The following is a 122,742-nucleotide window of genomic DNA, read 5'->3' on the forward strand; positions in this document are numbered from 1 at the left end:
TGAATGCCTGTTAATCCATATGAATGACTCGAGCAGAGCACTTTTTTCCAGTAATCGACTGGGGGGGGGGGGGCTAAAGGAAACATTGAACTTATAAAATGAATTCTTGGTAATACATTCATTTTAACTACAGCGATCCGAGCTGGCACTGACGCATGCGTCCATCTATTAACATCCTTTTCTATCTTTTTAAAAATATCACAGCAGTTGTTCTTAACAAAAGAGGCTACAGACATCACTACCTAAGTACCTAAATAATTAACCTGTCCTACAATGTTTATATCTGGTGGGGTATTGAGAGTGTTCCAGTCTAATTTGAGTAACATAAGAGCAGATTTCCCGAGGTTAATCTTAAAACCTGATAGCTTACCAAAAGTATCTATTAAGTTCAATAGTGTGGGTAAGGTCGACTGGATAGCCGACATGTCGTCCGACAGACATCATCGGCATATAATGAAATATGGTGTTTTGTACACCCTATAGAAACAGGGATGAAGGTGTTGTTTTGCCGTGTTGACTGTGCTAAGGGTTCTATAAAAAGGTTAAAGGAGTGGGGAGAGTTGACATCTGTTAGGTTTATATTGCTGGATTGTCATTTATGCTTAGAAATATTTACTCATATATGCTTACAGTTATATAATCAATTGCATATTGATAGGATGTCTGATCCTTAGCAGCCTGCAAAGACTCTGTGTGCCTCCCAGAGCACTCTGGCATACACACACATCTTAAGGTCACAAGAGAGGTCGTACCTTCTCTTACTGCAGGCATGTCCAAAGTCCGGCCCGCGGCCCAATCACGGCCCACAGCTTCAGTCTAATTATGTGTAATTTATGGCTCACTTTCTAAGTCTGAATAAATAAATCCTGGCTTTAAAGGTGTAGTTCCTTTTTTCACCACATGGTGGCTGCACATTTTTTCTGCTACTTGCGCCTGTGCGGCGAGCCCGCCCTTCTCTGCTCATTTCTGCCATGGCGACTGTACAAAAAAAGAGAAAGGTTGATGGTGAGGGCCGCTGCTTTCAGGAGCGGTGGGAATTGCAGTATTTTTTTACTGAAATTCGAGGCAATTGTGTTTGCCTGATTTGTAAAGACACTGTTGCCTTGTTTAAGGATTTTAACATTAGGAGACACTACGAGACTAAACATGCTGCAACATATAACAAGCTAACAAGGAGTGAGCGCGCTGAAAAAGTGAAGCAACTCCAAGCTGCTCTGGCTTCGCAACAGCGGTTTTTCATGCGGGCCTGTGAGACACATGAAAATATCATGAAAGCCAGCTACGAAGTGGCTATGTTAATAGCGAAACATGGCAAACCTTTCACTGAAGGTACGTTTGTCAAAGACTGTGTCATGAAAATGGTGGAGAACATTTGCCCCGAGTGGAAGCAAGAATTTCTGAATGCTTGCTTGGCACGCAACACTGTGGCACGAAGAGGTGAGGATATATCGTCAGACATTCACAGACAGCTGCGGGACAGAGGAGTGGATTTTGATTATTTCTCATTAGCCTGTGATGAAAGCACCGATGCATCTGACACCGCGCAACTGCTGATTCTTTTATGAGGAGTCGACGACAAGATGAACGTGACAGAGGAGCTGCTGGATCTCAAAAGCCTTAAGGGTCAAACCAGAGGATTGGATTTATTCATTTCTGTTTGTGAAGCTGTTGATGATATGAAGCTACCATGGAGTGAAGTTTCTGGGATCATTACTGATGGTGCACCTGCCGTGGCTGGTGAGCGAAGCGGATTGTCCACACTGATCTGCAATAAAGTCAGCAAACAAGCAGGTAACGGTGTTAAACTTCACTGTATCATTCATCAGCAGGCTCTCTGTGCCAAACATCTCAAATTTGATGATGTTATGAAACCAGTAGCAAAGACAGTCAACTGTATTCGCTCTAAAGCTCTGTACCACCGACAGTTTCAGGAGTTTCTGCACGACATCCAGGCTGAATATGGTGACTTAATTTATTACAATGATGTGAGGTGGCTCGCATCAAGTCCTTTGGAACCAAACTGCAACTTTTCCAAAGACACTTGTCCCTAACAGAGCCACTTCCCAGCTTTGAAAGAGGTTATTGACAGTTTCCCAGAGGACATTAATGTTCAAATGAAGAGGTACGCAACAGCTATCGCGTCTCTTTCTGGAGAATTTAACAAACGCTTTCAGGACTTTGCAGCTATTGAAAAAGACATGCTGCTTTTCTCATCTCCCTTCTCCGTGGACCCTGATGATGCTCCAGCTTCAGCTGGAGCTCATTGAACTGCAGTGTGACGATGAGTGGAAAACGCCGGCAGTCTTCTCTTGTTGACTTTTATCGGCAGCTAGACAAAGACAGGTTTCCTGAAGTGCGATCTCTTGCCAAGAAAATGCTGAGCTTATTTGGTTCCACATATTTGTGTGAGCAAACTTTCTCTGTCATGAACTTAAACAAGAACCGATTGAGATCAAGGATGAGTGACTCCCACTTGCGTGATATTTTACGCATCTCAACCACTGCCCTCAAACCAGACCTAATTGCTTTACTAAAATCTAGATCTCAGTATCACCCCTCTCATTAGTCCAGGGATGCCCAAATTCTGTGCTGGAGAGCTGCTATGCATGTTTTAGTTCCTTCTGGTTTAGCACAGTTGAATCAAATGAAGAGCAGGCCTCCAGGAGTGACATCCCTGCATTACTCATGTGTTCCTGAACAGTAAAAAGCATAAAGCATGCTAATGCAATCCACAAAAGGAAACGTATTTTGTTAAACTCTTAAGATTTGGTTTTAACTGTTGATGTTATGCTCTTAATTCATAGTTGAGTGTGTTGTGTACATATTGTGTAAATTTACAAATGTGGTTATTTCTTGCGGCAAGTGAACTTCCAGTTGTGCAATCTTCCAGTAGATGTGAAAAACTTTGGCTTCCTGAATAGTCTTGCAAAAGTCAAGGGCGAAATTCACTTTAAAAAAACGTTATTGATAACAGAACACTTTGCATTACTTATAACTCCTGTTTAAATGTTCATTAGGCAAAGATATGGCAAACTCATGGAAATTTAGGGTATTCTATACAGTTTGTTCACTGTTGTCTGACTCTCCAGATATAAATGAAAGGCGGAATTGTGTCTTTAGAGTTGTAAATGCTTGAGTGTCTTTTATTTAGGTACATTTCTATTTTAAAAATAAAGGTAATTGTGACTATTAAAACTGTTCTTCATTATATTTTCATGTAACTTTGTTATGAAAAAGAAAGTCAAAAGGAACCATTGGCCCCCAGGCATCTTCACTTTATAAAATTTGGCCCTATTTGCAAAAAGTTTGGACACCCCGTCTTACTGATTTATGGTATTGGAGGCCACCTACTCTGTGTCTGGTTAAGTATAAGAGCCCTTTGTTTAGGTGGACGGATGGACTCCTGGCACCAGCTTTAGGGAGTCCAGCGTCATATCTTGACACACACACACACAAACACACACGCATCCCTACACGACATACGGACAAGGTACACTCTCTTCACATGTATGCCTATGTAAGACGTCATATGTTAATGAACTTATGCATAGTCATGAAACTGCAATACAGAGCAGTGCTACGAGGGAGCAGACGAGAGCAACTGGGGTCAAGCGAAGGAACAGCGCTCGTCAGCCCTCCCTCGTGCACGAGTAACACAAAGAACTTTGGTGACTTGCGTCCTGCTTTTGCTGTTGTAGTAGAATTGTCTCGTTCCAGCGGTGGGACAGAACCATCAACATCCCTGTCTTGTCCTGTGAAATATACTAAATGTAGATGAGGGACTTTCACCAATACAGACATTGGCTGAAGGCTCGGTGTATAAAATTTTTATCATCTTAATAACTTTTGGGCCAAAGTTAAATTTTCTAATACTTTCTACAAAAACCTCCACTCCACTTGGTCAAATGCATTCTGGACGTTCATAAAGAAAAGACCAATCAGAGATCGGGACCTACTAGATTCATCAGTAATATGGCCTTAGTCGGAAATAGGTCGATAGTTATTGCACTCCAGGGGATCCTTGCCTTACCAGACTTTGGCAAGACTGTTATTAAGGCTGTACTAAAGGTTGTTTAGTCCCACACATGGGAAATTTGTTTTGTTACAGCAGACAGTGGACAGTGCATAGTTAGATCGCAAAAATAAGTAAAACACTGGAATAGGATAAGAATAAGATACTGTACACAATACATTAGAATAAAATAAAATAAAATACTATATACAACTGAGTATAATACAACATTGTCAGAAAAAGAATATTGCACTTAGTGTTATTGCTATTGCACATGTGGAGTCTGACAGTAGCTGGAAGGAGACCTGCGTCCCACATGCCAGGTGGGTGCCGCAGCCACTGAAGGAGCTGCTCAGTGCTGTCAGAGTCTGCTGCATGGGCTGGGAGATGTTGTCCAACAGGGATGACAGCTTAGCCACCGTTCTCCTGTCACTCACCACCTCCACTGGGTCCAGAGGGCACCTGTGTCCCCCTGTGTCCCCCTGTGTCACCCTGTGTTCCACAGTGTCCTGTTCCTCGTCTGCGTCTCTCTACTTCTCATCCCTTTATCGTATGCTCCCAGGTCTGTTATTTTTAGTTCCCCCAGTTTAGGTGTCTTCAGTTATTTGTCATGCCCCACTGCTTGTTTGCCACTACACCTTTGTAAATAAACCTCACTAGCATTTCATCCACTGCCTGCATCTTGGGTCCTTCTTCCAACTCCACACGGCTCGCCTCGGCAGCCGTGACAGTACGAACCGGCCACAATGGACCCAGCAGCATTCAACCCGCCCGAGGAGCTCCGGGAGGATATTATTTATTCTGTGGACCGTCTAATTAATTTATGGCTGGGGCATGAGGAGAAGGGATTCCGCCAAGCCATAACTAATCGATTGGAGCGACTGGTTTCCGGTCTCCCCAGGCTGCTCAGCTCACTCCACCCACTTGTTCAGAATTTCTTTCTGAACGAGCTGCACCTTCACCCCCCTACCGCTCGTCTGCTCAGCCCACCGGAGGATAAGCAGTCTGAACTGCCGGATGTGGAGTTACCCGGCCTGTCGGAGCGTTCTCCGAGGAGGAAGCAACGTTCGCGTTGTAGGCGCCTCACCCCACAGCCGGGTGGTGGGACTTCAGAACTGCCAGCTGTGGTGAGTGAAAAAGACACTCTTTCTGTTTCTCCAGACTTTGGGACTGTTAATTCTGGGGCTGTGTTTATTCAGTTAGCCGCCCGGCCTCAAGCTCAGTTAGCCGCCCGGCCTCAAACTCAGTTAGCCGCCCGGCCTCAAGCTCAGTCTCCAATTCCACCACCGTCGTCATCCCAACCATTATTTCAGTCACCCTCAGTTCAGCCTCCTGTTCAGCAGCCACTAGCCCTGCATCCTGTGTCACTTGCTACTCCGGTACGACAAGCTCAGTCAAATCAATCTGAAAGGAACTGTGTTTCGTCCGTTTGTTCTAAGCAGAGAGACGAACCTAATAATAACGTAATCATTCCTAAAAAGCTGGCTAGTTCAGAGACTGTGATGCGCTCCAGGGCCTCCCCAGAGGCTGAGTTTCAGCCCTCAGCCCACTCTGGACCCCTGGAGGCTAGGAACCCAGCTGAGGACTGCACCCGTCTGTCACTGCCTGAGCAGAGTCAATGCTCTGCGCAGCTGCAGTCTGCTATGTGTTTGCCAGAGGCCACTGTGGCTGCTGGTCCTGTTCTGTCCCTGCCAGAGGCCCGTGCGCCTGCTGGTTTTGTCCTTTGTGTTCCAGGGGCCCCTGTACCCACTGGTCCTGAGACTGTTCTCGCTGGAGGGCCCGAGGAGCCCGTCCAGCCTTTTGCCTCGTCAGCTGGAGGGCCCGAGGAGCCCGTCCAGCCACCAGCTGCTCCACCAGCAGCCTCATCCACGCTTGCAGTGCCTCCGTCTCCAGCTTCCACGCCGCCGCCAGCTGCAGCCTCATCAGCGCCGCCTGGTCCAGCTTCAGCATCCTCATCAGCGTCGCCTGGTCCAGCTTCAGCAGCTTCATCCTCGCCTGGTCCGGCCTCAGCAGCTTCATCCTCGCCCGCCTCGCCTGGTCCGGCTTCAGCCTCTGCCTCAGCTTCTGCCTTGTCTGGTCCAGCCTCCGCCTCGCCTGGTGCCGCAGGGATCACGCTACCTTCAGGTCCCAAACTGCCGCCTCAACATCATCGAGCATTTGTCAGGCCGCTTGTTGGGCATCATCACCACCGTGGCCGCCCTCCGGACTTCTGTTGCCGCCCCCGCCTTCTGCATGGACGACCTCCTACACGCCGCCACTGCCTTCCGCATGGCCGGCCTCCAGACTTGCATTCCCGCCGCCGTTGCCGTCCGCACGGTCGGCCCCCAGAACTGCATTCGCGCCGCTGTTGCCGTCCGCACGGTCGGCCCCCAGAACTGTTTCCACGCCACTGCCTACTGCGTGGCCGGCCTCCGGACCTGCCCCACTGCCGCTGCCATTCGCATGGTCGGCCTCCGGAACTGAACTGTTTTGGCCTCCTGCACTGTCGGCTCCCTGAACTTGGCCATCTGGGCCTTTTTTGGACTCTGTCCCTCCGTCCTGGACCCTCTCCGCCCGCCCTGGTCGGGTCGTTTTCTGTTTTGTTTTGGTCCGTTTTTGTGTTTCTGCTGGGCTGTCTGGAGCCAGCCCTTGAGGGGGGGGGGGGGGGGGGGGGGGTACTGTCATGGTCCTGGGTCGGTGACCCAGTGCTTTTAGTTTGTTATCATTTTCTAGTTTATTATGATGATGATGATGATTATTGTTTGAGTTCTATGTGTTATATTCGGTCTGCCTTTGAGTCTGAGTCTGTATCTCTGTCTATGGTGTCACCCCGTCTGTTTGTGAAGCTGTCTGTTTAGTTCTGTGTCTTGTTTGGTTCCCCGTGTTTGAGTTTCCTGTTTTATTGTGAAGGTCTCTGTCTGATGTGAGTGTGTTCAGTTTACGTTTCCCCTGTCCCGTCAGCTCCGATTCCTCCCAGCTGTGTTGCCCTCCTGTCTCTCATCCCCTGATTACTGGAGTGTGTATTTAAGCCCTGTGTGTTCTCCTGCCTGTTGCCCGTTCATCTGTGTTACTTCGTGTCAGTCTGTGTTACCCGGTGTCCTGTTCCTCGTCTGCGTCTCTCTGCTTCTCATCCCTTTATCGTATGCTCGCAGGTCTGTTATTTTTAGTTCCCCCAGTTTAGGTGTCTTCAGTTATTTGTCATGCCCCACTGCTTGTTTGCCACTACACCTTTGTAAATAAACCTCACTAGCATTTCATCCACTGCCTGCATCTTGGGTCCTTCTTCCAACTCCACACGGCTCGCCTCTGCAGCCATGACATTTTCAGTCTCTTCCTGTCCACAGCAGAGATACTGCCACACCAGCAGACCACACCTTAAAAGATGGCTGAGGCCACCACAGAGTCATAGAAGCTCTTCAGGAGTGGGCCCTTCACTCCAAAAGACCTAAGCCTCCTCTCCAGGAACAGCCTGCTCTGCCCTTTGCCAGCAATATGGACTAAGCTATCACAACAGTTAAACACAGGGATTGATGGACACCAAAGCTGAATGAGATTGTATCTTTTCACCAACTCCATAAAACATATAGACTGGTTCGGCAAACTCCCACACACCCTGAAATATCCTTTACAGAACAAAGAGCTTGTCCATTGTTCCATGACCAGGATGAAAACTCCATTGTTTGTCTTTCTTCCCAGTACCCTGCCATCAAAATTCCCAGGAGACTGAGGAGACTGAGGAGTGTGATGCCGCTGTAATTAGAGTGCAGAGTGTGAAGATGGCGCCCGTGCGGTCGGCTGCCGTCACGACTGCTCCGACCACCTTTTCTTTGTTTTTGTTTTTTAAGTTAGTTTTCAGCGTTTCTAAATCGGCAAAATCATCACCACTGGGTACATTAGGTATGACAGAGACACTCTTGTTTCTATTGGTATACAATGTACTCACAATTTAAAGTTTTTAACTCCGGATCCGAGCTGGCCGAGTGAGATCTTGAGGGAGAACAAAGGACGTGACGCGAAGCGGCAGCCTCGAGGGAAACGAGCCGGCGTCAGGAACAGGCTGAGAGCTCGTGCACACCGCACACCTCTGCCTAGCATCCTGCTCGCCAACGTCCAGTCACTGGAGAACAAGCTTGACGACCTCAGGGCCAGGATAAAGTTCCAGAGAGACATTCGGGACTGCAATCTCCTCTGCTTCACCGAGACATGGCTGAACCCAGCGGTGCCGGACCACGCCATCCAGCCGGCCGAGTTCTTCTCGGTTCACCGCATGGACAGGACACGGGACTCGGGGAAGTCAAGGGGAGGCGGCGTGTGTTTAATGGTGAACAACAACTGGTGCAACAGTGCGAACGTTGTTCCTCTCACACGCTCCTGCACACCAAATCTGGAACTACTGTCCATCATGTGTCGTCCTTTTTATCTACCTCGGGAATTTACATCGGTCATTGTAAGTGCCGTTTATATTCCACCACAAGCGGACACGGTCACCGCCTTGTGCGAGCTGCATGAGGCACTCACACAGCACCAGACACAACACCGAGACGCTGCGCTTATTGTGACGGGGGACTTTAATAGCGCCAACCTCAAACGCGCAGCGCCGAACTTTTATCAACACATCACCTGCCCCACCAGAGGTGAAAGGACACTGGACCACTGCTACACTACGGTCAAGGACGGCTACAAGGCACAATCCCGCCCCCCGTTTGGCAAATCCGATCACGCTGCCATCTTCCTCATGCCAAAATACAAACAAAGGCTGAAACAGGAAGTTCCGGTTCAGAGGAAGGTCGCGCGCTGGACGGACCAATCGGTGGCCGCGTTACCGGACGCACTCAATGACGCAGACTGGGACATGTTCAGAAACAGCTCCAATGATGTCAACGTGTTTACGGAAGCGGTTGTGGGATTCATCGGGAAACTAGCGGATGATACCGTGGAGACAAAGACTATCACAACGTTTCCCAACCAGAAGCCGTGGGTGGATAAAACCATCCGCAACGCTCTGAGATCCCGCACCGCTGCCTACAACACGGGACTCATGACGGGGGACATGGACCCGTACAAAGCCGCGTCATATAACGTGCGGAGGGCGGTGAAAGAGGCGAAGCAGCGCTACGGGAGGAAACTAGAGTCACAACTCCAACAGAGTGACTCTAGGAGCCTGTGGCGGGGACTAAGGACAATAACGGACTATAAAGCACCAACAACCGGTATGACGAACGCGGCCGTGACTCTGGCAGACGAGCTGAACACTTTCTATGCTCGCTTCGAGGCTCCAGCTAAGGACTCCAATGATGCTAGTGCTAGCGGCGCTAACGGCTGCAGACAGGAAGATACTGCCAGCACCGGAAACGTGCTCGTCATCTCCGAGCATGAAGTAAGGAGAGCCTTCAAGAGAGTGAACACCAGGAAAGCAGCAGGACCAGACGGCATCCCAGGTCGTATCCTCAGAGACTGCGCATACCAGCTAGCTCCTGTGTTCACTGAGATATTCAACATCTCTTTATCTCAGTCGGTGATCCCCACATGCTTCAAAGAGTCCATCATTGTTCCTGTCCCGAAGAAACCCCACCCTGCTTCTCTCAATGACTATCGCCCTGTAGCCCTCACCTCAGTAGTGATGAAGTGCTTTGAACGCCTGGTCAGAGACTTCATCATTTCTTCACTACCAGACACACTGGACCCACTACAGTTCGCTTACCGTCCAAATCGTTCCACAGACGATGCCATCTCTCATCTCCTCCACACATCACTCACTCACTTGGACACTAGAAGGGGGAATTATGTTAAAATGCTCTTCATAGACTACAGCTCTGCATTTAACACCATAATTCCCTCCACACTCACCACCAAGCTGGAGCATCTGGGACTCAGCTCATCTATGTGTCAGTGGATCTCCAACTTCCTAACTGGCAGACCACAGGCAGTAAGGATGGGCGGACATGTCTCAGCCTCCACCACTCTCAGCACTGGAGCCCCCCAGGGGTGTGTTCTGAGCCCCCTGCTGTACTCTTTGTACACATATGACTGTGTGGCCACTACCAGCTCCACCACCATCATCAAGTTTGCTGACGACACCGTCGTGGTGGGCCTGATCTCTGATAACAACGAGACGGCCTACGTGAAGGAGATTAGGAATCTGGAGAACTGGTGCCAGAGGAACAACCTCCTTCTAAACGTCAGTAAGACAAAGGAGCTGATAATGGACTTCAGCACTAAGCAGGAAAGGAACTACCAGACCCCCGTCATCAACGAGTGCCCAGTGGAGAGAGTGGACAGCTTCAAATACCTCGGAGTTCACATCACGCAGGACCTGTCATGGTCCTGTCACATCAACACCGTGGTGAAAAAGGCCCGACAGCGTCTACCACCTCAGACGCTTGAGAGACTTCCAACTGCCCTCCAAGGTGCTCAGGAACTTTTACTCCTGCACCATAGAGAGCATCCTGGCGGGAAACATCTTAACCTGGTTCGGGAACAGCACCATGCAGGACAGACGAGCTCTACAGAGGGTTGTGCGGTCAGCTGAGCGCACCATCCGCTCCGAGCTCCCTGACCTGCACTCAATCTACAGCAGGCGGTGCTGGACCAAGGCCAGGAAGATGGTGAAGGACCTCAGCCATCCCAACAACAGACTGTTCTCTCTGCTGAGGTCAGGAAAGCGATTCCGCTCCCTGAAGACCAACACAGAGAGACTGAGGAGGAGCTTCTTCCCGCAGGCGATACGGTCTCTCAATCACACCACCACACAGTACTGACCCACACATACAGTTCTTACACACACACTGGACTTTCTGGACATTTATTTACACTTGTGGCCACTGCACAACTACACTGTGTGGTCATCTAATCGAATCACTTTATCACAAGTTACTTAAATAAATCACTTTAAGCATATTTGCACTGCACAAGACACTTACACATGTGGATTGCACAACCCTGGACATTATATTTCTTCATTAGCATTTAGTATTTGTACAGCTGCTGTTACTGTTCTATATTTCCTCATATATTCTTATATATGTTCTATATTGTGTATTTGTGTATTTTGTTGTACAGTTATTTTATTTTTAACTTAAATTTTTGAGAAAAATGAGAAAAAGAGAATAAACAAAGCAAAAATGAAAGTATTTGAAACATAGTTTTACGTTCTAAAATTATTTTATAGGCTAACAGTAAACTGTTTTCAAACACAGAGCATGAGCATATACAGAAGACAGAAGGAGCCTGGATCCTCTCCACGTTTCCTCTCTGCTGTTGGACTGACTGGTCCAAGTTCTAACATCAAGCATTTAGACTTTACTTAAGATTAGACCTTTATATATGATCCGGATTTTGGTCAGACTCAGTCCATAAAGTAAAGGATTACAGAGCGGTGGGCATATGAGCCAATATAATGATAAAAAAATACGCACCATATTTGGGACGTGTTTCATGTTAAGTCTGCTTTGTGCAATTTCAAAAAAGGCACTGCATGAATAGTTGAGCAGAGAAGCGAGGTGAGGCGTGCAGGTGCTGATGGCTTTCTGTCGGGTCTGTTTGGATCCAGAAAAACAGACTTTGAGGATCCTCATGTAGGTGTAGAGAATCAGAGTGACAGAGGATATTGTGGTGAGAGAAGTGGAAATAAGTCCACAGATGTTATTGACTGTGGTGTCAGAACAGGCCAGTTTAACAACAGAATAGTTGTCACAGTACACTTTGTTAATGATGTTCCCACACAGCTGCAGAGGAGCACTCAGAGAAATCAAAAGAGTGATTCCAAGAAATGAGGAAAACCACGTTAGAACAATGAGCATGGATACCTTGCATGGACTCATACGTGTGTGATATTGAAGAGGAAAACATATTGCAAGATATCTGTCATAAGACATGACGACTAAGTTAGCAAGCTCTGCAGTTCCATATGTGTGCACACAGAAGATCTGCAGGAAGCAGAGAGGAGCAGAAACAGTGTGAACATCAGAGAGGATCTGAACCAGGAGGGACGGAAACAGCCCTGTACTACCATACAGCTCATTCACAAACAGGCTGCACAGAAACATGTACATAGGTTCATGTAAGCTTCTGTTCACACAGATAACCACAATCAGCAGGACATTGACAGTAACAATAACAATATATAAAAATGCAACAACTGTGAAATATAAATATTTCAAAGCCCCGCTGTCGAGGTAGGCAGTGAGTGTGAAATATGAAACCTGTGAAGAGTTCATCATGATCCTCTTTTTGTTTTTACCATACATCACTTAAACTGTGCACAAACTGAGCTACATTTAAGGATGAGAATCACCCATCAGCGGCCTGATTGTAAGTCCCTCCCAACTGCACTGAATCACTTCTTGTTTTATCCTTTTCACTGCAGCAGTATGACGTCATCATCAGGGGAAAGACGGGATGACACTGACTTTTTTTAAAATTATATAGAATCTTAAAAAGCCATCATGACACGATGCCAATAAATACAAACCATAATTATTTAATTTCATATACACAATGTATATTCAAACAAGTTGTTTGCAAATAAATTAAAACGCTGGACGCAAAGAGTGTTTCGTAGCTGGACCTTTGTGCTAAACCACTTTGACCATTTTGAACACCATGTTCATTTATTATCATTAATTAATGGCAGGACTTCTTTAAGCAGTTTTGTAGGAATGGGGTATAAAAGACATGTTGATGGTTGGAGGAAGTAATTATTAAGGCCCACGGTGAAAAAATATAACAACAAATAAATCAGGTTTTTGAGTTTTCCAGCTAGGGTAGACAAGGCCAAGTGTCAGGCTTTCAGATGAATTAAAACTGTCTTGGCCTTTGGTTAATTAACAAGCTGGAGTGGACAGACTAAGCATATCACTCCTGGTCCAATTGGGGAAGAGAGAATAATAATGGATTGCATTAATATAGCGCTTTTTGAGACCCTCAAAGCGCTTTACAACTCCACTATTCATTCACTCTCACATTCATACACTGGTGGAGGCAGCTACAGTTGTAGCCAGAGCTGCCCTGGGGCAGACTGACAGAAGCGAGGCTGCCATATCGCACCATCGGCGCCTCTGGCTGGAGAGAAAAGGGTTCCATAATAGGACCAATTCTGTTTAAATTATCCATACTTCCGTTAGGCAGTATCATTAGAAGGCTTGCCTGAGCCCTCAGTAGAGACAGGTCGTGGCTGCACAGGCTCAAATGATCCCCCAGCTGACATATGTAGCTTTGGCTGCGGCTGCACAAAGCGACAGAGGTAGCACAGTTGAGTAGGATGAATTGGTTGTGTGGACAAGAGATATTTTATTTTGTATTCTTATGGTGACATTTTATAATCATAACTATCATTGATCAGACATTCATCATTGTTGAATCTGATGACAGTATAATCTTTGTTTTATATCTATGGTAATCTGAGTAAAGATTAATGTATGCATATTATCATCATTTTAATCAGTCTCAAATGGTATTCACAGCATTGTATTCACCGTCCATAACTGGAGGGTCCAGCAGGACCTTGTTCTAATTCATTTGCAGGCCTACATCAGAACATGCACATAGAGTGTTATGTAAACACGCACGTTCGCATACACACTTATTTACACAGGGAGGTCGTGTCAGGACGTTCTCTAGTTGGACTCACAGAACTGCACAACATGACATGTCACACACACTTGTTTTTCTCTAAAGTATCATCTGATGTTTGTATAAGGAGAACTTTGGACTATGGGGAGACTGTTATCATTTCCAGTAAGGTCTAACTGTGTGATGTCATCATGGGTTATATAAGGATGGGGAGCTGTCCACTCTTTGGAGAATCTGTTGCAAGTTTTCTTCCCACACTTCTGCGCAGAGTGTGTAATTAAAGATCACTATTTTGACGCCTCCCTGGACTCAGCCTGCTTTCTTCTCTTACCCAAATCGAACGAATCTTAACAATTCTTGGTGCCGAAACCGGTTGGGGAGGAGAGGAGCGTGCGACTGTGGCCTGGAAGGTGCCAAAACGAACGGAGATCAGCAGCTTATCTGAGTGACAAGCCAGGCGAAATAAAAGGTGAGAGTGCCACCTGTTGATGTTTATCCAAAGGCGCTAAAATTGGAAGTTAAAGCTAAATTTAATTAAATAATATTCACTCAGTATAGGCTTCTTATGTCTGTTCATAGTGATTTTGGGGTAATTAGTGTTAAAACTTTGGGGAATATTGGATTGATTAAATGTATTGCTGTTTATTTTGGGGGCGAATATTGAGTTAAGAGGTTATGTTTTAAGTAAATAAGCGTGTTTATTTTGATGTGGGTTGAGGCCAGCCAGACAAACAGTAGTTCAGGGTATTTGGTTTGTTTGACCAGCAGAAACGCGGTTTCGGGCGTCGAAATAACTGGGGGCGAAGACCCCGCAGTGACGCTTATAATACACTTGAGTAAATTTTCTTAGGACGGGGGCGTGGCCCCTAAGGGCGCAGTTGCTCAGCGTGTGACGGCGACCCCTGATCGTGGACGCACGGCCAGGTTAAAGTTCGGGTGGTACCCGGGGGACTTCGGGCACCCCTTAAAAACTAAAGTGAACAAGGGGTTCACTTTCCTGCCTGCTTTCTTCTCTTACCCAAATCGAACGAATCTTAACAGTTGCCAAGGTGATAGTAATCTCGAAAAACCAGTAAAAGGACTGTGTCAGAGTTAAATCACAGTATGAGGCATAGGGTGCCAATGGTGGGAGCGCCGTTTCCTCTGGGAAGAGGGTGCCGGCTGGCTGAGCAACAGAACCTCTGGCAGGATGGCTCCCTGCCCTAGGTCAGGTACGTGGCAGGGTGTGGATTGGGTGGATTCTTTTACATTTTGATGGAAGCCAGTTAAGTCTAATAATAGATTAAATGCCTTGTTGAGGGTGTCATTTTTAGTATCTATATGAATGTTAAAATTACCCTGAACAGTTGTTTTATGGGAGCAAGCTATTAACAAGCTAGAGTAGACAGGCTAAACATATCCAATTGAGGAGGGGAACAGAGGGTTGGAGTGCCATGCATTTCACGCTAGGACCAATTCTGTTTACATTATGCATTTTTCCCTAAGGCAGTATCATAAGAAGGAATAGCATAATAAAAATAATAATAATATTAATAATGATAATAATACATTTTATTTATAGGTGCCTTTAAGACCCTGAAGGTCACCTTACCATAGCACAAGAACAATAGCAGCAATACAATATAACAAACATGGCAACCAAAAAAAAAATAAGCACAATTCTGAATAAATGGGTTTTGAGATGTGATTTAAAAGAGGTGAGAGAGTGTAAAGGCTTTGAGTCCCGTGGTAGTCAGGCAAGCAGGTGGAACAGACAGAAGAGAAGCTGAAGAAGAGTGAAGTGCACGAGCAGGTGAGTATGTAGTTCAAGTTCAAGTTCAAATTTTATTCGCCACATGCAGTGGCAGGTTTCCCTGCAGTGGAATGAACCCGTCCCCCGACCTTACACACACAACACAGACATCACATGAGGATATAAGTCAGAGAACGGTTGCATTACAGAAAACCACTGAAATGTACACTACAATGGGAAAGTACAAGAGGAAAAAAAGAGCCCTCTGCTCATGCTGGGCTATAGAGGACAGCATGAGAACAGGAAACAAAAAAAGTCTTCTGCACAGAAAGCACATAAATGTCCACAGCACAACATTATAGAGCACGTGACCAGCAACAGGGTTGGGTAGGGGATAAGGAGTAATCCCAGGCAACACAGCAGCCATCCTGCCACTGCGCCGACTCTCCAGCGCAGGCCCAGACCCGCCTCGTGTTCCCAGGAGGCAACAAGCATCGAAGGCGTTGGAAGGGGAGGGGGGACGTGTGAGTGCTTATCAGTGTAAATGTATGTGTGTGCGTGTCCAGAGTTCAGCTGAGACAGTGTCCTCCGCCCTATCAGGCTAAGTAAACAGTCTACCAGCCAACCCAGGTGGCCTTGCATGGAATGGGAAGGAACAGAATCAACACAGTCGTTATCAGGGTGTTTTTGTTCAGCTCAGGCCTTGAGACCACAGCTGGCGCCGAAGGGGTATCTGCATTATGATGGTGATTTTTCTTTTGTGACAACTCAGGAGAATTTCAAGCTGTTTTTAACACTCCGACACCGACACTGGTCTCTCAATCTCCCGTTGGATAGCTGCTTTGAAGTTTTGAAATTTAAGCTTAAATTTCAGAACTTACATTTTAACTACTGATTTTATCTGTTTTGATTTTATATACTTTTTTGTTTGTTTGTTTGTTTGTTAATTAGTTAGTTTGTTTGCTTGTTTTAATCAATTTTAAATCATGCTTTTTATTTGTTTTTGTTTCTAATGTCTCTGTAAAGCACTTTGACTCACCTTGTTGAATTGTGCTATACAAATAAACTTGCCTTGCCTTGCGAGTTTCTCCATGATGTTATTTACCTTCAATTCCGTGGTCTTTTCACTCTTTTGCTCAGAGAGCAGATTCTGAGACCTCACAACCGCAGCCAACTGATCCGCGATGTAATCCAGCTTCCACCCAGAGGTGTTGTTCCGAGTGGATTCTTCCCTGATGTAATCCAATATACGCTCAGAGGTGTTATTCTGAGTATTCACTGCAGCCGTTAGCGCCTCCAAGCTCTTAACCATGCTGCATTCAGTGCGTCCTTTCTGAGAAGCCGCACCTCGTCCCATCGTTTCAATCCCAGCGGGCAGCCTTGTGGGGATTTGAACAGCCGGTTCCGCTTTCTTAATTCTCCGATAAGCCAGGGCCAAGCCAGCTCCGATCAGCATGAACCCTGTTATCATGGTTCCGAATAGATAGATATCTTCAGCGTCCTCGATCGACAGTCCCGCCATGCACACGACCCTCCAGTTCTGCCACCCGTCCATCGTGTATCCGGCAGGGAAAGTCCCTCCAGGGCACTCAGGCTCTCCCGAGCCCAGACTTCTCGTTGAGAAAAGGGTGTCAATAGCATTCAGAGACCAGTTGATCAAATCCATAATTCTCTTTTAGGTTTTAGAAACAGACTGTGAGAGAGTGTCCAGGGAAGTGAAATACACATGAGACAAGACAAAGACACAAGAGGCTAAGCAGGGAAGATAAGGGGAAGGAGAAGAGGAGAAAAGTGCGACTGCCTTCACCGAGAGCCAAACGAGAATGTATGTAGAAGATCAGATAAATATGGAGGAGCGAGGTTATGAAGCACTTTGAAAGTGAGAAGCGGGATGTTGAAATTGACACGGAGGTGAATCGGAAGCCAATGGAGCTGTTTAAGAACAGCTGTTATATATTCAGTGGATCTAATTCTGGAAATAATACGAGCATCTTTATTTTGAACTAACTGCAATTTATGGAGGGATTTATGAGGTAAACCATAGAGAAGAGAATTACAGTAATCTAAACGAGATGACAAGAGCATTGACGAGTATGGCGGTACTGCTTGCAGTGAGTGAGGGATGAAGACGATTAATATTACGGAGATGAAAGTAGGAAGACTGAGTGATATCATTTATATGTGCTGTGAAGGACAGAGTGCTGTCGAGGATGAATCCAAGACTCTTAACCTGAGGGGAGGGTGTGACATCAGAGTTATCAATGGATAACGAAAAATTTCTGGTTGGGACTGTGGTCAGTTTTGATCTGGTGCCTATTAAAATTAACTCTGTTTTATTGCCATTAAGTTTAAGAAAGTTGTGAGTAAACCAGACCTTGATTTCACTTAAACAGTCAGAAATGGATGTGGGTGGGAGAGTAGCTGTGGGTTTGGAGGATAGGTAGAGCTGGGTGTCATCTGCGTAGCAGTGAAACTGGATGTTATGCTTCCTAAAAATATTACCAAGGGGTAGGAGATAGATGATAAAAAGTAAAGGACCCAGGACAGAGCCTTGGGGTACACCAGAATTAACTGGAGTAGATACTGATCTGTGAGGGAGTAATTGAACAAACTGTGAGCGGCCAGAGAGATAAGAGGTAAACCAGGTGAGTGCTGTACCATTGATGCCAATAGATGCCAACCTGTGAAAAAGGATGCAGTGGAAGATAGTGTCAAAAGCTGCTGTAAGGTCAAGGAGAATGAGGATGGAGATGAGTCCAGAGTCAGCTGCAAGCAGAAGATCATTAGTGATTTTTACTAGAGATGTTTCTGTACTGTGACATGAACGGAAGCCGGACTGAAACTGCTCGTACGAGTAATTTCCAGTGGGATGACGATGAACCTGTGCAGCCACTATCTTTTCCAGAATTTTGGCTAAGAAAGGCAAATTTGAAATTGGCCTGAAATTATTTAGATTGGAGGGATTTGAACCATTCTTTTTCAGTATTGGGGTTATTATTGCAGTTTTAAGAGAAGAAGGAACAGAACCCGATATAAGAGAGGAGTGTACGATATTAGCAATCAGTGGGGTAAGAGACGGGAGTGAGAGTTTAACAAGATTAGTCACCAGTGGATCAACTTTATTTATCCATGAAGCCAGATGACACACACCAATTAGTTAAACTGTAGGAATGTCCTAAAGACATAAAGACCTGGATTGCCGCTAACTTTCTGTTTCTTAATTCAGATCAAACTGAATTTAGAAGCAGCCCTAAACATCTTAGAAATATGGTATCTAAAGAAATCTTACTCTGGATGGCATGACCTTGGTCTCCAGTAACACTGTGAATCTTGGAGTCATTTTTGACCAGGATATGTCCTTCAATGCACATATCAAATAAATATGTAGGACTGCTTTCTTTTGAATGAGCTCTCCCCACTCTAGAGGTGCTCATTGGTCGGCAAATGTGCTGCATTCCTCACCAAATATTGGTGTCATGTTTCTGCTCCTCTGGGCAGAGTCGACCTAGTTTTTTTCCTGGGAGCTGCATCTGGGGCTGATTAGGAGCTACAGTATTTAAGACCAGCACACACAACAACTCTTTGCCATATCATCAGCTACCCAGCGTTAGTTCAGCCAACTCATGTACTTCATTGAATCTCATGCTTGTACTTACCTTGTTTCTCTTGTGCTTAGTTGTGTCCATGGATTACTCACTTCACCATCTACATTTCTCCTTCCACTCGGTCACTGGATTTTTACTGCTGTATTCTCCACGCTCACTCCGGTATAGACTCCATTCTTCTCACCTGCTTGCCTCTCTGCACTTGCAATTGGACTTCTTCACGGATTGGAATACCTCAAACTCAACCAGACCTTCTCCAAATTTACTACATGTGCCGGCAGACAAGTAAGCTACTGGGAATCAGTGTCATTGGATAATCTTGCAGACCGTTTAAACCCCACGCTGATACCACTCTCCTCTGTTACGGTCTCTTTGACCATCGATCAATTCCAGTGTCTGTGTTTTTAACGTGCCCCATGGGTCCATCCTGTTTCTGACGGCCTGTGCCATGACAGATATAGGCTAAGTTCCCAGACAAACCGGCAAGTGACAGTACTGAACTCTCTGCTCCTGAGTTTGTCAAGCAGGACTCAGAATCATGACTTGTCTGCCACATTCTGGGATTTCCCTTAGGATTAGACTGGCTGTCAATCAGAGACTGATCCTTATGTTTGTCAGTCTAAAGACTTTGAATCTGCTCTTTGTGTGCTGTGTTTTGAACCTGCCTGTAAAAGTGTTGTGCCGGCTGCTCCAAGCACTATGTCTAGCTACCTACAGCAAATTTTTCTGTAGTCTGTGTTTTCTCTCGCTGAGCTAACCTCTTCAAAGACTGATGTTTGTATGGGTCAAACATGAGGCCAATACTAAGCCATCTCTTTTTCCTGTGCCAGCTTCCAGGGTGAGGTTAGCCAAGACCCAGTCCGCCTTAGCACCCGGACTAGTTCCACGGGTGGGGGTGGCTTGGGTTCAGTGGGTTTCTGCACCTGTGCCGGGTGCCTGCACCTGTGCCAGGTCCCAGGGCGAGGGTAGCTGAGACCCAGTCCCCTTCTGCACCTGTAACTGTTGGGTTTTGGGGAGGTTATTGTCCAACTAGTTTCTGTGCCTGCAAGCGCTGCAAAGCCCCAGCCAGAGCAATCAGAGCCTTTTGCGAGCCAGAGGTTTTCATGTCATCTGGCCCAGCCATGTCTCAGCGAGAGGTCTTAGTGTCATCTGGTTCTGTACTTGCCAAGCCTGCCACACCGAGTCCTGCACGTCTTGTGCCTGCCATGCCACATCCTGCACTGCCTGCACTTGCCAAGCCACATCCTGCACCATTTGCGCCTGCCAAACTGTCTTCACCCAGGCCGCGGCCAACCACCTGCCAAGTCATTCAAGGATCTTTGCCCATGCTGCCGCTGACCACCTGCCAAGCTGCCTGAGGATGCTTTGTCTCCATCGCCATCGTGGCATGGAGCCTGCCATTGTGTTTTGTTTTGGACTCCTGTGCCCCGGGTTTTGACAACTAGTGATACTTTTTTGTATCCTTTCTGGTCTGTATCAGTTTGTCTCTGCTGGCTTCCTGTTAAATCCAGAATTGAATTCAAAATCCTGCTCCTCACAGGATTTAAATAATCAGGCCCCATCTTATGTTAATGACCTTAAAGACACTTCCGGTGCTGCTCCGAGCTGGCAGCCAGTATCAGCAGCTCCGACCTGAACAAATCCTTCTTTTTCTCTTTAATATATGTTTCTTTGTTGTTTGTGTTTATTGTTTTTGTTTTTCTATTGTGGACTGCTGTCCCCCACAATGGAGCTCAGAATTCTATGGACAATGGTGTTCGTTATTACATTTTTTACAGCGTCTTTGTCCGGAGAGCGCGTGGAGGTCCGACCTCCCATTGTTTACAGCAGCTGTTAGCCCTCGGAGCCTCCGCTGCCCTGCCTACCGCCGAGCAAGCTAACATCCCCCGTGAGGTGAGGAGGAAAAGACGCGGTACTCGGGCCGGGATCGGGCGTCGCAGTAAAGTTAGGAGGTACCGGCCAGCGATTCCATCTGTTATTATGGGGAATGTGAGATCTCTCCCCAATAAAGTAGATGAACTGGCAGCCCTTACCCGACATCAGAGGAGCTACAGGGAGTGCAGCCTGATGTGCTTCACAGAGTCGTGGCTAACTGCGCTAACTCCGGACTCACACGTAAACATGGATGGTTTTCATCTGATCCAGGCCGACAGAACAACGGAGAGTGGTAAGAAGAGAGGAGGAGGTCTGGCTGTGTTTGTGAACGATAGATGGTGTAACTCTGGGCATTTATCTATCAAAGAGACGCTATGCTGTAAGGACATTGAGCTGCTAGCGGTTAGCATGAGACCGTACCGCGAGAGTTTTCATAGCTAATAGCTGTGTATGTCCCGCCCTCTGCTAACGCTGCAGCAGCCTGTGAGGTCCTGCACACTGTAACCAGCAGACTCCAAACACAGCACCCTCAGGCCCTTTTCCTGATCTCTGGGGACTTTAATCACATCTCCCTGTCCTCCACTCTCCCCACCTTCACCCAGTATGTTACCTGCCACACCAGAGACAATAAAACATTGCCAACACCAAGGAGGCATACAGCTCATCACCTCTTCCTCCCCTGGGGGGCTCTGATCACAATCTGGTTCATCTCCAGCCTGTGTATAAACCTCTAGTACACAGAGAACCAGTTGTGAAACGCACAGTAAGGAAATGGTTGGCAGAGACTGAAGAGGCCCTGAGGGACTGTTTCCGCTCTACTGTGTGGGACAACCTCTGCAGCCCCCTGGAGGATGACCTCAGCAGCATCACAGACTGCATTACGGATTACATGAACTTCTGTGTGGACAACACCGTACCCATCAAAAAGGTACGGTGTTTTTCTAACAACAAGCCATGGATAAATCCTGAAATTAAGGCTCTCCTCAAGGAGAATAAGAGTCTTTAGATCTGGAGACAAACAGGAGCTGAGAGTTGTTCAGAAGAAGCTGAAATGGAAGATAAGGCAAGGAAAGGAAAACTACAGGAGGAAGATGGAAGAGCAGCTGCAACAGGACAACAGAGGGGTTTGGAACAGCCTGAAGACAATCTCAGGACAAAAACCAACCCCCCAGGCTGCAGGAGACTTGGGGTGGGTGAATGACCTAAATAAATATTTTAAAAGGTTTGATCAAACACCCACCCCTCCCACAGCATCGTCCCCCCCTGCTGCAATCTCCTTCATCTTCAGGGACGTCCTGTCCTTCATCTCAGGACTTCACACCTCCCAGCTCCCAGCCATTACACCCACCCCCGGCTTCTGTGGACTCCAACATACACACCACTCCCCCAAAATCCACTCTTACTATCTCAGCACTTCAAGCAAGGAACGAGCTTCGCAGGATCAAGGTGAGGAAGGCTGCAGGTCCAGATGGCGTCAGCTCCAGGCTCCTGAGGTGCTGCGCAGATGAACTGTGTGGCATCCTAGGTTATCCCTTCAACCTGAGCCTGTCACTGGGGAAAGTACCACAGCTGTGGAAGACCTCCTGTGTGGTACCGGTACCAAAGACCTCCCATCCCAAGGACCTCAGCAGCACTGTACTGCCCTATATTGCATCTTAATTTGTTTTTATATAATTGCGTGAAATGAGTCTTGAGTTGAATGTTTTTTAATAGGCAAAAAATACTTAAATAAGAAAATGGCGAATTACATTTTTGTCTTCATTTTTTTTCTGCTGATCTGAAAATTGATCCGATCAGTGACGAAAAAAACGTGATCCAATCCAAACTATGAGACTTTTGATCCTTTGCACCACTAAACATCACTCACTGTAACAGTTCAAAATGAAACAGATTACCAGAGTTACTGTACCACATATTAAAACCCTTATTTGTAGCGCACCTGCAGAATTTTGCCTGTTTTTGTTTTGTTTCATTTTTTAACTATGAAGACATCAAAGGTTTTACTGTGTTCAGTTCATGAAATCTGTTCATACATCAAGATTTGCTGCAGTTAGTTTTACTATTAGCACGGATATAATAACAGGGTGTTACATGTCAGCACAGAGTAGTTTTTTGCAGGTGAGAGAGATTTTGGACAGGGTCAGTCCATACATTAAAGGGTTGAATACAGGTTGACATGTTAGAAAGTATAATGATAAAAATATCCTCAGCATGCTGGGTACACTGTTCATGTTAAACCTGCTCTGCAGAATTTCAAAAAAGCAGCCGAAAGAGAAGTTGAGCAGAGAAGCGAGGTGAGGCGTGCAGGTGCTGACGGCTTTCTGTCGGGTCTGTTTGGATCCAGAAAAACAGATTTTAAGGATCCTCATGTAGGTGTAGAGAATCAGAGATACAGGGCATAGGATAACGAGAGGAGTGGAAATGAGTCCATAGATGTTATTGACTGTGGTGTCAGAACAGGCCAGTTTAACAATGGAGTAGTTGTCACAGTACACTTTGTTAATGATGTTCCCACACAGCTGCAGAGGAGCACTCAGAGAAATCAAAACAGTGATTACAAGAAATGAGGAAAACCACGTTAGAACAATGAGCATGGATACCTTGCATGGACTCATACGTGTGTGATATTGAAGAGGAAAACATATTGCAAGATATCTGTCATAAGACATGACGGCTAAGTTAGCAAGCTCTGCAGTTCCATATGTGTGCACACAGAAGATCTGCAGGAAGCAGAGAGGAGCAGAAACAGTGTGAACATCAGAGAGGATCTGAAGCAGGAGGAATGGAAACAGCCCTGTACTACCATACAGCTCATTCACAAACAGGCTGCACAGAAACATGTACATAGGTTCATGTAAGCTTCTGTTCACACAGATAACCACAATCAGCAGGACATTGGCAGTAATGATTAAAAAATATAAAGACATAACGATCACAAAAAATAAATATTTCAAATGCCCGCTGTCAAAATAGGCACTGAACACCAAGAATGAACTCTGAGATGAGTTTACCGTCATCCTCCTCTCCATTCAAAAAACAAAGGTAATACTGTTTGCAGGATCCATATTATTTATCATCACATCATATAACCACAGGTTTTCAAAACAGTGAAACTCCAACAAAGCAACAGACATGAAACAGTTGGGGAAGAATTTCACTGATGATAATCCATCATGGTAAATGTCCAGCGCTTACCATTCAACAGAGTGCTTAGGCAACGTGGGTTATGACATTGTACTCAGACCCCTGAATCACTCCCCACTGAGCTAAAGTTCTGCTTCTGCTTCTTCACAAACTCTGTTCTGAAAACACGCCCACTGTGGCACACTGACCTCATGACTGAAAGAATGCCCCAAGGGTCAGAAAAAAAATCCTTCATGAAAACACAGGTGGAAAAATTATCAGGTCGCCCAATCTTTTAAGCTATGAGTGCTCAATTCACCTCCTCAGAGACTTCATATGATCACAAGAAATCAATGTGTAAACTACAATTCAATAAATAATTAGATCAAACACATGTGAGACTAGGAAAAGTCAAACAATCAGCTGTACTCATTTATGAAGGAACAAAAATGAATTCACACAAGTCACTGAAGGTGTTTACATCACGACATTTGAATATTTATTGTATAGACTTTATTCGAAATGGCGCCATGAAAGGGAGCCGGAGATCGACAGACGGATTGGGGCTGCAGCTGCAGTAATGCGGACGCTGCACCGGTCCATCGTGGTGAAGAGGGAGCTGAGTGTAAAAGCGAAGCTCTCAATTTACCGGTCGATCTACGTCCCTACCCTCACCTATGGCCACGAGCTGTGGGTAGTGACCGAAAGAACGAGATCGCGGATACAAGCGGCAGAAATGAGCTTCCTCCGAAGGGTGGCTGGCCTCTCCCTTAGAGATAGGGTGAGAAGGTCGGCCATCCGGGAGGGGCTCAGAGTAGAGCAGCTGCTGCTCCACATCGAAAGGAGCCAGCTGAGGTGGTTGGGGCATCTGACAAGGATGCCCCCTGGGCGCCTCCTGGGTGAGGTGTTCCAGGCATGTCCCACCGGGAGGAGGCCCCGGGGCAGACCCAGGACACGCTGGAGAGATTATATCTCTCGGCTGGCCTGGGAACGCCTTGGTATTCCCCCGGATAAGCTGGAGGAGGTGGCTGGGGAGAGAGAGGTCTGGGCCTCTTTGCTTAGGCTGCTGTCCCCGCGACCCGGCCTCGGATAAAGCGGATGAAGATGGATGGCGCCGTGAAAGAAAACTTGCCTTTACATTTGGTCTCAACACGCCATTTAACTAGTCACCTGACCTCTCCGCTGATTCTGTTTCACTATAACTTCAGTGTTTTGAATGAAGTTGTGCAAAACACTCAGAAGACATTAGAGCATCTCAAAGGAATCATTTTTACCATTTGTGATATCAGGATCATCTTCAAGCATTGGATGGTGGTGGAAAAGCTAGGAGGCAGGTGCACAGAACTGAGCTTGTCCCTGCTACCTGGCACTGACGAGTGGGTGGAGCTAAAAAGTACGCAGTAGCTTTTTCAATTGGAGCTTTCATTTGCTTCTGCATGAAGAAGACTTTGGATTTACATTTGGTTAAGTAGGTTAAGAAGCAGTTGAAACCGAGCTACTCTGGAGACCTTACGTAAGCGTGGGTACAGCGTGGCTTCTGGGTCCTGTGTTGGCATCCGTTGGCTTTTCGGCTAACTGGCCCGGCCAGTGGGCCTGTTTCCGAGCAATGTGAGTGGAGCTGTGAGCTTTGCTGGTGGTTGATCTTGCTGAACTTCGTGGAGGTGGTGAGCAGCTGGAGTTACTTCATAAATGGATTTAGCAGAAAGGAGATGACTAGATGGATCAACGAAGCAGACTGGATTGTTGTGCGGCGAGAAAACTGCTCGAAAGTTTCCCTCGATGGTCTGCAGCATTCAGCACTCCCTGAAGCACCGCAATGACATTCATTGTGTTCGATATTCTTGGACTGCCTGAAAGGGATGCGATGAAGCAGAGCTGAGCAAAGCAAATGGAAGGGTGGATGACTGGATATGTAAAGCGCTTTGGGGTCCTTAGGGACTAGAAAAGCGCTATATAAATACAGGCCATTTACCATTTACCAAATAATGTTACTCTTGTGAGATAAGCTGTGTTAAAAACCTTCTCAAAAGGTGTACGTGAGAGAACGAACAGCTTCCTAGGGGGATCATATAGATAAGAACCGGAAGGCACTTGTTTGGAGGCATGGTCTCACTCCTGAAATTCAGATATTTTATCTCCAATTCTGGTTCTCTGGATTCTGATTTATATTCATTATATTATTCCTGCCTCTCTTGTGTTCCCGATTTGTAATTAACTTGATTGTGACTACCTTCATTATTCCTGGAATTCTTAGTCTTCTCTGTTTCTTTTGGATTGTGGGCTTTGCTTGCCTCTGTCTTTAGATTTATTTTTAGGACCTAAACAACCTTAACAAAGGCTCACCTTTAATCACGAACTTGATTAATGAAAACATTCTTTTTTTTTTCTTTTTTTTTTTTGCCTGTCCCATTTGGCTCTTTTGCATCAGAATTGTTGTCTAAAGGCAAAGAAAGATGCCCAACGGATTTACTTTACCAAACTGACCATCCCAGCCTTGCCGTAATGGTCCATTTGATTCACCTTTTATTGTTTATTTTATTTTCACTTACTGAATACGGGACAGACTTGACTGGGGGAAAGAGAAACAGCTGAGAAGAGGGACGGGGGAGAAGGGCAAAAACCAAAAACCAACAGAATGAGCAGAAAAAGAAAAAAAAAGAAAGAAAATGCATATATCAATCACCTGGATCACCTGCTGAGAAAGAAAAAAGAAAGCAAGCAGAAGAGAACAAGAGTAATAGAATAAACAACATCACAATGATATATGGGAATATGACAGTAAATACTAAATGTTAAACATTATTGTGCAGCACATAAGATCAACAGAACACAGTGTGCTTTGAGGTAGGAGCCAAAAAGGGTGTAGTTTGTGGGTGTGATCACCCGTGTGTGCACCTGTGAGCATGGACGCGCTTGTTTTTTGTTTTTTAAAAGGTTCCTTCATGTAATGATCTGCTAGAGGGTGTGGGGGGGCACAGCCCCGTCCTCCAGGGCATGAAGCAGGTGTGGAGGAGATCAAAACTCCAGACATCCAGAGGCCCCCAGAACACAAGAGACCAAGGAAGACCAACAGAGGGGCAGCCGCGCCACTGTCCCAGAAAGAGCTGAGGAGAGTCCCAGATGAGGGCTCACTCAGCAGCCGCGGAGCAGAAGCCAGGGGGGGTTGCAGTGACGCGCCCGTGAGCTCCGCCGGCAGCCAGCTGTGTCTGAGTGACCGAAGTTACCGTGTCTGAGTTACCCGCCAGGGAAAGGGGGCCCAGGCCCATCCAGACCGGGGCCCAGTGCAGCAGCGCCTCCCGGCCCCACAGAGCCCGGGACTGTCCACCCGACCCCACCACAGAGAAAACTGCACCCACCCCACCATCCACTCATCTTCCAGACTACATAAGACAATAAACACCCAGGCTGAGATCTTCCTCCACCTCTCCTGTATCTCCCCCTCCTGCAGAGGGAGCTCCTGAGGAGAGGAAAGCTCCTGCAAGATGTGACAATCTTCCCCACCAGTTGAAGAGCCCCCCAGGTGGCTCGATGCACCGGCGGCATCCTGCTCCAGGGCTGGGCCCCCATGCACCCACCCGCCCACAACCCCAGCAACACACAAACCAGGACCCAAGGCCCCGAGGCCCGGCCAGGGCCCCAGCCCAGAGACGGAGCGCCCCCAGAACCTCACGCCCATCCCGGACCCACCCAGGGGCAGCCAGGCTACCAGGTCAGTAACCCACGTCCGTCAGCACAGACCCTCCCCTAGCCCCGCTGCACGCAGCCGCGAGGAAACAGTCACCTGAGAACCAACAGAGCCCCTAACCGGACATGACCGCTACCCCGGGTTGAGCCCCGCAAGGAAGATGCCTCCGGGGAACCCCCCGACCCCCTAAGCCTGTCCCTACCCCCACACCAATCACAACAGTGAAGGCGGGACCAAACTATGACCCCCCCCACCCCACCCCCACTAGGTGATGGAGCTGATCAAAGGGGCCCAGAGCAATTGATCTGATGTGGTGGCAGAGGCTGTATCAAGACTAATGTAATCTAATAGATAATTTCTATATTGGTTAGAATTAAGATTATTTTTATTTTTCCAGTTCATGAGGACTGTTTTCTTGGCTATGCATAGGGCAGTGAAAACCATATGGGCGATATTCTTTTCTGAAGTGACATTATCTAAGCTGCCCAACAAACACACTAAGGGGGAAGTTGGAATGTTACATTTCAGACACTTCGATAAGTCTTCACATATCTCGCGCCAAAACTTCTGAACTGGTGGACAGAACCAAAGAGCGTGGATATAATTGTCCGGTGAATTGGTTTGGCAGTGTGAGCAGTTGTTGGTAGACGTAAAGCCCATCTTGAACATCCGATGACCTGTATAGTGCACTCTATGTAATATTTTGTATTGAATTAATTGAAGACTGGGATTTCTAATTAGATGAAAGGTTTTTAAGCAAATCTGAGACCAGAAGTTTAGGTCTAAGTTAACTGATAAATCCGCTTCCCATTTTGCAATAGGAAGTGATATTGATTCATCTGTTTTAGAAAGCATTCTGTATATTTTGGATAGTAATTTGGGGGGTTTTAAGAGTAAGAAATTGAACCACACTTGGTGGTGTTTGTAGTTCAACTTGACCCGGTTTAAATTTCTTTTTTACTATGGATTTAATTTGTTGATATTCTAAAAATCTTTTCTTGTTGATCCCATATTGTGTAACTAGTCCGTCAAATGAAATAAATTCTGTTCCTTCTAGTATATGTTCTAAATATTTGATTCCTTTATCACTCCAATCTGAAAAGTTTATCATATTATTGTTTTGTAATATGTCAGGGTTGTTCCAGATAGGTGTACGTTTGCATGGGATTAATGAAGACGCCGTCAATTTTAGAAACTCCCACCATGCTGTCAGAGAAGAGCTGATGTTGATGCTTTTAAAGCATTCATGTCGTTGGATGTTTGAGCTGATAAATGGTAGGTCTGAGATCTCTAGATTATTGCAGAGTGCTTGTTCTACATCTAGCCAAGGTTCATCTAAGAGGGTATGTTTTAGCCATCCTGAGATAAACTGAAGCCTGTTGGCTAAGAAGTAGTGCTGAAAGTTAGGCAGTTCTAGTCCTCCTTTATCCTTGGTCTTTTGTAGTGTTTTTAAGCTTATACGTGGGGGTTTATTTTTCCAAAGGAATTTGGACATACATGAATCTAGAGATCTGAACCAATCTTGTGGCGGTTTAGTTGGGATCATTGAGAATAAATAATTTATTTTTGGTAAGACCATCATTTTTTATAGCGGCAACCCTTCCCATGAGTGATATGGGTAGACATTTCCATCTAGCCAGATCATCTTCTACCTTCTTTAAAAGTGGGATATGGTTTAATTTAGTTAGATCTGCAAGCTTGGGAGAAACATTAATACCTAAATATTTTATATTTCCCGATTGCAGTGGTGTAGAAGAGGAATTATGGAGGGAGCAATTAATCGGTAGGACTGTAGATGTTGACCAGTTAATTGAGTAATCTGATATTCTTGCAAAAGAGTTTATCAATTCAATCACCCCAGAGATATTGGTTTGTGAATTTTGGAGAAAGAGTAACACATCATCCGCATAAAGGCTGATTTTATGTTCCACGTTCTTGCATTTTATGCCCTTAATTACTGAATTCTGTCTAATTGCTGCTGCTAGTGGTTCAATAAAAATTGCAAACAGTGAAGGGGAGAGTGGGCATCCCTGCCTGGTGCCCCTCAAGAGACAGAAGCTGGAGGATGTTTGGTCATTTGTTCTAACACAAGCTGTTGGGGGATTATACACTGAACAAAAATATAAACGCAACACTTTTGTTTTTGCTCCCATTCCCCATGGGATGGACGTAGAGACCTAAAATTCATTCCAGATACACAATATAACCATCCCTCCCAAACAGTGGTCACAAATCAGTCCAAATGTGTGGTAGTGGGCACATCTGCTATATTGAGATAATCCATCCCACCTCACAGGTGTGCCACATCAGGATGCTGATCTGACATCATGAGTAGTGCACAGGTGTACCTCAGACTGCCCACAACAAAAGGCCACCCTGGAATGTGCAGTTTTGTCTCACAGCAAAATGCCACAGATGCCACAAGCAATGAGGGAGCGTGCAATTGGCATGCTGACAGCAGGAATGTCAACCAGATCTGTCGCCCGTGCATTGAATGTTCATTTCTCAACCATAAGCCGTCTCCACAGGCGTTTCAGAGAATATGGCAGCACATCCAACCGGCCTCACAACCGCAGACCTCGTGTAACCACACCAGCCCAGGACCTCCACATCCAGCAGGTTCACCGCCAAGATCGTCTGAGACCAGCCACCCAGACAGCTGCTGGAACAATTGGTTTGCACAACCAAACAATTTCTGCACAAACTGTCAGAAACCGTCTGAGGGACGCTCAACTGCATGCCCGTCGTCCTCATCGGTGCCTTGACCTGACTCCAGCTCGTCGCCGTAACAGACTTGTGTGGGCAAATGCTCACATTCGATGGCGTCTGGCACGTTGGAGAGGTGTGCGCTTCACGGATGAATCATGGTTCACATTGTTCAGGGCAGATGGCAGCTGAGAATGTCCCAGTTCTTGCATGGCCAGCATACTCACCGGACATGTCACCCATTGAGCATGTTCGGGATGTGCTTGACCGGCGTATACGACAGCGTGTACCAGTTCCCACGAATATCCAACAACCTCGCACAGCCATTGAAGTGGAGTGGACCAACATTCCACAGGCCACAACTGACAATCTGATAGACTCCATGCGACGATGTGTTGCACTGCATGAGGCAAATGGTGGTCACACCAGATACTGACCGGTTCTGGGTCCCCAGACCCCCAATAGTGCAAAAAACTGCACATTCCAGGGTGGCCTTTTGTTGTGGGCAGTCTGAGGTACACCTGTGCACTACTCATGATGTCAGATCAGCATCCTGATGTGGCACACCTGTGAGGTGGGATGGATTATCTCAATATAGCAGATGTGCCCACTACCACACATTTGGACTGATTTGTGACCACTGTTTGGGAGGGATGGTTATATTGTGTATCTGGAATGAATTTTAGGTCTCTACGTCCATCCCATGGGGAATGGGAGCAAAAACAAAAGTGTTGCGTTTATATTTTTGTTCAGTGTATAAAATTTTTAACCAGTTTATGAAAGAGGATCCAAAACCGAATTTGTGTAAAGTTGCAAATAGAAATTTCCAGTTAACTCTGTCAGGATTTTCCATACAGGCGCTGTGGAGGGCATCCTCACACAGAACATGACATCGTGGTTTGGGAACAGCTGTGTGAAGGACCAAAAAGCTCTCCAGAGAGTGATCCGTACAGCAGAACGCTGCTGCAGGATTGCTCTCCCCCCGCTTCAGGACACCTACACCAGGAGATGCCGGACTAGAGCAGATACTGAAGGACCCGTCCCATCCTGGCAACAAACTGTTCCAACTTCTGCAATCTGGTAGAAGGTTCCGCATCTTCCGGGCAAGGACAGAGAGACTCAAGAGGAGCTTCTATCCCCAAGCCATCCGTGCCCTAAACACACACACCCGCCCTCTCACATCATCTATAATTGACTGAGTCAGGACTCTTCCAGACACTAAACCAAGGCACAATGTACATTTCAATTCCTTTAATTTTAAATATGTTTATATTGTCTATCCTGTAAAATAGTCAGATTGTCTATTCTTATTTAATTCACTTAATGTACAGACTTCACCTGCTTGCTGCATACATGCTACTACTGCACATTCACCTAATGTATATATTATATATTGTTCTTCATGTTCTTCCTCTCTCCCGCCCCCTTTTTACACAAGTCGAGGAGTGTGTCAGGTTACATTTCACTGTGTGTTATACCTGTATAACTACGCATGTGACGAATAAAGAACCTTGAACCTTTCTGAAAACGCTGTAACTAAGTTTAAGAATATAATCCACTCACTGTTATCATGTTCAATGCCCTGTACCAACACAGAGCAGAGCAGCTATCTGAACGCTGCTCCAACAGAGGTCGATTATCTTGTTAATAATTTTACCTCCTCACTACGTACGACTCTGGATACTGTAGCTCCAGTGAAAACTAAGGTCTCCTGACCCCGTGGTATAATTCTCAAACACGTAGCCTAAAGCAGATGACTCGTAAGCTGGAGAGGAAATGGCGTGTCACAAATCTAGAGGATCATCATTTAGCCTGGAGAAATAGTTTGCTGCTTTATAAGAAAGCCCTCCGCAAAGCCAGAACATCTTACTATTCATCACTGATTGAAGAAAATAAGAACAACCCCAGGTTTCTCTTCAGCTCTGTAGCCAGGCTGACAAAAAGTCAGAGCTCTGTCGAGCCAACCATCCCTTTAACGTTAACTAGTAATGACTTCATGAACTTCTTCACAAATAAAATTTTTATCATTAGAGAAAAAATTACCAGTAATCATCCCACAGATGTAATATTATCTACAGCTACTCTTAGTACCATTGATGTTAAGTTAGACTCTTTTTCTCCAATTGATCTTTCTGAGTTAGCTTCAATAATTACTTCCTCCAAACCATCAACGTGTCTTTTAGACCCCATTCCTACAAAACTGCTCAAAGAAGTCCTGCCATTAATTAATTCTTCGATCTTAAATATGATCAACCTATCTCTAATGATCGGCTATGTACCACAGGCCTTCAAGCTGGCTGTAGTTAAACCTTTACTCAAAAAGCATCTCTAGACCCAGCAGTCTTAGCTAATTATAGGCCAATCTCCAACCTTCCTTTATATCAAACATCCTTGAAAGAGTAGCTGTCAAACAGCTAACAGACCATCTGCAGAGGAATGGTTTATTTGAAGAGTTTCAGTCAGGTTTCAGAGCTCAGCACAGCACAGAAACAGCTTTAGTGAAGGTTACAAATGATCTTCTTATGGCCTCTGACAGTGGACTCATCTCTGTGCTTGTCCTGCTAGACCTCAGTGCAGCGTTCGATACTGTCGACCATAATATCCTATTAGAGCGATTAGAACATGCTGTAGGTATTACAGGTACTGCACTGCAGTGGTTTGTATCATATCTATCTAATAGACTCCAGTTTGTGCATGTAAATGGAGAGTCCTCTTCACACACTCAGGTTAATTATGGAGTTCCACAGGGTTCAGTGCTAGGACCAATTCTGTTTACATTATACATGCTTTCCCTAGAGGACGCGGGACAGACCTGGCACACCCAAACATACAGTGAGGGTGTACTGGGAACATCTAGCAGAGGCCCCAGTCCGCGAGATGTTCAACGCACACCTCCAGCAGAGCTTCAACAGCATTCCGAGGGAGACTGGGGACATTGAGTCCGAATGGACCATGTTCAGCACCTCCATTGCCGAAGCTGCTGCACAGAGCTGCAGCCACAAGGTGGTTGGTGCCTGTCGTGGTGGTAATCCCGAAACCAAATGGTGGACACCAGAGGTGAGGAGAGCCACCAAGCTGAAGAAGGAGTCCTGCCGGGCTTGGTTAGCCTGTGGGACTCTGGAGGCAGCTGATAGGTACCGACAGGCCAAGCAAAATGCGGTGCGGGCTGTGGCGAAAGCAAAAACTCAGTTGTGGGAGGACTTCAGAGAGGCCATGGAAAAAGACTTTCAGACTGTCTTGAAGAGATTCTGGCAGACCGTCAGGCGACTCAGGAGGGGAAAGAGGTGCTCTACCTGCACTGTGTATAGTGTGGGTGGAGTGCTGCTGACTTGGACTGAGAAAATTGTCAGGCGGTGGAAGGAATACTTCAAGGACCTCCTCAATCCCACTGGCACGTTTTCCATGGCAGAAGCAGAGTCTGGGGATGAGGGGATGACCAGCCAATCTCTGGGGGCGAGGCCACTGAGGCAGTTAAACAACTCTTTGGTGGCAGAGCCCCTGGGGTGGATGAGGTCTGACCCGAGTTCCTAAAGGCTCTGGACGTTGTAGGGCTGTCTTGGTTGACATGTCTCTGCAATGTTGCGTGGAGATCAGGGACATTACCCCTGGACCTGTTCCCATCTTTAAAAAAAGGGGACCGGAGGGTGTGTTCCAACTACAGGGGAATCACACTCCTCAGTCTATGCCAGGGTGCTGAAGAGGAGAGTTTCTTTAGTCGAACCTCGGATACAGGAGGAACAATGCGGTTTTCGTCCTGGTCGCGGAACACTGGACCAGCTCTTTATCCTCTCAAAGATACTCCAGGGTGCATTGGAGTTTGCCCAAACAGAACAACATGTGTTTTTTGGACTTGGAGAAGGCATTCGACCGTGTCCCTCGGGGGGTCCTGTGGGTGGTGCTCCAGGAGTATGGGGTGTCTGCCCATTGCTATAGGCCATTCAGTCCTTATACAACCGTTGCAAGAGCTTGGTCCGCATAGCCGGCAATTATTCAGACTCGTTCCTGGTGTTGATGGGGTCTGCCAGGGCTGCCCTTTGTCACCGATTCTGTTCATAATTTTTATGGACAGAATTTCTAGGTGCAGCTAAGATGTGGAGGGCTTTCTCAGGATCTCATCTCTGCTTTTCACAGATGATGTGGTTCTGTTGGCTTCATCAGGTGATGGCCTGCAGCTCGTCTTGGGACGGTTCACAGCCGAGTGTGAAATGGTGGGAATGAGAATCAGCATCTCCAAATCTGAGGCCATGGTCCTCAGCCGGAAAAAGGGTGGAGTGCCCACTCCGGGTCAGGGACGAGACCCTGCCCCGGAGTGGAGGAGTTTAAGTATCTTGGGGTCTTGTTCACGAGTGAAGGGAGAAGGGAGCGGGAGATCGACAGACAGATTGGGGCTGCAGCTGCAGTGATGCAGATGCTGTACTGGTCTGCTGTGGTGAAGAGGGAGCTGAGTGTGTCTGAGTGGAGATCTGGGCTTCTCTGCTTGGGCTGCTGCCCCCACGACCCGGCCCCGGATAAGCGGAAGAAAATGAATGGATGGATGGATGCGTCCCTTAGGCAGTATCATCAGAAGCCATAATATACATTTTCACTGCTATGCAGATGAACCCAGCCAGAGTGCTTGCTCATAGGGGGTCATATGAATTTTGGGTTTTTCTCTGTATGTATTATTGTACAATATTGGTGATCGTGGCTTAAGAGTTGGCAGTTTGTCTTGTAATCGGAAGGTTGCTGGTTTGAATCCTGGTTCTGCAAGTCGCGGTCGTTGTGTCCTTGGGCAAGACACTTCACCCGTTGCCTACTGGTGGTGGTCAGAGGGCCCGGTGGCGCCAGTGTCCGGCAGCCTCGCCTCTGTCAGTGCGCCCCAGGGTGGCTGTGGCTACAATGTAGCTGCCATCACCAGTGTGTGAATGTGTGTGTGACTGGATGTAGTGTAAAGCGCTATACAAATACAGGCCATTTACCTTTTACCAATATAAAGGACCTTGAGGCGGCGGTGTTTGGGATTTGGCGCTGTATTAATAAAATTGAATTGAATTGAATGAACTAACCTCAGCTAACGCCAGCTAACATTGTTAGCTCGGTGCTGAATATCCTTCATTAATAGTAATAAAGATGACACAGCAATAGTACATTGAAGATAATGAAGTTTCCCATTTTTATTATGAATTGTTGTCGGATTTTCCAAGTAAGAAATGCATTCCTGCCCGTGCACTGCTGGCTCTGGGTCCATTGTGTAACTGACGCCACCAACATTAACAGGACGCTGACATTAGAGCCTCTTATTGCATGTTTTGTTTGGGTGTCCAGCAATCAGAATCAGAGAAACTTTATTAATCCCAGATGGAAATTGAGTTCAAAAATCTTTTTCTAAAAACGAGCCATGGGTCGTACTCAAACCCCGAACAGCCGCTGCCAGTCATGTGATTTATGACTACAAGCTCATCCAACTGAGCTACACCTGCACCTGACAGTGTTTAATCACCAAAATTGGAGAAGGCACAGAGAGGGGATAGCCTAACAAATGAAACCAGAAATGATCACTTCAACAAAGTCCCAGCTCGTGGGAAGGACAAAAAAGGAAGCCACGTGTGATATTTTAGCAAAGTGTTTAATTAAGATAACCACAGCAAAGTAATCTTTTTCAAACAGTGTTTATTTCTGTTGTTCTGATTTATCTATTTTTGTTTTACCATAATTCAGTGACAGCAACTACAACAGAAAGGATTTCTCTCTGGCTTACGTTTTTACCTAATGCTTGTCTTTTTGTGAGGTTTATATCAGTTCACTTCATAAAAACAACTCTTTAACATCAAGATAAAAAAAACTTTATTAACATAAAACTGATATGACAGTGGCGTGGTTATGTATTATACTGAACATCTTACACATATATGAAAAATCACAGCTAGACGGATGGCTTATATTTTAGAGGAAGGAGACTTGATCATATTGTTTTTAGATGCTGGGCATTTGTATACATGATCAGAAGTACAGAGTGATTCAAAACACACTGGATGCACTTGTCGTGTGAAGTCTGCTCAGAAGTTTTTCCAAACATCCAAAAGAAAAGTTTAGGACTTCAAACTTGAATTTAAACATCCTACATGTGTAAGAATCACAGCGACATTTTATAGCACAGCACGTCTTATTTTAGACATTTGTGTCCCATACATGATCGGATTTAAAAGCGGTTGAATGATGAGGAAATACAGAGACAGAAAGATTCGCAGAGCACTGGGTACACTGGTCGTATCAAACCTGCTCTGGAGTATTTCAAATAAACACCCAAAAGAAAAGTTTAGGAGGGAGGCCAGGTGAGGCGCACAGGTACTGACGGCTTTACGTCTCATCTGTCTGGACCCAGAAAAACACACTTTGAGTATTTTCATGTAGGAGTAGAAGATTGGAAGCAGAGGAACTAAAACAGTGATGACAATACCAAAAAGCCCAAAAAGATTATTCAGGTTGGTGTCTGAACATGCCAACTTTACAACTAGGTAGTTATGGCAATACAGCCCATTTATGATTTTCCCACACCACGTCAGACGGAGGGTTAAACACAACGTGATCGTGAATTTCACAAAAGAGTACAACCATATGACAACAATGAAGATAACTACTTTGTTATCCGTCATATGTGATTTGTAGTGCAGGGGATAACAGACAGCGAGATATCGGTCATAAGACATGACGGCTAAATTACAAAACTCTACGTGTCCATACGTGTAGAGACAGAAGATCTGCAGGAAGCAGAGAGGAGCAGAAACAGTGTGAACATCAGAGAGGATCTGAAGCAGGAGGAATGGAAACAGCCCTGTACTACCATACAGCTCATTCACAAACAGGCTGCACAGAAACATGTACATAGGTTCATGTAAGCTTCTGTTCACACAGATAACCACAATCAGAGACGTGTTCACAAAAACTATACTAAAGTATAACAGCGCAATTAACACAAAGAACAAGTATTTCAAACTTCCTACATTTATATATGTGCTGAGGATAAAGTAAGGCACAGTTGAGTTCACCATTGTTCTTGCTTTAAGTGAAAAAGCAAATGTTTGAAAACTAGAAACAGGTTTGCTTCTCATGTCTCATCACACACTCATTCTTCTGACAAATGCTGCTTTGCTGGGTTTAAAATGTTCAGGTTAAAGTGAAACACTCACGAGCAGAAATAGTCCAACATTTACTCTCATTTCTGCCTCCAGTACTCTGAACTTGTTTCTGCAGCCGATTTCTGCACTGAGGCTTCAGCAACATCTGCTGCTTTATATTTCCCATAATAGTTCCCATAAGAGCATCATTAACGCATGTCAGGCCAAGCCATCAGTACAGCACACACTTTACTGTAATAGATGTCTGTTACTATTCTGATATTAAAATATGATGTGAAGGTAAACTAGAAAACTGCGATAATCCTGTGTGGAGTTTTAAAAATACAGTGTTTGAACCAAAAGATGAATTTTGATATTTAAATGATAAAATAAAAGGACCGTGTGTGCCTATTTGTTTCTACATTAAAATTTTCTGTCAGAAAAAAAACACACATACAAATATAGGATTTCTTCAAGGATTAAAAAAAGCATCGTTATTAAAAGTATTACCGTACAGTGTAAGAAGTGCAAACCATTAGAGAAAAAAGCTACTCTTAGTACCATCGATGTTCATTTAGACTCTTTTTCTCCAATTGATCTTTCTGAGTTAACTTCAATAATTACTTCCTCCAAACCATCAACGTGTCTTTTAGACCCCATTCCTACAAAACTGCTCAAAGAAGTCCTGCCATTAATTAATTCTTCGATCTTAAATATGATCAACCTATCTCTAATGATCGGCTATGTACCACAGGCCTTCAAGCTGGCTGTAGTTAAACCTTTACTCAAAAAGCCATCTCTAGACCCAGCAGTCTTAGCTAATTATAGGCCAATCTCCAACCTTCCTTTCATATCAAACATCCTTGAAAGAGTAGTTGTCAAACAGCTAACAGATCATCTGCAGAGGTTTATTTGAAGAGTTTCAGTCAGGTTTCAGAGCTCAGCACAGCACAGAAACAGCTTTAGTGAAGGTTACAAATGATCTTCTTATGGCCTCTGACAGTGGACTCATCTCTGTGCTTGTCCTGCTAGACCTCAGTGCAGCGTTCGATACTGTCGACCATAATATCCTATTAGAGCGATTAGAACATGCTGTAGGTATTACAGGTACTGCACTGCAGTGGTTTGCATCATATCTATCTAATAGACTCCAGTTTGTGCATGTAAATGGAGAGTCCTCTTCACACACTGAGGTTAATTATGGAGTTCCACAGGGTTCAGTGCTAGGACCAATTCTGTTTACATTATACATGCTTCCCTTAGGCAGCATCATTAGAAGACATAGCATACATTTTCACTGCTATGCAGATGACACCCAGCTCTATCTGTCCATGAAGCCAGATAACACACACCAATGAGTTAAACTGCAGGAATGTCTTAAAGACATAAAGACACAAAATCATGCGATGTGTACATGTATGTATGTGTGTATGTAGGTAGGTAGATAGATAGATAGATGACTTCAGTGCCAGAACAAGCTACCTGTACAGTAGGGTAGTTATCACAGTACAAACTGTTTATGATGCTCCCACAGAGTCAGATGGAGGCTTAAACATATAGTAATAGTAGATGAGTACAACCATATCATAACAATAAAGACAATCACCTTTTGAAATGTTATGTGGGATATAAATGTTTATTGCAGGAATATTATTTTTCAGTACCCAGATTTTTGTCTATAACTTGTTGGTGTTTGAGCAGATCTGAGCATAATCTGTTTCATAAGTTGAACTACAAGGTTGATACTTCTGTTGTCGCTACCACAATACATAATCTAAGTAAACTGATCCTGCAATGAGTGATCTAAAGTATGTTTCCCTGAATGTTAAAGGGATAAACAATGTTATTAAACATAAGAAGATTTTGACCTGGTTTAAGAAGGAGAAAACTAACATTGCTCTCCTGCAAGAAACTCACCTCTCAGATGTGGAACACCTAAAACTAAAGAGAGAATGGGTGGGGCAGGTGTGCTTTTCTTCTTTTTCATCAAGTAAGAGAGGGGTTGCAATTTTAATTCATAAAAATACCCCATTTGTTCTTACAAAGTGTATTAAAGTTGATCAGGGTAGATTTGTCATAAGATAAGATAAGATAAGATAAGATAACCTTTATTAGTCCCACACGTGGGAAATTTGTTTTGTCACAGCAGGAAGTGGACAGTGCAAAAGTTATGAGGCAAAAATTAGAATACAATAAGAATAAATACAGTACACAGCTGTACAGAATAGAATAAAATAAAATACTATATACAGTAGAATAAAATAGAATAAAAATATACAATAAGATAAAAATAGAATACAAATACAAATACTATATACAACTGAGTAAAAATACAACGATGACAGAAAGGATTATTGCACTTAGTATTATTGCATATGTATGGATGTGTGTGCTTGATCAGTTAAAGTCTTTATTATGGAGTCTGACAGCAGTGGGGAGGAAAGACCTGCGAAATCTCTCCGTCCCACACCGTGGGTGCCGCAGTCTCCCACTGAAGGAGCTGCTCAGTGCTGTCACAGTCTGCTGCATGGGGTGGGAGACGTTGTCCATCAGGGATGACAGCTTAGCCGCCATTCTCCTGTCACTCACCACCTCCACTGGGTCCAGAGGGCATCCTAGAACAGAGCTGGCCCTTCGGATCACCCTGTTCAGTCTCTTCCTGTCCCCAGCAGAGATGCTGCCGCCCCAGCAGACCACGCCATAAAAGATAGCAGAAGCCACAACAGAGTCATAGAAGGTCTTCAGGAGTGGGCCCTGCACTCCAAACGACCTGAGTCTCCGCAGCAGGTACAGCCTGCTCTGCCCTTTCCTGTAGAGGGCGTCTGAGTTATGAGTCCAGTCCAGTCTGTTGTTCAGATGAACACCAAGGTACCTGTAGCTGTCCACAGCCTCAATGTCCATACCCTGGATGTTCAGTGGTTGCAGTGGAGAATGCTTGTGCCTGCGGAAGTCTACCACCAGCTCCTTGGTTTTACTGGCGTTGATCTGGAGGTAGTTCAGCTGGCACCAGTCCACAAAGTCTTGGGTCAGACCTCTGTACTCCTTGTCGTCCCCATCAGTGATGAGGCCGACTATTGCAGAGTCATCAGAGAACTTCTGCAGGAAGCACTGGGTGGAATTGTGGGAGAAGTCTGCAGTGTAGATGGTGAAGAGGAACGGAGCCAGAACCGTTCCCTGTGGGGCCCCCGTACTGCAGACGACCCTGTCCGACACACAGCCCTGAGTCCTCACATACTGTGGTCGGTCGGTGAGGTAGTCCAAAATCCAGGTAGTGAGGTGATGGTCCACTCCAGAGTTCTCCAGCTTGTCCTTCAGAACCGAGGGAAGAATGGTGTTGAAGGCACTGGAGAAATCAAAGAACATGATTCTCACAGTGCTTCCAGCGGTCTCCAGGTGAGCGAGGGAACGATGTAGGAGGTGAATGACGGCATCATCCGCTCCAATGCCAGGCTGGTAGGCAAACTGAAGTGGGTCCAGTGATGAGCTTATTAGGCGCCGAAGCTGAGCCAGGACCAACCGCTCCAGGGTCTTCATCAGGTGGGATGTCAGAGCCACCGGCCTGTAGCTGTTGAGGTCCTTGGGGCGTGAAGTCTTTGGCACTGGTACAACACAGGAGGTTTTCCAGAGCTGTGGGACTCTTCCCAACCTCAGGCTCAGGTTGAAGAGGACGTTTATATGGGGAATCTGTTCTGATAGGCTGTATTTATGCTCCGAATGTATATCTGGAAAATTTTTACTCAGAACTTATAAAAGAAATATCTGTCAATTTGACAGATTTACTGTTCTGGCAGAAGATTTTAATTGTAGCATAGACCCAGAAATGGATCAAAATCCACCACCCAACAGCTCAGTATCCAAAAAGCAAGAAGCTATCAAGGGACTGTGTTCTGACTTGCAGCTGATAGACGTTTGGAGAACTCTTCATCCAGGTGAAAAAGATTATACTTTTTATTCTAATCCACATAAGAGTTTTTCCCGTATTGATTATTTCCTTGTCTCGAGGGAGGTCAACAGAGTTAGTATTTGTGATACTGGTACGCGTATACTCTCTGCAGATGTTCATTTAAATATTTCACCTCCTGAAGCTCACCCAACTCTACGTAGTTGGCGATTAAATCCATCACTTTTAAATAATTCTATGTTTCGGAGTTATATAAAAGAACAAGTGGATCTTTTTTTACGGACAAATGATAATAAACACAAATCCTTTTGTCCTTTGGGAGACAATGAAGGCATACTTACGTGGCGCTATAATTTCATACAGTATAGCGAAAAAGAAAGAATCTTTAAAACATCAAATGGACCTGGAAAAAAAATGAGCAGATAAAGAGCACTCCCTCAAAATACATTTTTCACCTGACGTACTGAAAAAAATAGAAGCCACTAGATCAGCTCTGAATCAATTTGTGACTGAAAAAGCAGAGGCCAGTATATTCTATGCTAAGGCTGTTTGAGCTGGCAGATAAACCTGGACGGTTATCGGCACGTTTGGCTGCTGGGAAACTAGAATCTCACGTCACTAAAAGATGAAAGAGGTCAGAATCAATATGAAAATAATAAACTGGTTAAATTAATGGAAAATTTCTATAAACAATTATATATATCTGAAAATACACAAACAGGCTGCACAGAAACATGTACATAGGTTCATGTAAGCTTCTGTTCACACAGATAACCACAATCAGAGACGTGTTGGCAGCAATGACTGTGATGTAGAACGTCACTGTTATCATAAAATACAAATATTTCAGAGCTCCTACCTTCATATAGGCTTCAAGAATGAAATACGTGAAAACTGATAAACTAGAATTCAACATCATTTCATAAAAGAGACAATAATGATTAAAAATATTCTTTTAAAAGTGTCATTATTTCCTAAACTTCACGCTGGTTTTGGACTCTCAGGTAAAAGTAGGGACAAGCAGCAGGAAGGAACATTAAACGTCCAGCTGTGTACTTGTTACCTGCTGTGGTGTAAGTCTGCAGCAAATGATTTTATAAATGTGACCTGCTGAGGGGACTGATAAGGAATGGGAAGGAGAGCTACAGGCAGAAGATGGAGAACCAGCTTCAACAAAAAACGTTGGCGAAGTCTGGAGAGGCCTCAGAACCATCTCGGGCCACAAACATCAGAACTCTCTGCCTGGGGCGGATGTGAGGTGGGCAAATGAACTGAATCATTTCAGTTCATTCACCTCCTACATCGTTCCCTCGCTCACCTGGAGACCGCTGGGAGCACTGTGACAATCATGTTCTTTGATTTCTCCAGTGCCTTCAACACCATTCTTCCCACGGTCTTGAAGGACAAGCTGGAGAACTCTGGAGTGGACCATCACCTCACTACCTGGATCCTGGACTACCTCACTGACCGACCACAGTATGTGAGGACTCAGGGCTGTGTGTTGGACAGGGTCGTCTGCAGTACGGGGGCCCCACAGGGAACGGTTCTGGCTCCGTTCCTCTTCACCATCTACACTGCAGACTTCTCCCACAACTCCACCCAGTGCTTCCTGCAGAAGTTCTCTGATGACTCTGCAATAGTCGGCCTCATCACTGATGGGGACGACAAGGAGTACAGAGGTCTGACCCAAGACTTTGTGGACTGGTGCCAGCTGAACTACCTCCAGATCAACGCCAGTAAAACCAAGGAGCTGGTGGTAGACTTCCGCAGGCACAAGCATTCTCCACTGCAACCACTGAACATCCAGGGTATGGACATTGAGGCTGTGGACAGCTACAGGTACCTTGGTGTTCATCTGAACAATAGACTGGACTGGACTCATAACTCAGATGCCCTCTACAGGAAAGGGCAGAGCAGGCTGTACCTGCTGCGGAGACTCAGGTCTTTCGGAGTGAAGGGCCCACTCCTGAAGACCTTCTATGACTCTGTGGTAAGTAAGTAAAGTAAGTAAAGTAAAATTTCATTTATATAGCACATTTCTAGATAGAGATCACAAAGTGCTTTACAAGATATAACAGATTAAAAAGACAAAAAACAAACAAAGTTAGCAAAAAGCAGTTTTAAAAAGATGTGTTTTTAGCTGTTTTTTAAAAGTAATCAATGAATCAGCGGATCGTAAGTCCTGAGGAAGGGAATTCCACAGTCTGGCGGCCACAGTAGCAAAAGCTCTATCACCCCTAGTTTTCAGTCTCGTATACTGAGTGACAAGTAGGCCCTGACTACTCGACCTCAGAGACCTACTAGGGGCATAGGGCTGTAAAAGTTCAATAATATATGGTGGTGCTTGTTGTTGAAGAGCCTTAAAAGTTAAAACCAAAATCTTAAACTGGACTCTAAATTCGACAGGAAGCCAATGTTACTGCATGAGCAACGGTGTTATATGTGAATATTTAGAAACTTTCGTCAAAAGTCTTGCTGCAGCATTCTGAACGATCTGCAGACGCTCCAAGGAACCTTTGTTTAGACAAGTAAACAGGGAATTGCAATAGTCCAGTCGTGAAGAGATAAAAGCATGAATAACAATCTCCAGTTCGGTATAGGATATTATAGAGCTCAATTTAGAAATATTTCTTAAATGATAAAAGCAAGACCGAACAAGAGATTTAACATGACTATCTAACGTAAGAGCAGGATCAAGGATAATCCCTAAGTTCCTGACAGATGGTTTTACAAACGTTGAAAGAGGACCAAGAGCATTTATTATACTGGGTATATGTCTATCTGGGGCACATAAGAGGACTTCGGTTTTATTTTCATTTAGTTGGAGGAAGTTTTCAGCCATCCAGCCTTTAATGGTTTCCAAGCACACATTTAAAAGCTGCAGCTTCGAGGCCTCTTCCGGTTTAAAAGATATATAGAGTTGGATATCGTCTGCATAACAATGATAACAAATATCCTCAAAAGGGCTCAGAATGTGCTGGAGAGGGAGTAAATAAACTAGAAACAGTAATGGCCCCAGCACAGAGCCTTGTGGCACACCAAAAGACAGAGACGCAGAAGATGATCTATACTTAGAAACTGCCACAGAAGAATATCATTCAGAGAGATACGAGGAGAACCATTTCAATGCAGTCCCAGAGACACCGACCCAGTGTTTCAGCCTGTTAAGTGAAATATGGTGGTCAACAGTATCAAAGGCCGACGTAAGATCCAACATTAAGAGAACAGATCATTTACCTGAATCGCTTTGTAACAAATTGTCATTAGAAACTCTAAGAAGGGCTGTTTCAGTGGAATGAACTTTACGAAAGCCAGTGGTCTCAGTCATCTTCTATGGTGTGGTCTGCTGGGGTGGCAACATCTCTGCTGGGCACAGGAAGAGACTGAGCTAGGATGCCCTCTGGACCCAGTGGAGGTGGTGAGTGACAGCAGAACGGTGGCTAAGCTGTCACCCCTGTTGGACAACATCTCCCACCCCATGCAGGAGACTCTGACAGCACTGAGCAGCTCCTTCAGTGGCTGCAGCACCCACGGTGTGGGACGGAGAGATTTCACAGGCCTCCCCACTGCTGTCAGACTCCACAACAAAGACTCCAGCTGATCAAACACATCCACACATGTACAATAACACTAAGTGCAATACTCTTTCTGGCATCGTTGTATTATACTCAATTGTATTTGTCTATAGTATTTTATTTTTATTTTATTTTATTCTATTGTGTACAGTATCTCATAGATATATTATTCCAGTGTTTTTTCTCTCATTTTTCTATGCAACTTTGCACTGTCCACTGCTGTAACAAAAGAAATTTCCCACACGTGGAACTAATAGAGGTTATCTAATCTTATCTTATCTATCTTATGGATGCTATGATGAGTAATTTACTGCAACAGAAGTTTTCCGACATGTATACAAAAAAAAAAAAAGAAATATATGCAAAGGTGCACACAAACAACACTTTGTGATTAATAAGTCATGTATTTGGTTTTTGCAGCTTTGATACCTTGTTGTATCTGATAATTTAACAAAAAGATGTTAAAAAAATTTTCTGCGTCCATGAAATAAGGCCAAACTGGAGCCATCATATTTGGCACTTTTTAAAAATAAAGACTGAACTGCTTATTTGCTCATGAACCTTTTTTGTTCTCCGCTCTGTTAAAAATCAGCTAAATCGAGAAGCAATCATACAGCTGCCATCAGACAAAGTTGATTAATTTCCCCTGATTTGATGACATAATCATCATCACATAACTAAGTGATGCTTTTCTTCACACTTCACTGTCACACCTGATTTTAAGGTTCCCACTCACCAAATTCTAGTTTAACCCTGATGAAAACCTAGATGAGGCCCCCCCACACTCCCTAGCAGATCGTTACATGGAGAAACCTTTGGAATACAAGCGCGCTGATCCACACAGGTATGCACACGGGTGTTCACTGCTCGTAGACCCAAATTACACCTTTCTTGGCTGCTACTTCGAAGCACATCTGTCCTGCATGCTGCACAACAACATTGAATATTTAGTATTTACTGCTGTTTACACTTAGCTAGATTAATGCGATGGTGTTGTGTTTAGTATGTTGCTTTGTTTTGTTTTTTGTTTTTTTTGCTTGTTTTCTATTCTTCTCTCAACAGGTGATCCAGGAGATTCTTATTTTTTTTCTCCCCCCCTTTCTCACTGTCCCTCTCCCCTTCTGTTTTTCCTTTCCTTCCTCTTTCTTTCTCCCTTTCCTATCTCTCACTCATGTCTGTCCCGTCTGTAACATCTGAAAATAAAATATAATAAATAATAAAAACAAAGATCGACCAAATGGACCAATACGGCAATGCCACGATGATCCATTTGGCAAAGTAAATCCATTGGGTATCCTTGTTGGTCTTCAGACAACAATTCTGACGGCTAAAGAACCAAATGGGACAGGCGGAAAGACAAAAAAAGAAAACCAAGATGATCCAAGATGGCAGCGGCTCACAGCTCCTCCCATTTGGTGCTTTGTTTTGGGGTTCGTTTGTTTTTTGTTATCTTGATAATGTCAGTAATCGTGTGTTGCGAAGAGACTACTGTTTTTCAGCAACACAGCACTGGAACCAGTCACATTTGCATATATTGTCTCTTTGCTGCTGAAAAGCCGTCTTCATTTCTGGACACATTGATGCAAGCAGCCACAAATAACAGGACCCGATGTGCCATTCAGCAGTGAACATCAGCGCCCATCCAAAGGTTTCTTGCTGTTTTTCCTTCCAACTGTTGCCATGTGTTTGCTCACAACCTGTTCTTAAAAAAAGTAGCACTGACCAAAATGACCCTGCAAACTATAGGCCGATTTCCTTCCTACCCAACTTCCTTTCTTGGGTAAAACAAGAAAACAGTCCTTTTGCAACTACGGGCCCATCTAGATGCAAATAGCATCACTGATAAATTCCAGTCTGGGTTCAAACATGTCATAGTACAGAAACGGCATTGTTGAGAGTTTTCAGTGATCTCCTTTTAATCACTGATTCAGGGCACTCAGCGGTTTTAGTTTTATTGGATTTGTCCTCAGCGTTTGATTTAGTGGACTCCAATATCCTTTTAACGAGGCTAGAACACATGGTAGGCATTAAGGGTACTGCTCTTAGTTGGTCTAAATCGTACCTTTCTGAAAGGTCCTTCGCTGTTACGATGGGAAATTACTCTTCCTCTGTTGCCCCCTTTTCCTGTGGTGTGCCCCAAGGGGCTGTGTTGGGCCCTATGTTGTTTTCTTTTATTTGTTACCTCTAGGTCGCATCTTTGAAAAATATAAAATTTCCTTCCATTGTTACGCAGATGATATTCAAATTTACTTTCATCTGACTGAGGATGTCTTACTGTCGCTAAGATAAGATAAGATAAGATAAAACTTTATTAATCCCTCGGGTGGGTTCCTCTGGGAAATTCGACTTCCAAAAAAAAAAGCACAGCAACGACCGAAGTTACAGTTACAGAATTGTTATATATATATATATATATATATATATATATATATATATATATATATATATATATATATAAATAAATAAATACAGAGACAAATATAAATAAAATATACAAAGGGGATAAATAGAATAAATAGGAATAAAAAATAAAAATACAAGTGAATTGCACATTTCAAGTATTGAGTCTATTGCACTGTTGACTATTTACAAAAGTATTGCACAAGGTATTGTACAGTGAGGTGAAGAGGCACTACAGCTTAGTTGTTCCCCCCTCCTTTGTCCTCCTGTCTCCCCTCCCTCTCCCCTCCAGAGAGGAGTTAAACAGTCTGATGGCGTGTGGGACGCTGCCTTTTTGATTGTAAGAGAGAAGTTAAGGATTGGTTATTGAGTAACTCACTCATTTTAAATGAAAAGAAAACAGAAATTCTTGTTTTCGACAGCCATATTCCTAGGGACCAACTGACAGGTTCCCTTGGGCAGTTTGCACCTTTCTTTCTGACACTGTAAGCGACCTGGATGTTCTCTTGGACATTTTTTTTTTAAACTTGACAAACAAGTCTCCACTGTAGTTAAATCTAGCTTTTACCAATTACACCAAATTGCCAAGGCCAAGCCTTACATACCCTGTAAGGACCTTGAGAAACTTATCCATTCCTTTATTGCCTTTAGATTAGACTACTGTAACTCCCTCTATATTGGCCTCCAATCTACCCTTCTCTGCAGACTGCCTGTTGCCGTGTGGTGCTGTTACTCGCCACACCAGGCGGGGGCATTGTTTGTACTCTGTGATGTTTGTGTTATGTAAGTTTCCAGGTGGAGGCTGACCATTGGTGGAAGATGGAATGAGGCCGGCTACAAATTGGGACCTAACTGGGCCGGCAGCCCCCTCCTACTTCCTGTTTCCAGTGAGCTGTGCATTTGGGCCCCTTCGTACCATGTGACTGAGTTTTCCGAGATGAGATTGAAAAACGAAGCTTTTCAACACAGTCCTCTCTGGTGACATCTGGTGGCCAAAAATATGAAGCGCAGCTTGAATCCACAAAATAAAACCAACTGCTTCATTATGATTGCCCACTCGACAGAGTGGAGTTCTGTCTGATATTGGGCCACCGCTGTGTTGCTTTGAACGTCTATTTTGGGGGGTTAAAAAAATGTGGTTTATTTGTTTAATAAATAATTATGACCAGTAAACTCTCCTTGTTTAAACATGCACCATGGCGTAGTCTTTCTTTGCTTTTCACTTCTTGATGTTGGTAAATACAATAATTGAAAAATACCACGTTACATATAATATACATGTAATAATGTACAACACATTATGGAGTATGCTTCTGCTGTGAGGTCCTGCCTCCATGCACTTATGTAATTAATCGCAAGATGGGTGTATTTATCAATAATATTATATTAGGGAAATTTTCCCAGACATATTTCTGACCTGGGGGTAGAACTGATTGTGAAATGGAAAATGCTTATGAACTTGCGAATTAAAAACATGATGCATTTAAAAGGTAGCCCTTTTCCATTTGTATTGTGCGATGGCCGAACCTGTTCCTTTTATATTTAGATAATTTCTCCTGCCTTAAGGAAAATCCCTTCACATGGCCCAGAGGAGGCTGGAGTGCAGAGAAACTGGTAGAGATGCAGTTATACAGTCTACCACACAAACTATCAGCTAAAGAGAATAAATACATTAAATTTCTGCACATTTTGCAGACTAACATTTTAAGATTATTTAAAACATAAAATGTATCTTTTTATAACATTAAGTGTAACGAGTCAAATGGAAGTTTTTCTAAAGTTATTTAATGATATTTATATTATGAAAAGCAGATTTTTGACATTTTGAGTTTTTCCCGTTGTTAGATCAAATAAACACGCACAAAACAAAAGCAAACAGCCAGAACACAAAGCTGGAAAACCCACCCGATTGACCTCTCCCCGCCACATTTCCAGGGGAATCTGAGACGGTCTGAAGTCACGTAGAGTAACCAAACTTATCCCTATTATACTATATAATCTCTGTGTGTGTGTGTGTGTGTGTGTGTGTGTGTGTGTGTGTGTGTGTGTGTGTGTGTGTGTGTGTGTGTGTGTGTGTGTGTGTATATATGATCATAACTCTGGATTTACTGGCCTGTAATTAAAATATAAAAACTTTAAAGTCCGAACTTTCAATGTGGCTGAAACAGAGACTCAGCGGCTGCAGCTTGTTGCTGTGTCAGCTCACATCAGTCATGTGATCTGGAGGTGCAGCTTGTCCGTGGACCACAGAGGGTTAATAACACTCACCTTCCTTCCATTTCCAGAGTGTAACATCCACCCACCTGTGTAAAATCCGTAATTCCCATGGTGTTCAAAATGTGCTCTGGCACGAACATAAACATCGCTGGCTACTGAAAACAATAAAAAAGCGGTCCTGCTATGGGCTGAACCATTTGTTAATGTTGCAGGGGGGGGGACACTATGCAATATATTCAGTTTTAGCATTTATGTTCACTGTTGACTGTAACTACGCTCAAACTGTTAATCTTATTTTAATAAACAACACTGTCATATGCAAAACTGGGGTAGCACTTGCCACCCCATGCCACCCTTCTAGATCCGCCCCTGTGTGTGTGTGTGTGTGTGTGTGTGTGTGTGTGTGTGTGTGTGTGTGTGTGTGTTTATTGCCTGAAAGCTATATTATATTACAGCGTATATATCTGTGGCACACAGGTTCTCTCTGGTGCTTCTCTTCTGTTTTGTTAAATACAAATCAGCTAAACATTAATTCATCTCCACAGGAAGACACTTTCTCATAATTTAACAAACACATTTCAAGGTCAGCTGCTGTCAATCACTCTGTGAAACTTTACTACACCCACATGACATTATAGAGGACAGCACATGTTCATAAACGCCTCTGATCTTTGACATCTGCGTTCCATACAAGATCGGATTCATGAGCGGCTGCATCATGAGAAAATACAGAGACAGGAAGATTCTCAGAGCGGCAGGTAAACCCGTCGTATCGAACCTACTCTGAAATATTTCAAAGCAACAACCACAAGAAAAATTCAAGAGAGACACCAGCTGAGGCGTGCAGGTGGTCAGGCTTTTTTGTCTCGTCTGTTTGGATCCATAAAAACACACTTTGAGGATTTTCATGTAAGAAAACAAGATGATAAGTGTGGGGACTATGATGGTCATAATAATGTCAAAAATCCCATAAACATTATTCACCTTTGTGCTAGAACAAGCCAGCCTAACCACCAGGTAATTCTGACAATACAAACTGTTTAAGACGTTTCCACACAGCCTGAGACGCAGGTTTAAGGACAAAGCAATAAGAAATTTCGCTAAAGAGTACGCCCACATCACCATAATCAGAACAGCTGTATTGTTAGATGTCATTTGGGTGTTATATTGTAGAGGACAACAAATAGCGAGGTATCTGTCATAAGACATGACGGCTAAGTTTGAAACTTCAATGCTTCCATAAGTGTGAATGCAGAAGATCTGCAGGAAGCAGAGAGGAGCAGAAACAGTGTGAACATCAGAGAGGATCTGAAGCAGGAGGAATGGAAACAGCCCTGTGCTACCATACAGCTCATTCACAAACAGGCTGCACAGAAACATGTACATAGGTTCATGTAAGCTTCTGTTCACACAGATAACCACAATCAGAGACGTGTTGGCAGCAATGATCAGGATGTATAATATTACAGTTAATGAGAAATAGAAGAATTTTAAACTTCCAACATTCATAAAACCTCCAAGAATGAAATAAGACAGAGGAGGCGTGGTTACATTTAACATAGCTCACAAAGTACAAATGTCCCAAATATGTCATGTGCACAGTTGTTGTGTCTGATCTAACAAACACTGCAGCTCACCTGTTCACCTGTGACAACACAGTCACCTCTGCAGCCTTTTTATACCTTCTCAGCACAAATCCGCCTTCGTCGCTCCATGTGACGGACTAACGAGTTCAGTGATTGACGGGAAGGTTCGGATTTGTTTTGTTTTGCGTCTGTGTGGTTCAGTGTAACAGCCTCTGTCTCCTGAGCACTTACCGTCTGGAATTGTTTCAGTTTTCAGAGTGAGCCATCTCGTTGCTTTAATAGCACAGGGTGAGCAGGTGACCAGAAGCCCCGGGTTTGACTCTACCCGAGGCCCTTTGTGTATCTGTCCAGCTTCAGAGGACAACCTCACAGACGCAGCAGTCCTCATGTGAAGCCTGGTTAGTTGTTGCCTCGCTGCATCACGGCTGGGCAGCTTGGAGTTGACGTGACGTCAACAAAGAGCTGTCAGTAAGCAGTCATGTGTCTCACGCTAAACCTGCTCAGACCTACAGATTCTGGCCTTGGCTCAAACTGCACCACTAATTTTGCAAACATGCAGCTGTGGCAACACGTCACTGACGTGCTGATGAAGATGGGCCCACTAAAACAACAGGCCAGGCTCAGCATGAGTGGAAATTTCTGCACTTTTCAGTTGCACATGAACGTTTTCTTGTTTTAAATAAGCTATCACAGGCAAATTCAGCCGGCTTCACACCGACCACTTCCTGCGCAATTTGAGCAGAACATCACAGTTCAGAGGTTCAGAAGAAGAAAACCACTTTTATTCTGCTGTGGGTGTCCTACTGTGGACAAAGGACGACTCATCCTGATCTAGTCTGATAGATCTAAATCTGGGTGTTACAAGCAGGTGAATAATGAGTGGTAGGTTAGCTGAGCCCAAACCCTAACCTCAGATGGGTCACCTATGACCTGGTCAATAGATTTCATCCTGATACCCAGTGACAGTCAGTGTGCCGCTGCCTGTAAAGGTCTGTGCAGCCCTCTGTGGATATGCCTCCCCAGACCATCAGTGACCCCCCACAAACGATGTTACAACGTTCTCCACAACTTCACCTTCACATCTGTCACATGTGCTCAGAGTGAACCTGCTCTCGTCTGTGGAAAGTTTGGGCACCATTGGTGGACCTGCCAATTATGGTATTCTATGGCTAATGCCTGTCGGGCTCCACGGTGCCGGGCAGTGAGCACAGGGTCCACTAGAGGACGTCGGGGCCTCAGACCCCCCTCGTTAGTCTGTTTCTGATTGTTTGGTCAGAGACATTCACACCAGTGTCCTGCTGGAGGTCTGTAGCTCTGAGGACGCTGTTCCTCCTTACAAAGAGGAGCATTTACCGGTCCTGCTGATGGGTTAAGGGCCTTCTACGGCCCTGTCCACCCATAACTGCCCATCTCTCTGCATGGTCCTGAGACCGTGCTGGGAGACACATCAAACCTTCTAGCAACGATACGTAGATGCCATCCCTGTCATCAGGTAGTTGGGCTACCTAGCTCTGCAGGGTCCAGGTATGGCCTGAAACTGACTAACATCTCCTTCCAATACTTACCTGAATAGTTCAGACTCAACGCTGTAGTCTGATTAAAGTGTTCTTGTACTTTTTTAGCAGTGTGTTTGGTACCACAGTTTGGCCTGACTTTGATCAAAGTGGGTCGTTTGATTTTATTATTGCGGTCTCTACCTTGCAATATGAAGCACTTGTGAAAAGGTCGGTCATCCCAAGCCTGCTGACAGTCATGCTCACAGTCTTCATGGCGGCGCTTCTGAAAACATGTCAGGTGGTTACCAGACTGATGAACGCCCCAGTCTGGTGCACGTGAACGCTCCCTGTTTTTAACCAAGAATAAACTCAGAAGCTTTCGATCTTATTGTTCCGCTGAGCTGAAATTAAACTGAAACTAATCATTAAAAATTGTTTTAGATTTATGAGTCACCAGTACAGCACACCTTTATCTACCTGAGGTGTCTGACTGCGCCACATATTGTGTTTTTTGTATTTCCTAAAGTATTATAATCTTAAAATGTGACAGAGACCACCTGCTACATGTCAGCTCACGATAGAAAGTGATATGAGTATAGATTACATTTTTTAAAAACGGAACAAAAGTAGAAAGCAGTTTTTATAGTTTTATATATTTATATGTTGTAGAATGCAGTGGATGGTAACGGTACAGAGAGGAAGAGGGTAAGGACCAAACTATTCTTGTGTTACGTTTTTCCTGGACTGTTCATGCGCTCCACTTTGATTTTCAGAAGTTTTACAAAAGATTGAACCTCAGAGTTAAAGTTCATATTAGTTTATTGACCAAAGCAACTAAAATCCATCCTGGGGGGGTCATTACAGAGCGGTCTGAGGGGATGTCGTTATCATCCTGAGCCCTCAGCGGACCACTGAGGCCAGCGCTCAGGTCCGCTCACTCTGATTGGTCGGCTCGGGACCTCTCTGGTCTCTCAGGTTTCCAGCTCTGATTTGCTCCAGAGGGAATTAGAGGAAACTGTAGCTAATGTGAAAATGCCTCAGGGACAAACATGATGACACACTGAAATGACCTTTGACCTCAGGGACTTCATTAACGAGCCACAGTGATAGAGAAACAGTTTAGTCTCTGAGGGGTTTACATTAATCACAAATTTCTCAGGTTCCTGATTTTCAGTGAAACCAGTTTGAATTAGAACTTTTTAACCATCAGTAATAAATGTATTAAACTAAGACTTCACATTCATCTAACGCCTGCTGAAGTCACGCACCCTCACATCTAAAGACAATTATACAGGTTCAGAGTTTTCCAGTTAGTCTCGAGGGAAATCGGACTGAAGTTAAACTAGCTTTTCCGGATCAGTCCCTCTGATAGAAAATGGATTCGGATTTTCACTCCTCCAGGAACCCAAATACTTTAATACACAACTGTAGGATTTAAGCCACACACCTGATTAAATGAAGTTAAAAGATCAACCAAAGATAGTTTGAAGGCCTCCTGCATCTTTGACTAACCCTGAGTTTTCAGTTCCATTAAAGCTGATCAGAGCATGAATGGACCACGTTTCATGGTGTGAACAATCCGAGTGTGAAGACCACTTTCAGGCTGTCTGGGGGTTCGAAAACTCACTTTTTAAACCACTGTAGTCCACTTTAAAACGTTCACATTGACGGCGTCCTTGGACGAATTTGTGACATTTGTTTTCAAAACTAGCTCAATATTTCTGCATTTTTACATGCGAATAAAAAGATCTGACCAATCAGAACGCTGCATTTGGTACAAGTCTGTTAACATGCACATGTACTGAATATTTAGTGAGATGGAAACATTGAAATACTCCTGTTTCCCTCAGACTCACAGCTGGCTACTGCTCCGGGTCGGTTGACTGTCTGAAATCATCCTTCTGCCTCCTCAGATGTGGTCCCAACTCTGCACACAGAACTCGAGCCCACTGACATCCTGAAACATGGACCAAAGCTTCGGCCATCAAACCAGGAAACCCTCCCTGCTGCTGCTGCTCCTGAGAATCGGATGAACCAGAATCTCAGTTTCTGCCTGTTCAGAAACGTCAGGAATGATGAGCACCTCATGTCCATTGATGAACACAACAATGGACATAAGGAGCTTCTTTCACAGAAAAAACTCAGATGTTATTTTATATATTAAGCTTTGTATGTTGTTCAGTATATTTCTATGAAAACAAGAGGAACTTCAACACACAGCAGGATATTCACAGTTGAACCAGATATTTACACTTTATGGAAAACACAAGAACATTGTTTTACTGTACAACATCAATTTAGAGTAAACTTGTTTTGTTTTAGATAAATAAATATTGAAATGTCTTTTGAATGAGTTAAATGTCAGAATAAAGAGAGACAGAGCTTCTATTTTAATCACTTTCATCAAATGTAGGAGCACATATACACTAAGTTTATTGTAAATTAATAAGAAACTGCAGACGATTCCATTCTGAGCTGAAGAAGCTTCTGATTGGTTCGTAGAGTCCATGTGAGTAAATTGGTGGCACAGCTGTGGATGCATATAAGGCAAAACACAGAGCCTGTTTCTGTGACATGGGAACATCAAGAGATGTCAACAAAACACCAGGAACAGAACTGTGGAGCTCCATAAGTGTGGCTCAGTTTGAATACAATTAAGAAATACAGACAGTTTCTCTCTTTACTCTTAAAGTTAGGGTTAGGGAGAGAGAGAGAGAGAGAGAGAGAGAGAGAGAGAGAGAGAGAGAGAGAGAGAGAGAGAGAGAGAGAGAGAGAGAGAGAGAGAGAGAGGAACAGAGGGGGTGTTACGTCCCCCCCACCATGGTGGAGGCAAAGGTCCGAAGGAGACAGCAACACTGGACAACCACAATCAATGAAGGAGGAAGACAACAGGCAGGATTTATTGGTTGCTTGCCTCGATAGTCAAACTTCCAGGGCCTAACTGAAACAAAAAATGCAAAACAAAAGGCCTACCTAGCTACTACAAAAGGTCAGTGAAAACAAGAGTGGCATCAACCGCATAACCTAGTGTGACGAACAGTACCCCAGCTTACCTGTCCAGCCTCCCACCACACACAATACAAAGAAGCCTGTTCATGTGTTTGTCATAAAGCAGAAGCCAGCAGCCACCAGCTGGCCAGGGAGCTGCTCATTTGTAGTGATCCTCGGAGAGTGATTGGCCACCTGTGCCCAGACCAGCCAATAGACACATGCCAATCAACTTTGAACTGGCCAATAGGTGGAGGCCTGACACCTGAAAGATAAAAAGTACACCAAAAGAAAAGCCTCATCCTTTCCAGGGATCCCAGAACACTGTGAATCCAGAGCGAGACTTTATCCTGCACTCAGAGCAAAGCCAAAGATGTTTGCAGTCACTATCGTCTCTTACATCGTAATTTACAGTTACACAATGAAACTGTGTGATCGTTATGAGCTTTCAACATGGACACACAACACATAAATATACACAACAGGCAGGTTTATGTGATGTAAGGCGGGCATTATAGGGGAGGAGCTGGTGTTTGTGGTGCTGTACCGGCTTTCAGCTGGAGGGACAAACTGTTTATCACTGGTGGAGCACACAACGCTGCAGCTGGCCTTTTCCTGGCCACGTCCAGCATTTACTGAGCCCAGACCTGAGAGACAAGTTCCCACAATCCCTCTGTGCTACAAAACACTTCCTGTCAGAAGTGGGATTTAAACCCACACCTCCAGGGGAGACTGGAACCTGAACAGAGCAACTTAGACTAAGACTGATCGCAGAGGCCCGGACTTGGTTTTGCTGGTGGCCCACCTGTGGGCTCCTACAGGGAAGAATTCAGCACAACACAAAAGTCGAGAAGATGTTGGTCCCACTACTGTGTTTGTTCTGAGAGCTGGGTCAGAACCTCATCCCTCTATCCAGTGAGAGCAGTACTCCACAAATACAATGAGGTAAACAACGCTACCACCCAGGCATCACTCTGACCAGTGTTTCTCTGTGAATGTCGCATTCCCGTGGCAGCGTGCTCGCTGCTCACTCAGATTAGAAGTTTTCTTCCCATGCAGAGTGTACAGCAGACGCTTATGTTTGTCTCACTTTTTACAGAATCAAACTCAAAGTAATGTGAGTACTTACAAGCTTTAAATGCTGCACAGTTGTACTCTCTCCATATTATCCATTGTTGAGGTACACCCATCTGTTACCACTAAAGTCACACGCACTCATGTCATTGTCATGAGACACTCTCACACATAAAATCATGGTTTAATAACGCAGTAACGCAGCGTGCTTACTGGAAAGTAACTTTAATTTGATTAATTTTTGTAATAGTAATCCCTTATTTTACTCATTACTTGTAATGCCCCTCCCTCATCCTGGTCATGGTGGACAGATGCCCCTCCCTCATCCTGGTCATGGTGGATGGATGCCCCTCCCTCATCCTGGTCATGGTGGACAGATGCCCCTCCCTCATCCTGGTCATGGTGGATGGATGCCCCTCCCTCATCACAGTCATGGTGGATGGATGCCCCTCCCTCATCCTGGTCATGGTGGACAGATGCCCCTCCCTCATCCTGGTCATGGTGGATGGATGCCCCTCCCTCATCACAGTCATGGTGGATGGATGCCCCTCCCTCATCCTGGTCATGGTGGACAGATACCCCTCCCTCATCCTGGTCATGGTGGATGGATGCCCCTCCCTCATCACAGTCATGGTGGATGGATGCCCCTCCCTCATCACAGTCATGGTGGATGGATGCCCCTCCCTGACTGTGATTATGGCTGATGGATGCGTCTCCCTGACTGTGGTCATGGTCAGGATGTGTCTGAGTACAGAATGACCGCTCAGGTCTTATAAACTCTGCTTTAAACGTTTTTGCCCGTCTTGAATTAAGACGGGCAAAGCCTTCCTCGGCTGTGGTAATGATGATAAAACTGAACTTGACACTGTGAAGGTGATGTACATGTGTGTCTTCTCTCAAAATGCAGCTGCTGTTGTGGACAAACGAGCTGAGCCTAGGTTTGCCAGCACTTATCAGCTGGCAAATTAAGAACATCTCATTACAACGTTTGTGGTGTTGTCCTCTTGTGGGTGGTGGGGAGGACGCAGGAGGCACTAGAGGTTGAGTGCTTGGTGGATTGGGTGGCAGTCAGGGGCAGAGGTCTTGGTATTCTGATCCCCGGATTCCAAAAATGGCTTGTGATACATGGGTGTCGCCTCGCTCGTATGGAAGGGCCCCTGTTTAATCGTGTCTGAATCCCTCTGTGTGCTCTGCGTCTCTGATTCACATCTAAACTCTGATTTTATTTTCCTTTTCTCACTCTCTGAGTTTAAATCTGATTTTTATTTAACCACGTTTCAAAGATGAACATTTCCACTTTTGTGTTTTAAATTTCTGCTGTGAAATCAGATGTGACACAGTGATTAGAGCAGACGTCCAGTAGGATGAACGTCATTTCCCAGTAAACAGCTCCACCTGCTGGTTGCAGAGACACAGTGCAGCTAAGCGAGCTGCTCAGTTGCTTTATGTGAGGAAAAACATCTGCTGAGTTTTTCAGACAAAGCTGTTTGCCTGCTGTCGCAGGTACATACACAGTTAACCTGAATATTAAAAACAGACAGTGTAATGTTCCCATAATTCAGTTTAATTAGTTCTGTCACAGCCAGTGAAATGATCAGGAATAAACATCATCTCAACATGACAAATACTTTTGATATTTTCATTGTTTTGTTCATCCTACCTTTCAGAACACGGTGTGGGTAATTATTGTTTTATTGTTTTATTGTTTTATTGAAATATCAGTTTTTCTGTTTTTTCACAGGAAAGTTTTCTAAAATTTATTTAATGTGAATTTTATCAAAGTAAACAGATGTAATATTTGTGCTTAAACAGGTTCCAGCCAATGATTTTTATTCATATTTATTGTAAAACTTTTATATCTGAATCATGTGGATTTACTCCCAAACACTTTCCGCTCAAAAGTTTGATTTTTCATCATTTTTATCCCCAGTTAGTTTTCACCAGCAGCCCACTGAGTTTTGTTTTAGCCTCAAAAGAAAAGCTTCCAGGATCTAGAAGATTTTTGTTTGAAATCATGTGTCTTTGTGTGTGAATGTCGGTCGGGTGGATGGAAGATTAAAAACACTTTTAAATGCACTGCCGAAAACTTCATCCAACAGTTTTCCAGGATTTGCAAAATCTGAAACATTCCTGCATCACTGCCTTCAGTGGATCTGCAGAGGCAGGATGCTTAAACATGAAGGACAGAACTCAGGAAATCAGGGCCTCTGTGCTGCTCTCACCTTTGACCTCAGCAATAAACTAAACAGGCAGAGATGTCATCATCCTGCAACTGCAGAGGCTTTTATTCTAAAAAGTAGAAATCAGTCAGGATGTGGCATGGTGAAACCTCCAGGATCCAGAAGACCAGCTCCTGGTCCCACAGGACCTCCATGAGACCATGAGATCTCCCCCTGTAGGCCTGCGGTGTCCTCACATGCCATCTCTTCTTCATGTGTTGTTTAAGAGCGAGTCAAAGTGGAGACAAACTGGACAGCTGCTCTTCGGCCTCCGGGCTCTTGCTCTGCGACTCCTCCTCTTCCTCCCGGCCTCGCTCTACCTCTCAGAGCTGATTTTGTACCGGAGGACAAAATAAGCAATGAGTCTCAGAGACAAAAAGAAGATGGTGAGGACAATGAAGTCCAGGTAGAGTTTGGCGTCCAGCATGTCCAGCTCCTTGAGGATTGCCTCAGACTTCTGGAAGTGACACGCCTCACCTTCACCGCAGTGAAGATCATCACGACCCAGGCTGTAGATGGACAGGATGACGCCTTCAAACCCGTACCTGAAACACACAAACACGTTCAGAGAGTGCAGCAGCGCCCCCTGCTGTGTGGATACAGCCGCAGGCCCGCCAGCTAACAGCGCCCCCACCTGACGTAAGAGATGTAGGACATCCACTGCAGGTACCAGGGGATGGTATCGAAGCTGACGAAGAACCCGGAGAACAGCAGAACCGGGATCGCCGTGACCGGACCCACAAACGTGGCCACCTACAGGAAGCAAACACACACGAGTGATGTCAGCACATGAGCACACCTGTGAGCGGACAAGAGGTGATGGAGGAAACAGCGAGCGGACCTGCAGAGAGGTGGAGGCGGCTCCGATAAGCAGACCCAGACTCTGAGCCACCAGAGATGTCAGAATCCCCAGAGACAGGAAGAGGAAGAACCGGCCAGCGTCCGGAGGCTGAGCCGTCATCCAGTACACGATACTGCAGTACACCACCGGGAACACTACCTGTACAACAGCGACACTGCAGGTCAGCGGGTTGATACTGCCAGGTCTCCGTGTGCAACGTTAAGCTGAAGCTCTTAAATCTAGGTGTGCGTATTGCCACTGATTTCTACAACGATTCAATTCTGATTCACAAGGTTGGATTTTGACTCAGAAATATTATAATTCTGATCAATTATCTTGGATATGTACAGCATGTCCGTGTGCGTGCTGTCGGGCTTACATCCTTTTGCAGAATCTGTTCAAGCTGTTTTCAATGTTTGGTTATTGTTGAAATGGTTTTGTGAGGCTGTAGCTGAGATTCTGACATTTCTGGCAAAATACATCAAATTCAGGATTTCGTGAGTCGATATGGGATTATTAAAATCAAAAACTATTTTTTAAACCCACCCCTACTTAAATCTAATAAGGTTTAAGGCTTTCATTATTAGGGGTGTGGCCTCTTAGACTGACCAGTGGATAGTGATACAGACAGCTGTGGGTGTTCGCTGTCTGCTAGCCTGAGGTGAGGCATCCCTGAACTGGACCATTGCTGGTTTTTTTAGAACATTTCTAATGACATTATCAATATCATTAGCAGTTACCAGAAATATGGCCGGGGTGAAGTTACTGTATTAACTGACTATCCATCAAGGGTGAGCCCCCAAAGTTTCTAACAAAATGATAAACTGTGCCGTCAGAAAAATGACAATAAAACAAGATCTTTCATCATCTTTCATCTTCAAATGTGTCATTAAAGAAAGAGATTCAGGAGCTGGAACCAGGAGCTGCCACTCTAAGTGCAGCTTAGAGATCGATAAAGCTGTGTCTTTGTTACCTGGAAGGGGACATCAGCCATGGTTTTGGCCAGGTAGTACGCTTTCAGGCTGTACCAGTAGTTGAGGTGTTCTCTCAGAAAGACGCCCATCTCCAGAGGAACTGAAGCACAAAAACATGGCAGCAGGTTTTCAAAGGTTGCGACGAATAAAACTCGTCCTTATTACAGAGACTTAGTCTGATGTTCTCTGACAGCAGCTCCCAGAGCGACTGCTCGCTCATAAAATCCCAGAAAAGCTCAAATTTAAAGACACAATTTTACCGTCATTAATCCTGGCAATTGTGGGTGTCAGTTTAAGGATTTTCCCACTGCAGCCTGGATGGGTTTGGCCCTGAGAACATCAATAAAGCTTTTATTGTGTATGAGACAGAGAGTTCCTGAGTCAGAGCCGGCACCTTTGGTGCTGTTCAGGTAAAAGTGACGCACCTGTTGCTGAGCTCACCTCTGAACACTCAGCTCTATGCTTGAACCTCTGTGATGTCAGAGAGGCTAACACTTCAGAACCTCTGTTTACAAGAGGAAGCCAATCAGAACAAAGTTGTCTTTAAGGGGGAGGGGCTAAAACAGGTTGTATTGCAGGTAGGATAAATGGAGGTCTGTTGTTCTGTCCACCTTTGTAACAGCAGACCTCGTGTTACACAAGCCGATGAAGGACAGAGAACAGCTGCTCTCCAGCTCGACTCTGTGATGTATTTGTTACGCAGGTGACACCCTGATCTTACTCAAACGTCACCTGTGTGCAGGTAAAGTGACACAGCAGCTTGAGGCGGACTCACAGGTGAGCACCGTGGGCATCAGAGCGGCGAACATGAGGAACAGCATGGAGAAGAAGAGGAACCCCGAGTTACTCAGAACCTTCTTGGCTTCGTTCCCGATACCCAGATACAACAGACCAATAAGAACGCCGATCCCAATGTGAGACGAGATCCTCAGGTGAGTCAGCACCTGCCAATGACAATGCCTTACTTCAAACTGCAATACTGCACAGTAATATTACCACACTGACAATGTTTTATTTCACAAATCTGTGCTGGAAACCGTCACCACGTGTTTAAGTTACAGTGAAAACAATGTTTTTGTGATTGAAAAGTAATCAGTAAAATGATGTCATTATATATGACCAGACTCAGACCAGAGTTTTAGGAAATTAGGAAGAAAATTGGCAAGAAATTATTTGTAAACCCGTCTAAGGAGCTTAGAAAGAAAAGCATCTGGACTTCTTTAAGTTTCTTGAAGACATTTCATCTGAGAAGCTTCTTAAATTCTATGAGCAGCTGGTGAAGAGTCACAGATTTTTACGCCCAGCGCCCTGTATCAGGATGGAGGCAGCTACGGTTGTAGCCACAGCTGGGGCAGACTGACAGAAGCGAGGCTGCCATTTCGCGCCATCGGCCCTTCTGGCCAACACCAGTAGGTGGTAGGTGAAGTGTCTTGCCCAAGGACACAACGACCTTCCGATTACAAGACGAACACCCACTCTTGAGCCACGATCGCCCCACTGGAGACACCAAACAGCCACCTTGACAGGACAACACTCAGTTGTTCACATGCATCTAAAGGTCAAAGGTCACTCTTTGAGAGTAATCCAATGATGTTCAGGAACAAATGAGGAAACAAAGTAGTTGAGATCTCTCAGTCTGGAAAAAGGGCGTTTTTCCTTCCCACTGTCGCCAAAGTGCTGCTCATAGGGGGTCATATGATTGTTGGGTTTTCTCTGCATGTATTATTGTAGGGTCTGCCTTACAGTATAAAGCGGATTTAGGCAACTGTTGTTGTGATTTGGAGCTGTATAAATAAAACTGAATTGAACTGAAGTTGTTGCTGCTGAGGGTGGCCCAAACCAGTTTTTAAGTTTAGGGGGCCATCACTTGGTTTGGATATTTTTCCCCTAAAAATAAACACCTTCATTTAGTAACTGCATTTTGTGTTTACTTGTGTTATCTTTGTCTAACATTTAAATTTGTTTGATCTAAAACATAACAAAAATACAAAAAATAGAAAATTGGGAAGGAGGCAAACACTTTATCACACCAGTATAAATGGTAATGATAATTGTTATGTCAGAGTGATGGAAAATGGTGTCATCTGTGTGAATCTGAGGTGACGTGTACGGAGGTGTTTGTCACCGAGTCTCTGAGGATGCTGAGAAAGGTCCTCCTGAACAGGATGGAGAACTGCGTCATGCAGCTAGCAGAGAAGCTGTGACAGCCTTCAGACGATGAGCTCTCCTGACGGGAGATCATCACAGGTACATGTTGATTTTCAAAGGACTCATTCGTCATGAAACATTCAAAGGAGGTAAAGCGAAAACCTGCCTCTCATCAACCAATCACAGCAGAGGGCGTGCTGTTTTTTTACCTCCTCGGTGCGCTGCCACAGGAAGGGGTGGAGGGTGCTGTCTCCGTTGAGCTCGGGCTGGTGGTCTTTCTCACACTTCCTCTCCTGAGCTGCCATCACCAGCCTGATCATCTGGTCCCCGTACTCTCCGGACGCCACCTCCATCACTGCGCACAGAACCCATCAGTGAGTCTGACGCCGCGACGGCCGAGTGGGAACAGCTCGCCGGGCGAGCCTTACCGAAGTCAGCGGGGTTGTGGTACGTGGGGCAGTTCAGCCCGAGGTCTCTCAGGTACGGGACCAGACTGGACACCTGTCCCCTGTAGATACACTGACCCTGACTCAGCACGTACAGCTGAAACACGCACAGAGAGACAGACACAAGTGAAACCCGCACTGAATCATGTTTCTTATCATTCTGTGGACCCACACCAAGGTTTTCAGCTCCAAACACCTTTGTAGAGCACTTCCTGTTCTTCTCTCATCCTTAAAACCTGAGCAGGAGGAAACGGATTTCACCCCATCATACAAACTGTTACAAGTGCTCACTCGAAGCTTCTTTACACCACATTTACTCCTCTACACAAACTTGATTTTATCCCCTTTAAAAGCTCTTTGCCCCCCTCACACTCTGATTAGCAGATGACCCTCTAACCCACTGAAGGAAATGTAATCATTTATTTATTGCTTCTGACATTAGAGCTGCTTCTATAAATGTTTCAAACTGTTTCAGATCTTCAGAAAAAGAACCGCTGCTAACACTTCTGTGCATTGTCCAGCCACACGTTCATGTGATACCGGTTTACACCACTAGATGGTGCAGTGAGTCAGTGTAACGTGGAGGAGGGTCACCTTGTCGAAGAGCTCGAACAGTTTTGCGCTCGGCTGGTGGATGGTGCAGATAACCGTCCGTCCTCCTCGAGCCAGAGCTTTGAGCAGAGACACCACTTGGAAACATGACGAGCTGTCCAGGCCACTGACACACACACACACACACACACACACACACACACACACACACACACCTTCATAGAAGCTCAGCATGAAGCAGAAACATGACCAAACATCACTCACATGTAGAATTTGAAGTACAGCTTGTTCTGATCAAACGTCTGAAATAAGTCAAGTAAAAATAAAACAGCTGTGCTTTGGCACGACTGATCTCTGAGGCAGCGAAACCATTTCACACAGGTGAGTGGCGGGACCAGGAGTCGAACCACAGATCTCCCTGCATGATCCTATGTGTCAGGCATAACGTTTAAAATGAGTCTGCACAGTCTGAAAGGCTCTAAAAGCGTTCAGCCTGCGCGATTCAAAAATTGCTTTAGTGCAAAGATTTAAAGTTGGTTAGGAAGACTGAGCTGACTGAGTGGAATGGTTCAGCTGCTTTTCATTGGCTGAGGACAGAGCACCGTGGTCAGGACTGATATCCGACCTTCTGTGACCTTCTGCCAGCTTGGGATGAACCACGGAGAGGACCTGGAGGTCAACCTGATTTCTTACCTCGTGGGTTCATCGAAGAACATGACCGGCGGATTGTTGACAAGCTCCAGAGCGATGGCCAGCCGCTTCCTCTGCCCCCCCGACAGGTGAGACGTCCTGGTTTGAGCACATTCCAGCAGACCCAGAGCCATCAGGATGTCCCGGACCTGAAGGAGCAGAGATCCGAGTTCAGCCTGAGGGTAGAGTCTGAGATCAGGGAGGCAAGGAGCGATCGGCTCACCATGTCTCTGCGCGCCTCCTCCTTCTCCTGCAGCTTCAGGCTGGCCGACACCTGCAGAAACAGAGAGCAGGGTCTGCGATTACTGCGGTCTGCAGTAGGCTGAACGCTGAGGCTCAGCAGCACCTACCATCATGGCCTCCTGGACACTGAGGTGAGGCAGCAGCATGTCGTCCTGCATGATGTAACAGGAAACCTTCCGGAAAGAGCGCAGGTCTCTGGGCTGCCCGTTGATCAAGATCTCGCCCTTCATCCCCGTCTCCCTGTACGCAAAGACAGACGTGCACTGAGCGCGCTCTGGACAGATCCACTGACCTGCAATCAGTAATCAGATTCTTCACTAGCATTTACTGACACACACAGAGGTACAGCAGGCCGATGTGAGGATGCGGTAAAGCTCTCAGACTGAGATGTAACATAATCTGAAAACATTTTTAAAACATCTGCAGCTGAGAGCGCTATGACCTCAACCTCACACTCAGTCATCATCTCCGCCCTGATGGATGCACCCACCTGTACCCGGCCAGGATATTCATGAGCGTGGACTTTCCGGCTCCTGAGGGCCCCATGATAGCCACCAGGTCCCCACTGGTGAATTTCCCAGAGATGGCTTTGAGCAGAGTTTTGTAACCTGAGGCGAACAGAAACAATCAATGTGCAGGTTTCCCAGCCGCTCACAGAGCCGCTCTTTGTGCTCGAACTCTCGGCTCAGGTTTCCCATCAGTTTGGAGTTTTTCTCTCATTCATGCAGACCAGCAGCTGCTCTCACACTTTAGCCGCTCCGCTCGGCTTCTGTGCGAAAAACAAACACTCCCGCTCATCCTAAAGGCTCACTGCTGATGTTTCAGTGCTGACGGTCTGGACTCAGGTCAGTTACAGAACTCGGTGAGGCTCGTGCATCGTCCCGAAACAGACCACGTTTCTCCTGGACCTGCAGATGTGCTTCAGACATCTACAGGTCCATCAGAGACCCTCCCAACCCTTCAGCTGTCCCTCACTTACTCCGAGCAGCTACCCTGATCATAGTGTGACCAACCAGAACATTTACATCAGCGTGAGTCCAAAAACCCTGCAGCAATCATGAAAACATCTTCAGTAATCTGCTGTTAGTGTTTTGTCCTCACAGTGAGCTCAGCATCAGACTTATCCACAAGTTTCACAGTCTCAAAGCAAACAGTCACTCATGACTGAAACACAGTGAAGCACACATGTAAGAACGTGTGTGCCGGGCTGAGAAACCATGAAGAATGTGCTGACACCTGAAATCCTGTCTCAGAGACCAGGTTTCTGAGGTTGTCGTTATTAAAACTGAGGAGTGTGTTACACGTTACACACAGAGGCTAAACGCGCTTTAATGAGATTATTAGATTTAATCTGACCAACAGTACCCTCCGCACACTGTACACCCAGATGAACGTCCTCAACTCAGTACACCCATGACTGTACACCAACCCACCAGCCAACATCATCGTCATGTATGCTGATGACACTGCTGTGGTTGGGCTCATCTCTGATGGAGATGAGACGGCGTACAGGGTGGAGGTAGAGAACTTGTCCTGCTGGTGCTCAGAAAATAACCTGAAGCTGAACATCCTTCAAACCAGAGAACACATGGACTTCTCCCTGAAGTCCATGATGGAGAAAGGGTGGTACTCGGGGGCCACGACCGAGAGCAGAAAGACAGCTATTACAACTATTCTAGCCTGTTAGCGCCTCGTACATGCCCCATTACATCAACCCTCACGTCTTCATCTGCTACTCTGCTTCATGGATCTATCTTTCTGGCCTTTTAATAACATGTGATCGCATGTTAGCAGATTCTGTTGGCCTGAAAAGCATCAAAGAACCAATCAAAGGTTTTGTGTGAAAATTACAATAGAAAACCTGTAAATGTTTTCAAACTCACACCTGCACGCTGTTTTTGTGCACCTGAGCAGGTGTGAAATGTTCTCAGTGAAACTCATCTTTTCTAATATGAACAAAGAGTTTGGCTGAGCTCCATAATAATGGTCTGTAACCTGAGGCTATCAGAGTCTCTAACAGATCTAGTTTCAGCTAGAGGTTCCCGGCACAGCTTTACACAAGCACTATGTTCATTTTCTTGCTCAGGACCAATCAGAGGTAAGATGAGGTAAAGACCGTACAATGATAGAAGGAAAACAGAAAACCCCAACAATCAAATGACCCTCTATGAGCAAGTACTATGTGACAGTGGGAAGGAAAAACTCCCTTTTAACAGGAAGAAACCTCTGGCATCCTGTCTTCCTTCTCTCGCCCCAACCAATCACAGCATATGGCCCCGCCCCTCCCTGAGCCTGGTTCTGTCGGAGGTTTCTTCCTGTTAAAAGGGAGTTTTTCCTTCCCACTGTCGCCAAAGTGCTTGCTCACATTGGTCATATGATTGTTGGGTTTTTCTCTGTATGTGTTATTGTAGGGTCGACCTTACAGTAGGATTTAAAGTTAAAGTGGATTTAGGCAACGGTTGTTGTGATTTGGAGCTGTGTAAATAGAATAGAATTGAATTGAAAATTGAATATTAACACATAGTGAGTGAAGAAGAAACACCCTGTGCATCATGGGAAGGGATTCCCTAAAATAACAATCCGACCCATTCTCAAGCCTGAGCAGAGCTCAGATGTGGGCGGGTTCACGAGCGGTGACATCATCGCTTGTTTTCTTGTTCTTGCGTCTTTATTTTCAGGCAGCGAGCGACGGCGCGTCCTCCAATCTGACCTGCAGCTATTTACAGCAGAAGACCCAGCTGAGATTAACAGATTACAGCCGCTAATCCAGCGAGCGCACAAACACACAGCAGCCAAACCGAGAGCACCCAACGGCTGCCTGCTGACGCACAGCCCATCATTAACAATAAAAAGTCAAAAGAATGACATGAACCCTGTGAGGTCGGCCATCACCTTTGACCTCTCCAACTGGACAAATAAAGCCCCTAGATGGATAGATCTATGCACACACACACATATATATGTGAATATACTTTTTCTGTTCAGGGCTATAAAATGTGAAGCCGTCTGAGATTAAATTTGTGGGTTTATGAGTCGGTCAGAAGCGTTTATGTCAGATCTTCTCTTGCGTTCTGCAGACTCAGCATCTCTGTGAGGTTCAGGGCGGCTCTGATGTTGGTGTTCAAAGGTCAATGGTCACTGTGACTGTCTTTAGTCAGTCTTAGGTTGGCCTGATCCACATCTCTGTGGAAGCCTTTTAAAATAGAAGCATTCAGACCAGCTCCTCCTGCTGTCCTGATACTTTTTGCTGTTATAGGAGCGTGACTCAGGATCTGTAATGAATAAACCAGCTACAACACAAGGCTGAATCGTGCTCTGGATTATTTTCCACCCTTCAGGCATTAGCTGGCATTGAATTTACAGTGACAGTGTGTTTATTTTCTGAACCTCTGCCATCTTTGTTTTGTGTATGACTCTACCTTTCTTCCTCCACCAGGGTCCCTCTCTGACCACGAAGGAGACGTCTTTGAACTCAATGTTGACCGCGGGTCTGCGAGGTAATGAGGAGAACCTCTGGGCCTCCATCAGGTTGTTGTCCACCTTCTTCAGGTGTCCCTGCAGCAGTGGCGTCTGCTGGCTGCCAGCCAGCCGCTTGTTGACCACCTCATCCATACAAAGACAAACTGTCCGGGGATCCAACATAAGGTCAGGGGGCCCGTTGGTATTCTGAAGGTGAATAAAAGGAATCCGGCTTAAGACAACCATAGCTGACCATCTGAGAATGTAAGCAAAAAGGTCCATCAATCCATCCATCCACCATCCATCCATCAATCCATCCATCCACCATCCATCCTTCATCATCCATCCATCAATCCATCCATCCACCATCCATCCATCAATCCATCCATCAATCCATCCATCCATCCATCCATCCACCATCCATCCATCAATCCATCCATCAATCCATCCATCCACCATCCATCCTTCATCATCCATCCATCAATCCATCCATCCATCATCCATCCTTCATCATCCATCCATCAATCCATCCATCCACCATCCATCCACCATCCATCCATCAATCCATCAATCCATCCATCCACCATCCATCCTTCATCATCCATCCATCAATCCATCCATCCATCATCCATCCTTCATCATCCATCCATCAATCCATCCATCCACCATCAATCCACCATCCATCCATCCATCCATCCATCCATCCATCCATCCACCATCCATCCACCATCCATCCATCCATCCATCCACCATCCATCCATCAATCCATCCATCCACCATCCATCCACCATCCATCCATCAATCCATCCATCCATCCATCCATCCATCCATCCACCATCCATCCACCATCCATCCATCAATCCATCCATCCATCCATCCACCATCCATCAATCAATCCATCCATCCACCATCCATCCATCCATCCATCAATCCATCCATCCATCCATCCATCCATCCATCCAACCATCATCATCCACCGTCATCCGTCCACATTATCATCCATCCATCCATCCATCCATCATCATCCGTCCACATCATCTTTCATCCACCCACATCATCATCCATCCATCATCCATCCATCCATCCATCATCATCCATCCATCATCATCATAATCATCATCATCCACATCATCATCCATCCATCCACCATCCATCCACCATCCATCCATCCACCATCATCCATCCAACCATCATCATCCACCGTCATCCGTCCACATCATCATCCATCCACATCATCCATCATCCATCCACCGATATCATCATCCATCCATCATCTGTCCAGATCATCATCATCATCATCATCCATCCATCCACATCATCATCCATCCATCCATCCATCATCCACCCACATCATCATCCATCCATCATCCATCCATCATCATCATCATCCATCCATCCACATCATCATCCATCCATCCATCATCCACCCACATCATCATCCAACCATAATCATCCTCCCACATCATCATCCATCCATCCATCCTTCATCATCCATCCCACCATCATCATCCACCCAAAATCATCATCCATCCATCCATCCATCATCCATCCTTCATCATCCATCCCACCATCATCATCCACCCAAAATCATCATCCATCCATCCATCATCCATCCTTCATCATCCATCCCACCATCATCATCCACCCAAAATCATCATCCATCCATCCATCATCCATCCTTCATCATCCATCCAACCATCATCATCCACCCAAAATCATCATCCATCCATCCATCCATCCATCCATCCATCCTTCATCATCCATCCAACCATCATCATCCACCCAAAATCATCATCCATCCATCCTTCATCATCCATCCAAACATTATCATCCACCCACATCATTGATTGATTGATTGGTAATTTATTTCAACATGTGAACAATATACAAGTACATTTAGAAAAGAAATAAGAGAGAAAAAAAAATACTATACAAATTACATACAAAAAACCATTCTGATTAATTTACATGTTGAAAGGGAGTGGGAAGAAGTATACACTTATTTAATCCCACCCCTGTCCCATAAATTATCAGTGAATATTTAGTCAGCTTCCTTACTGATATAATTTGTAATAAAAATAGTGAACAGATTTCTGATATACTATATACTATAATATCACATCATGAATTTTTTGTTTGTTTGTTTGTTTGTTTTTAAATAGAGACATTCACTTAATTTAAATATTTTCCTTTTCTTTATAGATCGAGAAGATCATATTTTTATAACTCTTTTTGAACAGTTTTATGTTTGGACGTTGCTTTAATTCCATATTCAGTTTGTTCCATAGTTTCACTCCTTGAACAGAAACACAAAAGCCTTTTCTTGTAGTACGTGCCTTCATTGTTTTGAAGTTACAAAAACCCCTTAAATTATAACTTCCTTCTTTCAAAAAAAACATACTCTGAATATTACCTGGCAGTTCTTTATTTTTTGCTTTGAATAGAATTTGTGCTGTTTGGAATTTCACTATATCGTCAATTTTCAATATTTCAGACTGCAAAAATAGTGAGTTTGTATGTTCCCTATAACCTGCATTGTGGATGATTCGAATTGCTTTTTTTTTAAGACATCATCATCCATCCATCATCCATCATCCATCATCCATCCACGTCATCCATCATCCATCATCCATCCACGTCATCCATCATCCATCCATCCACCCACATCATCATCCATCCATCATCCATCATCCATCCACGTCATCCATCATCCATCCATCAATCCATCATCCATCATCATCCATCCATCATCCATCATCCATCCACGTCATCCATCATCCATCCATCCACCCACATCATCATCCATCCATGTCATCCATCATCCATCCATTATCCGTGTACATGTTTTTTTCAGTGTTTTGCTAAAATAAAAGCTGAACCTAAGCTGTACCACAGAGACTTGGTAAAAGCTTACAGATTTTGGTAAAGCTGGTCCTGTACACACAGTATCACAGACTCTCGCCTGGATGATGCACTCACATATTTCTGTAGTCCTTGCTCTAATCTCAGCCTCAGTCACACTAGAACTAAACAATGTTCACTCCGCTGAATCTTTGTTTTTTCAGACTCATGGTAAAGCAACTGATAACAGCACAGGACAGAGAAGACCACTGACAGCTGGAGAGCCACAAAGGTGAATGAAAAAAATATGACTGTGTATAGCGTTTACAGTTTAAACCATTGAAGCGTGTGTTGGTGTGAAGAGAAGCTGAATGAATTCACTCATCAGGGCAGGCGGGTTTCCTGCATGAATGGTTAGCTCGCGACTGTAACCTGATTGTAGGTGCAGCGGTGAGATCAATGAGCCTTTGAGGGGTCGGTGGTCAAAAAAGTGCTCTAGGAGCCATTGTTTGTTGTTGTGACCTTATGTGGTCACTTTTTGTGTTTTAACAGTATGGCATGTTTTTATGGTAGACACATGTAATTAGAGTCAGGTGTTGTTGGTCAGAAGGAGCAAACGGTTTGTGGCCGCTGATAAGAGTCTGCTGAACAACAAATGCAACTGATGGAAAGCAATAAATGTGTTAAACAGGCAAGATAAGTATGGCTGGAGTTATTGAACCAAGTTTCATTCATAATAGTGGCATTGCGTCACCTCTGCCAACGAACACCTCGGTAGCTTCAAGCGTAGGCTTAGCCTCTTGTGATGGCCAAAACCACGGCCGCACTAAAAGTGGGCAACTCTTACATATTTTAATTCATTCCTTCATCTAAACACATTCACACACACTTTGGTTTGCAATAAGTTTATTGACTGGTTTGAACACATTTGTTCTATTCGCAAGCGCGTACATTTAGTTTACTTATATATTAATACCAATTCATTTCTGATTTTTGGTTTGATTGTGACTAATCTTTGTCTCTTTTACTGGTTTCTTACCTGCCATCATCCCTGGCATCTTTTGTTGCCAGACAAAAGATATTGGCCAGTGTTTAAAAAACTTAAATACATAGATGGGCTGACTGGACCACACCACCACTTCCTGTTGAAGGGGGCAGAATGTGTATTTTCTTTAGTTAACCTCCTAGGACCTGGCGTCCACATATGTGGACATCGCATTTTGGGTTAGACTAAAATACTCAATTTTGCTCTACAAGGGCCTGATATCCACTTATGAGGGCATTATACTGATACTGTTCAATCAAAATTTTAAATGAATATCCTCATATGTGGCTCTCATTTTTCTTAGAAAAATAAGACAGCTGGGATAGGCTCCAGCGCCCCCGGCGACCCTGAAAAGGATAAGCGGAAGCGAATGGATGGATAAAAATCAGGTAAAAAAAATCTGGTAATTTTTACATTCATTAGGTCCCAATCAGCCCAGATATCAAAGAGAAATTAAAAATGCTGCCGTGGAAGAGTTCGGGTCTTAGGAGGTTAAACATGTTCTTGTAGTTAACTAGATATCTGAGTTTAATGTTTTTGATTTCCTTCTTTGCTGTTTAGTTTATTAACAAACTGAACTGCATCGTTTTTGTGGTATGTGATTGTGTTTAGTTGTCGCTGTTTTGTCATAGTGGTCTGATCAGCCATTATATATACCATCCAGCCACTTCCGCTTATCCTTTTCAGGGTCGCGGGGGGCGCTGGAGCCTATCCCAGCTGTTATGGGGCGAGAGGCGGGGTACACCCTGGACAGGTCGCCAGTCTGTCGCAGGGCCAACACACAGGGACAGACAACCATTCACACTCACATTCACACCTAGTGGCAATTTGGATTATCCAATTAACCTGTCCCCACAAGCTGCATGTCTTTGGATGGTGGGAGGAAGCCGGAGTACCCGGAGGGAACCCACGCAAACACGGGGAGAACATGCAAACTCCACACAGAAAGACCCCGGCCTGATGGTGGAATTGAACTCAGGACCTTCTTGCTGTGCGGCAACAGTGCTAACCACCGTGCTGCCCATTATATATACCTTTGTGTGTCATTTCCTGTTTGGGTCAGTTATGTTTGTTTGGGCAGTCGTTTCACATTTCTTTGGCTGAGTTTAGTTTTTTTTATGAGCTCAACATTTTTGTTTTGTAAATATAACTTTTTGGGTTAAATAAATGAAAACCTGTTTTTCTAACTCCTTGTGCAGTACAGTGAGAGCGCGCCGATAATAGAGTTTCGAACCTCTATCCCTCCTTAAAAAGCTGACTGAGGAGCCTGCTGGTTGTGATTGTCAGCTCTCATCCTGCAGAGCCGAATGTTTGTTGTCTGGGTTTGTTGATTCTCTACATGTTTTCCAGCAGGCCTGGACGCAGACGTGGATGTAGTCAGATTAGGTACAGGTCTATACAGGCCAGAACATCCAGACTGGCCAACAGCCTGTATCCACAGGCTGTGAGGCTCCTGAACTCTCTGCCCCCCTCTCACGGACAATAACCATATCCAACTTCTTAATAGCAATGAACTGGTCTGCATTGGTGCATCATATCTTTATTCTCTTCCCCCTCCTGCCCCCCCCCCCCCCCCCCCCCCCCTCTTTCTTAAATAGATAACTATCATATCTGATATCATATCTCACAGTACAATAATATTGAATGGGTTGCATTGTTGTATTTTGTCATGTTTCTCAGGTCTTTGTCTGAATTTCTACGAACATTATTGCTAAGGATTGTCTTATTGCATTGGAGTCACACTGGGTTAAATATGTACACTTGGGTTTTAAGGGGTATTTATTATTTTCTTCTTTTTTTGGGTTGTATGGAAGCCCCAAACGCAATTTCATTGTTCTTGACAATGACAATAAATAAATAAATACTAAATACTATTAGCCGTCAGCTAGTCCGGTGTTGTTCCTGTAGGACGGCCATGTGTGACTGACCTGACCCAAACGAGGCACTAATCTGCCTTCGAGCAGGAGGTAACTGTCGGGCAGAGCTTAGTCACCGAGCTAAAGAACAGGCTGAGTGCAGGATTTAAACTGAGCACCCGGCTGCTGTGATTCAGCAAAACTATTGCCATGGTCACCATGGTAACCCTTATCATTGATTTCTTCACTCTCAGTACTGAGATCTAAATTACAATTGAGGATTATCTGCGGGTCTTCACAAACTGAATATAAAGGTCAGTATCAGAGGTTTCTCCACTCCGCGTGATGAAGCATCAGTGCCTGAGATGTCTCTTGCGCCATGTTGGTTCTTGTTTTCAGGAAGTGACCATATTTGGATGAGAGGAAGGAGCACTAAGTTAAGAGCTAGTTATCAGTCTACAGACACAGATACCTGCTAATCAATAACAAAATCCCACAGTTTCCCTCATTAACCCTGGAGCTCAGTTTGTTACTACGGCAACCTCACAGCAGACATATTATTGGTCACAGGTGTTTGATGTCACCTGTCAGCCAAAATTTGAGAAAACAATTTAAAAACAAAAATGATTTCTTGCCTGGGAGTTTTTCCATCTTTGTTTTTTTGGCTCATCTAACATTTTTCAGACGTCTCCATTTGTCTGCTTAAAAAAACTACCAAATAACTTTCCTGTCATTACTCATCACTGCAGCATGAACAGCTTTACATCACTGACTCATGTTGAGAATATTTTTCTATGTGGAAGTGATGCTTTTTGTAAAACTCGAGCAGAATAGGAATACATACACATAACTAATAATTTGTGACCACACAGACAGGAGCAGAGATAATCCTGAGCTCAGAAACATATAAACATGTGACTAAACAAAGAGCTTTTCAGGAAATCAGAAGATTTCAGGATGTTTACGAGGAAACTTTGTGTGTGCAGCAGTAAAGGAAGTACAAGTACTGTACCTGTGGATCACCTCATAAATTGACTGCAACATAAGTATAATCTGAAAACTGTACTTAAATTACTGTATTTTATTCCTCCGGACAATTGTACTGCTGGAGCATCGAGACACCTGCAGCAACAGATGAATGTGTTCCTCCATTTGGTTTGTAAAAGTTCTTAAAGTAGTGAGAAACCTTTGTTGTGACTCATCGTTTCAGCCCATAAACTGTACGATTTTAACATCATCCGAATTTTACAAGTTCTCCATGGTTTGTGTAAAAGTCTTAGTAAAAGACTCAATGGAGGAACAAGTACCACACATTTATACTCAAGTATTAAGTAAATGTACTTACACGTGTTAAGAAAGGAGAAAGGCTTCTATCCTCCCAGCACGAGTCCGCTCTGTGAGAGCTACTAAACTTTCAAAACTTCCAGTCGTGGGCGTGGCTACTGGAGCCCCGCCCCTGCGTGGAATTTGATTGTCACACCCCGAAACAGTGCTGTGACATCACCACAGCCCGGGCAGACATTAGGAGGGGCCACAAGGAGGTCTCGATTATAACTGCACCTCCTCCAGCAGAGGCAGCAGTGAGTCATGATGTTTGGTCTCTGTGGATAATCTCAGCCATCATAACAACGGTACGCTGCGAGGGTGTTTAAATTGTAGGAAGTCTTAAAGTTTGCATTGTCAGAGGCGTGGCCTTTTGACTGACAGGTGGATGGTGACACAGGCGGCTGTAGCTGCGAGTTTCACTTGAACCTTTTGGAGCATTTTTAATGATACTATCTGACCAATAATATCGCTGCTGTGAGGGTACTGTACTCACAGACAGTCGACGAAGGCTGATGTTACTGAATTAGCATCATCTGTATCTGCGTGATGCTCCATACAGTCTCACCAAGCTGGCTAGCATTAGCACGCCACCCTCTCGTTTACGTCTGGGTAAAAAACAACGCTGTGGTGGTTAAACGCTAAAATGTGAATCCTGAAACGAATGAGTGATTTCAGTGTGCTTACTGCCATCTATTATATACAGTCTTTGTCCCTGCAGATTTACGATTTAAGCCGGAGGTCTGAGCATTATTTAGCAATGTTCAAAGCTTAGTACATATATTTTCCCCTCATTTAAAAAATCCTCTAATCACCCCGTGTGTCCACCCTGACTCCATTTTCACTATAGCCCAACATTTCATGCAGTAGGTTTCCAGTCTTGGCAGTCACTGTCTTAGAGAAACAATCCCAACAGAGGCACTAACACCCCGGCACTACAGAACTGCCCCTTCAGTGCGTGAACACAGAAACGATGAGGATAACCCCGCAGTATCATTCAAGTTAAAATCATATTATCATCATGAGAAGAGCTCTGCTCATATCATCAGGACTCTCCTCTTCCTCCCTGAGGAGCTGACCTTGGTGCAGTGGAGCTGCAGGACTGTTAACTTCTTTAAAACCCAAACATGTGAGATTTGCTGAGCCTCACACAGCTGACCGTCACATTCAGGCTGATTCCCACACAGATCTCGTTGCTTAGAAAGCTGTTTCCTTTCCTTAAACCAGCAGGAGACACAGAGGGTCACCCCTCATCATACCTCTGGAGTCCTCATACTCACCATGATGATGGAGTTGGTGACAGTGGGGTTGTGGACGGACCAGGCAGCCATCAGACAGGCCATGGCCGAGAGACAGCAGCACTCTGACACACACACACATCTGATCAGTACCTCACTGACAGGCAGCAGCCTGCACTCATGGCCCTGCCCCCTCACCACTAACCCCACCCCTGTCTGGTGGCCACACCCCTCTCTGTGAGCAGTGAATAACATCAGTGGTGCTGCCTTAAAGAGAACAATTTAAAAACATGTACAATAATCTGCCAGCGTTTTTTTTATTATTTGTGTTTGTCACCTAAAAACAAACAAACAAACAAATTTCCACAGGTGCTCTACCCACAGCCTGTAAATAACAGATGGACACTGCCACCTGGATAATGTCAGATTAACGGGAAAACAGACCAAATTTAAACACGCTCATTTATGATGAAGGTCTTTAGACCGATGATCCCAAACACTCACCGCAGAGCTCCCTCTGAGTCTGCTGGGGGCTTCTTCCTGTCGCCAAAGTGCTTACACGTGGTTGTCTGATTGTTGTTGTTTCTGTGTTATTTAGCTTAATGCTAACCCAGCAGCCGTGTGCCGGGCTGACTCCAGCAGTTTACATTTGAACCAGTTTGACCTCATTATGGTTAAAAACTCCTGTGTTTCACATAAATTTTGTGTTTGAGCAGCTTCAGCCTCTTGGACCCTGAGCATTTTAGCTGCCACCATCTTGGTTTTGGGGTGGAGTCTCAGAGGCCATTTGAAGACGTGTGAGTATCAGACGGTCTCTACATCATCAGCACGAATGTTGCATAGGATTTTATTTGACGTAACTTTGTTCAGTTTGGTTTCTGCAGACTGAAGCCAAATATGAGGATTGGAGTTTGACATGTTTTTATCAGGAAATCTTTAAAAGCTTTGATTTCATTGTTTCACGTCGTGAGCTCTGAAATGTTTTACAGTTCAAAGAGCGACTTTAGTTTCGATCTCTGTGCTGCAGACTGAGTCAGGTTTAAATGTAACTGCATCCATCCATCCTCTTATCCTTGACAGGGTCATGGTGGGGGTGGAGCCTATCCCAGCTACCACAGTGCAGGAGGCGGGGCACACCCTGGACAGGTCGCTAACACAGAGAGACAGACAACCATTCATACTTGTGAATGGACCGGCCAGGCGGGCGAATCAAACTCAGGACCTTCTTTAAATTGAAATCAGCATCGTTTTGCTGTCAGTTCAGACGTCGCTGCTGGAAAACTGAACCTCATCAACGCCTGACGGTGCTCAGAGGCACAGACAGGAAGTGCTCAGACCCTCCACGTGTCCAATCACTGACTCTTTAAGAGAAACCGTGTGAACAGTGTTGGAGCTGCACGCCGGCTGCTGCCTGTGGACGCGAACGTCAGCCTGAGTTCTCCACCTGCTGGTCGGACAGCGGTGCTGCACCACAAACACCTCCACACAAACCAAAGCCACACCCAGAGGTTGCTGACCAGGTTCACCTGTGCAGGTGACCCTGTGGGGGCTGAGAGCTGAACTCAAAGTGAGACACACATCCAGATGTTTCTCTAACAAGATCCAAGTTTAATGTTTTTATTAACACAGAGAAAGCATCTGAGAATAAAAAACTTTCAAAATAAAGGTCTGATCAATGTCCACTTCCTGTTGTACGGCACCAACACGTCGGCCAGTGAGCCGACGCGCCGGTTAGTTCACCTGCTGCTACAGTTCAAACTGATTCTCACATCACAGAGAAAAAAATGACGAAAACTTTACTTTTTTAAACACTGAAAAAAAATCACATTTTTAAACCGTTGGCCATCATTAGCTGCTTATTCCCCACCTCCGTGACCCTTACGTAAGGCTCCGCCCACCACAGCCATGTCACACAGCGGTCCTTAAACCTTTAATACTTGGAGACCCGGTGAAGACGCAGTGAGTCTCAGGTTGTTTTTAAATAGCTGAAATGTTCCTAACCTGCTGACAGAACACCTGACCTTTGACCTCTGAGTGACAGTTAGCTGTGACAGGAAAATAAACCCTTCAGAGTGGAGCTGAGCCTCTGACTCTGGTCTCTGTCCCTCCTGAAGTTCACTGGTTTCTGATCATTCCCACTCTCGGAGCATGAGTGGGCAACACGGACCTGTGACTCCGCCTGCTGCCGAGTCTGTCTAATAAAGGAGCGGCCGCCGGTTTGCGGCTGAGCGTGCTGACCTCCGGGGTTGTTCAGAGTGTGGTGGTAAAAACAGACAGACTGCAGATTTCAGATTTTTAATATGAATGCATGAATAAGTTTCCTCTGGCAGCTCCTGATGGAGCCGGCGCTGAAACCAGTGAACTCTGAGGAGGAACAGAGGAGGCAGACTCACACCACGTTTGCTTCCCGTCTTTTATTTGGTCTTCTTGTCGGCGGCGAGCGTGTCGTGCAGTTTAGAAACGCTCTTCTCAAACTGGTCCATCACCAGCGTCCCGTGTTCGTCGAAGAACGCCGACACCGACTTGGTGAAGTCCGCCTCTCTCGACTTCTTGGACTTCCCGTCGGAGAAGGACACCCGGAGCGTGTACTGGTCGTCAAACCTGGAAAACACAGACGCAAACTGATCCACTCTGAGTCCTTCGCAGATGAGGAAATGTGCAGACTGCTGGGGGTTGCTGGTTTGATTCCCATACTCACTGACCGTTTGAGGGAGGAGGAGAGCTGCCAGATGTGGTCTGGATCCATCCCAGCTGGATCCTTCTGCATGGCCACCAGGAAGATGTTCTTCTCTTTGTAGGAGGTGTACAGCGTGAGGATGCCCATCATGATGAAGTACGTGAGGAAGAGGAGTTAGGGAAAGCCAACACGCTCATCATCATCATCATCATCATCATATTAGACGGAATCATTTCTACAAACATTTGTTTTTGTGTTTCAGTGACATTCATGAGACTTTCGGTGTTTTTAATATGTAAAAACATTTTTCTCTTTCATCTGTCGTTTCTGAATTTTGAATCTTATTTCAACATTTTTCCCCTCACATGTTTCACATATGACACACTGTGAGTTCATCATCTTATTTTTTAAAAGCAGAGGTTTCCGTCTGAAGGATATGAGATGACGCAGCAGGCGAGGACGGGTCTGGACTCGGGGAAGGGGTGCAGATAGTCCCAGACCAGAGCCAGCATGGCAAACAGACAGGACACAGTGCAGATCAGCAGGCGCCCGTCGACCAACTGGAAGTTCTCCAGGTAACCGTACTTCTCCAGCAGCACCTGGTCATAGATAGGTCATATCGATATGAAGTTTAGCCAAACAAGGTGAACAGCAGCTTTCCTTCACATGCGTTCATGACTCATCGCGATGAGTGAAAAATCCCAGCCGACAGTGAAGCTCTCACACGCATGCTGGCTTTATGCTGCAAACATCATTCAAAGCTTAAACAAGTGACGAAGTTTCGACTGTAGCTGTGTCCATAGACTGCGTCCTCCGAAGACCGAGAAGACCAAAGAGCGAGGCTGTGAAATGTGACGGTCGAGCCTTCAGTTTTGTGTCACCGCGGTCTGGGTGGAGTTTAATGAACTCGCCGTCTGCTCCTTGCTGTCTAAAATATAACAGGACACTGGAGTAAACTCTCGACCGTCTCACACTTCTGTTTAATCAGTTTTCTGTTTGACGTTTATTCAGCTGTGTGAAAACTAACTTTAATCTCAGCCACACAGATTCACTCAGGAACAAATAAAACGCTGAAGAAGCCAAACAATAACATCTTTAGGTTGTCTAAGTGACTCATATATCACGTTTAACCTGAGTAGCAAAAGTCCGCGGTGATCTGAAAATGATGTGCCGGGAGTTGTGCCGTTCTCGGCGGCTCCAGTGACCCTCGAGCTCCCGGCTCGCTGTCGAGCTGGTGGGTAGCAGACGTCTCTGAAAACGTCGAAGCACTTTTACAAATATGTGGCGTCTTCATAAACCGAGCAGATATTTGAAGTTTACACAGCTGCTTTCTCTGAAAATATGTTAAAAGTTTATTTTGTGACCCAGAAAGATTAATAAGAGTAATATTCAAACTTAGTAGCGGCCGCCATTGTTGGAAACTGGAGTTTGGCTGGGCCGCGCTATGAATTCTGGGATATGGTGGGCCACGAAGGACACACCCGACCCATCCTTCAAATTCGGGGAAAATGAGGACGCATTTGTCGGCTGCATTCGGAGGAGTCTACGAATTTGAACAGCCTTCGGCGCGTCGCTGTGACGTAATCGGTCTACAAATACGTCCTCAGGAGGAAGCAGCCCATGAATTTGGACACGCCCCCTGTGTGACTCTGACGTCATCAGCTAAAATCCGACCAATGAAATTAGCTCCTTGAAGAAACACTGCTCAGGTCGCTTCAAACGTAGGAGTTCCCTCCTCCCACCTTCACCCAGCTGCAGTTCTCCACCCTCCTCTCATCTGAGTGAACCTTTCCTGTTTTACTTTTACTTAAAACATCTTGCTCTAAACCAGAGTCATTCATGTCTCCGAAACATGGACGTAAACTGCTGGAACGTTTCAATAAGAACAAGTAACACATGCGGCTCATGTTTGAATATTTGCTGTTAACATGTGGATAAAAATAATCAATTAAACCTTCTTCGCAGCGTCATCCAAGGAGTTCTTCACCGCTGCTCCATCCCATTTATCAATCTTCACCGGCTTCTCGTCGATCCTCCACTGAAACACAAACACAGCAGTTTAATCGACAGTTTCCATCTGAAGATCAGGCTAACATAAGCACGGAGGCGGCGACTGCAACTCTTCTCAGGGAGAGTTCATGTTGAGGGCGGAGACATCATCTTCCTGTCATCGTATGATGGAAGCTAAAGAAATCTGAGCCTTAAAATGAGTTTCTAAAAAATGGGCTTAAAGAATATTTGCATGTTAAAAATCTGGAGGGGACGAGAACAACGGAGAGGTTTTGGAGGCTCGTCGCAGTCCAAAAACTGAAAGAAGACAAAGACCAGGGCGCCATCAAACACAGACCATCAGACCGGAAACAAGATACATGCTCTTACAGTGAAGGGCGCCTGATCGCAGGTCAGCTGGTGACTTCCTGCTCTACGCCCCCCACTGTGTCTGACACCAGCAGTTTAAAAGCCATGTTTGCTTTAATGCAGGAAGTGACCCAGAAACGTGCTCCAGGAATTAACCGCCCCCCCTCCGCAAAAGAACAAGTTATTGTGCCCACGTGCAGCGCCACCTGCTGCAGATGTTTTACCTGTTTCATGTGTGGAAACTTAAAGCTTCATTCTGAAGCACGCCTCCTGCACTCCTACATCACCTGTTTAACAGACGGGTGAGTTTAGTTAAACTGTCTGTTTCCGGTTTGGTGCAGCTGTTTAACAGCTGGAAGCAGGAAATAGAACAAACCGCTGAACTTTGACCTCTAATAGCGGTTTATTTCCCACGCAGAGGTTAAACTCGGCTCTCAGCTTCATGCTCAACTTTGTTTTTATTTTGTTTTCATTCTGAATGTATCCACTTTAGCTCGTTAGCATTAGCTTAGCCCCTTAGCGGCGGCTCACACAGACACACACCGAGCCGCACAGCAGCTGCAGCGGGGACATAGACCTCCCAGCTCCGGGACACAGACCCTCCCCGCAGGGGTTCATCCTGCTCAGGAGAATCCGTTCACGCTTTTACTCACTTTCTCCAGCAGCCCGCTCTTTCTGTTCCCCGCAGCTGCAGCCGCCATCTTCTCTTCCGCTACAAACACGGCTCTGTGACCTGGATGCAGCCGATTGGCTGTCCACCGAAATTATAGCGCTCGACGCGCATGTCGTCACCACGTCTGCAAGCGTGGCCGAGGCAGCTGCGGCGTGCGCGCTCATGTGGAAAATACAAACGACTCAAAAATGAAATGAATAAAAACGTACGAGGTTCAGTTTTTAGCGAACAGCAGGAGGCCTTTATTTATCTGACACCTTAAAGCGCGTATGCTACCGCTGTATATAGTGTATTATCTTACTGAGGTTATATTTGTTTGTGTTTTATCTGTATCTTTATCCTTCTGGTATCTGTACCTGAGCTGAGGCAACGCAAAACAAAAACCCGCCGTGGAATCAATGAAGTCTTATCGTATCTCTTATAACTTACTGAAGGCCTCCATTTTGAAAATCTCAAAGTCATTTTTTGTCAAAAACCACATGTGCAGAACATACTTGGGAATTTTAAATTGCAGTGCTCCCACAGCCCTCAGTGTTACACTAAAACAGATTACAGTGTTATACACACACAACAGAGTCCAACACAATCCAAGAGTTTGTGTGCAGTGTGTGGGGGGTAAGAGGTGGATGCAGGTCTGGAGTTGGTGTGTGTGAGAGTTCAGCATCCTGACAGCCTGATGGATGAAGCTGTCTCTCAGTCTGCTGGTTCTGGGCCCGAGGCTCTTCAAACTGAAGAAGCTGTTGGACAGATGGGTGGAGTCTCTGTGATGCAGAGAGCTTTCTGGATGAGGCGGATGCAGCAGATGTCCTGGAGGGAGGGAAGAGAAGTACCCACGATCCTCTCCACTGCTCTCACTACCTGTTGTAGCTGTTTCCAGCAGGAACCAGTGCAGGATACCACACATGCAGCTGCTGAGGATGCTCTCCACAGTGCCTCTGTAGAAGGTGCTCATAATGGGGTTGAGGCTCTCGCTCAACCATCCAGATCCCTCAGGTCATCTGGATCCGGTCTTTTATCAGTTCCCAGAGTCAGAACCAGACACGGAGAAGCTGCATTCAGCTTTTATGCTCCTTATATCTGGAACAAACTCCCAGAAAGCCTCAGATCAGCTGAAACACTCAGTTTATTTAAATCCAGGTTGAAGACTCACCTGTTCTCAGCTGCATTTGAATAAAGCACCAAATCCACACTTTAAGCTTAAACTTCAAAACTTACATTTAACTACTGATTTTATCTGTTTTGATTTTATATCCTGTTTTGTTTGTTTGTTTGTTAATTAGTTTATTTGCTTGTTTTAATCAATTTTAAATCATGCTTTTTATTTGTTCTTGTTTCTAATGTCTCTGTAAAGCACTTTGAATCACCTTGTTGTTGAATTGTGCTGTACAAATAAACTTGCCTTGCCTTAACTCTCTGTGAATATCAGACTTCACAGCAGCTGCTTTACAGCATCCTTCATTTTGATCTGGGGAATGAAACATGGAGTAACAGAGTTTGTAGCATCACCTTCAACCTGCTGAGTTTTTGATGGCGATATTGTTTGCAGTTGATGGAGGACGTCCTGCTGCACTTCCTGCTTCTTCTTACCAATCATCGGCAATCTGCGGGACGCTCAGGTGAGCGTCTCAGGTGAGCCCTGGGCTTCAGATCACTGAGTGAAGAGAAGACAGGACACAAGCCAGCGTTTCAACTCTTTTACTTTTTCTTCCAGCAGCCGCTCATACAAAACTAGTCAGTTACAAAGGATCAATGTCATCTGCTCATTTGGCACTCAGCGTGACCCCTGACCCCGTCCACCCACCCCCACCTGAACTCTCTGCACCCACCAAAGAATACAAAACAGAAACGTGCTCATCTTTAATGGTTTAAAAAAAAAAAAGAGAGAAGCCCTTCAGCTCCATCAAGACTTCAAATTAAACTTTAACAGCTGATGATGATGATGATGATGAAGGCCAGGAATCACTGAGGACGCAGAAATGTAAAAAAAAAAAAAAAAAAAAAAAAAAGAGGAAACAGCAGGAATGTTATTATTATCTAAACCAGGGGTGTCAAACTCAAACACACAGTGGGCAAAAATTCAAAACAGGAACAAAGTCGCGGGCTAATGTTAATATTTATTGAAACATATTTATTCCTCCAGATATGAGAATGAATCTTTTCTTATGGACACGTTTTGCTGAAAAACTGAATATGGAACAAGCCGAGCTTAATACTAAACAATATATATATTAGCTGTATAATACCAGTAGGCCAGCTCTGATAGTAATTTGGTATGGCTTTGCGGGCCAAATGTAATTAGGCTGCGGGCCAAATTTGGCCCACGGGCCAGAGTTTGACACCTATGATCTAAACCAATCACCTAAACCTCCAAAGGCTGCAGTTCCTCCACCGTCCAGCAGAGGCAGCAGACTCCCGTGATAAAATGAACACGTCTGCAGCCTGATACACTGTTGGTCTGTGTGGATCATTTCCCTTCATGACACCTGCATTTTACGCTCACATGGTTTGAATTCGATTCACTTTTATTTATTTAGCACCAAATCACAACAACAGCCGTCTCAAGTCGCTTTATATTGTAAGCTAAAGGTAGTAATACAGTTATTAGGGGCGTGGCCTCTTACCTCCGGTAACTCCAGTCATTGAACTGGACCTGGGTTTGTGCTGCTGGCAGACATGACAGGGAGAGAGCACTGCAATCTGTCAATCACAGGTAGCCCCGCCCTAACCCCTAACCTGCTTCCTGTGACTCTGACGGCACCATCATCTCCAAAATGATGATCAGCCAATCAGGAAAGTGTTAGTGAGCACAGAGACCAGGTGAGTGTCTCAGATTTTTGAGTTGCCACCCCCTGCTGGACATTAGACAGAATGCAGGTTTAAGGAGCTACACCTTTATTTTACATCCAGCCTGTGAGCTGCAGTCTGGTTCTAACGCCACCCAACCTCATTGTTTCTTTGCAGGTGTTCAGGTAGAGGAACTGCAGAGTAACTACACCAACACGTTGGATGTTTGTGGGCGTGTCCTCAGTTTGTCCCCGCCCTCACATCTTCTTCAGCATCTATCATACATACGACCCCCAGAGTGAATCATGACATTACTGAGGCTCAGTGCGAGTACGGCTTTTCTAACAGCGACCCACCAGCGCTCAGCGTCGTTCAGACTGCCTCTGATCTGAGCACAGTGTGAACACAGCGTGCCGCTGCACTCAGGCTAACCACTGACAGAGCTTAGCATGGAGAAAAAACACGTGTGTTGAGGAACCAGACATCTGGACGGCCTGCAGGAGCTACAGCATCACCGATCCAACACAGATGACCTGCAAACAGAAGCCGTGCAGCTCCTTTGGAACGCTGAAGCAGAGTGTGAAGGTGAGCTCAGACCAAGCACGTGCACGCCCACCTTCAGTCTCAGCTTCAGGCTCAGGCTCCTGCAGGGGCGTGGCAGCGAGCTGCAGTTTCTGATGGTTTCAGCCTGAAGGCTTCGTGTGGACCTCTGCTGCACTGACGGAGCGATCAAAACATTAAAAAGATCCAGATTTGGAAACCACCTCACGCATTTCCTGTAACTCTGACAGTATTCGCAGCATGAAGGCAGTTTCTGCATTAAATATGTTTACGTTGCAGACAGAAAACAGCTGACTGTGAGGGGTGAAGGGTCAGGGTGGATTTTGTCCCCGAAAGCTTGAACTCGCTCACTGATTGGTTCAGCTTGGCCCAATCGTGGAAGTTTCTCTACATAGAGATGGGGCTCTAACCTCGCTGCTAAATGGCTGTCGGCTCTACAGCCACCTGCCTCACCTGCTTCCTGTGGACCACAGGTGACGTTCTAACTCTGACTCCAGCGTGATTTTTATAAATCAATAATTATTAAAAGTACCACAGTCAGAGCTCTGTGACCACAGTAAATTCACATTTGGTCTGAATGCACCAGCATCTGACATCACAGGCCATAAAGCTCGTCCAATCACACGGCTCCTCGCTCCTTGAGAGTGACCAGGTGAGTCTCCTGATCCGAATTCAGGTAGAAATCCTTCCTGACCAATCGGGTTCTAAAGACTGCAGTCCCCACGAGCCTCGGCAGCTCCGACTTTCAGACTGGAAGACCAGGATGACACCAGCAGCTATACTAGAGGAAGTTTATGTCCCATGATCCTCAGCTGCTGGGAGAAGTCTGACTCAACACCTCCTTATATTTGAGCGGGTTCTGGTTTCTCCTGCATTCCCAACACATGCAGGTCGGCTGGACTTTGATTAACCTGTGGAAAGTTCTCACGAGGATAAACCAGGGGTAACTTCCACCTGCCCGGGGCAAAGACGTGCTGCTGACAGAAACCTGCGTCACAGCGACCGTCGGTGCTCCTCAGTATCACCTCAGAGGGTAATACCAGGTACATGTCACGCTTTCAGGGGTGGAGGGTTACCTGCACACCCAGAGGGACCGTCAGGTAGGAAGTGATGTGTTCAGATATGTGTTCACTTCAGATATGAATGAAGAGACGCGTGTCACGCTCTGAGCTACCGAAATACATACGAATCATGATTTTGGACTTTTGGAAAGTTCTGACAGTCTGGAGTTTTGGAGCCAATAAAAAATCACTTTTAACTATTTTATTCAAACTGGGCTTCATAAACGGTCACAAATACAAAGACAGATTTCTGTCAAACAGCAGCTCAGGCCGACACTCACGCTAGCAGCAAAGGAAAAGTCCCTCATCTCATTTCTTTCCATAAAGCTCCTTTTAGATTTTCCTCGGCCTCTGGGAGATCACTGTGAGGCCGGTGAGATTTAAATGAACTATATTAATAAACATCATCATCGCGTGGAGCGCACCGGACTGAACCGACAGAGTCGTGTTCGGCCCGGCAGCGTGCAGCCTGCCTTCATCTGAACCTTTGCAACAGTTCAGATGATGAGCAGGCTGCTGTGTTTGGAACGCAGCGCACAAATACGGATTAAACACCGCCGTCGCCTTCAGCGGTGTCGGGATGCGAGGCGATGTTCAGCTCAGACATTGTGACCTTCAGGGCCTCACATCCACCCTGGATCTGTAACTGGAAGCTCAACATAAACATCCTTTGCTCCGGGCCACGTGACTATGGTTGAACCTGTGAAAGCTTTCTTTGTTCCAGCTGCAGAGAAACGACTCGGCCATGCGATCTGTAAAAAAGCTCAGATTAAGCCTCTGAGTTCAAACACTTCCAGGAGGTTTCCTGTGGTGACGACTGTCGCGCCGTCCTGTAGCTGAAGGTTCAGTTTTTGGTGATCTGCTGGTGTTTGGAAGAAACGTCTCCAGGTTACAAACCCGTTTGTCAGACGAGTGAAAACATTCATACGTTCATTAAACCTTCGCCTTTCGTGTCTTTGCATATATGAGATCCTTCCCGTCTGTCTAGTGCTTCTTGTTGATTCGTCTGGACCTCCTCAGACCACGCCTCCTGCGGCTCTGAGTGGACATCCAGGACCGCAGGAAATACTTGTCGGGGCTCCTTCTACGGTTCTGGTTCTCGCGGTCGAACTGTCTCTGCAGCTTCAGGGCGAGCGCTCGATCCTGCCGCTCCTGCTGAATCTGGCAGATGTACCGTTCGTCCAGCGCTTCCTGGTTGACGGGCCGGCCCCTCTTCAGATCCAAGTCGCGGCTCGAGTCCAGATGTTTGGTCTTCTGCTTCCTCTTCTTGCCCCTCCGTGAGGTAGTCTGGTTGTGGATGCTACTGTCGGACTCCTTCCTGGGACTCTGAGAGTCCTTTGGCACTAACTTACAGGACTGCACCCCAGAGTTCTTGGTGTAGGGCGAGAACGACTGTTTCCGACTGAACAGCGCCCCCGTGCTGCAGGACTCAGGAGTGCCGGCCGGCGGCTCAAAGCCTCCCTTGAAGGTCGACTCGCTGCTGTAGCGGACCGCAGGGACGCGGATCTTCACCGACTGCTTCTGGAAGCTGTCCGTGTCGCCGGCTGGAGAGTCGAACAGCAGCCTCCTCTTGTTTGCTGACGTCACTGCGTCTCCTGCCGGGGACTGGCGCGTCTTTGCACCCTCGCCACCCATGCCGAGCTTGTTATGGTTTACCTCGGAGACGGGGCTCGTCAGCGTGGCCTTGGAGTTCACCTTGAGGCTCTGGCGGTCCAGCTCGATCTGCCTCCACTTCTGCAGGACGGCAGGGCTGGCCTCGTAGCTGGTGGCCTTCTGCAGACCGCGGGTCAGGTTCCGGGGCGTGGACTTCACGATGGTGGGCTCCATCAGGCGGCCGTCCGGGAGGCGCTTGGGTGGCGTGCATGGCGAGCAGACGATGGGCTTGAAGTGGTTGAGCTCCTCGGAGATGCTGTCGTTGCTCTCGGGGCTGATGGAGCGCTCCGGGCGGGGAGGAGGCATGCACAGGAGAGCCGAGGAAGATGATGTCAGCACAGCTCGCCAGGTGAGCCTCCGATCGGGAGCGGTGATGGGGGCGGAGATAGAGCGGCTGTTCTCAGAGGAGAGGAGGATTCCTGCCGCATAGCTGTGGCTGATGCCAACCTGGCGGAGGACACAAGAACACAAGTCAGCAACCACACAGCTGTTTAACACAGGTGAAATATAAGAATAAACGCCATCACCAGGCCCCGTTTTATACACTTGTATGGATTTTTTCTGTAAAACCCGACACTTCCTTCTGATGGATGCTGTGCTGTTTCCATGCAGAGACTGGACTCTACACAGCTGGACCTGTGAGCATGTTTGAGTAGAAGGCGATTCCTTTAAGAGTTGTGATGTTTCACCAGGTATTTGAGCTGTAGTGGGGTGGTATCCACACGATGTGTCAGGCAGACAAGGAGGCAGAGGTTTGTCACTCTAATGCCTGCCTGATGGTGCAAGCTCACAGTGAAAGTTCAGGATGTGGACCCCAAAGCACTCTATAGACCAGGGGTGGGGAACTACAGGCCTCGAGGGCCGGTGTCCTGCAGGGTTTAGATCTCACCCTGGGTCAGCACACCTGAATCACATGATTAGTTCATTACCAGGCCTCTGGAGAACTACAAGACATGTTGAGGAGGTCCTTTAACCATTTGAGTCAGCTGTGATGAACCAAGGACACATCTAAAACCTGCAGGACACCGGCCCTCGAGGCCTGGAGTTTGACACCCCTGCTATAGAGCCTTTTCCATTAATACCTGTTTGAATCGACTGGTTTTCCATTACAGACCAGTGCATTGTCATCAGGGCAATTTGTCTGCGCGTCTCACAACGTAATAGACCCTGTGCATGAGAAAATGCTAACTTCCTGTTTTAAGACCGGATGTGGGGTTTAGAGCTGCCACAAACGATTATTTTGATAGTCGACTAGTCACCGATTATTTTTGCGATTAGTCGACTAATCAGATCATCATCCATTGGACGTACAGCGTACAGCTTATTGCACCAGCAGCATCTGCTCTTATATAACTATCATTAGCTTACAGCTTTAAGTGTTTAAGGTGCTAACTAAAAATAAAGACAAGATGATAGTTTATTAAAGTTTAATGAAGTTTGCAGATTGTTTCGGTGAAGTTTAATAAACTCCTTGCTATCTAAACTATAACAGGACACCGGAGTAAATTCTGGAGCATCTCACACTTCTGATAATCAGCTGTCTGCTTGACGTTTATTCAGCTGTGTAAAAACTATAACTTTAATCTCAGACAAACAGATTTACTCAGGAACAAATAAAATACTGAAAAAAGCCAAACAACAACATTTTAAGTTATCTAAGTGACTCATATATCATGTTTAACCTGAGTAGCGAAAGACGCGATTTGCCGGGAGTCCGGTGTTCTCACGGCTCTAGTGAGCCTAGCCCCCGGCTAACTATCGAGCTAGTGGGTAACAGACGTCTCTGAAAACGTCGGAGCGCTTTTGAAAATATGTGGTGTCCTGATAAACTGAGCAGATATTTGAGGTTTACACAGCTACATTCTTGCCTGAAAATATGTTAAACGTTTATTTTGTGACCCAGAAAGAATAATAAGAGTAATATTAAAACTAACTAGCTGCCGCCATTGTTGGAAGCTGTGCTATGAATTCTGGGACACAGCTTCTTCTTCTTCGGGGTTTAACGGCAGCTGACATCCTTGTACATGCAGTGCTGCCATCTTCTGTTTCAGTCCGTTATTACACTCTTAAATCCTGCTACTCATTCCTGCGTCTTTTGGGATCTTACAAAGCTTCAAACGACGCGTCGACTATTAAATCAGTCGTCGACGATTTTGATGGTCGACGTAATCGTGACTAGTCGACTAATCGTGGCAGCCCTAGTGGGGTTGTACGTTTCCGGTAGCTTTATTTTGCGGTCAATCGCTACTGCGAAGGTGGACTCAAAAATCATGTCCAAAACACGAAAACGGAAAGATGGCGTTAAGTTACAAAGAGCAGAGGTGGGAACACTCACCACTGCTGTGTCATAAAAAAAAAAAATCAGATGATCAGTTTTGACGTTTGAAGCGTGCAGATCGATTGGTTGTTTACGTCACTCAACACAAGCAGAACTGCATCACTGCAGCAGAAGCACATCTCTGTATACAGACAGTTCTTATGATTTAAACAGGCAAATGTCTCAAACTGCAGGTGAACAACAGTCAAAGCCAGATGTTTCCCCGTTATGTCCATACCAGTACACACCCACACAGCATGTCAACAAACTATGAAAAAAAGCCACAAAAAAATAAATGAATGATTGCTGGTAAGGGTTTCTATACGTTAGTATTCACGAAGGGTATGTTGTGACTTGCCTTCAAAATTACAGCGGTCCCTCGCTATAACTCCCTAACTCGCTATAACGCGGTTCACCTTTCGCAGATTTTTTGTGTGCAATTTTGCATGCTTTTTTATTTTTACAGCACATTGCGTTCGGCTGCAGACCATTGTTGATCTCCTCCGTGCCGTCTCTCCTGTACAGTACAGAATCGCTACATCGATCGCTGATTCATTGATTCATTAATGATTGATTGATGTTGGATTCTCTCTCAGCTGCTCTATTCTCATGTTCTGGACCCGAAAACACGGTTTGATCTTTGGTTTCATCCTATAATACTGGAATTATTTTTCTACGAAGGTTTGAACTTTGAGAGTTTAAGCAAGAGAGAAAAGTGTGAAAATGTTCCTGCCTGTCTGAGAAAAGTGTATAAAGTGTAGTGAGGGGCTTAAAACATCTCAAATAATTGTAAAAAATAAAGCTGGGCACTTCACGGATTTCACCTGTTGCTGGTTATTTTTAGAACACCGGCGATAAACGAGGGGCCGCTGTATACAAACACTCAAAATAAAATATTTGAATCCTTTCTCTCTTTTGCTTTGAGGCGTGGGGGAAATATCGACACGTCGACGAACATCATCTACAGATATATTCAGTAAATTCCCACGACATCTTGAGAAATGTAAATCGCCGCTTGATTCATCCATTTGGTTGACTTGTTTTGGAAAACCCGACCGTAAACAAGACGTGAATATCACACCGGAAACGAGGCGCCCTACAGGAGTTTCCCCACCGGAAGTAGCACACGGTGCACAGAGTCTATTGACATGTGACACGAACACTAAGACAAAGGTGCACGTCGAAGCAAATATATGCCTGCAGCTCACTCTGTGGCTTTTCGTCACTCGGGGAACGCAGCGTTGTTTTTGTAGCCATCTCCTTTGATGTAGCGTTTCAAAAATGGCGGTTTTGATTTTACTGAACGAGAAGCTCTCACGACTCATCCAGTGACGCTACTGACCAGCCAATCATGTAGTCTGATGAAGTCACATTTTATTACCTGCTCGGACCGCTTGGAACCCGACCAGGTACTATGACCTAAAGGTAACCCTGAAAACTGGGGCTAATCGTGCCGAGCAGGTTCTAATGGCAGAGGGGCTTAACGATCCTTCTCCCCGCAGACTGAACCTGGATGGCTCCTGAAGCATACAGTAATCTGATTACACTCTCTAACACAGCCTGATAAAACACTATTTCTTCTGAAGTTCCCACAGACGGGAGTCTTGATCACATGACATGACTGTCTCACGTACCCGGTCCATCACGGCTGCCGGCTGGGTGACAAGTTTCATCTTTCCTCCTCCATCCTCCACAGGATCAGTGCAGCTCCTGCTCCTCTGACAACTCCTAAAGAATAAACACAGAGGTCAGAGGTCACACCCCTGTAGTCTGTGGTACGTTCACTGTCTGCAAAAGGAATAGGACAGGGTGGTTGTGCTCACCCAGCGGATGAGTTTTTGGTTTTCCTGATAAAGGCTGAGATGTTTCGGATCCTCCTGCTGATCGGCTCCTCGTTCTCGGAGTCAGACAGGACGCCCTGAGGAGGGACAACAGCTAGTTAAGACAGCTGCTGCAGGATGAAAACATTCAGCCTGTCATCACTCACCGGATCTTCATCACGACGGACTGACTCGTCTTTACAGTTCAGAGAGCTCCTCCTCTTCACCTCCTCTCTGTCGTCACACAGCAGCAGCTGAAACACGGAGGGGTTAAAGTTTATTTCAAGGGCTAAAACACAAAGATTCTCCTGTCTCCACGAGACGACGCAGCATCTACGAGGGTATATCGAGACTCACAGTGGAAACTTTGAGAGAGAGGTGACTGCTTAGAGAGAAAACTTAATGTAAACTTAATGTAAACTCAAATTAAAGCCAAAGTTCTCAAGTTTGATATCGGCAGCCTGCAGAGCTCTGCTTTTCTTCCTCAGCAATAAAACACTCAGCAGGCTCGGTCGGCTGTGACGAGCTTAACCACTCACAGGTGATCACAGGTTTACCTGCAGCTCTCTGACTCACCTTGTGTTTCCCGCTCGGGCCTGAAGGAGCGTCGGCAGACTTCGGGATGAGCACCGGAGAGACGAAGAACTCTAAAGGAACACAGCCAAAGAGAAAACAGTCAAAGAAGCCACGCCCCTAATAATTTAAAGGCTTAATACAATTTAAACAGGTGACTTTGACTACTAAAATTCTACTGTTCACTTCCTGTCTTAAAACTTTGTAATAACGAGCTCGGTGCACGTGCAGTAAACCTGTGAGCTCACAGCTCGGGCACGGTTTGCTCCACTCTTGGCTATCTGTGATGTCAGAGAGACACGACAGAAGCCCAGCATCAGACAAACTGTGAATCACACAAAGCTGCTCAGATACAGCCTAAAAGGAAAAATGCTAAAGGTGTCAGTATTGGGTCAATGAATAAAACATAAAACATGATCACCATCAGCACCTTCTGACTTCATCCAACACACATAAAGCCACTGAGTCTCACCCGAGCTTTCTTATGTAAGAACTGCTGTTCACAGTGGTCAGTGCAAGTCAAAGAGTACTTACAGTATTTATGGTTCTCCTGCTGTGTCCTGCTCTAAGTACTAGTAATCAGAGGTGTGGACTCGAGTCAGACTCGAGTCATTAATTTTATGACTTTAGACTTGACTTGAAAAAATGTTCTCAGACTTGTGACTTGACTTGGACTTTTACACCAATGACTTGGGACTTGAATTGGACTTGAACCGGTTTACTTGAAAAGACTTGATATTTTACCCCAAATATAAAATTTAACATGCATATTATATAGAGATTGAAAATGTGACGTCATTCACGGGTAGAACCGCAAAGGATTCTGGGAACTCGTGGCAAGCGGTACTAGCGCACGCAGGCTTTCAATTAAAATCAGTCACACAGCGATAAAAAGAAACACAAAAATGTCAAGAAGCTGTTGTATTATTAACTGCAATAGCCGGTCGCATGACAGCCACGGGAAGCCGACGGGTAAAGAGATCGGTTGTTATCGGATTACGTCGTTGAAGAGAAATTGTTCGAGCCATGTTTCCGAAGTAACAAAGACGCGACTGGATTGCAGCCATTCAAAGACCAAATATAACGTCCCAGAACACTCCAGCTCACAGGTTAGTCTGCTCCAAACATTTACACGAAGGTCAGTCTGCTGTTGTAGTTAATGCGTCATTTTTCTTAACATAACTGGTGATATAGGTTACAAGCAAGTCTGGCGCTGAACAGAAATGGTCGCGCTATGCTCCTTTGTTCATTGTGCATAAATAGTGAATTGTCCTGACACAATATTGCGTTTCGCTTCTGTTATTATGGTACATTGACAAAAACATATACTTTTATTCACAGGATAAAACAGGTTTTTTGTATCACTAATTGCCCAGTACGATTACAGCATACAGTATTATTGTCAATGCTACATTTCTGTAATGGGTACCAGAAATTATTTCCACTACTAATTAATTACCGTTGAGCTCAAAGGTCCTATTAATAAACGGTTAAGGAATGTGTATTTATGACGACAATTTGTGAGACTGGTAAACTTATGATACGTACGATGGTCTTTCGTTCTACACGGTGCATTTCAAGGTCCTGCACCCATCCGTCGGTAAACTGTACCTGGGCTTGTTGCAGTGACCTGAAGTTACTAAACTTCATGAGTGTATGCACTCACTCCAAGAACCGTATAATTATAAATATGCATATAAATATGCTACGATGAGATAGCTGACTTCATCTAACTAGCAAATGTTGTCCAGGCTACGTTGGTGATGCAGTTTTTTTTAATGTGTATGATATTTTTGTCATGCGATTTTAACATGCAGCTTATCTCAGAACTGTCGGTGAAAATTATTCTTGGAGCTAGGTTTAATTGAGCTGCATTTTAAAGAGGTGCAATTTCACAATTTGTGTATATTTTCTAAGTTCACTATTTTGTCATGTGTTGAGAAAAACACAGATTTTAAAATTACATGGTCTAATATTTACATTTAGCATAACTGCAACATTATTTTTTTCGTTTTTTTTTTTTTAAAGACTCGAAAGGACTTGAAATTCAAAGTTTCAGACTTGTGACTTGACTCGGACTTTTACACCAGTGACTTGAGACTCGACTCTGACTTGCCTGACATTACTTGAGACTTGACTTGAGACTTGAGGATAAAGACTTGAGACTTACTTGAGACTTGCAAAACAATGACTTGGTCCCACCTCTGCTAGTAATAACCCCCTTGGGCTTTTCCAGCCAGCCACTGCTAACAGAGTCCACGCAGTAATACCTCCAGTACTACTAGTACTGCAGTAACTCAACTCCTCCTCCAGCTGTACATGTCTGGACACATTCCCCATCTGCAGACCTGAGCAGTGCCACATGACATGTGACCCTGCTGCCTATACCTGTGATCAGGTGAGGTCACTGTGAGCAGTCACGTGTCCTCTGAGGGCTGTTTCCATGGTTTTCTCATTGATTTGTGTCCACACGTTGACCTGTGATTGAGCCTGTAGCTCCATACAAAACTCCATAAAGAAAAGCGGGGATTTTTACGCCTGCAGCTACCACACTTCATAAATGTTTTTCACATAAAACTAACCTTTAACATTCTTAAAACCGCGCGCTGCTCACGTTAAACTTTATTAAAGTTGATTTCATTTAAATTCCCGCTGTTTTCTGCCGTTAAACAAACACCCTGCAGCGGTGTGATACAGCGATATCTGCACGGGCGATTCCCCGAGAAGCTCACCGACCTCTCCGGCTGTCGCAGTCCCTCCCGCCCGGCCTACTGCTGCTACTCTCGTGGTCGCTCCTCCCGCGGAGCCGCTCCTCGCTGCCGGAGTGTCTGGGGGCTAGGCAGAGCGGACAGGCCAGGTGTCTGCCGGCCGGGCTGCCTCCGGTCTCCGCGCACGCCATGCACTTCTTGGATTCGTACTCGGGTGGGCTGGACCCGGACCGGCACCGAGCTGCGAGCCCGGCCCGGGACGTGCCGGCGGCCGTGGCGCTGGCCGGTCTCCCAGGCCGTTCGGCAGACCCTGCGGTCGCCATCTTCCCTGGTGAGTCTTCTCTCTCCGGTCCGCTCTCAAAACAAACCCCGCCCTGCCGCCGCCGAAACAGCGCGAGCGCAGAGGAGTGGACGCGCGTGCAGCCCGCCAACCGGAGCCGCTGAATCACAGCGGCGCGAGCCTCCTCTGACGTCAGGTGTCGACTTCAAAATAAAACTAAGTCGTTGCATTTTATTGTGCATTTCCAAATTTAGAAAATAAAAAATAACTTGATGGTAGTCTGTAAAAAAAACAAACATGTAAAATATGTAGCAAAATGTGCTTTGAAAATCAAAGCTGCTAAATATGTCTCTTTCTGTTGGGGCTGAGTTTGTGATTTTTAGTGTGTGGTTTAACAGCATTATTTTTCAATAAACATAAATTGCAAGACAAAGAAATCGCTACTTAGAAAGTAAACATTGGCAAAATAAAGACGGAGGGATGAGAAGTAATAAAATTAAAAACAAGACGGCCAACATATTGTAATTTACCTGTTGTGAATTTATTTTCTCATGAAAGAGAGCAGATCTTTGGCAATTTAGATTTTGTTGCCTTAATATGAATCTAATTCTTCAACTCAAGAAATGATATTTATTAATTTGACAAAACTGCGAGATTAAAAAATAAGTCGATAATAATTCAGTTTTATTATGAAAGACTTTAGGTTCCGGTTAATGGCAAGACGGCGCTGTACAACCGGAAGACGTCATCAGTCTCACAGCTGTAGAAGAAGAGCGGGTCGTGGTAGAGGAGCGTACAGAAGTTAGACAGGTGATGGTTTTGATAAAGTATTTTGATAAATTAATAAACTAACGAAATAATCACGTAGAGACACGGCGGAGGGATTTGCTTCCCATTCAGAGATGTACTACGGTTTGCTTTGACCGTGTCACTGAGGTCAGAGCGCTCAGTGCCCGCGAGCAGAAGCTCCACCTCGATTTTATTTTTAGTTTTCTGCTTTGTGAGTTTATAATGTGTGAATTGAAGCAGCCGATTTGTCTGTGAGTAGCTCAGGTTTGTGTCGTTTGGATTATGTTCGGAGAAATGTCCCAGGATCTCTGCTGAACTAAGGGAATCTAAAAACTGCGATATTCTAGGGCAGCTTGTGAACTCTCGGTTCAGGTCCTGGGAACATGAGCATGCATGTACATGTGCTGTGACACTAAAGCTAATGTGCTGCTGGTTTCAGATAACCAGATGGAGGATCTTTGCTCCTGACGGAACCCATCCACTGTATAAGTCACAGCAGACACCTGTGTCACCATCCACCTGTCAATCAAAGTGGCCACGCCCCTAGTCATGCAGCCTTTAAGGCTGGATACATTTTAAACAGGTTACAAGTAACAAAACTAAACATTTGTGCAACTAACAGTCTGGATTGGTCTGGTGTCAGTCCCAGATGCGGGGCGGCCAGCCGCTGGTGGAGGTGGTCCGCCTGGGCCTGGTCTCCTATCAGGAGGCTCTGCGACTGCAGCAGGTCTACGTGAACCGGCACCGGTCCGGCCCTGCTCACGCTCTGCTGCTGTGTGAGCACCCGCCGGTCTACACCACCGGGATCCGCCACAAACCCTACCCCGAGCCCCTGCTGGACCAACTGCGCCTGCAGGGGGCCGATGTGGCCCGGGCGAACCGGGGAGGACTCATCACCTTCCACGGGCCGGGACAACTGGTCTGCTACCCAGTCTTGAACCTGTGCAGCTTCAAGAAGGTCTGAGCTGACGTGGGAATGAGATTGGTGTGTTTTTATCAGAGCCGAACTTATTTTAATGTTTTCTGTTCTCTCAGAGCGTGCGGTGGTACGTCGATCAGCTGGAGCAGACCGTCATCGCACTCTGCAGCAGGTTCGCCATCCGAGCTACGACGTCCCCTCACACGGGAGTTTGGGTCGGAGACAATAAGATCTGCGCCATCGGTACGACTGCGTCGCTCTGAGCCTGAATCACCAACCATGTGTTCACTGACTGTGTGGCTGCTTTTTAAAACCAATAATTACCAATAATCAGACACGAGCAGCTGATTAATCCAGGCTACAGGTGGAGTTCACCAGGTTTATTGGCATCAGCAGCAGTCACCTAGAGCTGGGCGATAGAACGATAACGATATGTATCGCGATATAACTTTTACTCGATAGAGAAATTAAGCTATCGCGATAGACCTCGCCGCTCTTGTCCTCAAAGAAAAAAAAAAAAAGGTCAGCCAATCCAAATTAAGTAGCGCAGAGCCGAACCAATCACAGCCGCAGCGTCACGTAGCGTGACTTGTTATGTACAGCACAAGTGCCAAGCCGCACGTGTGTTTGTTTGGGAAGCAGCCAGCGGGTAATGGAGGAAATGAGTGTGCCGACTAGAAAAATCAACCGAGCGTGACCGAAGAGAAAACAGATGATGGTTCCAATGCCGGAGAGATTGTCGAACGGAAGAGCCATAGAAGTTCCGTAGTGTGAAGGTATTTCGGCTATTTCAAGTCTGACTAAAAACAGAGTAGCGTGCACTGTAAATTGTGCTGAAAGCAAGTCTGGAAATACAATAAACTGCTGCATGCGTCACACTGTGCGCCACGTTATTGTTTCGGTGAAATGAATTTCTACAATACTGTTAATTCTACTCTCTGCAGTGTTTAAATGCTTACATATACACACAGTTACTGTCCGTCCACACATACGACTCGGTTCTGCTTCTATGCCCCAGCTTTGTTTACTTTTTCCCACCGAGGCTTCTAGACTTCTGATTGGCCAACATTTCTGCACGGTTAGGAATCTAGCGCCACCTGCTGCTTTGACATGTTCATAGCAGCGTTTTCCTTCATTTCTGCCTTTATGTGTGGACGGGATTATTTTTTAAAACGAAAACGGAAAATCTCCGTTTTCAAAAACACCCGTGTACGTGTGGACGTAGCCTCAGTCTCTGACTGGAAGCGCTAATTCATCATTCGGCTTTTGTCAGACTAACGTAACTGTTAAAACTGTTTGAAAAGCTCAGCTATACAACAAGGAGAGATTGAGAATTTCCTTTTAGTTCTCAGTTTATTTGATATTGACAAAAGTTAGTCAGTTTTGTCTGTTCTTCTGTAAAACAAACTAAGATTTATTTTTAGAATTAATATTTTGTTTCTAAGTGGAATTGACAATTTAGTCTGTTTCATTTGTTCTATTTTGAAACTTAAACGCTTTAGCGGCTGCCTTTTGTGTAGTTTGTAATATTTGCCTTTATTTATCTGAAAAAGTCTCATGTTCCTTAAGTACATCTACCCTGTTGAACTTATTATGGGAAATAAATATTTAAATAAAAACAAGCTGCTGATTATTTCACATTTTACTTGTGAGCAACGGCACATTTAAATCTTACAAATATAGTTATTTGGCTTATATCGTGATAGATATCGTTATCGCCTGAAATGAAAAAAACATATCGTGATATGAAAAAATCTCATATCGCCCAGCTCTACAGTCACCTCAGGATGCTTTATTTATACTGCGAGGTATAGACCTACAGTCACACAGCACTGACGCTTTGGATCAGGGTCCAGTTTGATCTCAGCTGGGCCAGAACCAGGACTGTCATAGAGCTGAAACCATAAAGTCCAGTAAAAACTCATTTTAAGCCCCAGTTACAGAAGGGTGGATAAACATTCTGTAGGAAGATTGATCCTTGGCCTCTTCCTGTTGTTGTCATAATGGTGTCAAACCAACGCTGCCGGTCTTCCTTCTGTTCTTCGCACGCTGATGTGAAGAACAGAAGAGACGTGACGTGTCTGAAATAAGCGAGTCGCAGGTCCTTCAGTCTGATGAAATCCATTTCCGGCACCACTATTCAAAAGCACTGATTCTGTCCTGTTTTCTTACTTCCTCGTCTTTAAGTGACGATGGACAAAGTCACACTGCCTTCTTTTCATTGGCACACAAATGTCCAGACGCACTGAGTCCTTTCTCTTAGCCACAAGTGTGGTTTATGGTTAAGTTATTGTGTCATTAGGAGAGCGGACCTTACACGTGACGGGAAAAAGATCGAGACAAGAATGAAACCACCACCGTGAAAAATCCTCAGTTTAAAAATTTTCAGTTCAATTCAGTTTTATTTACAAAGCGCCATCTGCTGGCCGTTAGGGGTCGCAGCAGGTGGCCGACCACCCATCTCTGCAGGTGCTGTTCACCTGTTAAAGGCTGTCAGCGAGCGTGAGGGTGAGGTCATGTGACCTAAAGGCCGCTCGCATAGACGGAACAGTTTTACTGGCTGGACTCAGGTGTGGTATAACAGTGCGCCGGCCCACGGAGGTAAAGAGGTGAAACATGCTCTTCATATCTGTTGGTCAGGTGTGAGGTTGGTAACATGTTTATGTCAGTGTGTGCGTGTTTCATTTGATCGCTACCATATTCAGCAGGGCTCCAACGCAGCTGCTTGCTCTTCCTTGCTCTTCAGCACGTCCTGTGTAAGAATTGCCTGAATGACGGCTGTCGTGTTTTCAGGAATACACTGTGGCCGCTACATCACGTCTCACGGTCTGGCGCTGAACTGCTGCACCGACCTGTCGTGGTTCGACCACATCGTTCCGTGTGGGATCGAAGGGAAAGGCGTGACGTCGCTGAGCGCCGAGCTGCGGAGACACGCTAGCGTGGAGGAGGTCGTCCCTCACCTGCTGCACGCCTTCACGCAGCAGTTCAACTGTCAGTTGACTGAGGCAGCGCAGGACGGCGGCGAGTCACCGACGCCTGTGACATCAGCAGGAACCTCAGCACTCACTAACCTGAAGGATAACTGAGCACACACTTTCTGATATGCACGTGCTGAGCAGTTTTGGTATCATCATCATCAGTGCCTGACCTGTAACTGACGGAGAGCGTGTGGGCGGAGCTTCTCAGAGCTCTTTTCTGGTCTTGGTGTTGATATTTTCAATATTAGGCTCACAGGGTGACAGGCGAACACCCTGAACACTCACTGCAGTGCCCTCAGTTTACACTGCAATAAAAAACTGAGTTTTCATTTATTAAATTTTCCTTCCAGTGACTGGCAGAGCCCCTCCCCACTGAAACAAAGGTTTGAGCTGGACCAGGTGTGCTGCTCTGGTCTGGATCAAAGCTCGCTTTGACTTCTTTGATCTAACAGCTGTTTTTATAATGCTGGATGAAGGAGGTCTGTTCACATTCATCTGTGTTTATTTAATGACTTCACAGCTCATTTGCATATTCACACATGAATACACAAAAAGGTGTCAGAGTGTCTCCAGCAGGGGCGGAGCGTGGGGGTGGCTTACTGGGCTTAAGCCCGGGTCTTTTTGTCAGAAGCCCGGGGTCTTTTGGAGTGTAATTTTTTCATAGTTAGATGCCTGGCTGACAACTGTATAAAACAAAAAGTACACACAATATTCGAAGCACATAGTGCACACTGTGGGAATTTACGACTGTGCGTGAATCCCCCCTGATATTGGTATGATCCGAGCTCAGGCACTAAGCGACTGAGCGAGGGGGCGGGGCAGCTGCTGCCTGTGAGTGCACTGTTGGAGAGACGGAGCCAGCCATACTAAGGAGAGCTTAAGTTTGAGCAGGTACCAAAGCAAATCATTGGTACTGTACAAATAATGTAAATATGACGGTGAATCACGAAAGATTGATATCAAACTGATCACTTGACCCATATTACCTTACTCGCTCTTCAAGTGAATCAACAAATGGTGAAATGAAAAGCCGAACAACAACAAAGCTGTTTCTTTAGAGAGTCTCAGCTTACATGTGTTTATTTCATATTTTCAGGTCTTACCCTCACCGACTAAATCGGTTTCAAATTCAAATTCAAATTTTATTTGTCACGTACACAGTCATACACAGTACGATATGTAGTGAAATGCTTGGACAACTGCTCGTGACCTAAAGAGAACAAAAAAGGAAAAGGCTATGAATAAGATAGGAAATAAATATGAAAAATTAAAAAGGGTAAATTTAACTAGGAAGGAATAAAATATAAATTAAGGTTAAAAATGAAATAACTGTACAACACAAATTAGAATGAAGGGTAAATTTAACTGGGAAGAATAAGATAAAGATAAATATATAAATATATAAATTAAAGTTGAAAATAAAATAACTGTACAACAAAATACACAATATAGAACTATATAAGAATGTATGAAGAAATCTAAATATAAATAAATATATACACAATAACAGCAGCTGTACAAGTATTAACCGGAAATGAAGAATATAGTGACCAGTGTTGTGCAAAACCAAAGTCCAGAAAGTCCAGTGTGTGTGTAAGAACTGTATGTGTGGGTCAGTACTGTGTGGTGGTGTGATTGAGAGACCGTATCGCCTGCGGGAAGAAGCTCCTCCTCAGTCTCTCTGTGTTGGTCTTCAGGGAGCGGAATCGCTTTCCTGACCTCAACAGAGAGAACAGTCTGTTGTTGGGATGGCTGAGGTCCTTCACCATCTTCCTGGCCTTGGTCCAGCACCGTCTGCTGTAGATTGAGTGCAGGTCAGGGAGCTCGGAGCGGATGGTGCGCTCAGCTGACCGCACAACCCTCTGTAGAGCTCGTCTGTCCTGCATGGTGCTGTTCCCGAACCAGGTTAAGATGTTTCCCGTCAGGATGCTCTCTATGGTGCACGAGTAAAAGTTCCTGAGCACCTTGGAGGGCAGTTGGAAGTCTCTCAAGCGTCTGAGGTGGTAGAGACGCTGACGGGCCTTTTTCACCACGGTGTTGATGTGACAGGACCATGACAGGTCCTGCGTGATGTGAACTCCGAGGTATTTGAAGCTGTCCACTCTCTCCACTGGGCACTCGTTGATGACGGGGGTCTGGTAGTTCCTCTCCTGCTTAGTGCTGAAGTCCACTATCAGCTCCTTTGTCTTACTGACGTTTAGAAGGAGGTTGTTCCTCTGGCACCAGTTCTCCAGATTCCTAATCTCCTTCAGGTAGGCCGTCTCGTTGTTATCAGAGATCAGGCCCACCACGACGGTGTCGTCAGCAAACTTGATGATGGTGGTGGAGCTGGTAGTGGCCACACAGTCATATGTGTACAAAGAGTACAGCAGGGGGCTCAGAACACACCCCTGGGGGGCTCCAGTGCTGAGAGTGGTGGAGGCTGAGACATGTCCGCCCATCCTTACTGCCTGTGGTCTGCCAGTTAGGAAGTTGGAGATCCACTGACACATAGATGAGCTGAGTCCCAGATGCTCCAGCTTGGTGGTGAGTGTGGAGGGAATTATGGTGTTAAATGCAGAGCTGTAGTCTATGAAGAGCATTTTAACATAATTCCCCCTTCTAGTGTCCAAGTGAGTGAGTGATGTGTGGAGGAGATGAGAGATGGCATCGTCTGTGGAACGATTTGGACGGTAAGCGAACTGTAGTGGGTCCAGTGTGTCTGGTAGTGAAGAAATGAAATGATTCAAATGATTCAGTTATGTACTGAAATATAAGAATGGACATTAGAAGCTTCTTTCAAAGAAAAAACTCAGGTAAATGTTATTTTATATATTATGCTTTGTATGTTGTTCAGTATATTTCTATGCAAAACAAGAGGGGTTTCAGTACACAGCAGGATATTCACAGCTGAAACCAGATATTTACACTTTATGGAAAACACAAGAACAGTTTTTACTGTACAACATCAATTTAGAGTCAACTTTTGTTTTAGATAAATATTGAAACATCTTTTGAATTAGTTAAATGTCAGAATAAAGAGAGACAGAGCTTCTATTTTTATCACTTTCATCAAATGTAGGAGCACATATACACTAAGTTTATTGTAAATTAATAAGAAACTGCAGACGATTCCATTCTGAGCTGAAGAAGCTTCTGATTGGTTCGTAGAGTCCATGTGAGTAAACTGGTGGCACAGCTGTGGATGCATATAAAGCAAAACACAGAGTCTGTTTCTGTGACATGGGAACATCAGGAGATGTCAACAAAACACCAGGAACAGAACTGTGGAGCTCCATAAGTGTGGCTCAGTTTGAATACAATTTGGTGCCATTTACAATTAAGAAATACAGACAGTTTCTCTCTTTACTCTTAAAGTTAACAAATATGTTTTTATATTTATCTAAAAAATAAACATTTAGTCTGATTTGATGTTACAATTAAAAAAGTGTTTTTATCTGAAGAGTTTGTAAATATCTGTATAACTGTATATTTGATGATTGTCAGCACAAAGAGGAAGAGAGGGAACAAGAGCAGGTGAGACTCACATGTTAGTCAAATGGTTGTTTACCAGAAGTATCAGCGTATCACAGGTCCTCATGTATCTCGTACCTCGTGTTTCTTTTTAGGTTTGCTATTTTTCAAATTCTATATTTATTAAGTTCTGCAGCTTGTTTGCACAACAAGGCTAAATAATTATATAAACTTTGGTAGAATTAAAAAATAAGTGTAGTGCAGGTCTATGATGATTTTTAGTGCTGCTATCATCTAGTTCTGATTCTGGTTCTGTCTTGGTTAAGTCCTCAGTAGTCCTGATTTTGGACTGTTGTAGTCCTGTTTTAATTCCGGATCAGTTCTGGGTCTGGTTGAATTGGGGTTTAGGCCTTGTGTCTTGATACAGCCCTGACTTTGTTCTGCCTCGCTGCTTAATTAAAAAACTAGTTTAAGGTGTCCTGCACATGTGATATATATATATTTCCCTATATGAAGTCATTTTTTTTTTAACAAAACTCAAAACAGAGCCTATTAATCTTTCAGTCATTTCTAACCCCCCCCCCCCCCCCAAAAAAAAAAAAAAAATCCCACATGCATACTACCCTTTAGGGCTAAGCCCCGGGTGTTTCAAATGTCTGGCTCCGCCTCTGGTCTCCAGTAAGGTGTCAGGCAGCCGTTACTGCTCACGGAGTCTCACTGATGGCCGAGGTGAGTATTTATAACGGGACAGGTCAGCTTTGCACGCCCCTGGCTTTTTTAATGTGCTCTATAAAATAAATAAAGATTGTTGTTGTTGTTGTTGCTTCACAGCTCAGAATAATCCTTAATCTGACAGTGGACGTCGGTCCAGCTTCTGTCTGAAACAAGCTGTTTTAGCTCATCCCCCTTTAAGAAACGTTTCTTCTGATTGGCTGTTCCTCACCGAGGTTTAACCTCTGGCTGCTCTTCTACGTCTGTGAAAGTACAAAATCTGACAAAAGTTTAGAGCAGCCAGAGCTTCACTGCTCATCATTAAATCCAGAATTGAATTCAAAATCCTGCTCCTCACATACAAGGTCTTAAATAATCAGGCCCCATCTTATCTTAATGACCCTGTAGTACCATATCACCCGATGCATTGAGTTTTTCCTTTCCAGTCACCTTTCTCACGCACTATGTATTAACAGACCTCTCTGCATTGAATCATATCTGTTATTAACCTCTGTCTCTCTTCCACAGCATGTCTTTATCCTGTCTTCCTTCTCTCACCCCAACAGTCACAGCTGATGGCCCCGCCCCTCCCTGAGCCTGGTTCTGCTGGAGGTTTCTTCCTGTTAAAAGGGAGTTTTTCCTTCCCACTGTCACCAAAGTGCTGCTCATAGGGGGTCATATGATTGTTTGCCTGTATTATTGTAGGGTCTTTACTGTATGTTATAAAGGACTCTGAGGTGACTGTTTGGTGCTATATGACTTAAGTTGAATGAAATTATTAGAAACTTTTGTCATGTTTAATATGAACATCCACCTCAGGAAAATGACATGTGTAATGGGAAATTAAAAAAAAGCAAACGTCCATTTTGCAAAACACTTTGCGTTCACATACAGTTTTCATTTCATTTAACAAATTGACTTTTGTACTGTTCAGGTTTCTACAGGAGGAATGCTGACCCACATCCACCCATCCACATTAAGGGGACGGCTGTGGAGCGTGTGAGCAGCTTCAAGTTCCTGGGAGTCCACATCTCCGAGGATCTCATCTGGACGACCAACTGCTCCAAGCTGGTCAAGAAGGCTCACCAGCGCCTCTTCTTCTTGAGGACCCTGAGGAAGAACCACCTGTCCTCAGACATCCTGGTGAACTTCTATCGCTGCACCATCGAGAGCATCCTGACCAACTGTACAACAGTCTGGTACGGGAACTGCTCTGCCTCGGACCGGAAGGCATTGCAGAGGGTCGTGAAAACTGCCCAGCGCATCGCTGGAGCACCACTTCCTGCCATAAAAGACATCTACAGGAAGCGGTGTCTGAAAAGGGCTGGGAAAATCATCAAAGACCCCAGTCACCCATCACATGGACTCTTCACCCTCCTGCCCTCTGGGAGGCGCCACAGGAGCCTCCGGACTAAGACCACCAGGTACCGGAACAGCTTCTTCCCCACAGCTGTCAGACTCCTGAACTCTGCCTCCTGACATCTGACCCACGTTAACTCATGGACTGAACATACACACACCCACAATGGACAACTGTACCCTCAAACACACAATAATAACATGGACTGAACCACCACTCACAGCCACTAGCACTTTATATAGCCTCTGTAGAAACTATCTACACCCTCACTTATCTTAACTGCACTACTGTATAGCTCTGTGTAAATAATCATTCTGTACATTCGATAATCTTTAACCCTACAACTGTTTACAACTTGCATAGTTCCCATTTCTGTATAGCTGTATATCTCAGATTCTGTAAAGTTATTTATTTCATATTCTGTATAGTTTTTCATATTTATATCCTGTTCATAGCCTGTACATAGCTTGTACTCACTACAGCCTTTACATACTTATAGTTATAGAATATTCACAACATACTTCATACCGTGTACATTATAACATACCATAATAGACCCATTTCTGTAATATACTTACATATCTATATTATTGCTAATATATATTGTAATATATCTATATCACTAAAGCACTTCTGGATGGATGCAAACTGCATTTCGTTGCCCTGTACCTGTGCATGTGCAATGACAATAAAGTTGAATTCTATTCTATTCTAAAGTATGGTGCCTCATTTGGTAAAATTGGAAAGGAACTCTGTTGCACAGCACATCACCAGGACTGAACTGCCAGCCATGCAGGATCTTTATAGGCAGCGCTGCATGAGGAAGACGCAGCGGGTCCTCTCTGATCCCAGCCACCCCAGTCATAGACTTTTCACACTGCTGCCGTCCAGCAGGCAGTTCAGGAGCATTCAGACCCGCACTAGCAGACAGAGACAGTTTTCACCCAAAAGCCATCAGACTGCTGACATTCCACACTCACTACCATCACAGGACTCTGCACACTGTCACTTCAACAAATGCCACTTAAATGCTCATTGCACAACTTTTGCACAACCTGTAAATACCAACTTGTCTTAAATTCTCTAATATTTAATACTTTTTTCTCTCCTTTTCTCCTTTGCATTGTTATCATTATTAATCCTGTTAATTCCTGTTATTTTCTTCTTAATATAACTGCACACTCTCTGTATGCTCATGTAAAGCTGAGGAGCACAAGCCAAAGAATTTCATTATGGATAAATGTGGCTACACTGTTTATCTGAACATGACAATGAAACTTGAACTTGTTCTACAATTATTGCTCATAAAGCTGGCGTCAGGTGGGCAAAAATGTACCGGAAATTAATTGGAAATTAATTTTTTACCTTGAATTTTAAACAGTTTTTCTACACCCCAGAGCATATTAATCATATCAGAGAATGCTGTGAAATATTTAAAGAACAACAAATGAAAACAAAGGTTTTGTTCTTTTGTGCCGCTTCATGTGAAGCTTTCATTTTATTAACTAGCCGGAAATGAGGAGCCCTGCCTCTGCCGGTCTCTGTGAACTTCCGTGTAACTTAAGTAAGAAAGAAAATGCTTCTGTCGGCCTCCAGCGGTGATCTGGCGTCATTGTCGCTAACGTTTGGCCTCGGTGTGGGAAATTATACACGACTCCGGAGAGAGCTCAGCCGCACCAGCCATAACAGGCAGGCGGTGTGTGTGAGAAGTCCGAGTCGGAGGCGCTAGCCGCCGGGGAGCCAATAGCCTCCAACAGCGGGCAGACAGATGGCCGTGTGGCTCTTTGAGCGTTAGCTGTCAGCATGGAGGACGACAACGGACTCGACGGAGACCTGAACGCCAACGTCAGGTGTCAGAGGACTGGCGACCCGAAGCTTGACAAGGCGGTGCAGCACTGGTTAGCCTGGGACAGGGTGAGTCTGTGCCCGTTAGTCAGAAAGCCAAGCCGGGTGTAAGCAGGGAGCGCTGCACCAGACTTCGCTGACAAATCCGTCGATTAAAATATCACCACTTTTGGGCAGGGACATGTCACAGAAACATGTTTATGAGTTATGTTTGATAGATCGTTGTAGTTGTGTGGAGAAATCGGCATACAAACTGATCCATGAAGCAGCGCTGTTTGCCATTAAACATAAACTTCATACAGCCTGAAGCCGGGAAGCCGGTGTTGCAGCAGGTCTGAACTATAACAGTCATTCTAAGACTTTAGGTTGAAACTGTGAGCCGAATGAGCTAGCCCCCAAAATCTAGTAAGACGTATTTCCTACTTGAATTGTTTTCCGAAACAATAAAGTAAAATGATCAGTTTTTAAAGGGGAGTTGTGGTGGCAGGAGCACCGCGGCTGCTCGGGGCGTGATGGAGATTACCTTTGTGGGTTACCGGAAGATTAACCGGCAGCGTGACTCAGCAGATTGAGTCAGAAAGGCCTTTCCGGTCAATAAACATTCATCCATGGGTGAATATTGATCCTTTACTCGTCTTTATTCAGGAACCAGGTCACCGTGAGCTGCTGGATGATGCTCAGATCCAAACACATTTTAAAGCCAACATGTTTTACAACCATTTTAACTTTAAATGCAAATGAAAAATAAGCTTCGTGCCACCTCCTCATCCATACGTGGCCCCCAAACCAGCATGGTCGGACCAGAAGGTGACCCCAGGTGGCCAAGTCCATCCTTTTTGTACAGTTTTGGAAAAGCCAGCCATTTATGACATCTAGCAGGAAATTATTGTTGTAATGTGCACAGTGAGAAAAACCCGGGTGTGTGATGACGTCTGTGAAGGCTGCGCTGTAGCTTCAGCTCTGACACCACGACCATCCGTGTAGGTTCTTTACATGAAGCTGTTTGTTTCAGCTTTCTTTCATCTTAGACTCGTTGTTGTGGGTCAATCTTGTGTACGCGTCAGCAGCAAAATATACAATCAGAGGACCTGGGATCGATCCCTGAGGAACTCCATCTCCTGTGGTGAACAGTCAGACAAGTTTAGGTTTTGGATGCTGGCAGAGGATTTGGATCTGGGAATAGGTCACCATGGGTCACTGGTTCAGGCCGGTGTCGCAGAGTCCCGTCTGCAGAAGAAGGCAGAGCGAGGACGTCTCTAAAACACCGCACCTCGCTGGTTCATCCTGTTGCAGAACAAAGACGTGGTGCAACTTTGTGCAAGAACTACAACTGTTTGACTGTGAGCGAGACCTGCCTGCGCTCGTTATTGCTAATGTCTCGCGTCAGAAAGGTCAAAGGTTAATCCCAGCCACACCGTTTTATACTTGCTGTTTGAAGCTGTGGCCATGTTCAAGAAGAAACCCGGAGCTACGCTGCTTGGCAGGAGACCAGAGGAAGTCCACTGTGACAGTGTTTCAGACTGGACTGGGTTTGAACCCCCCCCCCCCCCTCGCTCCCCAGTGTCGCCCTCCCAGTGTTCAGAGCTGTGTGGTCTGTAAAGGTCACGGCTGCCTTGAACTGCGCTTTAAATGTCAGCAGCCGGGAAAAGATTCCCACTCGCTGTTTGGACTCTATCTTTATCCTGTGTGCAGAGAAACATGAATGAGGTCCATCCTTCGGCCTCTCGGAGCATCGGCTGCACATCAGCCGATGCTCCGAGGCCCGTGAGCCTGCAGGGACTCCTTCACTCAGAGTGCGTCCTAATGAAGACAGGAAGTGAGCACCCCACCACGGAGTACAGCAAACATGCACCGGGCACCTTTTCTAAATGTGTGTGATATTTTATCACCCACAGAGTGCGACCTCAGGTGATAATCTCATTTAATGTTTTTAATGAAACCTCTGTGAAGGTTCGGCTTCCTGTGTTTGCTCCTGTCGGGAGATTAGGCCTGCAGTCGTCGTCCTCTCGGCACGTTTCCAGCAGGCCACAGATACAATAATCATAATCTGTGATCCACGTGTCACAGTGGAGGGTCAGGAATGATTTGGCGTACGGCCTTCATCAGCTTGTTAGAGCGTTTAACCGTCTCATGGAGTTCCTGCTCTTTACAAATAAAGATGCGTTTCTAACACGCTTCAGAGTGAATATTTGGTGTGAGCACAGCCTGAACCTCCCTGTTTCCCTTCTTTATCAGTGGCTTCCATGCAGCCGTCCCTCCACTGAGACCTTGGCTGTGTGTGAATACAGGGCGCTCACGTCCCTGTTGGGGGGGCGGGTAGTTTAAAAAGTTGAGTCCAGAGTTTTCAGGCTGCCGAGGTCAGACTGTTCTAAGAGCTCTGATTAAAGAGCAAGGTGAAAAACAGCAGACAGTGCAGCGCGAGAACGTTTCCGTCCTGGTGTCAGCGGTGGGCTTAACGAGGCCCACGAGACGTCCTCACTCCTGTGTGTCTGTAAGTGCACCGCACGTGCTCAGTCTGTGAGGTGAGGCCGAGCAGGCGGAGGCTTTGGACAAGTGTGTTTATGAAGAAGGGCTGGAACGCTGAAGACGCTTGGGCGGCTCACCTGAGCCAGGTGATGTGACCGTATTCACCCGGACTTCCACAGGTGTTTATGACGGCCGTGCAGTTTAGTTTGAAGGTCATCCCCAGATATCCATGTCCTCCCCACGGGGACGAGACGTCTGCCCCTGAATCAGCTTCAGTGATAAGTGTGTGTGTGTGAGAGCTGCTGTGAGTTGAGGGTGTGGTTTTACCTATGCAGGTGTGGTCAGAGGTGTGATGGTTTTCCATGCTGTGCTGCAGAACCAGTGGACCCGGGCTCAGGTGGAGTCTCTGGTGGGGGCGGGACGTGTCGATGACCTGAGGCGGAGACTCTGCAGCAGGATGAGTTTCGGCACTGCCGGGCTTAGAGCGCCGATGGGAGCGGGATTCAGCCGGATCAATGACCTCACCGTCATCCAGTCCACGCAGGTGAGAGAGAGGGAGGAAACATGGCCGGCTCAGGTGGGCCGATGTCTGACCCGAGCCACTTCCTGTTTCCTTTGCAGGGCCTCTACTCCTACCTGTGCAGGTATTTTGCAGACTTCAGCAGCAGAGGCGTCGTGGTGGGCTTCGACACCAGAGGACAGGAGGAGAGCGGCTGCAGCAGCCACAGGTGGCACACACACACACACTGTCACACACACACACACACACACACACTGTCACACACAGACACAGACACACACACACACACTGTCACACACACACACACACACACACTGTCACACACACACACACACACACACTGTCACACACACACACACACACTGTCACACACAGACACAGACACACACACACTGTCACACACACACACACACACTGTCACACACAGACACAGACACACACACACACACTGTCACACACACACACACACACTGTCGCACACACACTGTCGCACACACACACACGCACACACACTGTCGCACACACACACACACACACACACTGTCACACACAGACACAGACACACACACACACACTGTCACACACACACACACACACTGTCACACACAGACACAGACACACACACACTGTCACACACACACACACACACTGTCACACACAGACACAGACACACACACACACACTGTCACACACACACACACACACTGTCGCACACACACTGTCGCACACACACTGTCACACACACACTGTCGCGCACACACACTGTCGCACACACACTGTCGCACACAGTCACACACACACACTGTCGCACACACACTGTCGCACACACACACACACACACACACTGTCGCACACACACTGTCGCACACACACTGTCGCACACACACTGTCACACACACACTGTCGCACACACACACTGTCGCACACACACTGTCACACACAGTCGCACACACACACACTGTCGCACACACACTGTCGCACACACACACACACACACTGTCGCACACACACACACACTGTCGCACACACACACACTGTCGCACACACACACACACACACTGTCGCACACACACTGTCGCACACACACTGTCACACACACACTGTCACACACACACTGTCGCACACACACTGTCGCACACACACACACACACACTGTCGCACACAGTCGCACACACACTGTCTCACACACAGACACACATGCGCTGATGACCCAGTCCCACCAGTCCAAGGATGTCCCTCGACACACAGATGACCGTCACCACTGTGCCATCTTTCAGGCATTTTTCTTTCAAATTCGTCATTATTTACTTAACCTGCTAAGACCCGAACTCTGCCACAGCAGCATTTTTAATTTCTCTGATTGGGACCTGATTAACCTCCTAGGACCTGCGTCCACATATGTGGACATCACATATTTATAAATGTTTTTAATGTTTTGTTTTCTTTGGATATTTTCTGACATAATTTCCTGATTTTAAAAACTGTAAAAATGTTAAAGAATCAGGATTTAGTGGGTTTTTTATGGACAAACATCTGAGTTTATGAAGCAGAGTTCACTTTGAACCTGTGTGTGTGTGTCTGTCTATGTGTGTGTGTCTGTGTGTGTGTCTGTGTGTGTGTGTGTCTGTGTGTGTCTGTCTGTGTGTCTGTCTGTGTGTGTGTGTCTGTGTGTGTCTGTGTGTGTGTCTGTCTATGTGTGTGTGTCTGTGTGTGTGTCTGTGTGTGTGTGTGTGTGTGTCTGTCTATGTGTGTGTGTCTGTGTGTGTGTGTCTGTCTATGTGTGTGTGTCTGTCTATGTGTGTGTGTGTGTCTGTCTATGTGTGTGTGTGTGTGTGTGTGTCTGTCTATGTGTGTGTGTCTGTGTGTGTCTGTGTGTGTGTGTGTCTGTGTGTGTGTGTGTCTGTCTATGTGTGTGTGTGTGTGTGTCTGTGTGTGTCTGTCTGTGTGTCTGTCTGTGTGTGTGTGTCTGTGTGTGTCTGTGTGTGTGTCTGTCTATGTGTGTGTGTCTGTGTGTGTGTCTGTGTGTGTCTGTGTGTGTGTCTGTCTATGTGTGTGTGTCTGTGTGTGTGTGTCTGTCTATGTGTGTGTGTCTGTCTATGTGTGTGTGTGTGTCTGTCTATGTGTGTGTGTCTGTGTGTGTCTGTCTATGTGTGTGTGTCTGTGTGTGTCTGTGTGTGTGTGTGTCTGTCTATGTGTGTGTGTGTGTGTGTCTGTCTATGTGTGTGTGTGTGTGTGTGTGTGTGTGTGTGTGTCTGTCTGTCTGTCTGTCTGTCTGTCTGTGTGTGTGTGTGTGTCTGTGTGTGTGTGTGTGTCTGTGTGTGTGTGTGTGTCTGTCTGTCTATGTGTGTGTGTGTGTGTGTCTGTCTATGTGTGTGTGTGTGTGTCTGTCTGTGTGTGTGTGTGTGTCTGTCTGTGTGTGTGTGTGTGTCTGTCTGTGTGTGTGTGTGTGTGTGTCTGTCTGTCTATGTGTGTGTGTGTCTGTCTGTCTATGTGTGTGTGTGTGTGTGTCTGTCTGTCTATGTGTGTGTGTCTGTGTGTGTGTGTCTGTCTATGTGTGTCTGTGTGTGTGTGTCTATGTGTGTGTGTGTGTGTGTGTGTCTGTGTGTGTGTGTCTGTCTATGTGTGTGTCTGTCTGTGTGTGTGTGTGTGTGTGTGTCTGTCTGTGTGTGTCTGTCTGTGTGTGTCTGTGTGTGTGTGTCTGTGTGTGTGTGTGTGTGTGTGTGTCTGTGTCTGTCTGTGTGTCTGTGTGTGTGTGTCTGTGTGTGTGTGTGTGTGTGTGTGTGTGTGTGTGTCTGTGTGTGTGTGTGTGTGTCTGTGTGTGTGTGTGTCTGTGTGTGTGTGTGTGTGTCTGTGTGTGTGTGTGTGTGTGTGTGTCTGTCTGTCTGTGTGTGTGTGTCTGTCTGTGTGTGTGTGTGTCTGTCTGTGTCTGTGTGTGTGTGTGTCTGTCTGTGTGTGTGTCTGTGTGTGTGTGTGTGTGTGTGTGTCTGTCTGTGTGTGTGTCTGTGTGTGTGTGTGTGTGTGTGTGTGTGTCTGTCTGTCTGTGTGTGTGTGTCTGTCTGTGTGTGTGTGTGTGTGTGTCTGTCTATGTGTGTGTGTGTCTGTCTATGTGTGTGTCTGTCTATGTGTGTGTCTGTCTGTGTGTGTGTGTGTGTCTGTCTGTCTGTGTGTGTGTGTGTCTGTCTGTGTGTGTCTGTCTATGTGTGTGTGTGTGTCTGTCTATGTGTGTGTGTGTCTGTCTGTGTGTGTGTGTGTGTGTCTGTCTGTGTGTGTGTGTGTGTGTGTGTGTGTGTGTGTGTGTCTGTGTGTGTCTGTGTGTGTCTGTGTCTGTCTGTGTGTGTCTGTGTGTGTCTGTCTATGTGTGTCTGTCTATGTGTGTGTGTGTGTGTGTGTGTCTGTGTGTGTGTGTGTCTGTGTGTGTCTGTGTGTGTGTGTGTCTGTCTGTGTGTGTCTGTGTGTGTCTGTCTATGTGTGTCTGTGTCTGTCTGTGTGTGTGTGTGTGTGTGTGTGTGTGTGTGTGTGTGTGTGTGTCTGTCTATGTGTGTCTGTGTGTGTGTGTGTGTGTCTGTGTGTGTGTGTGTGTGTCTGTGTGTGTGTCAGGCTGGCGAAGCTGACGGCTGCTGTGCTGCTGAGCAGAGACGTCCCCGTGCATCTCTTCTCCTCCTTCATCCCCACGCCGTACGTGGTGAGGAAACACTAACGCATCACTTCCTGCATGCAGCCGGCTGCTCGCTGTGACCTCACTAATGTTCGTGCCGTCACATTTTCCGGGCTGTAATGAATGAGCCGACCTCACATCGGCGCCAGCGGCAGCCTGATAGCTGACGGTGTCACAGACACAGATATTTAAACACTTATTAAAACCGAACGTTCGCCGAAGGATGAAGGAGTTTCACACTGAGCGCGCTCTGTTCTCCTTTGGCAGCCTTACGCTGTGAAGAAGCTGGGGGCTGCAGCTGGAGTGATGATCACAGCATCACACAATCCCAAAGAAGACAACGGATACAAGGTCAGTAAGGGCACGTTCGCAGCCGTGCCTCAAATGGGAAGTAAAAGTTAGGAGCTGGGTGCGTGTGTCCCCCTGCAGGTGTACTGGTGTAACGGCGCCCAGATCACCTCGCCTCACGACAAAGAGATCCTGCGATGTATAGAGGAGCAGCTGGAGCCCTGGAGCGCCTCCTGCTGGGACGTAGGGCTGGTGGATCGCTGCTCCCTGAGGACCGACCCCCTGACCCAGATCAACAGCTGCTACATGGATGAGCTCGCCTCCCTCTGCTTCCACAGGTAAGCCCACCTGTTCCTCCTCTCGGTGTCCTCCACAGGGACGCTGATGGTTCTTCTACAGCACGTTTTCGATGCCTCAGTGATTTCTGTCCAACTCATTCATACTCTGATTTATAGCATCACAGAGAAACCTGGGGTTAGTGTGTTGCCTAAGGGCGTTTGGGCAGCAGGGATTGTACCTCCAACCTTCTGATTAGTAGATGCCTGCTGGTGTGAACAGTCATTTATAGTTTCCTCATTTCCACAGCCTGTGTTGTTCTGCTGATGTCAGAAGCTGTTTGCCAGCAGTGATTGAGGACGATGTTTGTGACCGCGGGCTGAGGTCTCAGCGTGATGAGTTCAGGTGTTTCGTGGAGGACTGCAGCGTGTTTCATGAGACCACCTGCTGTTTGCACTGCTGAACACAGATGATCATTATTTCTAACTGCTGAGCGTTTACAGCGGAAATAATCATTTCTTTCTCAGGTTTAAGTGACAAATCAGTGACGCTATCGTTGGCGTTGTTGGCTTGGATGTGGTGATGTCACAGTGAGGTGGTCTGACCTGATCTTTTTTTGTTTCACGGCGTGATTGTTTGTGTCGTTAAAAGAAACGTTAGTGAACCTGCGGTAAGAGTGACACGTTCCCCTGATGTTCTGCCAGGATGTGAACGTATAAGGACGTCAGAAAATGTTGAACTTTGACCTTTAAAATGACCCCGAGCACCAACGTTAGAGCATGTTTCCTGATGCGTCTCAGGGACCTGAACAGCAGCTCCCCGCTGAAGTTCGTCCACTCCTCCTTCCACGGCGTCGGCCACGCCTTCGTGCAGCAGGCCTTCCGGGTGTTCGGCTTCCCTCCACCGATCGCCGTCCCGGAGCAGAAAGACCCCGACCCCAACTTCTCCTCGGTGCGCTGTCCCAACCCCGAGGAGGGAGAGTCCGTGCTGGTGGGTCGGGTTCCCGTCTCGTTTGCTCACAAATGACCGAATCCTGTCGTTCGCTTATCCGATGTCTTGTTTTCCAGGAACTTTCTCTCCTTCTGGCAGAGCGGGAAAACGCCCGCGTCGTCCTGGCGACAGATCCTGATGCTGACCGGCTGGCTGTAGCAGAGAAGTCTGACGGGTATGTTTGCTCAAAGGCACTTCAGAGCTGAAAGTATTTGGCAGCGCTGCAGGTTCACCTGTATCGCCCTGTGTTTCAGGTGTGGCTGGAAGGTGTTCACAGGTAACGAGCTGGCAGCCCTGCTGGGCTGGTGGATGTTCTTCACGTGGAAGGAGAACCACTCTGAACCAGCAGACGCTCGGAGCATTTACATGTTGGCGACCACGGTGTCCTCGAAGATCCTGCAGGCCTTCGCTCGCATCGAGGGGTTCCACTTTGAGGTCAGACGCTCAGGCATTAGTGAGCACACCAGTGTGTGGAAGTCAGACGATGATGGTTACTCTGTGTTCAACAGGAAACTCTGCCAGGCTTTAAATGGGTCGGGAATAGAATCCACGAGCTGTCCCAAACAGGAAGCAGAGTCATCTTCTCCTTCGAGGAGTCCATCGGTAACTAAGTTCGCTGTGACGTTTGGCGTAGAAACTGAACAGTTAGCGGTGTTTCCTGGAAACCCTCTCCTGTCTGATTTAAATTTAAAGTATCTGATTACACAGCAGTGGGGAGTAGACTTCATCACAGTTCAAGGATAATACACCCACTGTGATCATCTTCAGTGCCCTGCACCAGCACAGAGCAGCTACCTGTGTTGTTGCACCGTCCTCTACAGTATAAAGGCCCTTTGATGGTTATTGGAGAACTGAATTCATTCTGTGTTTAAAGGATTATTGGAAGGGAAACTGTCAGGTGTCCCTTCATCTCTTCAGGGTTCCTCTGTGGGGACACAGTCCTGGATAAGGACGGCGTGAGCTCGGCGGCGGTCGTGGCTGAAATGGCCGCTTACCTTCACAACAAGCACCTAAGTCTGAGCCAACAGCTGCACAACATCTACCAGACGTAAGACTTCAGGGCACTGCTCTAACATCACGATCACAACTTGTCATTTAATGTCGAGCTGTGTGACGTTTACTGACCCGCTTCAAGTGAAAAAGATTCTATGCTGGACTTTATTGTGTGTCCCTTAATGCCCATGCACAGTTTGGTCCTCACACACCAAATCAATTCAATTCTATTTTATTTACACAGCGCCAAATCACAACAACAGTCGCCTCAAGGCGCTTTATACTGTACGGTCGACCCTACAATAACACATACAGAGAAAAACCCAACAATCAGATGACCCCCTATGAGCAGCACTTTGGCGACAGTGGGAAGGAAAAACTCCCTTTTAACAGGAAGAAACCTCCAGCAGAACCAGGCTCAGGGAGGGGCGGGGCCATCTGCTGTGATTGGTTGGGGTGAGAGAAGGAAGACAGGATAAAGACATGCTGTGGAAGAGAGACAGAGGTTAATAACAGATATGATTCAATGCAGAGAGGTCTGTTAATACATAGTGAGTGAGAAAGGTGACTGGAAAGGAAAAACTCAATGCATCGGGTGATATGGTACTACAGGGTCATTCAGATAAGATGGGGCCTGATTATTTAAGACCTTGTATGTGAGGAGCAGGATTTTGAATTCTGGATTTAACAGGAAGTGTACAGCCAATCAGGATGCAGAACACAATGTGCTGTAAAAAGCAAAACAAAGAAAGCAAAATTGCAAAAAGAAAAAAAAAATCTGCAACAGCGAGCCCATGATAGGTGAACCGCGTTATAGCGAGGGACCACTGTAATCCTTTGAAAAACATCTCGACAAAACTTCTACTAAAACTACATTGGACAGAAAAATGTGCTCTGCTCTTATTTTGACAGTCATCCTCAGTGTGACTTCCTGTCTGTAGGTACGGGTATCACGTGTCTAAAACCTCCTACGTCGTCTGTAACGACCCTCCCACCATCCAGAGGATCTTCAGCCGCATCAGAAACTTTGACGGCAGCGGCTCGTACCCGAAGACGTGCGGCGGCGTCCAGATCGTTCATGTCAGAGACGTTACCACGGGATACGACAGCAGTCAGCCAGACCTCAGATCTGTGAGATGCCGTTTTGTTCTTCCTCGAGTTCCTCCTGTTCAGTTCAGGTGTGTTCAGGTGTGTTCTCCCGTACAGGTTCTTCCTGTGTCCAGGAGCAGTCACATGATCACCTTCACGCTGCAGAACGGCATCGTGGCCACGCTGAGGACAAGCGGCACCGAACCGAAGATCAAGTACTACACAGAGTTCTGCGCGGTGCCGGGGCAGAGGTCGGCTCCTCGTTTCTGTTTGTCTGTGATGGAGATGAAATGTTAGCGCAGGCTCTAGACTAACTTTTTGCCGCGGTTGCACTGGTGCGCAGTGCCAAAAAAGGTCGGCGCACCCAAATTTTTCACCCGCATCGCTGAACACCACAGTTTTACATGTGTACTTTTTTTGCTGTTGATTTGTAAATGATCAACTAACAATCTTGTCAACACAAAGTTCTTTATTTGGAACTCAGTTCTACAAGAAACACTCGTGACTGAAAAAGTGTTTGTGCCTAAAGTGCTTTGACACTCTTTGGCACTTCTGTCGGGCCTGGGCTGCTCACGAGGGCTGAGTATCATCACTGATTTCTATAATCCATTCGACTCGATTCAATTTTGCCTCAAACAGTCAGAAATATTATATTTCTGATCATTTATCAGCACTGATACATGTGAGACTTCATCAGAGGTGTGAATAAATAACACTGATCTGAATTGTAGTCTGCCAGCTGACTGATGGAGCTTTCTTTCCCTGCAGTGCTGAACTGGCTCTGATCTGTGAGCTCAATAACTGTGCTGCTAACAGGAAAAGACCGACGTTTCAGAGAAACGTGTACCACAAGAAAGTTTGATGGAACTGCGACGTTTGTTAAAAAAAAGCACCAAATTTATTTAGAGCATACAGGATAAAGTCCAAGAATAATTACATCAGGTCCTAATGTCACTCTAACAAACTTCATGTGTGACCTCATGTGTGGGCGGGGCCTCTGTGACATCATCACCCTCTCTGTGTTGCAGCGAGGTGTCCACCCTGGAGGAGGAGCTCAGGAAGGTCACCGCTGCCCTGGTGGATGAGTTCCTGGAGCCCGAGAAGAACAACCTGATTCGCCGCCTGGTGTAGCACCGCCTGCTCGTACCTGCTTACTGTTGATGACATCACATCCTGTCATGTGTGAATCAGAGCAGCAGCTGCCTCACTCTGGTGTTGGTGAACTATGAACCCTGAAGAGATTCAGAGAGCGAGTCTTCAGATTCTTTCGTGTGATTGGCTGTGATAGGAGCTCCTCATGACAAACCTGACGTGGTGTTTTAATTTTCTTTAAAACAAAACGTCTGACCAAAAGACAAAATGAAACAGAAGATCAAAACTTAATATCGAAACAGGACACGCGTGAGCAGAGCTCTTTATTTCGCTTAATTCAGCAGCAGTGCATTCTGGGAGTTGGCTCTGAATATTCTTTTTGTGTGCATATTTTGTTGTTGTTGTTCAGCCATCTGTTCTTTTCAACCAAATTTAAATGAATAAAATCGGCAGGCAGGACAATTAAATTATTTTATTTATTTTTGTGTAAAAATGCCAAATATTTGTTGTATCTTTAATTATTTGTTACAGTAAAATCTGCTGTTTTTTATTTTTATCCAGTTCTTGATGTTTTATGTTAAACAGATTGTAGAAGCAGCTGTTGCTGATATTTATTGTAAATATTGGTGAGAAATAAAACAGCTGAGTTTGTTCTGATGTCACATTGACTGTTCGTTGGCCTGAGGTAATTTATTTTTTTACTCAAGGAGATTAAAGATGTTTATGTGCGAGGAGGAGCTGCTGTTTCTGCTGTTGTGCATTCGGCTCCATGCAGATGCTTTTATTTTGTTAAAGAAATGGTTGACGACAGCGTGATGCCTCATCTGTGTATTACTGTCGCAGCTTCACTCGAACTGAAAATGAAATAAAAATATTCCTAGTTCTCTGATTACCTTCTCTCTCCAGCTCTTTGTTGAATTTGAGCCGTGAAGGATTAAACAGGATCCATGTTTGTGAGATTTGGTTGGTAAGGAGAAGTGAAGAGCACATGGACATCCTGATAATACTGAATTACAGTAGTCCAGCTTAGAAGTAATAAATGCATGAACTAGTTTGCGGTACGTTGGGGTTTTTCCCGGTGGACGAGAGGGTTTGTTCCCTGCGCGTTAGGGTCGGGGAACGGGTCCTGACTGTCATCTGCGCTTATGCGCCGAGTGGCAGTTCAGAGTACCCAGCCTTCTTAGAGTCCCTGGGTGGGGTGCTGGAGGGTGCTCCACCTGGAGACTCTGTTGTCCTGACCTGGAGGGGCGTGATTGGGAGGAACGGCCTCCCTGATCTGGACCCGAGCGGTGCTCTGTTATTGGACTTCTGTGCTAACCACAGTTTGGCCATAACGAACACCCTGTTCGAACATAAGAGTGTCCATAAGTGCACGTGGCACCAGGACGCTCTAGGCCGTAGGTCGATGATCGATTTTGTAATCGTATCAGTAGACCTGCGACCATATGTTCTGGACACTCGGGTAAAGAGAGGGGCTGAGCTGTCAACTGATCACCACCTGGTGGTGAGTTGGATCAGGTGGCGGGGAAGAATGCCAGACAGACCCGGTGCACCTAAACGCGTAGTGAGGGTGTGCTGGGAACGTCTAGCAGAGGCCCCAGTCCGCGAGATCTTCAACGCACACCTCTGGCAGAGCTTCAACAGCATTCCGAGGGAGACTGGGGACATTGAGTCCGAATGGACCATGTTCAGCGTCTCCATTGCCGAAGCTGCTGCATTGAGCTGCGGCCGCAAGGTGGTGGGTGCCTGCCGTGGTGGTAATCCCCGAACCAAATGGTGGACACCAGAGGTGAAGGGAGCCACCAGGCTGAAGAAGGAGTCCTATCGGGCTTGGTTAGCCTGTGGGACTCCGGAGGCAGCCGACAGGTATCGACAGGCCAAGCGGAATGCGGCTCGGGCAGTGGCTGAAGCAAAAACTCGGGTGTGGGAGGAGTTCGGAGAGGCCATGGAAAAAGACTTTCGGACTGCCTCGAAGAGATTCTGGCAAACCGTCAGACGTCTCAGGAGGGGAAAGCGGTGCTCTACCTGCACTGTGTATAGTGCTGGCGGAGCGCTGCTGACGTCGACTGAGAAAATTGTCAGGCGGTGGAAGGAATACTTCGAGGACCTCCTTAATCCCACTGACACGTCTTCCGAGGAGGAAGCAGAGTCTGGGAATGAGGGGAATGACCCGCCAATTTCCGGGGGCGAGGTCACTGAGGCAGTTAAACAACTCCTTGGTGGCAGAGCCCCTGGTGTTGATGAGGTCCGCCCCGAGTTCCTGAAGGCTCTGGACGTTGTAGGGCTGTCCTGGTTGACACGCCTCTGCAATGTTGCGTGGAGATCAGGGGCAGTACCTGTGGACTGGCAGACCGGGGTGGTGGTCCCCATCTTTAAGAAAGGGGACCGGAGGGTGTGTTCCAGCTACAGGGGGATCACACTCCTCAGCCTCCCTGGGAAAGTCTATGCCAGGGTGCTGGAAAGGAGAGTTCATCCGTTAGTCGAACCTCGGATACAGGAGGAACAATGCGGTTTTCGTCCTGGTCGCGGAACACTGGACCAGCTCTTTATCCTCTCCAGGATACTTGAGGGTGCATGGGAGTTTGCCCAACCAGTCTACATGTGTTTTGTGGACTTGGAGAAGGCATTCGACCGTGTCCCTCGGGGTGTCCTGTGGGAGGTGTTGCGGGAATATGGGGTGTCTGGCCCATTGCTACGGGCCATTCGATCCCTATACAACCGTTGCAAGAGCTTGGTTCGCATTGCCGGCAATAAGTCGGACTCGTTCCCGGTGGGTGATGGGCTTCGCCAGGGCTGCCCTTTGTCTCCGGTTCTGTTCATAATTTTTATGGACAGGATTTCTAGGCGTAGCCAAGTGGCGGAGGGCTTTCGCTTTGGTGGCCTCAGAATCTCATCTCTGATTTTTGCAGATGATGTGGTTCTGTTGGCTTCATCGGGTGAGGGCCTCCAGCTCGCACTGGAACGGTTCGCAGCCGAGTGTGAAGCAGCGGGAATGAGGATCAGCACCTCCAAATCTGAGGCCATGGTTCTCAGCCGGAAAAGGGTGGAGTGCCCACTCCGGGTCGGGGATGAGTTCCTGCCCCAAGTGGAGGAGTTCAAGTATCTCGGGGTCTTGTTCGCGAGTGATGGGAGAAGGGAGCCGGAGATCGACAGACGGATTGGGGCTGCAGCTGCAGTAATGCGGACGCTGCACCGGTCCGTCGTGGTGAAGAGGGAGCTGAGTGTAAAAGCGAAGCTCTCAATTTACCGGTCGATCTACGTCCCTACCCTCACCTATGGCCACGAGCTGTGGGTAGTGACCGAAAGAACGAGATCGCGGATACAAGCGGCAGAAATGAGCTTCCTCCGAAGGGTGGCTGG

General features: G+C 45.7%; 9 protein-coding genes and 1 long non-coding RNA gene across 12 annotated transcripts; 3 read left to right on the top strand and 7 right to left on the bottom strand.

Moving 5' to 3' along the window:
• Positions 1-11,283: 11,283 nt before the first annotated feature.
• Positions 11,284-12,210, bottom strand: LOC106675685 (olfactory receptor 11A1-like). The gene has a single exon (XM_014410825.2). It carries the CDS (start codon positions 12,208-12,210, stop codon positions 11,284-11,286), a length of 927 nt encoding a protein of 308 aa, XP_014266311.2.
• Positions 12,211-22,860: 10,650 nt separating this feature from the next.
• Positions 22,861-23,790, bottom strand: LOC101475536 (olfactory receptor 11A1-like). The gene has a single exon (XM_014410813.3). It carries the CDS (start codon positions 23,788-23,790, stop codon positions 22,861-22,863), a length of 930 nt encoding a protein of 309 aa, XP_014266299.3.
• A 12,622-nt stretch (positions 23,791-36,412) lies between these two features.
• Positions 36,413-37,315, bottom strand: LOC101475244 (olfactory receptor 10A6-like). Its single transcript, XM_004572607.3, has one exon. The coding sequence runs from the start codon at positions 37,313-37,315 to the stop codon at positions 36,413-36,415; it is 903 nt and encodes a 300-aa protein (XP_004572664.3).
• A 12,753-nt stretch (positions 37,316-50,068) lies between these two features.
• LOC101474954 (olfactory receptor 52E4-like) lies at positions 50,069-51,034 on the bottom strand. Its single transcript, XM_004572606.1, has one exon. The coding sequence runs from the start codon at positions 51,032-51,034 to the stop codon at positions 50,069-50,071; it is 966 nt and encodes a 321-aa protein (XP_004572663.1).
• Positions 51,035-58,161: 7,127 nt separating this feature from the next.
• On the bottom strand, positions 58,162-76,663 carry abcg1 (ATP-binding cassette, sub-family G (WHITE), member 1). Of its 2 annotated transcripts, XM_024805089.2 has the most exons (15): positions 76,536-76,662; positions 68,151-68,397; positions 65,222-65,339; positions 64,839-64,971; positions 64,712-64,762; positions 64,492-64,637; positions 63,841-63,964; positions 63,229-63,343; positions 63,010-63,155; positions 62,778-62,879; positions 61,428-61,596; positions 60,652-60,752; positions 59,679-59,837; positions 59,472-59,590; positions 58,162-59,382 (listed from the first exon to the last, which is right to left on the bottom strand). In XM_024805089.2, the coding sequence occupies exons 1-15, from the start codon at positions 76,596-76,598 to the stop codon at positions 59,154-59,156; spliced, it is 2,022 nt and encodes a 673-aa protein (XP_024660857.2). In that variant the 5' UTR covers positions 76,599-76,662; the 3' UTR covers positions 58,162-59,153. The 2 variants fall into 2 exon arrangements, with proteins under 2 accessions (XP_024660857.2, XP_076729643.1); XM_076873528.1 differs by lacking the exon at positions 59,679-59,837 and having other exon boundaries at positions 76,536-76,663.
• Positions 74,168-77,984, top strand: LOC143412513 (uncharacterized). Its single transcript, XR_013093047.1, has 3 exons — positions 74,168-74,246; positions 77,210-77,290; positions 77,574-77,984. It is a non-coding gene; the product is annotated as an uncharacterized LOC143412513 (long non-coding RNA).
• A 94-nt stretch (positions 77,985-78,078) lies between these two features.
• Positions 78,079-82,305, bottom strand: spcs2 (signal peptidase complex subunit 2). Its single transcript, XM_004572595.6, has 5 exons — positions 82,182-82,305; positions 81,125-81,208; positions 79,609-79,769; positions 79,196-79,330; positions 78,079-79,094 (listed from the first exon to the last, which is right to left on the bottom strand). The coding sequence occupies exons 1-5, from the start codon at positions 82,227-82,229 to the stop codon at positions 78,908-78,910; spliced, it is 615 nt and encodes a 204-aa protein (XP_004572652.1). The 5' UTR covers positions 82,230-82,305; the 3' UTR covers positions 78,079-78,907.
• Positions 82,306-83,880: 1,575 nt separating this feature from the next.
• On the bottom strand, positions 83,881-96,148 carry rnf169 (ring finger protein 169). The gene is made up of 6 exons (XM_004572594.4): positions 95,707-96,148; positions 92,974-93,044; positions 92,565-92,651; positions 92,401-92,495; positions 92,212-92,305; positions 83,881-88,707 (listed from the first exon to the last, which is right to left on the bottom strand). The coding sequence occupies exons 1-6, from the start codon at positions 95,999-96,001 to the stop codon at positions 87,592-87,594; spliced, it is 1,758 nt and encodes a 585-aa protein (XP_004572651.1). The 5' UTR covers positions 96,002-96,148; the 3' UTR covers positions 83,881-87,591.
• Positions 96,149-96,655: 507 nt separating this feature from the next.
• lipt2 (lipoyl(octanoyl) transferase 2) lies at positions 96,656-102,148 on the top strand. 2 transcript variants are annotated; one of them, XM_004572593.5, is made up of 4 exons: positions 96,656-96,768; positions 97,391-97,705; positions 97,783-97,909; positions 100,460-102,148. In XM_004572593.5, the coding sequence occupies exons 2-4, from the start codon at positions 97,397-97,399 to the stop codon at positions 100,750-100,752; spliced, it is 729 nt and encodes a 242-aa protein (XP_004572650.3). In that variant the 5' UTR covers positions 96,656-96,768; positions 97,391-97,396; the 3' UTR covers positions 100,753-102,148. The 2 variants fall into 2 exon arrangements, with proteins under 2 accessions (XP_004572650.3, XP_004572649.3); XM_004572592.5 differs by having other exon boundaries at positions 96,674-96,768; positions 97,187-97,705.
• A 5,579-nt stretch (positions 102,149-107,727) lies between these two features.
• On the top strand, positions 107,728-120,271 carry pgm2l1 (phosphoglucomutase 2-like 1). Its single transcript, XM_004572591.5, has 14 exons — positions 107,728-108,082; positions 110,856-111,023; positions 111,101-111,207; positions 114,597-114,681; positions 114,922-115,005; positions 115,084-115,280; positions 116,019-116,208; positions 116,286-116,383; positions 116,463-116,643; positions 116,718-116,811; positions 117,127-117,256; positions 118,143-118,332; positions 118,408-118,541; positions 119,319-120,271. The coding sequence occupies exons 1-14, from the start codon at positions 107,972-107,974 to the stop codon at positions 119,419-119,421; spliced, it is 1,872 nt and encodes a 623-aa protein (XP_004572648.1). The 5' UTR covers positions 107,728-107,971; the 3' UTR covers positions 119,422-120,271.
• Positions 120,272-122,742: the final 2,471 nt, after the last annotated feature.

This window comes from Maylandia zebra, linkage group LG14 (genome assembly GCF_041146795.1).
Source record: "Maylandia zebra isolate NMK-2024a linkage group LG14, Mzebra_GT3a, whole genome shotgun sequence".
Taxonomy (NCBI): Eukaryota; Metazoa; Chordata; class Actinopteri; order Cichliformes; family Cichlidae; genus Maylandia; species Maylandia zebra.

Coding starts and splice junctions, on each gene's coding strand:
- LOC106675685 (XM_014410825.2), bottom strand. CDS start 12,210: ATGATGAACTCTTCACAGGTTTCATATTTCACACTCACTGCCTACCTC.
- LOC101475536 (XM_014410813.3), bottom strand. CDS start 23,790: ATGACGGTAAACTCATCTCAGAGTTCATTCTTGGTGTTCAGTGCCTAT.
- LOC101475244 (XM_004572607.3), bottom strand. CDS start 37,315: ATGGTGAACTCAACTGTGCCTTACTTTATCCTCAGCACATATATAAAT.
- LOC101474954 (XM_004572606.1), bottom strand. CDS start 51,034: ATGTTAAATGTAACCACGCCTCCTCTGTCTTATTTCATTCTTGGAGGT.
- abcg1 (XM_024805089.2), bottom strand. CDS start 76,598: ATGGCCTGTCTGATGGCTGCCTGGTCCGTCCACAACCCCACTGTCACC. Junction 63,344..63,840: donor TGTTCGAGCTCTTCGACAAG/GTGACCCTCCTC, acceptor TGCGTGTTTCAG/CTGTACGTGCTGAGTCAGGG. Junction 60,753..61,427: donor GATGCCCACGGTGCTCACCT/GTGAGTCCGCCT, acceptor TTTGTGCTTCAG/TTCCTCTGGAGATGGGCGTC.
- spcs2 (XM_004572595.6), bottom strand. CDS start 82,229: ATGGCGGCTGCAGCTGCGGGGAACAGAAAGAGCGGGCTGCTGGAGAAA. Junction 81,209..82,181: donor AGAGCGGGCTGCTGGAGAAA/GTGAGTAAAAGC, acceptor TTTGTGTTTCAG/TGGAGGATCGACGAGAAGCC. Junction 79,770..81,124: donor TGGATGACGCTGCGAAGAAG/GTTTAATTGATT, acceptor ATCTATGACCAG/GTGCTGCTGGAGAAGTACGG.
- rnf169 (XM_004572594.4), bottom strand. CDS start 96,001: ATGGCGACCGCAGGGTCTGCCGAACGGCCTGGGAGACCGGCCAGCGCC. Junction 93,045..95,706: donor GGACTGCGACAGCCGGAGAG/GTCGGTGAGCTT, acceptor GTGTTCCTTTAG/AGTTCTTCGTCTCTCCGGTG. Junction 92,652..92,973: donor GCCCGAGCGGGAAACACAAG/GTGAGTCAGAGA, acceptor TCCGTGTTTCAG/CTGCTGCTGTGTGACGACAG.
- lipt2 (XM_004572593.5), top strand. CDS start 97,397: ATGCGGGGCGGCCAGCCGCTGGTGGAGGTGGTCCGCCTGGGCCTGGTC. Junction 97,706..97,782: donor ACCTGTGCAGCTTCAAGAAG/GTCTGAGCTGAC, acceptor CTGTTCTCTCAG/AGCGTGCGGTGGTACGTCGA. Junction 97,910..100,459: donor CAATAAGATCTGCGCCATCG/GTACGACTGCGT, acceptor TCGTGTTTTCAG/GAATACACTGTGGCCGCTAC.
- pgm2l1 (XM_004572591.5), top strand. CDS start 107,972: ATGGAGGACGACAACGGACTCGACGGAGACCTGAACGCCAACGTCAGG. Junction 111,208..114,596: donor AGCGGCTGCAGCAGCCACAG/GTGGCACACACA, acceptor TGTGTGTGTCAG/GCTGGCGAAGCTGACGGCTG. Junction 116,209..116,285: donor AGGAGGGAGAGTCCGTGCTG/GTGGGTCGGGTT, acceptor CTTGTTTTCCAG/GAACTTTCTCTCCTTCTGGC.